The 144,179-nt window shown below is 34.7% G+C and overlaps 1 protein-coding gene across 1 annotated transcript; it reads right to left on the reverse strand.

Moving 5' to 3' along the window:
* Positions 1-6,743: 6,743 nt before the first annotated feature.
* On the reverse strand, positions 6,744-103,561 carry LOC129231306 (arylsulfatase B-like). The gene is made up of 11 exons (XM_054865594.1): positions 103,433-103,561; positions 71,285-71,416; positions 58,424-58,583; positions 48,605-48,717; positions 45,383-45,493; positions 38,183-38,308; positions 37,345-37,471; positions 25,080-25,373; positions 22,743-22,999; positions 7,798-8,115; positions 6,744-6,882 (listed from the first exon to the last, which is right to left on the reverse strand). Exons 2-11 carry the CDS (start codon positions 71,411-71,413, stop codon positions 6,754-6,756), a joined length of 1,764 nt encoding a protein of 587 aa, XP_054721569.1. The 5' UTR covers positions 71,414-71,416; positions 103,433-103,561; the 3' UTR covers positions 6,744-6,753.
* Between the last annotated feature and the right edge of the window lie 40,618 nt (positions 103,562-144,179).

Consider the following 144,179-nt stretch of genomic DNA (forward strand, 5'->3'; position numbering starts at 1 on the left):
ATTTTCCTTCACAATTTCAGTTGTTACTAACGTTCTTATGATTTTTATACAAATACAATGGACAAACACTAGCGTATTCAGAAGTACCTTCTGAGAGGAGTGATCAAAAATACCTTCTGACGGGGGTTTTGATAAAAATTATCATCTGGAAAGTTTTTTTTTTTTTTTTTTTTGTATCAAAACTGTTTCATATGTATAAACTACTGTAATAGAATTTGCATTTGCGTTAAAGTCAATGGCTGTGGGGGTGTTCTTACCATCAAACCCCCCCCCCCCCCCCCGTTTGCTGCGCCACTGGACAAAATAATTTGTTTCCACACAAGTTTTTCCGAGACGCTATAACCAAAGAATTTGCTATAACCATCCCGTGCTACGACTGCAACCCTGGCAGGGCCACCCTTGCTACTGATTGGAACTGACAATTCCTCAAGAGTTCACTCTATGTTTCCACATTTCTCGAGAAACTCATAGATTCAAGAGGCAACAATAAACTTTCAGAAATTAGACATATTAGCTAACATTGTTTTCCTGGAATGTTTTGGATTTTTACTTCCTTTTACAAAAAAAAAGGAAGAATTGTATTCGCGAAAAAATTTTCACCTAAAAGTCGACCTTAATTTCCATTTTGCTCACCCCCGGATGAATGATGAGTTTTTTTTTTTTTTTTTAGATTCGACCACACCTGGATAAGTGCCTAAGAAGGTATAGGCACGCGAAATAACCATTTTGACGATTTCCGAGAAAAAAAACGAGTTTTCTCGTGACGTCTGTATGTACGTATGTATGTGCGTATGTGCGTATGTATGTCGCATAACTCAAGAACGGAATGTCATAGAAATTTGAAATTTCTTTACGTAGACTCCTAATGGGGGCTAGTTGTGCCCCTCCCTTTTTGGTTGCATTCGGATGCTCCAAAGGGAGTTTTTTGCCCCTTTTTTGGAGGAAAATCATTGTTAATTTCATCGTAAACTCAAGTGGTGTTATTATTTGGCGGACACTTGGCGATATATCGCCAGCCTTTTGGTCGCCAACTTCGAGACAAATTCGGCGATATTTTAAAAAATTTTATTATTCTTATTTTTTTTTTCTTTTTTAAATCTGGTTTCAATTTGGCCACTGTTGGTGATATTTAGAGAGTAAACTATTGAATCATATTAAAACTTCCAATAATGAGAAAATGACATTAAATTGGAGTAAAAGAAAATCATGTGATGCACACATCTGCTCGGTTTTTTTAGAGTTATGTTTCAAAGATAATGTTACAGAATAGAAATTGCATTAAGGAAATTACTTTATTCCCTTCCATTAAAGTATTTTTTACATTTTTACACATTAATTCAGAGAAGAAAAAAAGAGGGACGAAAAAACAAATATTGGCTGTTCCTTCTTAAAGAACTGTATTTTTTATGTGACAAAGTTCGTATTAAAATCCTTACGTTTATTAGTATCATTTAATTTCAGAACCTAATTTAAAACCTCTTAACTATCCACACGAATAAATAAATAACATTCAAATAATTTTAAAAACAACAAAACAAAGCATTTTCCTCAAAAATAATAATCTACTGCTTCATTTTTACTTGCTTTTACAAAAAAAAAAGGAAGTATTATATTCGCGAAAAAAATTTCACTCAAAATTCGGCCTTAATCTCCATTTTGCTCACCCCCGAATTAATGTTGATTTTTTTTTCAGCCCGATCACACGCGGATAAATGCTTAAGAGCGTATAAACACACGAAATATCCATTTTGACATTCCCCGAGTTAATTACAACGACTTTTCTCGTGACGTCCGTATGTACGTACGTATGTATGTGCGGATATGCGTATGTGTGTATGTATGTCGCATAACTCAAGAACGGTATGTCCTAAATAGTTGAAATTTGGTACGTAGACTCCTAGTGGGGTCTAGTTGTGCAACTCCCCTTTTGGTTGCATTCGAGTGTTTCTAAAGGGATCTTTTGCCCCTTTTTGGGAGAAATCATTGTTAATTTCGATGTATACTCAAGTGGTGTTATAATTTGACGGACACTTGGCGATATATCGCCAGTCTTTTAATCGCCGTTTTGTCGCCAAGTTGGCGACAAAACGACCTGAGCCAATTGAGATTGACATTTGGCGACAAAATAATTTGTAGCCTGAGCCAATTGAGATTGACATTTCGCCGATGTTAGAAAATTCACGCTGGCATGTTTATTGGAAAGAAAGAGCGTTCAATTCTAAACAAACTTTCTACCTCATCTTGTTAGAAACAGTTTTTTGTTAGCTCTAAAAAATTACCAAAAAACTGCTATAAAAATTAAGCAACTTCTGATTTTATTTCAACAAAAACATCTTTTACTACTAATTAATACAGTTTTATAAATTTATTGCTTAGAAAAGATTTTCTCAATTTCATGATAAGTGAAATTTTCATATTTTTTATGTTCAGTTTTCGCACGGAAACCCCTGTTTTTTCTTTAGTAGTATGGTCTGGGTGCAATATTTTGAAAATGGTTTAACTACAACAATAATAAGAAACAGCTGAAATAATGTTTATTTTCTTCTAATAATAACTTCAAAGTTTACACAAAATTTCAAGAAATATATTTCAACAACTCTTTTCAAACAAAGTTCAAAGTTTGAGAAGGTGCACTGTAAAAAAATTCCGAAACGTTACTGATTACTTTTATACCAGTTTTCTGATGGTTCCAGTTCACTCGATGGATTGGCCAAGTTGATCTCCAATCCTGTAGAACATGTCTGGGACGCTCTCAGGAGGGCAATACCAACTCACAACACCCCTCCGGGGAACATCCATAGCCTGAGAACGGCGTTGTTGAACGAGTGGAAATAATTGCTTAAGAATATCATGAACTGCTTAATTTCAAATATGGAGTCACACTGCGAGGCCTATACGTCTGTTAGAGAGAATCATACGCCCTACTAACCCATTTTTTTGTTCAATTTCGCAACCGCTGTTTCATGCCATCCGACTCTAACGAGTGTTATTTATGATCATGCGTGTACATTTTAAATTTTAGATGGTTATTTGTTTTTTATTGTTTCAATGTATGCACATACCAAATTTCATTAAAATCGGTCCAGTAGTTCCGGAGATAATTGACCAAATCTGAAAATTCTCTTAATTTCTTACAGCAGTGTACTTTGATGAAAATTGAAAAATTAAGTTGATGTCTCGCCATGTTTGCTTCATTTTTTCTAAATTCTCGTTTCGATGGAACTTTTTGGTGTTTATTAATGACTCAATATATTTATTTGATGGCTTATTTAACTTTTTTAATGGAGCTTTTGATGTTGTATACTTATTAAATGGATTATATTAATTGGATTCTTTACGTTATTTGATGGCTGGTTTTCTATTTGGCAGATTATTACACATTTTAATTGGTTAATTTATATATTTTGCATACATTATTTTTGATTTGAGTGGAATTTTTAGTCTTACGTAATGACTTGTTTGCTTAAAAGTTCATTAAAAGACAAAATAACGTATGGTATTACCAAATAAGCAGTTCCCATGTTAGTTTGACCAAACATGGCGGCCATATATAAAATAAGATGTAGTTTTCAAAATTAAAATTCGCCAAATGACGTACCTATATAGCGGAAAAGCATCACAAATTGAATATAACAAACTCCTACATTGTTTCCTCGCATTACGCAAGGTCACAATCAATCTTTTCCCATCACCTTTCAGTACACTTAATGAACTATAATTTGTTCCCCGCGCTAAAACTCTCACAATATAATTTTCAGCAATTCTATATAACCAAAGCTCTTCATTTTATCGCAATCCTAACAGATCCTTAATAATTGTTCAAGGCTCATCGAGAAACCAAAGGGTTGAAGAATAATTCACTGTTTATTCACCTCTCACGCCTTAATGGTTCTGAAACGGATTTTCGCTTTTCTCCATTCTTTCATTCACAATCTCACAGCTTACCACAGAATCAAAACCCTTCTTAAGCATATGTGTTGGTACGCTTCTGGAAACACGTACTTAATAGAATCTCCGCTTCACTTATTCAATTTTGCATTTTTACCTGAATGGAAATGGATTATATAGACTGGTTGGAAAACATTTACCAGGACAAGCAAATTTTTCGTTCCCAGTAAATAAATTTCGTTTTACTATTTATCGTGTTTTTTTTATGTTATCGACAAATGAAAAGTAAGTATGGCTAAACTACTGATTTTGAAAATAACCCCGCAAAAAACCAAGTAAGTATCATAGTACTTGCTTGCAATTCTGTCTTACCTTTCGTCATGCTTGCATTAATACTTTTGGAGCTTTCTTGGAAAAGTAGAAAGGTGTCAAGCTTTTGTATTAAACTTACTTAAGTTTTCTCTGAAGGGGGGGGGGGGGTCCAGAGGAACGACTGGCTTTTAGCCAGGGATATGACTGAATTCATCAAAAAGATTCCAGGATAATTTTCAGGAAGGTTAATGAATTTTAGTGATGAGAATTGACTTCAATACCTTCGTCATTGCCCGTACAGATTGACGTAACTTCCAATGGGAGTAAGTGAGTCTCTGGAATCCGTAATTTTTCAAGAGTAACAAACAGAGTTCTTTGTGCATGCTTGAAAGTCCTTCTTAGCAGTGGCTGTGGTTGCGATTATTATTTTGGTACTTTCTTGGTGTGTGCCTTAGTTACTTATGTTATTTCTATAGGTTTTAAAGAAATGATTGTTTCGAATCGGAGAGGTTTCGGAATTCTTCAGAAAGATTTCAGGAAAATTTTAGGAAGGTTTCTGACTTTAAGTGGAAAAGATATGTTACTGGTAGAAATTGGGCCTATTTGCTGCCCATTAATTTTAAGGGCGTTTCTTATTGTTTTTATAGTGTTGAATCAGAAAATCACGGAAGCCACGTAAACAAAGAATACAACATTCATCAAGCTCGGGCATAATTAAAGCCAAGACATTGGGACCAAAACTGCGTCCAAAACAAAGTGAATACTTTTCTTTTTGCATTTGTTTTTGGTAAACATTCCCGAACAGACAGGAATATTTGTGTACCGTTAATTGTCGAGTGTTTAATACATATCACGATGCATGTCGCAAATTTTATTTATTGTTCGCACACAGTCATTGGGAGTTGACACTTTCTAATGCCATATATTGCCTACTCACAAGTGGGAAAGCTATTATACATTTCGTATTAGCAAAAGACAGCTTAAGCAAGAACATTGTACACAACTTAGTGCTTAGATAATTTTCAGTTTCCAAATAATTGAAACAATAGTTCGAAGTCAATGTTATCTACCTCATTGATAAAATTTAATTTTTATATGTTTTTAATTTAGTTAGTGTAATTTGTAAAGAAGTTATTGATTACAAACTATAGAGAAAGCTGAGATGAATAAAATGTAGTTTAGAATCTGAAAGTGTATAGTAGTTTACGCTTGGTTTCCACATTCCGATATTTTACAATCAGTTTCGATATTTATTGTCACTTTCAAATTATTTTGCCTTTTTTTCCCCCGAAGTCATACTTGCAAATTTACTAAGCGTAAGTATAGTGCTTTTTCCATAGAAAATTTAGTTAGTACTTACTGAATTCAATAAGTACTTGCTTCAGCCTGCACTGCAAAAAAAATCCGAAACGTTACTGAGTAAAAATTCTCGATACTTGCTTGCAATTCTGGCTAAGCTTTGGCTATGTTTGGTTCCTGCTTATGGAAGTTCCTTATTAAACCAGAAAAGTTCCAAGCTTTTTTTTAATACCAACCTAATGTTACACTGAAGTTACAGAAACACGACTAGGTTTAAACGGGAAGATCTTTGAGTTTTTCTGGAGGCTTCCAAGATAATTTCAGGAAGGTTTCTGAATTTTATCGGAAAACGTTCCTGGTTTTCTCAAGACATGGTAGAAATTGGCCACATCAGCTGCCCATTATTTTCCAGGAACATTTATAAATCGTTTTTACATTCACCGTAAAAAAAATTCCGAAACGTTACTGAGCATTTCCGTGTAACGTTCCGGGATTTCAGTGGTTTTTATTCACTTTCTGGAAAAATCAAGTATCATTGTCAAAAAGTTTCCTGAATTGCTACAAGTGGCACGAATTCAGACTTCTCACTGCTGTAAACATATTTTTAGCTCCCAGTTTATAGATTAACTAAGCGTATTTATAAAGTGTATCGCCTTCAGTTCGCTTGCGGTCAGTCCAGACTGATAAAGCGTCCAGAGGGCGCAAATCAGTAATGGACAACGTGGCTTTGAAAGAACCCCAGGCGAGTTAAAATTCTCGTTAGATACTTGCTTGCAATTCTGTATTAGCTTTGGCCATGCTTACTATACTGCTTTTGGAGCTTTCCTGAAAACGCAGGAAAGTGTTAAGTTGTTATATTATGCCCTTTTAAGGGGTTCCAGAAACACGACTGGATTTTAACAGGAAGATTTCTGATTGTTTCAGGAGGTTCCCAGGATAGTTTCTGGAAGGTTACTGAATTTTAGCGGAAAACGTTCCTGGCTTTTGTAAGATATGTTACTGGAAGAAATTGGGCACATCAGCTGCCCATTATTTTCCAGGAACGTTTCTGAATCGTTTTTACAGTGTTGAAACACGTCCATTATCAATCTCATATGTTTTAAAATCGGCTATACTATTTTAAGCTCTATTAAAAATATTAATTTGATTCTATCAAAATATTGAGTAGAAGATTATTTTAATCCAACTTATATATATATATATATATATATATATATATATATATATATATATATATATATATATATATTAGAATTAAGATTTCCAGGGTCCCCAAGCGTAGCCACGATTTGCAGGATTTGAAGCAAGATCATCGGGTTTATTTATTATTGGAACAGCTTCAGATCTGTAGAAATTCAATGCCGCCTCGAGTTCTTCCACTATCTAAGAAGAAGCAGAACATGTTAAATCAATAAAAACAATGACCACTAACAAAAACTACTCAAAATATTAAGCATTTCCAATTTTAACACTAACAAACTATTAATGCACTAGCTCAGTGGTGCCCAACCTACTGCCTGTGGGCCGCCTTCTACCTGTGAAGCTAATCGTAGCAGCCCGCTTTTTTGTCCAATGTTACAAATCGAAAAACCAGATTAGTGACACTGTCACAAATTTGGACCCTACTTATACGAAATATTCAGAAATTGGTTTCTCCATTTAATAAAATAAGCATCAAAGTAATGTTAAAAACCATTATTGATCTGTAATTTTCTTTTCTTTTTCGTGTTTTCTCATGTTATTAAGAAAATAATGAACTATTTTAAAATTTTATATGTGTTCTGTCCCGGGAGAATGATTTTAATGAGGTGCGGCCCATGGGCAGAAAAAGGTCGGGCATCACTGCACTAGCTCAGAAGAAATAAAATCGTATGTTTTTTTTTTTTTTTTTTGCAGCAATTTAAGGGGAGAAAAACTGAAATCATGAAAATCATTTTTTCATTTCTTAGTAAAAACTTAAAGCTTAGCATTTTCAAGCCTAGATATAAACACCCAGCTTTTTTAATTGTAAATGTTTGAAATATAGCACGACCGAGAATGATCTAAATCATTTTGAACTTTAATTCAAAAAAAAAAAAAAAAACATGTGATATGTAATTCAGTTTGCTGCAAACAAATAAAGAAACCTAAGACAGTACTAATAGCATTATTATCAAATGAAATACTGTTTAAAATTTTAGTTTTACCATAAAAAGCTGTTATTCAACTAAAAGCACTATCCAATGGTTATATAGCTATTAACATAAAGTAGTGACTTTTTAAAAGGTATTTTAATAGAATTTTTTACATTCAGCTTACCTTGGGTTCAGAGGTTGCTAAATTATTGTATTCGCAAGGATCATCATCGGTATTGAAAAGACATGCTGCCACATTAGGATTGCACTCTACACCTTTGTTTTGAGGTCTCGAGCCGCAATCAACAGTTACAGGACATGCACACATTCCTAAAAATTCCTCAAAGTCGTCATAATATTCAAAGCAAGAAATGCAGTCGGCTTCGTCTTCCTGTAAATTAGAAGTAGAAGACGAAGAGCAGAATTTTACAGCATATTCCTGTCCATAGTTCATGAACAAAATGTCTTGAACAGCAGAGTTCAGTGCAGCATCTTTATAAACCTAAGAGTTAAAGCAATAATTTGTGACAACATATATACACTACTGACCAAAAAAATTGCTAAACCAGGGAGAAATGCTATAAAAATTATATTTGTTGGAAAAATAAACGGTAATTGAATTAACAAGTGATTACATCTTTAAGGGAATCCGGGACACATTTTGAAAAAAAAAATATATATATATATATTAAACAGTTTAGAGTTTCTTGAAATTTTTTGCACTGATTCACCATCTACTTAATATATAAAAACATAACATAAATACTAAACACAAATTTTTTATTTGAATTTACTTATTTTTAAATTTTTAAATGGAGTTGCTTTAAATCGCTAACACTCAAAATGTTCTTGGTCAATTTTCAAATTTTTTTTCAAAACATGATGCACAAATATTTAAGCTTTAATTTTTATTCAGCGATTTTAAAAATATTAATTCAATAAGAAAAAGAAAATATTTGAAAAATATTTCGATAAAATTCGAAAATACTTCTTTTCTCAAATTTTTTTTTTTTCTGTAAAGTTTTTTTTTTTTTTTTTTTTTCAATTTCTCGAATAAAAATTAAAGTAAACTGTTTGAAAAAGATATGCTCCAAATTTCATTACTTATCTTAATCAGTTCTTGACTTATAAGAGTTTGAATGAAAAAAATCGGAAATATTGCATCATTTAGAAAAGCACGTTTAAAGTTTTGAAGTTAAATATAATGTTGGTTATATAAATCCTGCTGCAAAAATAAGTATATCTTTAGTTCTAACTAAGACAGAAACAAGATTTAAACGTCCTTTTAGCAGAAAAGAACGGAGACGTTTTTTAAATGATGAAAAACAAATTGCAAAATTTGACCTTTTTTGTGTTTCGGACCCCCTTAAAAAGAATCACAATCCTAAAAAATCAGTAAACAAAATTAACACTTCAGGAAAGCATAGCAGTTACTGTACACCTGGAGCCTTAACCTGAGCCAAACAGAGATTGCGGGTATCGTACAGTAAATTAGAACCCCTTGAAAAGAACAATACGACACTTATCCGTCATTTCGGATTCAAGACAGATTTGGATCCAACCTTGTTTCTAATATTTATAAATACGTTATAACATTCGCTGGTTGCTATGTCGTAAAACAATTGATGAAAAGTTGAGTAAAATTTCACTTAAGGTAAATCTGAGAAGATAACTTAGTTCACAAATTCAACAAAAATGTATCGGCTAATGTTCACTGCAATGAACGTCATTTTCACATCTTATTTGTTTTTAATTTGTATTAATTAAATATTTTTCACTTACAAAATAAAGCAATTAAACATCAATCAGGCAACACATCTAAAGCTTGGTCACCTGTTTTCTGCAACGAGGATTTTGTACAAATGCTAATTTTGTCCCCCGGAAATGTTGGAACCAAAACTAGCGGCCCGTCCTGACCCTGTTCGAGTAAAAAAAAAAAAAAAAATTACGTGTAAAAAAACTGTCCTGTAACTTTTTAATTTAAAGATTAATGGTAAGCAACATTTTTTGTTTGATTTTTATAAGATTTGAAATAAATTGATCTACCTCATTTCCTGATTAAGATAGACCAACATATAATTCCCACTGAACAATACAATCTTCCCGTATGCACTGTCGTACAATTGTATGTTTGAACTTCAGATTTAATGATGGTGGTGGCATAAGAAATTTTCATTCAAAATTGCAATCATTTAAAATGGGAAAGCAAATATGCAGGGGCCATGAGGATGCAAGGAATATGAGCCGACAGATTTATTGCTGATGCCGTAAGAACAATACTCTAAATCATATCATTCCTTAGTGATTTAAATTGGGGTTCAACTCCCCATTGCAAAGATTAGACAAATTAAAGCTGCACAATAAAATTATTGGTATATCACCTTTAATTGTAAAAGCATGAAGAGAACTCCGGAGGAGTTAAAGGAGTTAAGGAATTCATGTGGATGATACACAGAGTTGTTGGCAAAAACTATTGCATTCTCGCACTTCCACGTGTCATTTTTTTTTTTTTTTTGACAAAGAGTCTTGGTTTCAGGATAAACATTGAGAATCAAATCCTTTAGAGAGAATTTCTTAACTCATATACTTCTATAAGATATCCTTTTCCAGGTATTTTCCCGTAGTTTACTTGTAATAAATGACTCTAGTAATGCTAAGCACCATCTCCTAAACGAACGATTATAGTTGTTCTTAGGATATAAAGATTGTAAAGGGCTCCTAAAAAGAGGCGATTTCAATCAAGATTGAATTATATCTGCACGCGTTCATCTAGGGGATTATAGGAAGAGTTTGATGAAAGTCATCGTCAAATAAGAAGGTGACAATTCTCATAATTTTGTCTGAACGCCTTCTATATCCAAACGGTGACTCATCGAAAATTCGTTTTACGTTATGTGATACTATGTTAAAGAAGTTCTTCCAATTGAAGTTCTCCCACGATCCCCACTCTCTCCACGCCCTACCCGAGGCATTGCTTTTCTTCTTCAGAAGTAAACATGTAATTACCATTAATTGAATTTTTAAACAGATAATTTAATTTAACTATGTCTAATGATTGCAATCTTAGCACAACGAGATAGAAAACTACAATTGATGCAGTCTTTACAAGACATTTAAATAGATTCGAATACGTGCAAGTTTTTTTATTTCTTATTTTAATTACCATAAAACTATAGTATCAGTTTTGGAACATAATGATAATATTAATGATGGTCAAGGCGTAAAAAATCATGATATTTTTGAAAAAAAAATGGAATTTTTTTGTTTAAATCCCATTTATTTGATTTCTTTTATTTATTTATTTTTTTTTAATGAACTTCGAATTATTTGGCATATCTCAAAACTCAAATTTCCCAGCATGCTGGCATCTCACGGCATGTCGGCTAAAGCCGGGTTAATAGAGTAAATTGATTACGTGGAAAGTTCAGTATGTGTATTGTTTATTATTTTTATGAATGGGAAACTGAATAGCACAAACTGAGAATTTTTTTAAAAATATTTCATATATTTGCATCAATATTTACTTCATAAAAAAACTAAACTAAACCATACCAAAATGTATATAATTAATGCTGGGATTGTTGATTAACGTAAACACAAGATTGTAGCTGATATTTTGAATTTACAAATTATAAAATTTTAATTTTTGGAAGTATATATTGTTTTAAACTAAAATTAAACACTAATCCACAAATACACACGCACAAACTACATTTATTTTATAGTTTTAAGTTTTCACTTTTGTCGGCAGTCCTATAACTGCCTGATTTTTTTAAGACTAAAAAGTCCATTGTGTCAGGAATCAAGATATTTAAAAACGAAACAAGATAAAATTAATATGTGTTTGATATTAATCAGTTCATTTCCTACAGCTTATTTATAGGACAATAAAATGAATGATTCATTCATAGTAACTGATTCATTTATAATTTGCATTATAAATTTTTTTTTAGTTTCTTTTTGATAGGTAAACTTATTTCTATGCATTAAGTAGGTATATTAAATTCTGTATGTAATTGCGAAATATGTTAATTATAAGATTAGAAATGTGTGCTTCATTTTAATTCAATATTTTATAAAACTACTAGAGACCCGTCTCGACCTAGTTCGGGTTAAAAAAAAAACCTATCTGTCTTAAATAAATATCATAAAAGTACTATTTAATTCGAAAATTTATCGGAAACAATATTTTTTTCTTTCACTTTTATGAGGTTTGATACAAATTGATTTACCTCATTTCCAGATCAAGACAGACCAACATATAGTTCCTACTGAACAATACAATCTTCCCGTATGTAACGTTGCACTACGTATCGTATGGTTGTACGTTTGATGATGGTAATGGCATAAGAAATTTTCATTGGATATTGTATTCGCTTAAAATGAAAAAGAAAATATACGGCACCATGGGGATGCCAGGAACATGAGCCAACTGATCTCCTGCTATTGCAGTAAGAACAATACCCTAAATCATAACTTTCCTTAGTGATTTTAATTGGGGTGTAAAAGAATTGTGATTAGTGACAAACTAAACATGAGTTTAGACACAATTGTTGCTCTCAGAGAGATAAAAGACTCGCAAAAACACTGTGGAAAATGTTGATGTAAATAAAAAAAAAGATCCAGTTGTGCAAAGCAGAGCACACGTGAAATATAAGGAACAGAGAGAACAAAATCTGGAAAAAATAAGACGAAGGCAAAATATAAAACCTAAATAGGACTCAAATGTAAATGCATGATTGACATTGAGGCGGGGCTAACCGTAATAGACGCTGTTAATAAAAAATTTAAAAGCTGCTCAGAAAGAGTTAAGCAGTTCATGTAATTTGTTGCTAAACCATTTTGATTTTTAATTGAAATAAATTTCCCATAATAATGTTATCGTTTTTATTTATTTATTTATTTATTATTTTTTTTTGTATGTGATAAATTTAAATTTTTATATTTTGACAGTAAAGATTCAATAAGGTATGTCTAACAATTTTTGAATACATAATTTTTCATTAGTGGTACTAAAAAGTAACTTTTTTATGCTGTGTACGCAAAATTTAATCGTTTTATGATGTCCTATAAATCCTATATTTTTTCAAAATGTGTGCTGTACTTTTTTCAAAAAATGCCCTATAGTTTGCCAGTTAGCCACTTTGATCCCTGCAGGTGCCCATCCCTCAGTCTATAGCCCCTTGAAGAAGACAGGGGGACTTATCCGACATTTGGGTTTCAAGACAAAATGCGATCCAACCTCGTTTCTATTATTTATAAATACGTTATAATAATCGCTGGTTGCTATGTCGTAAAAAAATTGATGATAAGTTGAGTAAAATGTCACTGAAGGTGAATCTAGAAAAATAACTTAGTTCACAAATTCAACAAAAATGCACCGGGAAATGTTTACCGCAACAAACCTCATTTTCACACCTTATTTGTTTTTTATTTGTATTAATTAAATCGTCTTCCCCCATCTACAGTATAAAATAATCAAACACTAGTCGACCCGTGCGGAACTCCGCACTGTACTTCGAATCGTTTCATAAGGCATTTCGCTCTTTAAAAATTTCGAAGAAAGAATATTATGAAGAAAAACCGAAAAAAGTAAACGGAAAAAGGTAAGCGCACAAGAGAAGGCATGTAATTTGAAGACATCAGTAACAAAACCTCGTTAAATACAACGTTGTGATAATTTGATCATCGCTCCCCTTTTGGTTGTACGTATTTTCAATGCAAATATAAGTACAGTCCACGCTCATTATAACGACCACCCATTATAAAGACCGTCCCATTATAACGACCAGTGGTAGAAGTCCCAACTTTGTTCCTATAAACTCTATGTTAATTTGCTTTCGTTATAACGACCGTTCTGTATCGTCTAATCCAATACAGCGACCGAATCAGCGGACGCTATTTCTTGTGTTCTTTCCAATAAAACAAATTTGTAGCTTAAAATGACATTGATTATTGTTTACGGACATCTGCCTGAAGTTTTCAATGTCAAATCCAACTTTAAGAGGGGGTGGGGGGAGGAGATTACCATTTACCACAGCTAGCACAGAAAAAATAATGGGAGGAAAAATCGAGAAAATTCCAGATTCCTAAGAAAAGGGAGTTGACAGATGTATTGGTAGTTTGGTGTTTGAATCTAGTATTTTTAAAGATTTGGGGTTCTCGAGGGACTTTTAAATGTTTCTTTGGAAAGCAAGAGAAACACAATTTATCACCTATATCTGAAACAGAAAATAATGTTTTGCAAAAATCACATCTGCTGAAAAGGCTGACCTCTGTTTCTGGTTTTATTTTCAGAAATTATTGTGGTAGTAGCAGTAGTAGCAGATCTGAAAGTGTGTAACATTTTCCTCCCTATATTTTCTACTTTAGAACTTGCTTAATATTCTGTCATAATATTTTGCACACTACTTTTCTAAAAATTCCTATGATAAAAAACATTTGGGCATTTACTTGAGCATGCATAATGACAGTGTACATTTTTTAAATTTATACCTCTTATAACGACCACTCGTTATAAAGACCTTTTTTTCTGGGACGGAGATGGTCGTTATATCGAGCGTCGACTGTATCATTAAAAGTGTGGCTGAGTGACACGTGAAAAATCAGTAATTTTGCATGTGAAAAAACAGGTTGTGGCAAATACAGTCCTGCCCATGTGAGCATCTGACGAAAAAAAAACATTAAGGAGATATTTAGTGGCACGGATTCGAACTGGCGCCATTCTGATTAACAGTACGACGCTCCAACAAACCTAGCAACTGTGCCTTCCTTTTCGAATGCTATTTATTGAAGGAATGCGTAATAAAACACAGTAAAAGAGTTTTTCGCCGAAAAAAATATAATAAGATCATGCGTCTATGTTTTCTCATTAGCCAGCATGATACGATTCAAAATTATTCGTAAAACATGGAATTTGATTAAAGAATGAGGAAGATCTCACGTAGCGATTGGAACAAACATTCTAGAGAAGTAATAAATTCGGTTGAAAAAATAAGTTTTTATTTTTGAATATTCAACAATTCCCATTTTTTTTTATATTCCCATAGCAGGCTTCTTTAACCTGTACGGCTTAAAAGCCCGCACTTGCTTTTCTTTTGATCGAACACTTAAAATTCAAAACCAAAACCAGTTGAACTGAGTCCGTTTTTTAAGTGTAATTTTTCGAACGTAGACAAAATGTTTTTTTTTTTCAGCCGAAAGCAGAGGAGTAGAAAATGATTTCTTACTAATGAAGTTGATAATAATTTTAATGTTTTATATCGTATTCGAATAAATAATTAAAGATTTACTGGTTGAAACTCGTAGTTTTAATTTGGCGTAGTATTTTATCATTTTTACAAAAGTTCGGACACTGCTATTAGAAAAATCTACATTTCAGCATACAATGAAAATGTTTTTCTGCACAAAAAGGTTTCCTTTGAGGCATATCTAATACTTTTTTTTTATGCTTACATTATGCTCAGTGGTCTGGACGGAGTCAAAGCTTAAAAAAAAAAAGGGAAGAACACCCTTCGATTAGCAGTCAACTTATCTGAATGATAACTGTAGCCTGCATAAAGGAGTCGAAACACCAAATAGCATTCCCACTGCATTTATTTTATTACGTGTGTTATCTCTTGTATGTTATGAGTACATGTAATGCGTAATATTACTGTAAATTTGCTATTATGTCAGATAGCCCGAACTGGCCCGAAGTTCAGACAGTTTATAGCCGAACGCTCTACCGAAAAAAAAAAAAAACCCACAGGTAATTTTAAATTTTCTTGCCGAGAAGTGTTTTTATTTTTGAAAATTGTTATCGCAGGCTGTTTGAACCGTTATGACTTAGATGGCAGAACGTGTTCATCATTTAACAGCACGGTTAAAATACAAAATAATTTCAAGTAAGTTCTTTTTTAAGCGTTGCTTTTCAAATGTAGTAAAAATGTGATACGCTATTTGTTTTTTAGCAAAAAGAAGAAAAAATATATATATTACCCTTTAAATTGAGATAGTATTTTTTTTATTTGTACAAAGAGTCAAAAACTCATTAGAAGAATCGATATTTCAACATACGATTTATTATATTTTACTGAACAAAAAACAATTACGATGTAGTCTGAAATCTTAAACCTGATACTTATATTTTCGCTTACATTATGCTTTAATTTTCTTCCCGGAGCTAAAGCATAAAAAAAAAAAAAAAAAAAACCCTTGCAATTGAGTATCAATTTAGCTCCGTGTTGCATCAAGATTTCGTAACAGCTAAGAGTGTTTCTACCTCATGTATTCCCTCACATTTGTTATTCATTGTTCATGTAATGCGCGATATTTTTCTAATTTTTTGATGCAGATTGTTCGGACGTGGGCCCGAACACGCATTCTCCTGGTTACCAGTCGAACGCTCTGCCGATCAAGCTATTCAGCTCTGTCGGTCACAGCGCAAATTAAAGTTATAAGTTTAACCGAAAACCTCATTCTGGTTCTTTAAAACAGGTTTTTTTGCCCGAAAAAACAATTTTTAGACCGTGGGTCTATTTTTCGTCAGTAGCCTGTACGATAAGCTTTAAAATAAGTTGTAAATCAAAGAAATCGATCAAGAATTGAGGAAAATCTCGCATAGAAAACGAAAACAGGCTACAGAAATAATATATAAGGATCATCAGGCAGCACGTTTAAAGCTTGGACACCAGTATTCAGCAATGAGGCTTTTGTACAAATGCTATTTTTTTGGCCCGAGAATTTTGGAACCAAAATGTAGGAGCGTTACTTCAGTCAAAAGAGGAGAACGTTTAGCATGTTATACTTGCGAATGCTGAGTAACCGGAGTGCGTTTTTACGTTTATAAGAACAAAACAGTACGAAACATAAACTGGTAGCGAAGATAACTTATTAGTTTTAAAAAATAGTACAAAGACATATATGCATAATTTATAGCCTATGTCACTCAGTAAGAATGCACTTTTCACATAGTGAAGGAATTTTTCAAATAGATGCAGTGATTCCGGAGATTAACTTCGAACATATAAACACACAAAAATCCACTCTCTCTCTTTATAATATTAGTATAGATTTTTAATTCATAAGATTTCTCTTGCGATAATCGCAAAAACAGTATTGTTAATTCATATTTTAACAAATTAAGTCATTAAGTTTTATTAATATCAATAAATGTGTAGAACTCACATTATGTTCCAAATTAAAAAGATATTTACAATGTTAAATTAAATATACTTTCAAAACCTCGTTTTTTTCCAACTAGCCGGCAAGGACCAGGTTAGTGTTATTGAAAACCTGTAGACCCCCGAATTGTGCGTCATCAATGCGGGGTAATACGGTAGTTTTCTCGGCCCAGTTTGCAATCTTAATTCAAACCCTTCTCTTTAGATGTATTGCACACCTCTAGGAGAGTTTTTCCACTCTTCCAGCAGGCCCGGCTTCTGGGATAGGCAACTTGTGCCACCACCCAAGGCGGCAGACTTATGGACGGAAACATTTCATGATTTCAAAGTGAAAAGAAAAGTATTGACAGCCTTGATGGATCTGCCAGAAGTCCAGGCGAGGTTCTTGCCTCGTGCGGCAAATTCAAAAGCGGCTTGGCGAGAACAAAGGAACCCTCTAATTGCGGTGTTCGGCATTTTACTTTAGAAAAACTTCCGACTTCGTCTTACCCACCCCCCTTTTTTTTCTGGGCTTCAGATAATTTCCGGTACGAAAGCTCCATGGAGTCTGTGAGACCTCCGTCCTTCTCCGTTGTCTAACATTGCCTAAGATAGGTTTAAAATGTAGGATCTCTCATCCTTTTTTGTAGCATCAGCTTAAAACTGATTTTAGAGCCTCAATTTCGAAAAGTACAGTGGGCAGGGGCGGATCTAGAGGGGGGCCATGGGGGCCATGGCCCCTCCCAAAGCCTTGTGATTGTAGGAATTTTTTTAAGGAAAAAAATATTATGAGAAGATAACAAAATTTAACACATGTATTTATTTTACTGAAAAAGAAGTATAGGCCTTAATTGGGAGACAAATTATATCCCTATCCTCAAAACAAAACTTTTATTTCCAAAATTTTTCTGCATCTTTTACATCATTTTTTGATTCCAACTACAGACACTTGGACGATCTCCAAATGCTGCGGTTCTCAGAGTATACCAATTGTTCACAAGACCAAAGAGAACCTAAATTTTCGTTTTTATGATTTTAATTTCGAAACTAGGAAGAGAACCCCCTTTTCCCATGCCCTTTCACAAATGTCTTGATATGTAGCAAAAGATTGCATTTTAAGTCTTTTATTCGGAGAAAATGTCAACGGAAACTAGCTTATCCAGCCCTTATCACTTAACTTGCTTAAAAGCAAATTAAATGATTTTTTTTTGGGACATCAATTACAATCGAGTTTTGATAGGACCCCCTCCCTCCCTAGTTTATATCGTGATGATAGCTTTAAAAGGAGGTTTTTTGGAGGAGCTCACGAATCTTCCATCCCTTTCTAAAATATGTATAAATATAGTTAAAAATCGATTTTTTAGAGCCTCAGCCTCAAAGGCAAAATATTTCCAGGAAGGAAGGATTCTAAGCACCTTCACACTTCCTTTAATGTAAGCAAACATTTCCTAAAGGTGCATTTTTAGGCTGGACAGCTAAAGAGCTAGAAGAGCACCCCTCCTCTTCTAACTTCTCAATGTATAATGACAGAACATTTTGGTTTCTAAGCTTTATTTTCAAAAAGTATTTTGGGGTCAGCGCCCGAAACCTGACCTTTCTCCGTACATCATCAAAAATAGACAAAATGCGTTTTTAGTTTCCAAATTTTAAAAAATTACTCGGAAATTTGAATTTTGAAACATTTTCGAGGAGATTCCTAAATCCACCCCCTCACCTAATGTCACGATACTCCGAAAATTGAGTTTTTAAAACTTCATTTTAATGAATTTCTGGGGAGTTATCAGGGCCAAATTTCCCAATAAGCAGAGTACTCAGCTGCCTAGGGCGGCAAACTTTTCAGGGGCGGCAAATTTGCTATTATAATACACATTTTTTTGAATTAAGTTGTTATTCTTGAAAGTAAAATATTTGCATTCTTTCATTTTCCACAAAGACAATTTTTTCTTGTAATTTAATAATGATTACTTTCACACATCTTATGAAAGTCAAATGTTTTTCAATCATGGTATTTGCCGAATCGTCAGCAAAATTTGCCGAATAAAATTTTTTTTGTGAGATCACTGTGATCATTTCATCGGGGCGCCTCAGAATGTGAAACGCCATCATTTCTTCATAAGTTTGACAGTTTGAATCTGGGGAACACTTTTTTACTTTTTTTTTTTGAGTCAATGATATTTTGCTTCTTTTAGGGGGAGGAGGAGGGGCGGCAGATTTCAAATTTGCCTAGGTGCGGCATGGAGCTAAATTCGGTCCTGGGGAGTTTGTTTAAAAATTTCGGATGGCCCCCTCCCAAAACAATCGGCTGGATCCGCCACTGACAGTGGGAGAGATTTTGAAGCCTCTCCCTTACCCTGAAGTCACCAAACATAGCCCGAAAGTTATTATTTAGACCTTCGATTTCAGAAATATTCCCAAGAAAAGCATTCAGATCTTTTCACTAACTCTTTAAGGTGTAAACTAAAATTGCGTTTTTCAACTTCAACATAAAATCAGTTTTTGGGAACATGCACCGTCCGTCTCCAAACCTCATCAAAGTTAAGCTAAAATGCGTCGATAGGACACTTATATCGAAATATTTTCTAGGGTGGGTCCTTCACCTCTTCTCTAAAATTACTTCCCAACGTAAAATTTGTGTCAAAGCTTTAATTTTTTTTTTTTTTTTGGAAGCGTAAACTTGTTTAGGCGTGTTGAGCATTTTTGAGGTGGGGAAAACCATTCATTTCGCAACAGCGAAAGACCCCCAACTCACCGACATTTAGAATACAACGCCAGGGTAGTTCGATCCCTAAAAGGGGCATTGCTTTTCTTCTTCAGAAGTAAACATGTTGAAACTTATATAATATTTTTGAAGTGCAAACTTCCTTAGGCGCGTTGGGTATTTTTTGAGAGTTTTTTGAGAGGAGAAAAACAATGTTTCTGATATCGCGCCTTGAAATATTGTGTTTGCCGTTGCCCTTCTGAAAATGGACAGCTAATTCTAATGGTTGCGGTTTATCTTTCAACCGATAAGTCTTCAAGCGCAATACGAGAATTTCTGCATGAAAACTTATTTATTTATTCCAAAGACGCTTTTGCATTACTTCAAGATAAAATTGGGAAAAACTTTGATGATTTACCAATGATTGTGATTGGGGATTTCAACATCAACTTTGCAGATGATAAAAAGTTACCATTAATTGAATTTTTAAATGGAGAATTTAATTTAACGATGTCCAATGATTGCAATCTTAGCTTTACGACATATAAAACTGCAGTTGAATGCAGTCTTTAAAAGATATTTAAATAGAATCGAATCAAAGTGTTTTATTTCCTATTTCAGTTACCATAAACCTATAGTATCAGTTTTGGAATATAATAATGATGATCAGGGCATTAAAAACATTTATTGAATATGAACGATATATTTATATAAATTTGAAAGAAAAAAAACAAACTGGCATTTATGATTTAAATCACATTCAAAAAAATTTAAATCTGATTAAAAAAAAATAAACTCCAAATTAGCTGGCATGCCTCAAAATTCGAATTTCCCGGCATGCTGGTCAATCTCATTTCAAGTCGGCTAAAAAGGAGTGATACAGTAAATTGATTGCATGGAAAGTTCAATATGTGCATTGTTTATTATTTTTATGCATAGAAAATTGAATAACATAAATTAAGAATTTACTAGCTGCGTCGCTCAGCTTTGCACGGTCTACCTCGAAAATAAAAGTTATGTCAAGTATCTTGAAGCATGAAGTGCGGAAGCTTCGCACGGGTCAGCTAGTTTAGCATAAAACTCAGTTATCTCAAAATTTAGTATTGTTTCTATTATTTAAAAAAATGTGTAAAAACTAAGGTTTCTCATTTTAATTTTACCAATTAAATAGCTGAATTTCAAAACAATAATAAAAAAGCAAAAATAATGGTTTAAAGGAGCAGAAAGTTTAAGAGGGGTAAAAACTTTTAGCGTTATAGAATCAAGGTCGAATAAATGTGTCGGAACAAGTTAAAAGTTGATAGTGAGTAATATTACTGTTGAGGTTGAGAATGTTCCAACAAGTTAGTGGGTACAAAGTAGTTTTTACCCATGGCAAGAAAGACGTCATCAATACGATCTTATTTCGTACAGAAAAGTATTAGAACCTTTTCTTATTAAATTGGAGCTCATAAAGCAGTTTGCCAAATCACATCCAACAGATGGGAATTACTTGAGATATCTTTGTTTCAAGTTTCTGAAACTGTCCAAAACTGAAAGGGGAATCTACAGCACTGTCCCCGACATAAATAACATTTTCCTCTGCGCTGCTGTGCTCTTTGGAAATTATGAAAAAAAAAAAAAAAGGAAATAAGCCTGGGACTCGTTCAAGAATGTGGTGCCCAAGTTTTTGGAGAACTTAAGGACCCTGACGACAAAAAATTGTATAACTCACGCTGACAGCTTCTGACACTCAAGGATGTGCAATGAGTTTAAAGATTCGTTTCTTGCACTTCAAAATTGAATATTTTTTCAAAAACTTGGGGGCGTTCAGTGGAAGAACACTATAACAGATTTCAGCAGGATGTCCGTGTCCGTGATATTGAAAGAAATGCTATCAAGGAAAATGGAACGTCAATATAGAGTAACGGCACCAGTAACAGATATGCTTAAGACATAGCTCTCAGGTTGATTCAATTTCTGAGCCTTTAAATGCATTTAGACTTTTTAAACTATTTTTTCTCATGTAACAACATCTCATCTAACGTTTGGCCGCTTCTGGATCCTCTGAGCTAGTTAATTCTATTTTTATTTGCTCAATTTCGAGAAAACGGCCGACCTCCAGTAACAGACACCGAAAAATCTGATGATACCCAGTAAGACAGGCTAAAAGGATAAGTAACAGAGAGCATGAGGAAAGGAGGAGTAATAGACAAAATTCCACTTTTCTCTTCAAAATGTACAAAAGTCTTTTTTTTTTTTAACCAAAGCCTTATGATATTCAAATGAACATAAAACACCAGCTGACCTTGTGGTAGCTGTTCATAAACCTTCCACTACTGCCTTGTAAATACCGCAACTGGCTCATAAAATTCACTCTGATATCACTAGACGGCTGCATCGTATCATGAGCAATAGCAACATCAGTTTTACTCGTCTAAAATGCTTATTATTTAAATCCAAACTTACGACTCTCCGTTTCCGGTGACCTTACCCTATTAGCTAATAATTGTTGGAAGCTCAATAGAGAAACGGGGAAAGAAAATCAAAAACTTGTTCGGGGAAGCATCAAAGAGAAGAAGCGGTTTCAAAAGAATTAAAGGCGAACCTGAAATTGAGTATCTATAAGATTTTAGTTTTTTTTTATTGGTTATAAGACAATCCATTCGTACAAAAATGATAACTGTAAAAAAGTGTACGTTCTTTCCAAATCCAGTTAACGTCGGATTCCAATTCGAAACACAGAACGTTTGATGCCCAAGAATTCACATAGGAGTGTTTTCACCAGAAAATCAGTGAACTGGAATGTTTACACCGATTAATAACAACGAATGAGTTTTTGGAATTTTTAAAAAATCCAAAGATGTTTACATTTTGGGGTCACAAAATTACTTTTTTATACTCTTGTTGAGGGGAAATTTTACATTTTTTTTCTTTTATTTAACCCGGGTTTGTTGAACATGCTTCACTTAACGCAACTCTTTGAGGTAGACCGTGCAACGCCTGGCAAAGCTGCTTTTATACTATACTTAGCTAGTTATAATATATTTAGTTCTATTAATTTTTTTAGGTAGATTTTTAACATTATTTTTGGTTAGTTAAATTTTTGTTTGTTAGTTTTATCAAAAATCTGTTTCCATTTTGAAAAAAAAAAAAAAAAAAAAAACTGTTCATGATGGGATATTATAAAAGCTTAATTTCAGATCATGTGAGGTTTAAAATATATAATTTAGCAAAAACATCTCATGCATCTAAATTTTTTTTTTTTTTTTTTTGTAGATCTGTAAAGTTAATATAAATAAATTTTACCTGCTGATAAATATTCAGTTCTTCGTCAGTAAAGTATTTGTTATCTCGTTTTTTTCCTTCCAAATCATACCAGCCATCATAGATCCCATTCCGAACGGTTCCTTTTATTAACTTGTACTTTCCTCTTCGTATTCCTTCTACATTCCATTCTGGATCAATATTTAGTAGAATTTCCTTTCTCTTAGTTGACTCACCAGAGCATATTGAAGGCCATTGGTTGATACCATCGATATCCTTCAGAGCAGAAGGATCGCCTCCTTTTTCAAGGAAAAATTATGTACGCATGTAAAAATATATCAATAGAAGAACAGCTATATGTATATATACACACACTGATATCAGAAAATTAAGGTGTACGACCTGTTTTTTGGTCTATTTTAAACGCATGATGCGAAAGGAAGGGGGGGGGGAGGAGGTATATTATAAGCAGTGTTCAAATGGAAAGGTACCAAACTATACTGTGGATCTAAATAAAGAGGCTATAGGGGGGGGGATGGTCAAGCTGCTACCACTTGAACTTGGCCAGTGCCGCTTGGGTGACCCGGGAGATGTGTGGACACGCGTCATCACGAAGCAGAACTACTCTTCGTGAGCAGCCTTGGTTTTTTTGTTCTTGATAAACCTGCGCACGCTTTGGATATTGTCGGCCGATGTGTTCTCTCAAGGTACACATCGGAGTTACTGATTCTCCTGTGCTCAAGGAGTTCAACAAGTAGCGGACCTCGTACGTCGAAAATTACGGTCAATTGGACGGCGTTCTTTGTAAGAGCTTCTTTCAAGAGAGTCTTTCAAGGCCCTGCGCCTCTTCAAATCCACTAGCATATTTCACTTAAAAAAAAAAGAAAAAAAAAACTAGAAGGTCTAGTTTTGAACTCATCTGTTAGTTTTGAAATGAGTGAAGTTCTGAGATAAATTTTTTTCTCTTTAGTTTTTTGAAATAAAAGTTTGCAATATTGGGCACAAGTCATTTCCCATACAATAACTCTGAAGTTACACTGCAAGAAGATTGTGTAACATGATTTTCGGGCAACCTTCCGAATTTCACGGGTTTCCACCAGTTTCCGAGTTTCCTTTGAAAAAAAGTGCAGTGTGGTTATAAAATAACGTGAGGTGTTCAGAGTCCTCCAGCGAGTGATGTAGCAGACGAAACATTGCCAAATTTCATGGGCCAATGGTCATCACAGTAGACCATGGAATTTCGTTTTGTGAAATAAAAAAAATTAATACCAAAAATCACCACCAGGGGAAATGTTAGCGTTGAAAAAGTGTATTACTGTGAATTTTGAAGCCTTAAATGCTAACTGATAAAATATGCATCAATTTTATTCACAAAATATGATTTTTACCATCGAGATTTTCCAGGTACTGCATACAATGCACAATGATTTCCACACTGTGGGAGGGAGGGGGGATGATTTATTTCGCCTACCTGTAACATTTTTCTAGTTTTGAAAGTTAAGATATCGGGAACATGTCGCAGATAAAAAATGCCATTACGAAATCCCCATGGTTAAAAATCACAAGGTGAAAGATTGGGCGACTACGGTCTCCATACCATAGGAAATGCATGACTAATAAAACTGCTATCAAAGAAATATTGCCACCATACACTCAATACTTAAAGCCCAAAATGGGGTCGTGCACCATCTTACATGAATATTATTCAGGAAGAAATCCTTGCTGCTGCGCCGAAATTTCTTCCTGGCGACTTTTTGTAAAATTCTTCTCTTGTTACAAATTGAAATTTTTTGTTGGTTTTATTGAACCTCATTTGTAAGCAACAATCATTTGCAGCAAAAACTTGATGTGTGCTTTTAATTGGCATTTATTTCTTCAGTATTCGCAAGTAATACACTTTTGCAGCGCCAAAATTCCCCCTGGTAGTGACTTTTGGTACTATTTTTTATTGTAGAAATAAAAATCCCATGGTTTGCTATGTACGCCCATTAAGTTTATCGATGTTTCGTCCAATACTTCACTTGCTAGAGGGCTCTGAACACCTCTCGTTACATTACAACCACCCTGTACTTGCGAAAAGTTTCCTGAATTATGCAAACTTCATGATTGCAGACTTTCGAAAGATTGGCGAGAAAAAAAAAACAAGTAAAACACACATTTTAGCAAGTGTAATTGATTTGAGCCTCTGTTTTGCTGCTAAAACACTTTGGATATGATGAAACTTCTATGAGATAAGTCATTTTCTTCATGCTCAATGTAACTTTGTGTAAGTTAACTTTCAAATAAATAATTAAAAATAAGCTCAATGATATTAAGATTTCAAATAGGTTAGCTTTCATGTAAAAAAATAAGCTAAATTACGTAATAATCAAAACTTACCTGCTAATGAGTACAAAGTAGGCAGCCAATCAGTTATGTGCATTAGCTCTTCCGATACATTTTTTACTTTTCTTAGAAACTGGCTCCAAACAAAGGCTACGCCTCTAACTCCTCCTTCCCACAAATTTTCTTTACTCCCCCTTAGTGGATAATTCGAACCAGTGCCGTGATTTCCTCCTTCTACTTCTCCTCCATTATCAGTACTAAATATTATTATGGTATTATTTAAAATTTTAGCTCTATCGAGAGCTGAAAATAACTCTCCTATTGAATCATCTAAGGCAGACATCATACCTGGAAGGAGAATTTAGAAATCAGTTTCAAACGATATGCATGTATGGAAAATATCTAGGTACAGTCATAGAAAAAAAAACGAAACACTTTCAATTATTCGGCCATTATACATGCTAGAAAGGGAACAAAGGCGCCATCCGACTTGGTTTAAAGTCTTCTTTAAAATTACGTAGGTAGAATTTTGCTAAGGGACCATACATAAAGCAAAATAAGCACCAACTCTTGATTTTCAAATGGGAACCCCTATTTTTTGCTACATAATTATGTTTAGACCGCAAAATACAGCCAGTGTACGAAATTTCACTGCATTCCGAGCAGTAGAACAGGAGTTATTAACGAAAAACGTTTTAGGGACCGTCACCACATTGAAAACGCTTGTTTCAAGGTCGCGGCTGATCAAGTAACGGAATGTAAACAAAGAAAAGATCGAGATTATCCAGCTTAGAGCTCCTCGAAAAAGACAGGCTGACTTATCCGACATTTTGGTTCCAAGACAAAATTGGATCCAACCTCGTTTCTAGTATTTATAAATACGTTATAATATTCGCTGGTTGCTATGTCGTAAAGCAATTGATGATAAAATGAGTAAAATGTCACCTAAGGTAAATCTAGAAAGATTACTTAGTTCACAAATTCAACAAAAACGTATCAAGAAATGTTTACTGTAATAAACCTCATTTTTTTAACTTATTTGTTTTTAATTTGTATAAATTAAATCGTCTTCATCTACAGAATAAAATACTCAAACATCAATCAGGTAACACATCTAAAGCTTTGCCACCACTTTTCTGAAATGAGACTTTTGCAAAAATACTATTTTTTTCGCCCGACAATTTTGGAACCAAAATGTCGGATAAGTCAGCTCCCCTTATATAGGAGCCTTAATCCAGCTCAGTTCATGATTTTTTGAAGTTCTCTTTTTTTCCGTAATTCGATACTTTTGGGCCGATAAATTTGTTCCAAAAAGCGATTTACGGTCGAAAACTTTTTTTTTTGAAAAAAAAGTTAAGATATTTATTGATTTTTGTCTATCTGGATTAACCTAAGAAAGACGGATGGGGTTTGGCTGGTCCATCGTACAGATCGTTGTTTAGTAAATCGAATAATGACAAATTAAAAGTAATGGAACTTTTTGCCTTTTCTAATATCAACTTATTTTATATATAATCATTCATCAAATTAGCCTCATAGAAATGTAAATATCCAACCTTATACCTAGAATCATGATGTGAATATGTTTGATAAATGTGTTGCATATATGCTACAGGTTTGTTTTGGAATGAATAGAAGTCTTTTGATGTAAAATGGAATTGCGCGTTTTTAATTTCGCAGAACATCGGCAGAAGTTTGGGCCATCGGAAAAAAATGTAAAAATATACCGCACAACGCATTAAATAGATTGGAGACACGAGCGAAGCAAGGTCCATTTATTCTATGAAAATTTGCTCTAAATACATAAAATGAACGAAGTATCAATCTAAAAAATAAAACAGAAACAGGAGAATATAAATACCCGTTAATGAGCAAACCGTTCATACTCGAACTTTATTTGGAAAAAAAGTTGGTTATTTAAATTAACACAGTGGACAAACACAGTCATTGTTCTAGCGACTTTTTTGTAATAAAAAAAAAGAGGATTTGTTTGAAATCCAAATTTGATGCGGAAGATCATAATGCGTGGTATTATTTAAAAAACATAACACAATTGGCGGTTTTAGTTAAACATGTAATGGCTCTTAAAAGCAATTTAGGAAAGTAATTTCCCAATGCTCTTTCTAGCAACGAGATTCGAGATGGTCCAACCCGTAATTTAAAAAGACAAAAGTAATTTTAGCTTAACCCAAGTTGAACTGAAATCAGACTTCTTGTCATTTCTCTGATTTTGTAACTTAGCACTTGCAAACAAAGCTTAAAATTATTTGATTCTGTTTCGCGCACTATATACCTGCAAACGAACATTTTCTATAGCATCAGGCTGCCACACCTATAACAGTACTAGACGCAGCATACCCAACAGGCGGGTTAATCTACCCAGGGACTACAATTTCGTCTTTGCTGTGGATTTCGCAGACTGGAATCGGAACTAATCTTGCGGGATGCAGAAGTCACCTCATTGAAGCTGAGAGTGCGAATAAACTGGTAGATAAAGTAAATTTTTTTCTGCTGGATGTTTACGGCATCTCACTGGTAAGATAAATTTTCTTCATCCACCAGTTTTTAGGCACTCTCAGCGAGAATGATATGACACCTGCTTCATTGTTCGGCTAAGCTTAGTTCAAGACTGTTGTGCGCATTAATAGGCCCCCACAGAAGCTATCGAATGGGGTAACCAAACCGCAATTGCATCGCCGTGAAGGCGCAGGCCACATTCAGCCCTTGAAGCTGGTCCATGTGGCCCTTTGTTTGCTCATAGAGTAAGATCAGAAAGTAGATTTAGAGTGCCAATGTTGTAAAGGTGGAGCCGAATATTCCGATATTGGATTCTGAAGAACATGCATTTAAAATATGTAAGATAGGCATCTAGTAGCTGATAACAATAATTTTTTTGTCGATATTTTTTCGTGTTATTCAAAAAAGAAAATAATTTGAAATTTTATCTTTGTCTTGCGAGAATGATTTTAATGTGAAATGCACGGACAATGACCGAGAAAGTAAATAGAAAATTAAGTATTAAAATTATAATTAAGAATAGACATAAACTCAACTTAATCTAACAACCAAATTAATGTTTTGTTAAATCTTTGGCAAAGTCGAAAAAAGAAAAAAAAAAGGTCACAATTAGCCACAACAACTACTTTCGTAAAGAATACGGCTCAAAGCACGCGACCCACTATTGCGACTGACATTTCCTCTCCTAGATCTTATAACACATTGAAAATTATTCAAACACTTTACAAAAAAAATTAATTCCTAAAAAATAGTAAACTTATCTAAGAGCAAATATTACCTACTAGTGGTACCCGCACGGCTTTGCCCGTTATGGAAAAATTAAAAGGTCTTTTGGTTCGCCTGTATATTTTCAAATAATGTATGGTGAATTTTCTCGCCAACTGGCTTTTACCCATGTTACGGTTCCAAGTTATGATAATTTCGCATCTTACTCGTCCATCTTATGATAATACGTTCTTAAAATTGGAATAGAAAAAGAACCACATCGAATTTTCGAAAAATCGCTTCGAGGTGCACACCCTCATGCTACAAACTAAATTTGTGAGAAATTTCATGAAAATTGGCCGAACGGTCTTGGCGTCATGCGCGTCACAGGGATCCAGACATCCTACAAACATCCTCCGGACAGAGAGACTATCAGTTTTATTATTTTAGTAAAAGATTGACCCATCTGTATACAGTTAAAGGCGAAACTTCGCACTGTCTGCTATTTTTCGAGTGCTTTTTCCCGATTTAGACAAGGCAATAATTTTTCCTTTTAGCAAATTATCACAGGGAAGAGCCATTAATTCTGCACATGACTAGCAAGACAATGAGGTTTTATCGTATGTTTCTGTGAAAAAGTTGTGCATGTTAATTTTTTTTCTGAGTTATTGTTTTACAAAAGGCAATGGCTAAACGCAGAAAAAAAAAGTATTTTAAGTGAAGTTTTTAATTTCGAAAGTTCTATAAAATATTCTTTTATTAGACAATGAAGTAGTGTTCCGCATTATTTAGACATTGACGTTTGAGCGATATCTACAAAAAACTGACGGTTGCAATATTGTGTTGTTCTTCTGCAGAGACAGCGAATAAATTCATGCATTTAAAAAATTCATAGACGTAACTCTAATGTAGAAAAACCACGTTATAATTGGTTTGCTTATTTCATTGAACATTTTTTTTCTTTTTTTACGAAGAAACCAACTTTCATAATTTCTGTTTTAAAAAAGTATACGGTCCCTTAAAGTAGGAAAAAATGAATTTTTATGCATAGCGCAAAAACTACTGAATATTTTGAACTCAAATTTTGGATTCCCCCAAAAAAGCTCTTCTAGATTGTTGTTCTGTAAGAATTTAATGTGGTTTCAGATCATATTTTTTTCAAAAAATATTAAAATAATTCATAAAAAAACTAAAATTACATTTTAGGTGTTGTAAATGATTTTTTTATTATTGGGTCGATTCATATTTTGATATAAAAAAACAATCTTTGCCGTGCCTAATCTAGTTTTTGTGTTATGAGCAAAAATATCAAAATACGTTTTAACATTACGAGAGGAATTTTTCAAAACTCGATTCTGAAGTAACGGCTGAATCGAATTAAACAAAACTTTGTATACAAAGTTAAAAAAGGATGCTGATCACAAATATTTGATAAAAAAGGGGGTTCTCATTGAAAAATTTGAAGTTGATGCTCGTTTTAATATGAAGACGACCCCTTAACAACAATTTTTTAGCATAATTATATAGAACTTTTTATTCTTGAAATAATGACACCTTGCACGTGTCTCTAGTGTCAATAGTCTTTGAATACGATCGAGTGTTTCGTTTTTTTTTTCTATGACTGTACATAATGTTTTTCAAGCGATAAAAATTAAAATTTCGATTTGCGAAAGACATGCTTTTACTGCATAAAATTCAGTTCACGAATAGAAATTACTAAAACAAAATATAATTCGACCGTATTATTCATCAGAGCAAATAGTTGAAATGTTTAATCATAATTTGAGAGGAACTTGGCATATCAATAGATACTTTATTTATCAAGCTTGGTAACCGTTAGAATGGATACAAAATTTTACGCATGCTCTTTTATGGCAACTTTAATTAAACCTTGGTATAAAAACACATGGCGGTTCCGTTGTATTCATAGACAAGGGTTTTCCGAAATGTGGTCCGCGGATTCCTTAGGGGTCCGCAGCAAACCTTGAAAATATAAAAAAAAAATAAAAATAAAAAGTGGTTAGTGATATTCAGATAATTCTTTTGCGTTTGAAAACAATAATTTTCCGTTGGAACTGGTAAAAGAATTCATTACGGGGTTTGAAAATTTTAGAAGATTCTGTGGCGTTCATCAGAGGGCGTACAATCTGACTTTGCCCCCGAGCCTAGAGGTCATTTTGGCTCAGCGGTTAAAGAACTGGGTTAGTATCACAAAGGTCCGTGGATCAAATTTCACCACGGACAGGCATCACTCCTTCTGCGTCCACACCCGCGAGCCACATATTGGCTGGCGCACGTAATGTGGACGACAGAGTGAGAGATGGGTCTGTGGGACGTGGCGTGAACACGTTACCTTCTGATAAGAAAGTTGCATGTTCATATCACGTCCGAGTCACCAATAAGTGCGTACTGGTGTGGACTCAGAGGGAGTGATGCGTGTCCGGGATTTGATCCACGGACCTTTGTGATGCTAACCCACTACTTTAACCGCTGAGCCAAAAGGATAACAAGGCTCGGGGCGAAGTTGGGTTATGTGCTCTTTACCGTTCGCTGCAATCCAATTGGAAAGGACAAAAAGTTCTGGCAGCTGGAAAGGAATAGTTGGTCTGATTGCGGAGTCACGGCTGTTGAAACTAAGTTCTTTCACACTATTATGATGAAATGGGAAGCCTTCATCTTCCGTGCAGAACCCTTACTGAAGTTAGGTAGTTATCTCGTGGGAAAGTTCTTTTACGATTACTGGATTTACGTTCTGAAGTATTATGTCTGCCGGTAGAACACAATGCCTAGCTGGCCCACATTTTCAATAATGGAAAATGGCAGTGTATACTTTCCTAGTTATCAGATATTATTCATGAAAATAAAAGGGATGACTCTTTGCAAAGGGAATAGCGGCACAACTTATGATACTAATAAAACTTCTTTAAATACTTATAGCGAACAATTTCAAAAGTAAATCCAGTTTTAGACTGAATCTATCGAGAAGAAGGACACTGTAAAAAAATTCCGAAACGTTACTGAGTATTTCCGAGTTACGTCTCGGGATTTTAGTGGTTTTTACCCACTTCCTGGAAAAATCAAGTATCCGTGTCAAAAAGTTTTCTGAATTGTTACAAGTCGCACGAATGCAGATTTTTCACTGTCGTCAAACAATTTTTAGCTCCCAGTTCAAAGATTAACTGAACGTATTTATAAAGTGCATCGGCTTCAGTTCAGTTACGGCCCGTCCATACTAATTAAGCTTCCAAAGGGAGCGAGTAAGTGTGGACTACTTTGCTTTGCAAGAGTTGCAGGTGGGTAAAATTCTCGTCATTTACTTGCAATTCTGGCTTAGCTTTGGCCATGATTCCAATAATGCCCTTGGAACTACCTTGGTAAATCAGGAAGATGCCGAGCTATCATACTATTCATTCCTAAGTTTAATCTAAAGTTTCAGAGACACTACTGGCTTCTAACGGGAAGATTTCTGAATTTTTCAGGAAGCTTCCGGGATAATTTTAGGAAGGTTACTGAATTTCAGTAGAAAACTTTCCTGGTTTTTGCAAGTTCTGTTTCTGGCAGAAATTAGGCACATCAGCTGCCCATTATTTTCCAGGAACGTTTCTGAATCGCTTTTACAGTGGAGGTGAAATGTTCCCTGTTTTGAATGCCTTTTCAAAGGAAAGAAACGTGGAGCTATTCAAGCTGTTCATTTGATAAAATATGAGGACACCTTCCAAGCATAGAGTTGTTCTTAGAGCGGTACTTTCCGAAATATCAAGATAAAATGCTGCGAGATTCTGCATGGGTGGTGGAATCGTTTTTCTCTGGTCACAAAGCCGCGCAATGTGTTGGAATGTCAAAATTAATGTTTGATAAATATAACTTCTAACTGCAAATCTACCTTAGAGGATAATTAACCCAATCCCCCCTCTCCGTTTGGAAAACAAGAAATATCTACTGTTAATAAAGCATATCACGTTCTTCCCCTTGCCGCAACTTAACCTTTGCGAATACGTATTTTTTATCTATGCATCAACTAAAATTAAATACTGAACAGTCTAGATGTTAGACTTGAATTAGACTCCGTACAATCGGTACAAAAACTAAACCCAATATATTAAAATTGTCCAGATAGAAAACGTGTCACTCCTCCAATTAATTCGGTGCACAATTTTGAATTTTAATGGTTTTGTTATCCATTTCTTTCTGTCTGTCCAATTTGATTTTTGTGCACCAGGAATTCAAAATAGTAGAGTTAAGCACTGCAAACCTAGTGTTTTTTAAAATAGTAAATTTCCCCTCCAATTAGTAAGGTACACTCACTGCCAAAAGTTAAGAGGTAAAGCAAAAAAAAAAAAAAAGGGGATAAGTACTGCTTTGATTGACAAGAAATGCGACAGGAAAATAACAAATATGTTCATGCAATAAACACAGCAAAAAACTACATACAGAGATGAAAACAATAGTAAATATTCATGAAATTTTAAGATAACGTCATATTAGAGTAATTTACGAAATATTGTTTCAATTCAAACAAACAACAAAAACTGACATTAATTAGGGTATGTGAGTACCCTCAACTGCATATAAAGTTTACAGCGTGTAACCCTGCTTTTTTCGAGTAAATCAACCACCACAGAGTAGAGAAACCTCCATTTCTCTTGTAGAGCAGTTTCCAACTCTGTTAGAGTGACTGCGGAGGGGGGGGGGCGTATACACACAGCACGGCCGAGGGCATCCCAAAGATTTTCAATGGGATTAAGATCGGGCGAGTACACCCGCCTGTCCATACGCGCAATACCCTCACTCTACAGCCCAATGATGGCGGTTCTATGTGGATAACGGATTATCGTCCAATTCAACGAAAGTAGTATCCACTGCTACAGCGTACAACCTCACAGTAGGGTTTAGAACTTCATCTCGATATCGTATAGCCGTCATGGAACCCCGTATGTGCAGGTTGGTGCGATACCCTAACGACATCCCTGCCCAGACCATGATACTCCCTGCAAGCATTTCCTGTAACCCTTCATGATGCGGCCTCCTTATACGACTTCCTTTTTTGTATATTTCTCTATACGAAACCGCGATTGGCTGTTACTTAACTTATTTGCATACTTCTAACTACCTCTGCAGCGAATTGCAGTCTCTTTAATTCGGAATGAATTCCGGAAATTTACATTTTTCTTTCCGTGCTTAACTTTTGGCAGTGAGTGTAATTTAAGCAAACACACTTACAAAGGCCGAAACACTGGCCTTTGCCAAAGCACTTTAGGCCAAACACTGATCACTACGGCCAGTGTTTCAGTAGTGGCCATTTCAAGGCTTATATTAGAAAAAATAGAATTCCAGGTCTCCCAATGTATTCAAAAGTGCACTCTTGCACGTTTGAATCTATTCAGAAAACTGGAATTCTATTCTTTCAAATATAAGCCTTGAAGTGGCCTCCAATGAAGCACTACTAAGCACTGGCCACTACTAATTAAGTTCAATTAACCACAAACAACAAGTATCTATTCATTCTAATGACAGGAGTCCGCACTGCATTGAATAATAATCTACGAAAGGGGTCCGCTTTCTGTAAAGTTTGGGAAGCCCTGTCAGAGACAATAGATGGTGTTCAAACCGAGTTATCAATTGGCTACACATACAGAGTATTTTCAAAGGATTCAAAGAAACCTTCAAGAGAGATACAGTGCACATACACTGTAAATAATATCTGAAAAAATATAAGCAAAGAACTTAGATTCTCTGTTATAAGATGCTATTTTTTCACATTGTGAATGATTTCTGTAAAAATACAGGGAAGAGAAAAAATATTTTTTGCATTACGCAATACTCGTTCAAAAGATCTGGGTGAAGATTGCTGAATAAGTTTCCCAGAAAAATACGTCTATTTTTGTACAACTCCTTTGTTCGCTAGATTGGGGCTGACCTGAAAATGTGAAATTCCAGATTCTAACGCCCGAAAATCAAGCAGACTAATACCTGCTCATTAATCCACCTGAGATCTCTGGCTAGAAGGCGGATCTTTCTGAGAGTAAAAAATCTTGCGTGCGTCTCTTCAGACGATTTTTCTGAAGACTAAAAAGCAGGACTCGAGCAGGCTAATAATACCTGCTCATTAGTCCACCTGCGTTCCGGCTAGAAAGCGTATCTTTCTGCCGGTATGAAACCTTGCGCGTGTCTATTCAGAAGATGCACAGAACCTTGAGCATTTTTTTTCTTTTCGTCCTTTTTCAGAGCCTTGAAGCAATTTTTTTTGGGGGCAATTTAGTCCTGGTATATTTTATTTCAATGCTTTCCCTGTATTTCTTTGTTTTTATTCCTTCTTGTTTAAAGTTTCCGAAGGTGTTATGTTTTTAATTCTCTGTAGTTTTATGCATTTCAACTGATAAATGAGTTTCAGTAGATTTTTGTGCGTTGCAGGGTTGGAAATATCCTCACCACGCGGAACAGGGAGTTTTAGGGGAATTCGGCTGAGCCAAAGTTTTACCTTTAGGCAGAGGCGCTACCAGAAAACTGTTTCTTAGGGGAGGAGGTTGAGCACTAAAAATTTTCACCCGTACATATATATATGAGAGGGGGTTGGTCATTACTCGAATATAAGACCAAAGAAATACAAGAAAGGGGGTCAGCGGGTTCATCTCTGGAAATTTTTTGAATTTTTTGTCCTAAAATTGCGGTTATAAGCTGCATTGTTGAGGTTAAAGAAGCAGGCTCAGGAAATGATCTCGATCGATTTTCAGAATCAATTCACTACCCGCACCCGATGTTTCAAAATTGGAATTCCAAAAATGAATTAATATTTTCCTGAATTTATTTTAAATATAAAATTGATGATCATCTACAGTACCGTACGTGATTTTTTACAAGTAAAGTAAATACGAAAATACAGTGCAAGGAACTTTAAAGTATTTCCAACACGGAATAAAAAGTTTTTCCACTTTCTGCCATAGACACAATCAACTTATATAATTTTTTAAACATCAAGCATTCCATACGCAAAAATTTGTTATAATTACCAGCAAAATTTAACAGTTATCGAAAATTAGTAGATGCATCGTGGCAGGCCCGCGCCAAGCTTGATCGGCTCCGTCGTGCAAATGTCTTTTTAGCGCCTTTATGCATCAACGTTGGTGCAAAATATAATTAACACCTGGGTGAGGTTTTGTAGACAAATGTAATATGGAAAAAAAAATACGTTTGCCATTTAATTTATCAAAAGAAAAACAATCTGTATTTTTTTTATTTTGGAATACAATGTACGTTTTTACTTCATATCTCGAAGTTATTTCGAGTAAGGGTGGATGTGAGGGAGGGACGATCGAAATTGACTTATGAAATTCGACTTTTTCTCTTGGAAAACCTTACATTGAGCTGCCGAAAAAAAAGAGTTGCTATTTTCAGTTGATCAAAGCATTTTACCCCAACTATTAAAAAAAATATTGGAATTTTATTGAATTTATTGCTTATTGCTGATTTATTGCTTATTTTTGTCTAATAAGTCCTAAAAAAAATGTGGGGAGGGGGGGAAGGAGGGAAACGGTTACTAAGCAACTTTTTTTGAGAAATCACATTGCTTATTGTTCTCATTTGACTGTTTTGAATTCCTATGATTTTATCCCCCCCCCTCGCCTTTCTCTGCAACACCACCTTCGACCGGCCCCTCCCGATGCTGCTCCTCTAGCGAAAACCGTGTCCAGGTTGTGTCTATATCCTACACACACACCACGACACATACACACACCTACACACACATACCCACATACTCATGCATGCACACAGACACAAACACATTCGCCTATCTACATACACACACTCGTGGTTTCGAGAAACATAATTTGTATTCCAGATGTCAAAATTCAAATTAATTTTTAATGATTTTACTTATTTATTTATTCATTTATTGATCGTATTGAGCAATATTTAGTTTGTTTCTGAAAAAAATGTTTGAAAACGCAGAAAATTGTGAAAAACCAACTTTTGGGAAACAGTGGGTTTTTTCAAGTATACCTGCCCGAAAAAAACCGGGCGAGTTTTTTCGGGCTGGGCCCGGTTTGACAAATTCTGCTTTTAATGTGCTAAGTGTTTTTGAATAAAGAAAATATTTTAAATATCAAAGTTAACGCCGCTCTAAATATCTCTTTAAACTCTAATTGATAAATAATTACTCAAAGTTATATACCTGTCAAAGCATGACTACAGAGTACTGAATAGATGTCTAAACTGAAGTAGAGGATATTCCCTCTTAAAATTTGAAACTGAAATCATTTCTAGTAAAATCAACAATTTTAAAATACGGAACCTTTACAAAAGGCATTGAATTTAATACCTAAAAGAAATACATAGTCACTCCAAAGCTATTTTTTTTTTTTAAATTTAGTACACAAATGCTAAAGGAAATAACGGAGGGGGAGAATTGAGTAATTATGGTCAAGTCGTTACTTTTCGGAACTAAGAGGTTCACCTATATTATTGTCCATTATATCAATATTACGCACATCTAAATAATATGCAAATGTGCTTTTCGTGTTGTTTTATGTATAACACAAAGCAGTGGAATTACCACGAATTAAAAATCAAACGGACTATAATTGCACAAATTATAATACTAAGAATTAATTATAATATTAAGATATTCACCGCAAGAACCAAAATGAGGAATAGCAAATCTCTTGCATCTCGTATGCTCAACCTTGTGTACTCTTAAACCTATCGAAATAGCATTCACGGCTCCATATTAAGAAGTGTTCACTTGTTTTCAGTGTAAAAGCTAGTGCTTTTGAACAGCATGTTTAGACACCACAAGTCAAGTATTTTTCCTTTTAGATTCTCAGAGAGACGGATTAATTTTTTCAATGAGCAGTATCGCCGCCATTTGGTATAATGAAGAATTCCATTTTTCTTTTTTTGGTTGGAATTCCCCCCCCCCCTTTTTTGGAGCATTTTTGATCGGTAGAGCTCGGTGTCTTTTTTGGCTCTGGCGCCGTCGTGCACCGCACGACCTTGCACATAGGGACAGCGCGGCCCTGCATCGTGGTATACATTGCTTTTACTATTAACGTAGGATTGAAATAATGTACTGAATTAAAATGCAATAGCTATTTCAGACCTGCAAAAACTCTTCTGTCCAAATCTTCAATGTGAGAGAATTTATCAAAATAGTATGCAGGTGCTTGCAATGGTTCATATTTGTTTGCAACGTGTACAGCTTGGTGTGCTAAGTACAGGAACAAAGGCTGTAAAATCAAAGATTCGCTATGATATTTTAATAACATAGTCACAGGAAAATGTAAAAAAATAAATGTAAAATTAAAAATTATAAATTAATATACTTATTTCATTGCGTGAATGCAATAAATTGTAGTTAAAAATAAGTTACATTCATTTTTTTCCGCTGTTAAAGATGCAGTTCATGAACTCCCCTCTTTAAAGCAATATATATGCAATATACCCACAGCCCGATTATGACATTCAGAGACTGCAGTTCCTTATTATGGACTCATCAGTTTGGAATAGACAGTAACCGAGTTGGAAGCAGATGCCATCTGATTGAAGCTGAAAATGTCGACAAATAGGTACCTAAAGTACATTTATCAGACCAGCGAGAGTATGCAGCAATGGCACGGTTCAAAGCACTGTTCTCAGGTTGGTAATTTACTGTTTACAAAAGCTTTGCTTTCAATTGACGAGTTGAACCGCACCATTGCTGCGGACTCTCGCTGATGTGCTAAATTTACTTTAGCTACCAGTTTGCTGGCACTCTCAGCTTTAATGAGATGACATCTGCCTGCAGCTGGATTGACGTTGTTTCAGACTGAAAAGGAAATGCAAAGGACGAAACTGCAGTTTTTGGATGGCGTGTTGCTCAGCCGTAGCCATGAATTCCGGTCTTTAATTTTCTTCTTTTTCTCTTTAGTAATGTAAAAAAGATGTAGAGATAGACTTACTTGCGATGCATTGTGATTTTCTATTATGTCCACTGCTTTCATGGTAAAAAGGTCTGTTCCATAAGTTCCATTATAACCCCACTCATCGTCAAAGTTGTTATGTAAGTCGAGACCAGAGAAAAGTTTCTAATCAAGATAGACGTTTTAGTCAAACAGAAATAATATTGAACCTAACGTAAATAACAGTAATATCAAACAGAAATAATACTGATGATAAGCAGTTCAAATATATTTATACACATTTAATATAATTTCAATGAATTTTTACAAAAAGAAAAAAGATATTTCGAAATACCTTGAGTACCAGAAAACGGTTTTCTTTTCACATTTCATAAGTTTAAACGGGGTAGTTCAAAGTTGCATATACAAAGCTTTAAAAAAAAATAATAATACTAAAAAAAAATAAATAAATAAAAATAAAAAAAAGCTGTAGTTACACATGAATATGTAATAGGTAACTAATAGGAGGAGATATGATCATGCAGGAAATGACGGTATAGAAATGAAAAGACTAGAATAAATGAAAAAACTTTATTTTGTAGTTATTGTTATTGACTCCTGAAAAATAAATATGTACCGTCATAGAAAAAAAAAACACTCATTCGTATTTGCAGACTATTGATAATAGAAACGCGTGTAAAGTGTTATTTTTTTCTGAAATAATATGCTATTATTTTATCGGTTACTTAATTTCTGTTAAGGGGTCATCTTTATATTAAAACACGCATCAACTTTAAAATTTTCTGCAACAACTCCCTTTTCTTATCACATATTTGTGATCAGCATCATCGTTTAACTTTGCAAACTGAATTTTGTTTAATTTGATCCAGACATTGCTTTGCAATTTGATTCACTGTAAAAAAATTCCGAAACGTTACTGGGTATTTCCGTGTCACGTTTCGTGATTTTAATGGTTTTTATCCACTTCCTGGAAAACTTAAGTTTTCTTAACAAAAAGTTTCCTGAATTGCTACAAGTCGCAAGAATGCAGACTTTTCTCTGTTGTGAAAAATATTTTTAGCTCCCAGTTTAAAGATTAACTGAGCGTATTCATAAAGTGTATCGGCTTTACTTCAAGTACGGCCCATCCATGCTAATTAAGCTCCCAAAGGGAGCAAAAAAGTGTGGACTGCATTGCTTTGCAAGATTTGCAGGCAAGTAAAATTATCGTTACTTACTTGCAATTCTGGCATAGCTTTGGCCATGTTTGCAATAATGCTCTTTTAACTTCCTTGATAAATCAGAATGATGCCAAGATATTATTTCTACGGACACGACTGGTTTTAAACGGGAAGATTTCTGAATTTTTCAGGAGGCTTCCAGGATAATATCAGGAAGGTTACTGAATTTTAGCGGAAAAAGTCCATGGAATTTGCAAGATATGTTACTGGCAGATATTGGGCACATCAGCTGCCCATTATTTTCCAGGAACGTTTCTGAATCGTTTTTACAGTGTTGAGAAAAAAAAACATCTCCTAATGTTAAAAAGATCTTTGATACTTTTGCATACACTGTAAAAACAATTCAGTAATGTTCCTGGAAACTAATGAGCAGCTGATGTGCCCAATTTCTCCTAGTAAGATATCGTGCAAAAACCAGGAAAGTTTTCCGCTAAAATTCAGTAACTTTCCTGAAATTATCCTGGAAGCTTCTCGAAATATTCGGAAATTTTCTCGTTTAAAGTCAATCGTGTCTCTGGCAGTATAGAGTAAACTTCGGTAGGCATCTTCCTGATTTATCGAGAAAGTTCCAAAAGCGGTATTGGACACATGGCCAAAGCTAAGACGGAATTGCAAGCAGGTATCAAAAGTTTTACTCAGCTGAAATTATTCCAAGGCTACACAGTCCATAGACTTTCTTGTTTCCGTTGATCTTAATCAGTCTGGACGGAGCGAAGCCGATACACTTTACAAATATGCCCTGTTAATCTTTAAACTGGGTGCTAAAAATATTTTCACATCAGTGAAAAGTCTGCATTCGTGCGACTTCTAGCGATTCAGGAAACTTTTTGACAATGATACTTGATTTTTACAGAAACTGAATAGAAACCATTAAAATACCGAAACGTTACACGGAAATACTCAGTAACGTTTCGGATTTTTTTTTTACAGTTTATAATATCTAAACCACCTTAGGTATGGATTTTTTTTCTTTTTTCATATCAAAGTATGAGTCAACCCAGCAATAAAAACGTCATTTATTTAAAAAATATTTTGAATTTTTTTATTAATTATGAAATTAATATTCGAAAAAAATATAATCTGGAATCATACGATATTTTAGTGGAAAAACAATCTAGAATATATTTTATACGGGTATATAAAATTTGAGCTCAATGTATTCAGTAGTTCATTTGATATGTTGAAAAATCAATTTTTCTTCCGTTATCGAGTCCGTATAAATGTTTTAAATCTGAAAGAGTGGATGTTGATTTTTGAGTGAAGAAAGGGGAAAAGTAGTCAACAGAAGAATATGATCACTTAAAATATTTCACTATTGCAGAAAAGTTATTTTTATGTCACATGTTCCTGGTCTGGAGAGGGAGAAGGCGTGTCCTCGCTCGGGAGAAAATGGGATACTTGCAATTCAAGGGCTCCGTAAAACATCCGACTGAAATTCTACACTGTAAAAACGATTCAGAAACGTTCCTGGAAATTAATGGCAGCTGATTTTCTCAATTTCTGGCAGTAAAATACCTTACAAAAACCAGGAATGTTTTCCGCTAAAATTCAGTAACTTTCTTGAAATTATCCCGGAAGCAACCTGAAAAGTTCAGAAATCATCCTGTTTTAAGGGTTGCGTATGTAGGTATAGTATAATACCTTGGCACCTTTCTGGTTTTTTAAGAAAGTTTCATAAGTAGTATTGCACACATGGCCAAAGCTAAGCCAGAATTTCACTTGCACCACAATTCTGGCAAAGCAACGTAGTTCATGCTTTCTCTCTCCCTATGGGAGCTTAATAAGCATGGACATGCCGCAATCGAAAAGAAGCCTATGCACTTTATGAATACGCTCAGTTAATCTTTAAACTGGGAGCTAAAAATATTTTTCACAACAGTGAGAAGTCTGCATTCGTGCAAAGTTGTTACAATTCAGGAACCTTTTTGACAATGGTATTTGATTTTCCCAGGAAGTGTATAAAAACCATTGAAGTCCCAAAATGTTACACGGGAATACTCAGTAACGTTTCAGAATTTTTTTACCGTGTATATAAAATGTGTTGGCATCATGAAAGATTCAAACTCAACGCCCAGAAATTCCTAATGCATATAATCTCTGCAGCTGCTTCTATTTCTTGAAAAACTAAACAAGTGACCCAGATACAACAGTTAAAAAGCTGTCTATTTCTCATGCCAAAAGGTTACAAGAAGTAACCGACAAGAGGCTACAGGAGGCAGTGACACGAATTTGGGGATGAAAACTTCCTCCAAAGGCCTTGGTTTTAACATTATTGCTGTAGTACAGTATTTTATATACATGAAAAGATTTTTTGAACTCCCTCTAGAAGGAATATTCCGGCTGAGCTAATGCATAGAGGTAATTATATTTCCAATTAAGTTATAACCCATTCCTTGCCCCGGCCGATACAGGATCGGCCGCGCAGTTTGTGTTAATACTGCCCCGGCCGATTCAGGCTCGTCGCAAGAAAATGGTTCCTAACTGCTCTCGACGATCCTGTGTCGTCACGGCGTTTCTAGCAGTTTTTGCTTCGGCCGAATATGTGTCGGCGATCCTTCCAGGGGCAGAACCCTGTTATTGCGCTTCTCTGTTGGGTTCTGGTGCTTTTAGGGGAGCGCTAATCAAGCTCTTTTCTTAGACAAAAGGGATGTAACATATAGTATTTCACAGAACTTGTTGTAATTTATTTTATTTTACTAAGATATTAACTTTTCAAGTACTCTTTGATGGGACACGTATAATGCTTCAAATAATCAGGCATTATATTTTTATCTTTTCGTGGAAGCTTTGTTTCTTAGCATTCTGGCATTTGAACTCCTGATGAACAAGTGTGAAAATATTTCCTTACATATTTATCAATATTTCTATGCCTGAATAAAGCAAATAAACAGAAATATGTTTTTCTTGTTATCAAAAATCCACCTTCTTACGCAAGTATCCTTCACTAAATTGTTCATAATCCTCAAATTTTATAATTTATTTTACGCAATATTTTTTTAAAAATTATCTTACGTATCTTAATTTTGTACGAGTACGTTTTTTTTTTATTATTATAATGTGTTTACTACGCTTTTTATTTATTTGTATACTATTATTATTTTTTAGTGCTTATTTATTTTAAAATCATGATATTTTGAAACGTAAATTATATCTTTTTATATTCGCGGCACCCTTTGATGGATTTTTAGTGATACGGTTTTGAATATTTTTTATTTCACGAAAAAAAAAAAAAGGACGACCGCATTGACTATACGTAAAATTTGACTATGTAAAACATAAAACAGATACGACAGTACGAATAAAATGATAATATCTTGAGTTCTTTTTTTGTACGCTTTACTCATAAGAAACAAAACATTCCTTTTCTCCCATTCTTTTTCAGATTTTATTTATTGTCTTAAAATAGCTCCAATGTTTTAATTGTACCTTCTTTTATGAGATTTTAAAAATATAAATTAAATATTTGGTTTCTTTTCAATAATCAAATTGCCATAATTAGTAAATAATCCTATGAAACTAACTAAAATTTATCCAAGTATGTTTAAAAAAAAGATTTAATATCCGACTCGATTTCAAGCAAGATCTCCTTTTTTTCTCCTTCTGAAGACATGTTCCGTCATATAAGCATAAAAGCTTGCTTTGAAATTCCTTTCTGAGGTAAACTGTTTTGTTGTAAGAAAATAATGTAGAAGGGTTGACCACAAAACACTAAAACCTTCTGACCATTCTTTGAATGGAACTAACTTGCTCGGATGTTTGCAAAGAGGGTCCTTGGAGAATACAGACCTCCCAGTCGGTCTAGTTATTCCTCTCTCAGCTGGGGGCTTTTAGTTGCATGCACAAAAGTATCCTTTAGGGAAATAGGGGATTAGCCGCAAGTTTTGATCTTTTGTAATCATTTATCTTTAAAATACTTCCCACGCTTGAGCAACTCAAGCAACTGATATCTGGGCATTCAGAAGGGATTTAAAAGTCACCTGAATTACGATAAAAGTCGACCATAGTCCTGCCATCAAAGGGTTCTGTGTTTATTGGTCGTTTTGAAGTGTCACAATATATCAAAAGGCACCGAAGAATACTTTTTATCCTCTTAGAATATCATTCCCACACTTAAAGCGTTTTTGTCCATTCAGCGTTTTGTCCGCTTGCTCACACGTTGGATCGATCAGTCAATTGTTTGAAGAATGTTTTGTTGAGGCCTTTTGAAAGATAGATCATCTTACGTTTAGCAGTAAAAGAAAAAAAAAAGATATACTGAGATAAAAGCAAAAAGAAAAATAATTAATAAAATAATTAGTGTTATGAAAATAATTTCTTTTCGTCCAAGCCTCTATTATTTATTATTTTCCTGTTATGTACTGCGTAAATGTATGAATATTTCAGCACATATTAGCAACCTTGTATTTTATTGCACTATTTAATTCAGCGCTTAAAAACAAATAAAGCGAAGCGATTTTCGAATGCAAGCTGAACAGCAAAAACAACATTAAAATACCGATAGCAAAATGGGGAGAAAAGTGTTATTACAACGTAGCAAAAAGCAACTCCGTTTCGTTATCTGCGGCATGCGCGTTAAGGGTTATCGGCTGGTCATCGAATGGGTTAAACACATTGCTAGAACATTGGAGGGTTTTTTTAAATCTGTAATCATCTTTTCGGCAAATTCAGTTAAAATAAATAATTTTAACAAAATCCGAAAATTGTCAATTAGTTAATTAAATTTAATATATTGTAGCGAGTAGCTTCATTTGAAAATACAAATTAATATTTAGTACACTTGTTTGTATTGATCGGTATGCTTTGACTTTAATAGTACCATTTTCAATGCGGTGGTGGTCCCTGAATCTTTTTTGGGCTAATATCTTTTGTTCTACTCGTCGGAATGCGATGAAATTTTGTACCCTAACTGATTTTAGTCTCCGGAACTCATTTGTGCAGCAAAAAATGGAGGTTCTTATTGGAATATTTAGAATTTGTATTCTATTTACTTTGTAAATGGTCCCTTATCAAAATTTAATTTACACAGTTTTAAAGAAAACTTTAAACAACGTCGGATGACACCTTTTGTTTTTTCCTATCACATATGAGGAAGTGAGAAGCAAGTGGATGTAAGTACCGAAATTAAAAGTTTGAAGATAACGAGCCCAAACAGAAGGTGAACCTCTCGTCTGTTTTGGGGCAAGATATCTTACTACTAGCCCTGGTAGCTGCAGGTCTACAGCATGACTTAGAAAAAGTTTTTAATGAAAGCCTACTTAGGACAACAACTTTAAACGCGTTTTTCTGGAAACTTGAAAATGTCCACTTACATCCCTTTGCTTCTCACTGCCTCATATAATCGCCAAATAAGAAAGTTAAAAGTACCCCAATAGATGCAGGACCGTCAAGAAATTTTAAAACTGAGAAGAGACTCCTCGGAGATTTTATTGAATGTATCGTAACAATTATATGTACAGAATCGTAATTGTAATACTCTTTGCAAAAATAGGTTGTTTTTTTTTTTTTTTACATTTTAAAAACAAAGCTTTATGCTATCTGTAGTAATGTTAAGGGAGAGGGGGGATTCGAGGGCCCCCTCTGCAGTTTTTCGAAACGTAACTCCAAAAAAGCAATTGTAGATTATATTCGATTGTGTTAGGAAGATGGGAGGCAGGGGCTCTCGCCCGGAAATTCTTCGAAATTGTAGATCTAAAATACTTGTTTTAGACAATATTTATTGATTTGGGGAAGGAAACACGAAAAGGAAAGTTAAAAAGTTAACCAGCTGGTTGCCAATGGCAGTAGTAAACATGTATAATTAGGAGAAAAAGGAGGGAAGCAGGAAAAGATTAAAATAATCAAGATCATTAGTTTTTTTTAGATGAAAGAGGATAAAATATTCAATTATTGTGTGTGTGTGTGTGTTGCCTAACAGTATCCGAATAAACCTAAAACCATTCTTGCAGTGGTTACTTTAAATTGCTATGCTTACCAGGAATAATTAATATCGTATTTCTCAGAGTTCTAAAAAAGCACTTACCGATTGTTGCCAGTGAGTAAAATAATCTTCTTTTCCAGACCAAAAACCGAAATGAGAATCAAATCCTCGATTGACTGGCAAGTACTCGTTTTGAAAGAAACCTAAATGCCACTGTATGGAAAGCAATGAGTATGTTAGTAATCGGCGTTTTTTTTACCCGCAATTCAAAATTATCCAATGATTACTTTTAATACAAATAAAAATGCAACGGATAGAGCAGAAATAAGTTTAAATGTAGTGTACTCAAAATTTGTTCTCCGAAACGAGGAAAATAGCAAAAGTAAGGTCCCTCAAGCAACAGTGGGGCAGATAAACTGTTCACGTGGCTGCTATAGTTTGACTGTAATAAATTGACTTTTGAATTTAAAGCCAGAGCGCGTCCCCGAAAATGATTATTAGCGTTGCATAAACACTAAAAACGATTCAGTAAAAATTCTTTAAAATAATGGGCAACTGATGTGCCCAATCTCCGCCAGTAAAACAACTTGCAAAGAACATGAATGTTTTCCCGCGAAAACTCAGAAACCGTCCTAAAATCATCCTTAAATCTTTCTAAATAGTACAGAAGTATCTCCGGATAAAGTCCGTCATGTTTCTAGATCCTTCAGAGAAAACTCACGCAAGATTTAAGAAAAAGCTTTGCGCCTTCTAAATTCGCCAAGAAAGCACCTAAAGTTTTATTGCATCTAGGGCCACCGGTAAGGCGGAATTGCAAGTACCGGGCAGTGGTACCACTTCCTTGCAAAGCCGTGGAATACACGGACTTTCTCACTGTTGTTGGGAGTAGAGCCCCTTGAAAAAGACAGGCTGACTTATCCGACATTTTGGTTCCAAGACAGAATTGGATCCAACCTCGTTTCTAGTATTTCTAAATACGTCATAATATTCGCTGGTTGCTAAGTCGTAAAATAATTGATGATAAGTTGAGTAAAATGTCACTTTAGGTAAATTTTGAAAGATAACTTCGTTTACAAATTCAGCTAAAATGTATCGGGAAATGTTTACGGTAATAAACCTCATTTTCATACCTTATTTGTTTTTAATTTGTATTAATTAAATTGTATTCATCCACAGAATAAAATAATCAAACATCAATCGGGCAACACACCTAAAGTTTGGACACCAGTTTTCTGCAATGAGGCTTTTGTACAAATGTTTATTTTTTTCGCCCGATAATTTTGGAACCAAAATGTCGGATAAGTCAGCTCCCCTTATATAGGAGCCTTAGTTGGGAGTTAGTCAACCCCGAGTCTCACTGTTGTTGGGAGTTAGTCAACCCCGAGTCTCACTGTCGTTGGGAGTTCGAGTCTCACTGTCGTTGGGAGCTAGTCAACCCCGAGGAGCCGTTACCGCCCTAGAGCCGATACACTTAATAAATACTTTCAGTTAATCTTTAAACTGGTAGCTAAAAATATTTTTTCCAACAGTGAGAAGTCTGCATTCGTGTATCTTGGAGTAATTCAGGAAACCTTTAAACAAAGGTACTTAATTTTCACAGAAAATGGGTAAAAACCTGCGAAATCCCGAAATGTTCCATAGAAATTCCCAGTAACGTTTCGGATTTTTTTTTACAGTGAATTAAAGAATTTCTCTTGGTTCAACCTAAATATAAACGAGTTTGTCTAAGGCCAAGAACATTTTTACCAGAGTTAGACTATAGCAACATTTGGAAGTTTTGCTGCCCCCATTTTCGAAACAAGCGTTCTCGCACCACTCTGCGATGCTGTATCTTTCATAATAATTGTTTACAATGGAACTTCATATTGACATTGTTGTTAAATGGGAAATTTGTGGTTATTTCATTTTTAACCTATATTGCTTTCAATGTTAATTGCTTGAACGTTAAATGCGTTATGTGTATAATCTTCCTAAGCTGTACAACAGTTTAGTATTAATCTTTTTGAAACTAAATCATCAAAATCAGGAGTAAAGCGCACAGAATGTGAAGCATTTTGCTTGGGTTTTTCCAAAAAAAAATAATAAGTTAGATTTTTGAAGGAAAAAAAATAGTTTAACAGCAATTTGTTCTTTTTTTTTTTCATGATATAAATTTTAAAGGTTTAGTAACTGTACTGATGTCGTAAACATGCCAAAATCCTCCCTCCTCCTAAAACATTTGCTAGAAAAAATTCAAAATTCGGTAGTCAAGAAGAACGTTTGAGACTTTCTAAACTCCAATAAATCAAATTTCATGCTTTGTCAGTTTATAAAGTCACTGTGCATCACCAAGTGAAAGACCGATACAGATCCACTTACAAAGATTTTACATTTTACTAGGAGTGTTCAAATGAAAAGGTACCAAACGTCTAAACAACGTAACCATTAACATATTCGCGTATGCCGCTATGGGAGAACTTAGCGAAACATAAAGGGATGCGATTGAGTTATCCAGCGTAGATCGGAGCAGGCGCAGTCTCTCGCATAGACGGAGTGATCAGAGGCTCTTACAAAGAGCACCGTCCAATTGACTATCTTTTTCGATGTACGAACTCTGCTAGCTACTTGTTGATTTCCTTGAGCATAGGAGAATCATTAACTCCGATGTCTACCGTGAGACACTCCAAAGCCTAAGCAGGTTCATCAGGAACAAAAGACCAGGGCAGCTCACGAAAAGTGGAACTGTTTCGTGAGGACGCGCGTCCATACGTCTACAAGTGGGAGCAGCTTGAATATCCGCTCTACAGCCCGGACATGTTGCCCTGCGATTTCCGTGTGTTTGAGCCTTTGAAAAAGCTCCCACCATTAGAAAAGGACGCGTTTTATCTCGGACGACGAACTCAAGGACACTGTGAAAGATTGGATCGCGTCACAGAGACCGAAATTCTGGGAACAAAGAATCCTTTTGCTAGTTAATCAGTGGGGTCGTGTTGTTCAGGCCTATAGTACCTACTATCAATAAAGTCTTCATTTAGACCCACAGTATCGTTTCGTACCTTTTCATTTGAACACCCATTAAATATGGCTTTCAGGTTGGTGAAAGTTATCAGATTTTAGACACCATATTCTACGCAAGGATTTTGAGACAAACCACAAATTTTACCACGATATTTTATATGACTGCATCTTCTTTGACTTATCCCCACTCAACCGGTAGCACTGTACTAGAATTACCCTCCTGTTGAAGTAGTGAGAGTGGAAACCCTGCACAAGAAGTGACTACTATTGACAGCATAATTTCGAGTATCTATTGAAACTAGTTTACTTTCATGTGAAAAGTCATACTTTTCCAATGGCGTGTGTAGCATAGCCAAGCTGTTTCAAGTATTGGGGTAGTATTGTTTCATTCAATGGTAGCCCGTATGGAGATTCTGCCCAAAGTACGAAATGTTGAAGACCTGAAAAAGAATAATGCTTCATGTAGGAGTTATCTAAAAAATATCGATACAATGGCGAGTGATACCGCTTCAAAATGTTTACTTTACATGAACAATATCTCATAGTTAGAAATAATTCTGATTTTTAGGCGAACATTTTCTAATGTAGCAAAATTTAATGGAGTAGTGCAAGCAGGTAAAATTAAGTGGAGTAGTGCAAGCCGCTACCGAGAAAATGTAATCGATTACAATTATGATAACGAGTTTTTGAAAATGGGAGATTACAATTATGATTACGATCAGGAACTTCATTACGATTACAGCAACGATTCAATACTGTAAAAATAATTCAGAAATGCTCCTAGAATATAATGGGCAGTTTATGTGCCCAATTTGTGCCATAACATGTCTTGCATAAAACAGGAACGTTTTCTGCTGAATTTAGTAACCCTCCTGGAATACAATAGGCAGCTTATGTTCCCAATTAGAGCCATCAGTAACATGTCTTGCAAAAAAAAAAAAAAAAAAACAGAAACGTTTTTCGCTGAAACTCAGTAACCTTCCTAGAATTATCCTAGAAGATTTCTGAAGACTTTAGATATCTTCTCGGTTACAGCAAGTCCATACCTACGTACCTTTCAGAAAAAGTTTCAGGAAGTTTTAAATAATAGTTTGGCACCTTCTTGATGTAAAGAGAAAGCTCCAAAAACATTATCCTTATATATTATTTCTGTAGCCTGTTTTTGGTTTCTACGCCAAATTTCCCTCAATTCTTGATCGATTTCTTTGATTTACGGCTAATTTTACAGCTTATGGTGCTGGCTACTGACGAAAAATAGACCCAAGGTCTAAAAATTGTTTCTTTTAACCGAAAAACCTGTTTTAAAGAACCAGAATAAGGTTTTCGGTCAAACTTATAACTTTAATTTGCGCCATGACCGACAGAGCTGAGTAGCTTGATTGGCAGAGCGTTCTCTTCGTAACCAAGAGATTACGTGTTCGGACCCACATCCGTACAATCTGCACCAAAAAAAAATTAGAGAAATATCGCGCATTCCATTGAATTAAATGAATAACTACTATGAGGGAATAGAATAAATGAGAAGAAAATGCTCCTTGCTGATATGAAAACATTCAGTGATTTTATGCTAAATTACTTCGAAATTGCACGTGTTTTTTTTTTTTTTGAAGCTTTGGCTCTGGAAAGAAAATTAAAGCATAATGTAAGCGAAAATATAAGTAACAGGTTTAAGATTTCAGACTACAATAGAATTGTTTTTTGTTCAGAAAAAAAATAATAAATCGTATATTGAAATATATATTCTTCTAATGAGTTTTTGACTCTTTGTACAAATAAATAAAATACTACCTCAATTTGAAGGGTAAAATATATATTTTTTCTTCTTTTTGCTAAAAAACAAATAGCTTATCACATTTTTACTACATTCGAAAAGCTACGCTTAAAAAAGAGCATAGTTCAATTTATTTTGTATTTTAACCGTGCTGTTAAATGATGAACACGTGTTTAAGGCCGTATCCAGAAATTTTTTTCGGGAGGGGCCCGGATTAGCACATTGCCCGACACACACACCATATAGTATATATAGACACACCAAACGCATAAAAATGTAAACATAGAAGACTTTTTGTCTCGATTTTTAAGGATTCCACTGTTTGGACTGTTGTTATTTTATTTTAATTTCTTATTATTTTTCTTATTCACCTTGTAGTGGTAAGGATAACACGAGGGGTGTCCTTTTAAGTCGGATGTAGAACATCCATAATTTCAGGGGGTCCGGGGGTTTCTCCCCCCGAGAAATTTTTGAAAAAAAAAAAAAAAAAATCTGTATTTTGAGGCCTTATATTAGGTAATTGAAACAACGAAAATATGAAAAAAAAATAGGCAAACAAAGTTTTTTAAAAGTTATACATTCTTTTTCCAATCAAGATCAAACAAAATAAAAATTGCTTGCTCGACAAATCATGGAAATTAATGGACAGAGAGGAGAAAAGAGAAGCACCCCGTCATCTGCTCATATCGACTTTTAGTGAAGTTTGTTTTTGATCACTCCCCCTACCCCCACTTTTTTTCATTAACTGCAATACAGTATGAAAATTGTACAAAATAGTTTAAAAGAAGTAGTGCAGACATGCAGAAAATAAGAACGGAAGGGTAGTATTCTGGTCATTTGGACAATTCATACTTTATTTTCTTGATGAGATACAAAATTGAAGAACTTTTCTAGGAATTTCAAAAACTTAAATAATTTTCAGACTCTCGAACAGTTGAAATTATTTGAAGCTCTTATAACTTTGTAAGACACACCCGTTTTAAGTTAATAAATGCAACGAAATATTTCTCGAAACAAACTTTTTTTTTCAATCACAAGTAGTGCAGAAAATGAAAAAGAGTAGAGTAAGTGTTATTTTTTTTTCTCATACTTAAGGTATTAACAGTATGCCGTAGAAGTAAGAAAAAAAAAATAAACAAGCAATAACAAAAGAACTTCCATGATACTGAATTCGGCATTAAATAAATGCAAGACATGAAACATATCAGTAACAAAAATGATCTTGAAAATTATGCTACAAAAACGCGAGAATCGTGATTTTTGCATTTTTTACGCAGGATGTATCAAGGAGCTGAATTTGGCACATCTTGGTAACAAGATACTCGCCTAATTGGAAACTAAGGGCCCAGACTTTGGGGAGTCCCCGACTCGATATCAGTACAGTGTAAGTTTTATAAGAGTTTTAGGGGGAGGAGGGCAGGGTCGTGTATGGAGGGGAGAATCGACACCTGTTAGTCCGGGCCCGAGCTTAAATGGGGGCCAATATCTTTAAACCTAGGGTTCAAAATATAGGTGAACAATATGGAGGGGGCCCAAAAAAGGTATTTGTAACAGCCCCAAAATTTCTGTGCACGCCCCTGGAGGAGGAAGTGCACGAACCAGACTTTACCAAAACTGACAAAGGGCCTGCCTTGACCCTGGACTGCCCTGAATTGAATTAAGAAAGAGAGCAGGAAGTCCTAATTAAAGGTCTAAATTTCAAGTGTGCCTTGCGGCTAATGAGAAATAGAATTGCTTTTTCTGTATTTCTTCAAAATATTATAAATCTTGAATAGTAGCAAAATTAAGAATAAAAAAAACTTCGTTATTCTCCTTTTCTGACATTAGGAATAAAAAAAAAACCTTCTTCTGTTTTACGGTACAAAACATTTCGGGTTTCGGGGGGGGGGGGGGGCCGGGCCCGTCAGGCCCCCCCCCCCTCTGGATACGGCCCTGCACGTGCTGCCATCTAAGTTATAACGGCTTAAGCAGTCTGCGATAACAAATTGTAAAAATTTTCAAAAATAAAAACATTTTTCATCAATATCTTATCTTATATATTAATCCCCTCTCATTTTAAAACTTATCAGGCTGGCCAATGACGAAAAAAAGACTTCGGTCGAAAATTCAAGTTTTCGAAATCGCCTCTTGCTGTTTCAAAACCTTGATGCTGACTGTAGTTCTTATGCATTTTTTAAAGAAAAGTTCTAATGCAGTTTTCCATTTTTTTACGTCGCTTTCGGCAAAAAAAATAAAAATAAAAAATAGCCTGTGTGTGTGTTCATATTTTAATAAAGCTTAACAGCACTGGACTTAGTTGTTCGGTTTAATTGATAAGTTTTTTTCGGTAGAGCGTTCGGCTATAAACTATCTGAACTTCGGGCAAGCTTGGGCTGTCCGACATAATATCAAATTTATATTAGTATTACTCATTACATGTGCTCATAACATACACACCTAATAAAATAAATGCAGTGGGAATGCTACTTGGTGTTTCGACTCCTTTATGCAGGCTACAGTTATCATTCGGATAAGTTGATTGTTAATCGAACTGTGTTCTTTGACTACATCCAGACCACTCAACATAATGTAGGCATAAAAAAGTATTAGATTTACCTAAAGAAATCCTTTTTGTGCAGAAAAACATTTTTATTGTATGCTAAAATGTAGATGTTTCTAATAGCAGTGTTCGACCTTTTGTACAAATGAAAAAATACTACGCCTGATTATAACTACGAGTTTCACTTAGTAAACCTTTAATTTTTTATTCGCGCGAATACGATATAAAGCATTAAAAGTATTATCAACTTCATTAGCAAGAAATTATTTTCTACTCCTCTGCGTTCTGCTGAAAAAAAAATACGTTTTGTCTACGTTCGAAAAATTACACTTAAGAACGGACTCAGTTCAACTGGTTTTGGTTTTGAATTTTAAGTGTTCAATTAAAAGAGAAACATGTGAGGGCATTTAAGCCGTAACGGTTAAAGCAACCTTCTGTGTGAAATAGTTCAATATTCAAAGATAAAAACACTTATTTTCAATCAAATTTATTACTTCTCTAGAATGTTTGTTTCAATCGCTACGTGAGATCTTCGTCATTCTTTAATCAAATTCCATGCTTTGCGAATAATTTTAAATCGTATCATGCTGGTTAATGACAAAACACAGATGCATGATCTTATTATTATTATTTTTTTTTTTTTTTGGCAAAAAGCTTTTTTGCTGTTTTTTACTACGCATTCCTTCAATGAATAGCTTTCGAAAAGGAAGGCGCAATTGCTAAGTTTGTTGGGGTGTCGGGCTGTTAGTTAGAATGGCGCCAATTCGAATACGTGCCAATAAATATCTCTTTAATGTTTCTTTTTTTCCCGTCAGATGCTGACATGTGCAGGACTATTTAAACAAATGTTTTTTCACATGCACAATTATTGCTTTTTCACGAGTCACCACTCAGCCACACTTTTAATGACATTTATGTTTGCATTGAAAATATGTACGATTAAAAGGGGAGCTATGATCAAATTATCACAACGTTGTATTTAACGAGGTTTTGTTACTGATGTCTTCAAATTACATGCCTTCTCTTGTGCGCTTACTTTTTTCCGTTCTTCTTCATAATGTTCTTTGAAATTTTTTAAGAGCAAAATGCCTGATGAAACGATTCGAAGCACAGTGCGGAGTTCCGCACGGGTCGACTAGTTATGCTTAAAGCAAAGGGCAAATTCCAAGCTACGAAACCCAGAAACTTATTCGGTCTCAGCAAACCTTAGTCAAACTACACGGGCCATAATCGAAACAGATGCCGATACTCTAAATAAATACGGTCAGTCAATCTTTAAACTGGCAGATGAAAATATTTTACACAACGGTGAGAAGTTTGCATTCGTGCCCCTAGTAGCAACTTAGAAAACTTTTTGACAATGATACTTGATTTTCGCAGGAAATTAATAAAAACCTGTGAAATCCCAAAACGTTCCACGGAAATAATCAGTAAGGTTTCGAAATTTTCTTTCAGTGTATTTTAAGAAAAAGATGTTGAGCTGCCTACAATTGAGCATGTGCCTACTGATTTGGATAGCATTGCCAAAGCGGGTAGTTCTCGAATTTGCACTCTTTTAACGCTAGCAAATATTTCAGAGACTAGTAAAATTCTTTACGTATCGACTAATCAAAGTTACATATTTTTTTTTGGTGTTTAAATATAAATTTTCAGCTATCATGGAATTTCGTTATTTCTGATTACTCTAAAATACTTCATGTCCTTGTTGGTTTAAAGTATTTGTTTTGTGATATTTAGTAATATTATTTAAAGAGCGTCTTTGAAGGCTGCGACTTAGATTTGGGGTTATAGGTGGATGAAATGAATTAATGTGCTTTGGAACAGCGGGTGTGAGCAAAGCAGGTAGGTATCTGCTTTGCCTTCATCAGTACAAAGTAGCTAAAGACATGAGTTCAGCTTATTTTGTATGTGTCAGTAAATATTTAAAATAAAACGCATCTGGCATCGTGACATTCCTATTACATGTCGCCAAGTCTAATTAATTAAACAGTGCAAAACAAGTTCGATAGCTACACTGTAAAAACGATTCAGAAACGTTCCTGGAAAGTAATGGGCAGCTGATGTGCCCAATTTCAGCCAGTAACATATCTTGCAAAAACAAAGAACGTTTTCCGTTAAAATTCAGTAACCTTCCTGAAATTATTTTGAACGAATTGTAACGAATCTGAAAAGTTCAGAACTCTTCCCTTTCAAAGCCAGTCGTGTCTTTGGAGCTTCAGAGAAAATTTAGATAGGTACAACTACGGCCACTAGATACGGGTAGCTGACTCATCTGGCGTTTAGGTTCCGAAATTGCCGGGTGCAAAATTAGTATTTGTACAAAAACCTCGTCGTAGAAAACTGGTGCCCAAGCTTTATGTGTTGCCTGATTGATGTTAGATTATTTTGTCGCTAAATGAAGAAGATTTTTTTCGTGTCTCTTCAATGATCAAAACAAGCTACAAGATAGGCTGCGAGAAATCCTGTTTTCCCCAAATGGAAGGCGGTCTTTCGGAAAAGTTAAGTTTTCAAAAATTTAAATGATATTTATGTAAAATATAACTAGTTGCCTCAGTTTGCTCCTTTGTTTGTAAACAGTGATTACTAGTGAAAATATAAAGGCTAAAAAGAGTGTGTAATGTATACATTTTTTCTCCGTTAAAATTTACATACCCGCTTCAGATAAAACTCCCCTACATTTAAGAAATAATGAATTATTTCTTTTGAAGTAATAGTTGTTAAGGACATGGTTAAAATGTCATGTAGGCGTCGGATTTGGAATGGTTTTGACCCTCCACTCGAATTTTTGCTTAAAACCCAAGAGTAAACTCAGTAAACAAAATGTCTTTTAAAAGAACGAACCAAACCTTTGCCGCCCTACCAGTAAACTTTATGCCTATGTTACCATAAATATTTGAGATAATTTCCTTACACCGGTTAATCCATTGGAATAAATGGTAGGTCCGGAAAGGGAACTCGATCGTGTTGATGAGTTTCCAGATAATATAAAAAACCGTTGCGGACATCAAAAGACTTATATGCGTGGTGAGAAAAGTGGCTTACATTCAATGTTTCGAAAGATCTACGGTAATCATATACTTGCGATAGAAAAAATTTTTTTCGAAAAAATATTAAGATTTTGCAGTACCGTGCGGAAAAATTATTAAGAAAATTTACAAATGAAAAAAAAAACAATTAAATGTTATAAGTTCTAGATATTTTTCTTCAAAGCTTTCTTCGTTTTTATTATTGTAAAAGTTAAATTTGCTCAAATTAGATACAAAGTTGTAGGGTGGGCTTGTTTGAATATATTGGCATTTGGTTTACTCTTTTGCTCATAATGAACGTTTTAGGCATTGATTTCAGATGCATAATGTGTACTAAATGTGCATTCTGTTAATATTTTCTATGTGGTTAAGATATCCGAGCTATGCGGTGGTCAGGGAAGGTATTTGAAGTTCGGCTGCTCAGCGAACCAATTTTTAACAAATTTAGCACGATGTATAGTTGCATTATCGTCCATGAAATCTCCGTCGCTATCAGGATAAAAATGATACATTGCAGGATGCACTTGATATGTCAGTATATTTAGGTATTGCATGGCTGTTTGTTTACCCTCGCGGAACACCAGAGCACCATTTGCATGTAGGAGTTCCTATCCCGCGCCGAATTTAGTCTCGCGGGATTTCGGGATTAAGAGGAGCCGATCCCGTAAGATTGACTTATTCCTATAATACTTAAATTTTATAGTCAAACAAAAAAAGTTGTGCATTTAAAAATGACTGCTTTTGTTACTTGAATTAATAGTTTTCTCGAATTCCGTTCAGCATGTGTAGAGTACTGTAAAGTCACATAGCAACTATCGTTTTGTACACAAAAGTGTGTCTTTCGCTTCGTACGGGATTTGAGTGGATTTTTGCAAAATAAATAAATAAATAAATAAATAAAATAAATAAAGGCGATTAATGAAAATGAGTGCGACGGCTTCACTGCAGTTGGTTTTACAGAGTTTAAATAATTGTGGACATTTAGCAAAAGATCCCCATAAACTTTATGACATTCTAAAATATATTTTTCTTTTCTTATGGGGTTTGCTTGATTTTTGCTCAAGAACTGAAAATTTCGGACAAAAATGATGCCTATTTGATTTGTGTATTGCTGCATCCAATTTAACTCGCTTTGAGAATACTCAGCCTTGTTGCTGCATTAACGTTGGTCATTGAATCTTTTGCATTTGATTCTTTATAGCAGGGAGTGAACACTGATTTGTTTACCAAGCCGTAGACTCAGTGAAAGTTTTTGAATAACTTTGCTAATTTTAGATCTCACTTCAAAGATACATTCAAAAACTTGAGCCGCTTAACGTTCTGCGAGTAATCCTGTGTTTTATTCAAGTTTTTGTCGCCTCTTTTGGAGTCGTTCCGAATATTACAGATTAGTCAGATACTTTATACAACATAATTTTCAAGTGCCACCCAAATTTATAATATCAGCTTCACGCTGTCAAAGACATCGGCGGGCACTTTCTACAGGTTAGAGAGCATAAATAATGCTAGGTCTTTCATTGCATTCCTCTTCGGAGAAATATATTGAGTACTTTTAGTCATTAAAAGGTTTTGAGTGTATTAATGCTTATTGAAGCGTTCCAATATTGTATTCAGGCTACTCCAGCGGATTTTGCAATCTGTAATGCGCTTTCTCAATTTTATCTAAAGCGCAAATTTCTGTGCTTCAAATTTTAGTGATGGTTTTCGAAAACGTAAACAATTTTAAAACAATTTCCGAATTACTGAACTTATGAAAGCAAAAACCTTGAAAAAGAATACCTATTCATTCTCAGAAAGATATACTCTATTTTTATTGCTCTTAAATAATAAATTCATCGTTAATCATGTGAGACCTAAAGATTTTCTTTCTCTTCTTGCAGAACTACGAAGAGGGTGATTCAAACTTGTGAAAATATTAGTTTTATGAGCGGCAAAAGTTGGACAACGTTTGCACGGAAAATCTTTGCGTTATTTTGCTCTCAATTCCGCTGAAAATTATGCGGGAATTTCGGGACTGGAAACCTTTCTTCCATGTCAGTAGAACATGCTCCAGATCATGATACTCCCTCAGCCCTTTGTACAGTGCAAGTAAGGCAAGAAGTTTCTCTCAAAAGTTTCTAATTCATTGGCCAGTGAGTGTACCATTTCAGCTCTAAGGCATAAAATAAAGATATTACATGAACTTAGCTAGAATTTGAAAGGAAATCGCCGATGACGATTTATTTCAAAGCCAACTCAATAATTTTATCTGTAAAAAATTGGAAAATACAGCTAATTAAAAAAAACTAAGCAAAAATGAAGTCGTATACCAAATGTTACTAAACGAAAATTCCTTTAAAAAATGAAATGGTCAGAGCTGGAAATATTTTTTTAGATCTTCTGTAAAATTCAAAAAAAAAAAAAAAAGGATTGAACTTGCTTTGTTACTAAACGTCTTCAGTTCAGGCGTTGCCAAGATGCTAAATGTGATTGGTCCTGAAAACTAAATTATTGAACTTTATGTATTTATTTTAAAAAGGTATTATATATGTAGAAACATTTCGTAATTTTAATGATGATAAAAAAGCACCAACAATAATAATAAAAATAAATAAATAAAAAACCACACACGCTCGAACATAATAATTATTTGTACTCGTTTCATCTTGAAAAAATCTTGGTATTTTTAGGTTTAATTGTACAAGAAGAGTACTATGCGTCATAACCCAAATTGTAAAAAGCGACAATTAGGCTAAGAAAAAGACATGAGTTATTCAATCATACTGTAATTAAAGTAAATTTATGGTATATGAAATATTTCAATGAATTGCCTGTTTTTATTGGGTATTTTCCTGTCATGAGAGCTGCCCGTGATGGTGTGCACATAGGTTGGACGTAATATTGGTTCAAGATGACGCCATCGCGTGCCAAAGCATCGATATTTGGAGTGGGAATTTGTTGACTGCCGTGAAAACTGACGTCATTCCAACCCTGTTGAAGAAAATAATTTATCATGTAAGAATATTTGCTGCGATTATGCCATGGTACTTAAGAGTCATTTTTTTTAAAACTTGGACAATTTTGATAGTTGATGTCTCCATTTTCGGGAAAAGTTCAGGATGTGTTAATAGTACTGTGATAATAAAAAGCGAAGTTTATTTTCTCTCAAATTTGACTCGTTGGCCCTTGAGTTAGGGGCATAGTTTAAGGCCGAGAACATATGATGCTAAATATGTGATCGTTTTGCTTCAAAAGCAATGAGTAGTTCATGCTAGTTTATTTTAGATAGGGATACTTCTTTATGTGACGGACATATGTTAGCATAAATAAATTGTTAGTTCAAGCATGACTTTTAGGGCTAAGGTCAATTGTACATGCTATTTTCTTTATTATTTTGCCTTGTTTGAGTCCGGATAGCTATTAAAACCGCGAGAGACCCTCAGAAATAAGCATAGGATTAACTACTCCCCATAGTATAGTACTTAGAAAAACATAAAAAGGACAGTTTACTTAGGCTTTAGTTATTAAATTGTCCCAAAGTTAATGATTTAAAAAAGTCAAGCTTAAAGGTCAATAACTCTGTGCGCGACGGGTCGACAGCTTTGTGATAAAGTTGTAGTTCGCTTAGTATAATTTCAGGTTCAGGAAAGAAACCATAGCGTCTAATCAACTTTTTTAATCACACGGTCTCAAAGTTGATAGTTTGAAACAAAAAGAGTCAAAATTACAGGTCAACTACTCTATAAGCCATGAATCAGTAACTTCGAGCAAGAGTTGTAATTATACTCTACATTGTGTAGTTTAAGAGTCATGTCAAAAAACCATGGGATCTAATGAACTTTCTTGATTGGTCTCAAAAATGGTCTCACAAATGATGATTTCAGTACAAGATGTTGACTTTCAAGATTAATTACTACTCTGTAAGTCACGAGTGAAGAATTTTGAGACACAGCTGCAGTTTTTTGCTAAAATAAGTTTAACATTAGTTTTCAATAAAATTAGAAATGGTTTACCATTATAAACTAAACTATTATCAACTATCAGGCTTTGTCTTTTAATATTTATATTGAAATTGACAACATTGGGACCAGTGAACTAAGCAAGTTGACTAGATCCCATGAGTTAATAACCTGAATCTGAAACTACACCACATGGAATATATTTACAGCTGTTTCTCAAAGTTACTGACTTATGAGCTTGTAGAGTAATCGATCTTGAAACTTGAACATTAAAAACAAAAAAAAATCAACATCAAGACCGTTTATTTGATTATACTCCATGGGATTTCAACCCGAATCTAAAACTACCCCACATGGAGTATAATCAAAGATATTGCTCAAAGTTATTACCTCACAACTTATAGAACACTTGACCTTTAATTTTGATCTTTTCACTGTAAAAATGATTCAGAAACGTTTCTAGAAAGTAATGGGCAGCTAATGTACCCAATTTCTGCCAGTAACATATCTTGCAAAAATCAGGAGAACTATTCCACGGAAAATGGTCATTTTGTCCCGTATGTGACGCCTCATACATTAAAAAATTTCATTAAAAAAATACTTTAAAATATTAACGAACAATTTTTTTCTGCTTAACAAATTAAAAACTGATATGTGATTCCTTAAGCAAAACATTTCGTCATTACCTTTTAAAATTATTAATTTTTAATGAAATATAAGAAACGTCACGTGGGGAACAAGGGGTTGACTTTTTCGTGGAATGACCCAGGAACATTTTCCGGTAGAAGTCAGTAACCTCCTTGAAATTTTCCTCGAATCTTTCTGAAGAACTTGGAAATCTCCCTCGTTAATGCCAATCTGGAACCTTTAAGGGAAGTTAAGTCAGTTTGATGTAATTGACTAGAAGCAACCACGGCCGTAATTGCAAGCAAGAACCGAGTACCTCCTTTGCCCCTGCAAAAAAAAAAAGCTTCACCCATGCATGAACTCATTCGCAGCTTAGTCAATCGGGATGATGTAAAGCAGATATACTTATTAAACAATCTTAGTTAATCTTCAAACCGGTAGCGAAAAATATTTTTCAGAACCTTAAGAAGTCTGCATTCGTGCAACTTGTAGCAATTCGGGAAACTTTTTTGCAAAGATACTTGATTTTACGAGGAAAGAGATGAAAACCCGTGAATTCCCGAAACGTTTAACGGAAATAATCAGTTAAGTTTCGGATTTTTTTTTAATGTTCCTAGCAAATTTAAGACTGCTTAATTAAAAAAGTTGATTAGTTGTCATAGTTTTCTAACCTGAACCGAAAACTATATTATATGGAGTATAACTAGGAGAGTAATTGATCTTGAAACTTGAGCCTTTATTTAAAAGTACTAACTTTAAGTCTGTTTAGTAAAGCAGGTTGTTTATATCCCATGAGTTTCTGACCTGAGTCTAAAACTACACCACCTAGAGTCATAGAGTATAATTACGGCTGTGCTCAAAGTTGCTGGCTCATGGCTTATAGAGTAATTGATCTAAAACTTTGACTCTTTTTGTTCCAAACTATCAACTTTGAGACTCTATAGTTAAAAGAGTTGATTAGATGCCCTGTAAAAACGATTCAGAAACGTTCCTGGAAAATAATGGGCAGCTGATCTGCCCAATATCTGCCAGTAACATATCTTGCAAAAACCAGGAATCTTTTCCGCTAAAAATCAGTAACCTTCCTGAAATTATCCCGGAAGCATCCTTAAAGTTTCAGGGTCAATAAGAATCAGAAATCTTGCCGTTTAAAGCCAATCGTGTTTCTGGAAAATTGGAGTAAACCTTAGGAAAGTATAATATTACAGCTAGGAAGTTTCAAAAGCAGTATTGCAAACACGGCCAAAGCTAAGACAGAATAGCAAGGAAATAATAAGAATTTTTCTCGCCTCTAATTCTCACAAAGCTACGTTGTCTACGCAGTAATTCGCTTTTTTTGAGAGCTTTTCAGTCAGGACGGGCCGTAGTCTAACGGAAGCCGAGCCACTTTATAAATACGTTCAGTTAATCTTTAAACTGGGAGCTAAAATATTTTTCACTACAGTAAAAAGCCTGTATTTGTGAAATTTCTAGCGATTCAGGAAACTTTTTGTCGATGATACTTGGTTTTTCCAGTAAGGCCATAAAAACCATTGAAAAACTAAAACGTAACACGGAAGTACTCAGTAACGTTTCAGATTGTTTTTACAGTGTGGCAAGGATTTCTTTCCTGAACCTAAAACTCCACCACATGGACTATAACTGCAGCAGTGTCTCAAAGTTTTTGACCCGTCCCGCACAGAGTTATTGACCCTGAAACTTTACCTTTTTTTGAAAATCATCAATTTGACACCGTAAATTGCTAAAGCAAGAGTAACCCATACTACTTTTATTTTTTTGAGTACTATACTAGAGTAAGTAGTTAATCCTACGCATATTATTGAGGGTCACTCGCAGCTTTTTGCAGATATCCGGACACAAACAAGGCAAAAAAATAAATAAATAAATAACCAACGAAATTAGCTTTTTCAATTGATCCTTTCCCTCAATTTATGCATGAGTCACCAAATTTTTCATGCCAGCATGTACTAAGTTTGAAAGCATCCACATATTTTGGAAAAGGATGGGTCATTTATTCCTTTCACAGCAAATCGATCACATATTTAGCATTATATGTTCACGACCTTAAACTTAGACCCCTACTCATAAGCCAAATTTGAGAGAGAAGAAGCATCACCTTTTTATCCTATTACTAGTAATATATCCTAAAAGTTTCAAGAAAATTGAAGGTGTCAACTATCAGGCTCCCCTTTACTTTGTCCAGCCTTTTGAAAAATAATTCTTATTAGTAAAAAATACCACTTTAATGATTTCGCTTCCCAGTAAAATTAACTAGTTACAAAATTCCTTGACTATTTAAATTACTGAAAACGAAAAAACAAACACTACAGTCACCTTTTAAAAATACTTTTATGCAAAATGTATGCTAATATTATAAAGAGAGAGGGCGGATTTTTGCACTTCTATATGTTCGAGGTAATCTCCGAAACCATTGCAACTATTTGAAAAATTCTTTCACTTTTTTTCTTTTTCTTTTTCTTCTTCTTCTTCTTCTTCTTTTATTAATATTATATAACACTAAATTGTTGACCAACTATTTAAGAACAAAAGAATTACAAACATACAAAAATACAAAAATAATTAATTAATTTACATAACAATAAATATACAAACTGACTGTAGCAAACGATAAATGATAAACGTTTACACCATTTATAACACTTATAATAACGATATACTAATATTTATAATAGAGACGGAAACTCTTCACATGTGACCCTACATGATGTGTTCACAAGTGCCCCGTCACCTACCTTAGAACTAATTTTTAAAAATAAAGGATTCTTAATTTAATTTAAAAATTTAAATATTGTTATAAATTTACTTGAATGTTCGTATAATAGGTTGCAGTAATTCAGTTTAGCTAATGATTTGACTAAAATATACTTTCACTTAAAGAAAACATTAATTAAATTACATACAACAGCAGCAAAAACAAAGCAGTTGTTACCACAGAATTATAAACTGGCTCATTGCTCCATAAATATGGCCAAGAAGTAATACTGGTACTGCCATTACTTGAGAATTTTTCAAGATTCTCTGCCTTGACTTTATCATAGTAAAACATACCATGTTCACATGTGTCCCCGTACCTTACAAAAACCAGGAACGTTAAAATTCACTAACATTCCTGAAATTATCCCTAAAGAAAATTCGGTAAACTTCCCGTTTTTAGCCAGTCGTAGTTCTGGAACCATTAGAGAAACCTTACGCAGGTATAATAAAAAAAACTTAGCACCTTCCTGATTTAATTAGAAAGTTCCATAAACAGTATTGCAAACATGGCCAAAGTCAAGACAAAATTGGAAGCAAATATCGAGCATTGTACTCGCCTGCAATTCTTCGTCGCCCATATCTCTTTGCTTTCTTTGGGAAGTTCATCTGTATGGACGGGCCGTAGCCAAAATGAAGCCGATACACTTTATAAATACGCTCAGTTAATCTTTGAACTGGGAGATAAAAATATTTTTGAAAACAGTGAGAAATCTGTGTTCGTGCCAACTTATAGCAATTTAGAGAACTTTTTGACATTGATACTTGATTTTTCCAGGAAGTGGACAAAAACCATTGAAATCCTGCAACGTTACACGGAAATATTCAGAAACTTTTCGGAATTTTTTAACAGTGTAATTAGTTGCTGCCAAGGGTGCAAAATAACTTGAAAGTGGTAGGTAAAGTATCGGAATGTTGAAATTAAGCATTAATACACTTAAATAATAAAATTATTTAACTGTACAGTTAAATAATAAATCAAGCACTGACAATACAGTTTTTGTTTTTACATTTTATTCATCTAAGCTTTAGCTATAGTTTTTAATGAATGACTTCTCACAAAATATACTACATAAATTGATAAGCTATAAAAGTGGAATTTTATGAATAAGGTAGATAACATTGATTTCGAACTATTGTTTCGATTATTTTAAATTATTAAAATTGAAAATTATCTTTGTACTAATTTGTTCACAATAATTTTGGTTAATCTGCCTTTCCTAACACGAACAGATTTGATGGTTTGTTAAAAGAGGAGCAGGTTACTTGTAGTTGGCCATGGGGAAACACCTATTTTCTTAGTCCAAAATGATCGTTTTTGGCCTTGTGATCTATTTATGGTTATCGCGAAGGCTAAACGAAGCGGAATATGAAGCCTTCTGAGCTGTATTGGAGATTCTGACGATATTAATGGAATGCATGGTAGCAGAATGATTCCTTCTTTAAACTTTCCCGTCAAAATTGCTGCTTCAAGAACATTTCCGGTGACCCTTTTGATAATTATACGTATACATCTGTAAAAACCTAGGTGGGTTTAAAGTATGGAGAGGATTAACTGCTGAATTAATTTTCAACTGAAGATTGTGTAGTGTCATTCTTGGTATATCTAGATAATTTAAAATTCAGTTGGAAACTTTACAGATTTGTTCTAATCAGCAATTATATCAATTGATTTAAATGATTTCAAATTACCGGGCAACAACTGTTGCATTTAAAAGTTAATTGCGTCTGCATCAACGTTTTTTTCTGCCAAAATAACGCGATTACAGAGGCAATCACAATTAAAAAAATTAAATTTTTTCGAGAATACACTCTCAATTAGTTAGTTCACTTATCGTTTCAACAGCAGTGCTGAAATTGTCGGGTTATTTGATGTACTGTGTATTTTGATACAGTTCAATTTCACCGTTTCCAATATCCAGCAATTTCTTAGAAAATACTTGTGCGAATAGGTCATTTTGCTTTTGTACTCCCATGTTCATGGTCAATTGCATTATCTCGACATTACGCTGTGAAAAGGATTGTTTTAAACATGCGTTGATTTAATCGGAATAATTGGTAATGTCTGCCGTAAATCCCCAGACAGCATTCAGACAATACCACGTAAAAGTTTATCGTTGCCTTTCAAATCTTGCATAATCCTATGATGTGCTTCGAATGAATGCTTTTGCTCATGGGCCATAGTACTCTTATGCCAAATTATAATTGCACTCTTTGCAACGCTACAGCCATGCCGCGTTTTTTCTACACATTGCGTTTGATTTGTTATGAATATCTAATAGGGAACTTTAGAGCTGAATGTGCTCTTCGTCTACCATCTAAAAAATCTCAAGCAGCAATGTCTGACAATGCAATTGTCACTGCAATTTTTTGTTGCAACCGTATCTTTGTAAGAACTAATTATGTCTTAGAAAAAAAAAAAGAAAGAAAAGAACTGTTTTCCGCTCAAATTCCTTTCAGATATTATCCTGAATCTTTTTGAAGAATTCAGTAGTCTTCTTGGTTAACGCCGGTTATGTATCTACCACCTTCCTGCTTTTCCAAGAAAGCGGTCAAAGCATTAATACAATCAGTGCCGAAGCTAAGACAGAACTCTCAAGTAAATAGTTCGAATGTGTTTGTGATCCACACTTTTTTTCGCTCTAAATGAAAGCATGGTCTATCTGGACAGACGGTACTCGAACTGAAGTCGATACGCTTATTAAATACGTTCAGTTAATTTTGATACTGATGGGAAAAATATTTTCCTCAACGGTGAGAAATTTGTAGCAATTCACAGGAAACGTTTTGACAAATATAGTTGATTTTCTAAGGAAGTAAATAAAAACCTGTAAAATCCAGAAATGTTACATGGAAATAATAAGCACCGTTACTGAGTTTTTTTTTATTACAGTGTTTTTAGCAGTAAGTCAAACGATGTTAAAGTTGTAGCGATTAAATAACTTACACCACCATCTATTAGGAATTTTTAGAATTAAACAATTAATACACACTATTATTGCATAATTAATATTTAATTCGCAATAAAAAATTATAGAAACTGTCCTATCTTTTAAGTTGGACCCAATTACACATAGGTATGAAATTTTATATAAATCGGTTGAATAGTTTCGTAATTTACCCCGAACAAACATCGTGACACGATATATATATATATATATACTAGCTGACCCAGCCACGCGTTGCTGTGGCTGATAATAGAAAATAAATTTTTACTGATTATTTTTATACGATCAAATCAATATTTTTAACAGTGCTGGAAAATATTCAGTCGATTTTAAATTACAGGGAATTGAGAATGGTCGTGTTTGGCCGAAGTAGGACTACTAAATTACTAACTAATTATTACTAAAGTACTAACTAAATTTTCTACAGTGAAAGCATTACTTTCTATACTTACGTTTTTTAAATTTAGTGAGCATCACAGTTAAAACGATTCAGAATTGTTCCTGGAAAATAATGGGCGGCTGATGTGACCAATTTCTACCAGTAAGATAATTTACAAAAATCAGAAACGCTTTCCGATAAAATTCAGTAACATTTCTAAAATTCTCCTTGAAGCCTCCTGAAAAATTCAGAAATCTTCCCGCTTGTAGCCAGTCGTGTTTCCCGAACATTAGATAAAACTTAAGTAGGTATAACATAACAGCTCGGCACTTTTCTGATTTAATTAGAAAATTCCATAAGAAGTATTGCAAACATGGCCTTAAGAGTAAACTTAGGTAGGTATCATATAATACTTTGGCACCTTTGTGATTTATTAAGAAAACTCCATAAGCAGCTTCGCAAACATGGCCAAAGCAAACCCAGAATTGCAAATATGTACCACGAATTTTACGCGCTTGCAATGCAAGTTGTTCATACTCATTCGCTCTCTTTGTGAACTGATAAGCATAGACGAATATACATTCCGTAGTCGAACGGAAGCCGATACACTTTATTAATACGTTCAGTTAATCTTTGAACTGGCAGCTAAAAATATTTTTCACAACAATGAGAAACTACATTCGTGCAATGTGTAGCAATTCAGAGAACGTTTTGATGATGTTACTTGATTTTTCCGATAAGTTGATAAAAACCACTGAAATCCTGAAACGTTACCCGGAAATACTCAGAAACGTTTCGGAAATTTTTTGCCGTGTACTTACTTCGTCCAATGGTGCAAAATAACTTGAAAGTGGTAGGTAAAGTATCATAATGTTGAAATTAAGCATTAACCAATATACAGTTTTTGTATGCACATTTTATTCATCTCAGCTTTAACTATAGTTTTTAATCAATGACTTCTCACAAAATATACTAAATAAACTGATAAACTATAAAAGTGGGATTTTAAAAATAAGGTAGATAACATTGATTTCGAACTATTTTTTCGATTATTTTAAATTATTAAAATTGAAAATTAACTTTGTACTCATTTGTTCACATTACTTTTGGTTAATCTGTCTTTTGCTAACACGAACAGATTTGATGGTTTTTCCACACCTGAGCAGGTTACATGTAATTGCCCATGGGAGAAACACCTACTTTCCTTGTCCAAATCGACATTATTGTTTGGCCTTAAGATCTATTAATGCCAAACAATAATGTCCAATAATGCCAACAACGGAAGGCCAAACGAAGCGGAATATGAAGCCTTCTAAGTTGTATTGGAGATTCTGATGATATTAATGGAATGCATGGCAGCAGGATGATTCCTCTTTTAAACTTTCCCGTCAAAATTGCTGCTTCAAGAGCATTTCCGGTGACCCTTTTGATAACTATACGTGTATATTTGTGAAAACCTGGGTGGGTTTAAATTATGGAGAAGATTAATTGGTGAATAAATTTTCAACTGGAGATTGTGTAGTCATTCCTGGTATATACAGAGAATTTAAAATTTAGTTGGAAACTTCAATGATTTGTTCCAATCAGCAATTGTATCGATTTAATTAATTTTTTTCAAATTACCGGGCAACAACTGTTGCATTTAAAAGTTAAATGCGTCTGCATCAACGTTTCTTGCTGCCGAAATAACGCGATTACAGAGGCAATCACAATAAAATAAATTAAATTTATTCGGGAATACACTTTCAATTAGTTCACTTTTCGTCTCAACAGCAGTGCTGAAATTGTCAGGGTATTTGATGTACTGTGTATTTTGATACATTTCAATTTCATCGTTTCCAACACCCAGCAATTGATTAGAAAATTCTTGTGCGAATAGATCATTTTGCGTTTGTACTCGCATGTTCATGGTCAACCGTATCATCTCGAAATTAGGCTATCAAAACGATTGTTTTAAACATCCGTTGATTTCATCGGAATAACTGGTATTGTCTGCCGGAAGTCCCCAGACAGTATTCAGACAATACCACCTAAGAGTTTATCGTTGCCATTCAAATCTTGCATAATCCTATGATGTGCTTCGAATGCATGCTTTTACTTATGAACCATTGTACACTTATCCCAAATTATAATGCAATCTCTTTTCCAACACTGCAGCAATTCCGCGTTTTTTCTTTAATGTTACACATTGTATTTGGTTTGTTATGAATATCTAATAGGCAACTTTTAAGCTGAATGTGCTGTTCGTCTACCATCTAAAAAAGGTAGCAGCAATGTCTGACGATGCAATTGTAACTGCAATTTTCTGTTGCGAACGTATTTTTGCAAGAATTAATGATATTAAAAAATTCTTGGGTGGGGGGGGGAGAAAGAAAATAAATGTTTTCCGCTTAAATTTGGTAACCTTCCAGAAATTATCCTGGAATATTTTGGAAGAAATCAGTAGTCTTCTGGTTAAAGCCAGTTATGATTCTGGCATATTTAGAGAAGCCTAACGTAGGTTTAATGTAAAAGTCTGGAACCGTCTCGGTTTTCCAATTAAATTCCCAAAGCATTAATGCAATCATTGCCAACGCTAAGACAAACTCTTGAGCAAGTAGCTCAACGGTAACGCGTCAGCAGTTCTTTTAAAGACTCCGTGATCCAGACATCTTTTCCTTCTCATTGGGAGCTGAGACGACATGGACGAACCGTGATCAAACTGAAACCGATACACATATTAAATACATTCAGTTAATCTTGATACTGGTGGAGAAAAATATTTTTCACAATAGTGTGAAATCTGCAATTTCTAGCAATTCAGAAAACTTTTTGATAAATATAGTTGATATTCTCAGGAAGTGAATAAAAAGCTGTAAAATCCCGAAACGTTCTACAAAAATGATAAGTGACGTTTCGGGATTTTTTAGCGTATTGTTTTTAGCAGTAAGTCAAACGATGTTAGAGTTATATCAATTAATTAACTTACACCGCCATCTATTAAATTTTTTTAGAACTAAACAATTAATTCACACTATTTATGTATAATTAATACTTAATTTGCAATAAAAAATTATAAAAACTATCCTATCTTTTAAGTTGGACCAAATGACGCATAGGTATGAAATTTGATAAAAATCGGTTGAGTAGTTTCGGAGTTTACCCCGAACAAACATCGTGACACGAGATTTTTATATATATAGATATATATATATATATATATATATATATATATATATATATATATATATATATATATATATATATATATATATATATATATATATATATATATATATATATATATATGTATATATATATATATGTATATATATATATATATATATACTGTTCAAAACAATTAAAGGATATTGAGGTTTTGGGTTGATTTTGAACCTGGAGAACTTTTTGGATAGTTGATACATTATCGACAGGCGTTAGTAAACTATTTGAGACAAAAATTACATTTGTATGGCAGGAAAAAATACTTTTTTCAACTTTTGTGTACAAAAGAGAAAAAAACGCATTTTGTGCGTATGAGAAGCGATAAAAAAATGGGTTTTTCTTAAAAGAAAATCACTTCTAATAGGGGGCATGGTAACCCCGGACGGCCAGCAATGTAAAACACCTCTGAGGCATGGAATTAATGAGGCTATTAATGAGGGACTGGGGTATTCTGCCCCACTCCTCCTGAAGCACTCTTTCCGGTTCTTGGAGAGTTTGGGGAGGTGGTAGGCGTCTAAAAACTCGTTGCCTAGAATGTCCCAAACATACTCTATTGCGTTCATATCTGGAGAACACGCTAGCCATTCCATTCGTATGATTCCTTCCGCCAAAAGAAAATCATTCATCAAGTAAGAACGATGTGGTCTGCAATTTTCATCCATTAACATGAAGTCATCTCCAATTGCTGCAGGGTAAGGGACTACAATAGGTGTCAGGATCTCATCCCTACTTTTATGACCGGTCAGAGTTCCATTCGGAATGACATGCAGCTCGGTGCGCCCATCAATGGAGATGCCAGCATGCACCATCACACCACTACCACCAAATCTGACACTTTCGGGCCCGAACGCTGGATTGTTTCTAGTGCCAAGCTCCCTCCAGATGAAAATACGCCATTAAATGGATAAAGACAAGAACGGGATTCGTCAGAGAAAAAAATATTGCTCCATTCATTTCTTCTCCAATTCACATGCTCTGTTACCCACTCCCTGTATCGCGACGGTGTCTCGCAGCTAATGTGTTACAGACCATTAGTCGATGAGCATACAGACATACAGCCTGAAGTCGATTTCGGACAGCTTGTGTCAAAATTGTGGTGCCAGTACCCTAGCGAAGGTGTCGTTGTAGTGGAGTGGCATTCATACTTCAGTTCCTCGGAGCCGTTAAAGCTAAATAACGGTTTTCGTTGAGCGTTGTTGACCATCTGCGACCTTGCCCTGATCTTTGGCCAGCATTTCCAGTCTCTAAAAGCCGTTTCCATCTCGTAGAAATCATACTTTGCAAAATTCCAATGGCTTCTGCGGCCTTGGCTTGTGTTTGGCTTCCCTCTAGCCCGCCAACCACTTTAGAAGCTTCTGATTCCGTTAAATGAGTTCGTTGAGGCATTGAATTCATCGAAACAACGCGCTCACTGAATGTCGATCATTATTTTCTGCTTTGTCTTACAATAAGTTAAGAGCGAAATCTCATTCGTCGCCACTGAAACGTCGTCTTCGACGTCAAACTCAAAATTTGCATACTGCGACGCTTGAAATTAAGAAGAATTTGCATTTGTAACTCTCTTCTTCGATTCTATGCAAAAAAATGTTTGCCTCTTTTTGTTGAAAAATTTACAATATCCTTTAATTGTTTTGAGCAGTGTATATATTCATACATACAAACATATAAACTATTTTTAATGCGAAGAATATGTGTTTATAAGAAATAAAACTGAGATAAATATAAACATAGAATTTAAGTAGATAAGAAAAATATACTCGTACGTTTCAGAATAATATTTTCAGAACTAAAATAATGTCTTACCAAATCATCTACAAGGATAAATATGATGTTTGGCTTAGTCGTCACTTCGCACTCGAGAGATCCATAACCTTTTTGTAACAAAGCACACAAAGTTAAAAACAAAACTTGCTTCCAAAATGTAGCAAACATTTTCTGAAATGAAAACGCAATCGCCTTAGTATTAAGAATGGGAGAACATGTGCATTTTGAGCTTTATATTCTATACAAAACCTTTAGCCGATAGGTTAACAAGCCGTGGAGAAACTACTCACCTTTCGAAGACGAAGGTTAGAAAGAAGGAAATATTTATTACGTATTATTTTCGAGACCTGTCTAGGCAAATAAGAGATTACTATACCTGTATCGCTCTGTTACTTTTATTTCGCATAATGTGAGCACTGCGCAAGTACCTATTCCCATAAAAACGAGATTCAATTTGTTTCTTTTACTTTATGCTGCATTCTTTTGTATCTGCGTTTTGCAGATAGATTTGGAAGTGACAGACGTCATGGAAATTTTCTTGGGATTACACTCGGATTTTTGACGCACTAGCAGTTCTGGTATATTTATTTACATATTTATATATTCACATTTTGTGTATCGGAAACTGCTCTATTTTAATCAAAATGTACCTTTCATATAGAGAAAGATTTTTTCAAATAGGTGCAGTAGAGTGGTTCAAAAAAACTTGTTTTCTGCTAGAGTCCAGGACACCCCCTATTTTTTTTTTTTATTTTTTTTTTTTTAAAGACTTACTAATAGTATTATGCTGTAAAAGTTTTAGCTTCTTTCTAGAGTTTTAAGAGGGTGCTCAGTGATCGTTTCATTTAACATTAGCCTAAGCATAGAAAATGCCACACATTTAGAAATATTTAATTTCCCCAGCTGTTTTTTTTTTTTTGTAAATAATTATTTTAATGAAATGTACATGCATATTACTAGTGTATATTATAATATGTTACATTGTTTTTTCTGCTCAATGTATTTTTTAACCCCCTCCCCATACTTATGAAGTTTGGGGGAGGGGGCTGAGCACCCTCTTTCAGTTGAAGCAGGAAGCTAAAATTCTTCCAGTATATTACTATCCACAAGTCTAACAATATTCAGGGGTGTCCTGTTATCTCGGAGAAACTTATTTTTCAACATGTATTTTTGAACTACCCTAAGGTACCGTATTGCCGCAGATTATCCGGTACATATACGCATTCAAATGCCGTCATATCTTTTAATAATTTTACTATACTTGATAAAAGCATACTAAACGCAGAGATTACTAAACAATACTCGAAATGCGTCGGTTATACACACGTGTTTCACTGGATGCTCTGTTGATAATCAGCAGATCTACTCAAGGCAGTACCCGCAACCACGGACAACGAGAGAGAAAGAAAGCAAGAAGTGCGCATGTGCGACTATTCGTCAGAAACTCTGACATTCGCCATTTCAAAGCCCTCGCATTAAAAGTTTCACTTAAAAAAATCTTGGAAGCAGTCGTTGGAAATCCATTGTATACGAATCGCATCTCAGATCTGCAGTAAAGACGCTTTCAATTACAGATGTACTTGAGAATAGAAATGAAATTAAGAGTGTTTATTACACAGAATTAATGCATACTGCTATTTTTGGTCTTGTATTCAGTTTTCATGTTCAGTTCTTGTATTATTATACTTAAATTAACAGTATTCGTATACTGTTAATAAGGATTTTTTTTAAGTTACATTTTTCTGTTTGCAAAATTTTAATTTAATTATCTTTTATTTTATTTATGTATATATTTATTTATTATTACTTTTATTTGCGATTTTTTGTTTAACAATTTGTTCAACTTTGTTCTAATTTTAAAAAAGTTCTACGTTCCTTCTGAATTTAAGTTACTTCGATTTCGTTTTTGATTTTATAGTAAGAAAACTATTTTAATGCCTAGCAGCTAGCAGCATATTATTATAGGAAATGATAATGAAAACTCAACACAAGAATCAGAACTATAAATGTATAGTAATGCAATGTTATGAACTCATGTAATTTGATTTTCAACAGTAATCACATTTGTGTATGCGAGTTTGTTTTTTTTTCTTACGGAAGGTCTGCGGACTGTAAAAACAATTCAGAAACGTTCCTGGAAAGTAATGGCCAACTAATGACGCCCAATTTCTGAAAGAAACATAGATTGCAAAAACCAGGAACGTTTTCGCTAAATATCAGTAACCTTCCTGAAAATACCCTTGAATATTTTCTGAAAATTTTGGAAATATCACCGGTTAAAGACTGTCTGGAACCTCCAAGGGTAGCACCCCTTGATAAGGGCAGACTGATTTATCCGACAATTTGGTTTCAATGCGGCTTTGGATCTAACCTTGTTTCCAGCATTTATAAATACACTCCTGTTTGTGAAAATTGTAACACCATGAAGGAAGCATCATAGTTGAATGAAATTTAATACACAGTTGAGTGGTAATGGTACAAATACATGATTACCCCTTTTCAAATCAAACAAACAATAAAAAGAGATAGAAATTAGTATTTTGTGTGGCCACCACGCGCCGCAATAAGAGCTCCTACACGATTCGGCATGGAGTGAAACAAAGTTTGAATATCTGCCTGCGGAAGAGTATTCCATATTGTTTGTATGCGCAACCAAAGTTCGTCTGTCGAAGCAACAGTACGAGGGACGAGGATCACGAGCGAGACGCCGCCCAACGAAATCCCACACATGTTTAATCGGTGACATATCCGGGGAATATGCAGGCCAAGGAAAAAGCTGTACTTGCTGCGAATCAAGGTAGGATTTGACAGTCCTGGCGACATGTGAATTGTGATCGTTCATGATATGCTATGGCATCCCAGGCCATAACTCCGGGTGTTCGTCCACTGTGGCGTTCGATAATGCACTCCGGAATGTGTCGTTCACCGGCATAGCGCCTGACACGAATTCGGCAATCATGGTGCTACAAATTAAAGTGGGATTCGTCAGAAAAGACGACCTGCTGCCAATCAGCACGCCAGCTCCTATGCACACTGGCCCATTATAGCCGCAGGCGACGATGGTTTTGCGTGAGAGGAATCCTGTATAAAGGAATCCTTGCGCGCAGTCCACGCTGTTGACCACTGTGCTGCCAATTGTCTAGAAGAAGCTGTGCTGTCCGTCAGTGCCATACGAACCAGGTGTCTGTCATCGCGAGCTGACGTCACATTTCGGGGTCTACTCCTGGATTTCCGAGCTGTCCGACCCTCGTGCGCCCACTGCTTCCAAACACGTATGATTGTGCTGCTGTTACGCTGCACACGAGCGGCTACTGCACGATAAGACAATCCAGCTTCACGAAGACCGACGATTCTGCCCCGTTCAAACTCGGAAATTTGCTCAAATTTCGCTTTCTTTCGTCGAAGAGGCATAGTAAAGATTCAGTTAATGTTTACTCTGGCAAAAACAACCGATAATCATACACGCCTCTCAACAGCCGTTTATATTCGGTTCGATCCACCGTTCAGAGGGCGCTGCTCAGCATACGTATGCGCTACTGGTCTGCAATTCTAATCATTTGCATATCCTGCCCTACTTTACATTTCCTGCAATTTTCAGCTCACTCGCGTAAGTCCTTTGTGGTGTTGCAATTTTCACAAACAGGAGTTAACGTTATAATATTCGCTGGAGGTCGTAACACAATTGAAGATACATTGAGTAAAATGATACATTGACTACTTGAGGTAAATATAGAAATATAACCAAGTTCACAAATTCAGCAAAAATGTATCCGGAAATGTTAACAGTAACGAACCTCATGTTCACTTTTTTATTTTTAATTTGTATTAATTGAATTTTCTGCATTTACAGAAACATAAATCAATCATCAATCAGGCAACACATCTACCTGTTTTCTGCAACGAGGCTTTTGTACAAATACAAATTTTGTTCCCCTACAACTTAAGAACCATTTTGGTGGCCTCATCAAAGGGAAATTCAGTAGGTTTCATGTAATTGATTAAAACCTTCCTGCGTTGCTAAAGAAGCATCAATGCAACCATGTGCACAGCAGAACATCTAGGTAGAACCAAACTTGTAAGAAACCCTTACGTAACAGCTCTTGCCTTTCGTCTTCGGATTCCAGGAAACGAATCCCGATATACTTATTAAACATGCTTAATCAATCTTTAAATCGGTAGCTAAAGATATTTTTCACAGTAGTGAAAAGTCTGCATTCGTGCAACTTGCAGCAATTCAGGAAACTGTTTGACAAAGTTACTTGACTTTATGGGGAAATAGATGAAAACCCGTGAAATCCCAAAACGTTTCACGGAAATAGTTAGTGACGTTACGGATTTTTTTTTTACAGTGAAATAAATAGTTTGAACTCGCTGTGCTCATTTTTCATGCATTTTCAGAGCAAAGGCAAACTGTTAAACTGTGAGCTTTAAAAAGTGCTCAGCTTATTAACTTTAAGTGGAAGCTCAACCAGGACGTATGATACTTCTTGAAAAACATATTTATCTTGTGCAACACCAAGAAGAGCCAAATTTAAAAAGTAACTTGTTTATTATATGGCTATGATATATACAATGACATGTTAAATATATTGAGCTATGATAGTCATGGCAAGAGTAGTAAGCGAAGCTATGGGCAAAAACGGACAGATTCAACTGAGCTGCCGAAAGAAAACAACCAAGTCCGACTTGGGTTGAAATTGAAAGGGAAGAAAATGAGGCAAAGTGCCGGGAGCTTAAATGCTACCGGCAATTTGCATATTCTGCTGACGCGATCTTGTTGCAAGAAGGAATGAACGAATGAGAAAAAACCTCATGCAAATTAAGGTTGCCAACACTTTTGGAAAATAATTTACTTCATTTCGTAACAATGGCCCGCCTCTTACAATCAAGATCGTATCAGAACATTATATAATAAAAATAACAATTTAAATTGAAATATTTCATTTCAGCATCTTGACTTGAAATTCTGGCACTACAAAAATTAAAGTCCATAGAACAGCACATTTTTTTTTTTTTCCTTTCAAAAATCAAACAAGGTGATGAGTTGAGCTGTGGACCCGCATCGGCTCCAGCGAACTTTGAGGAATCCAGAGGACATCAATATTATATCGGGAATGACAACACCAAAAAGTCCTACTCGTGCTGTTGCATTTAAACGCTGAAGAATTTCCAGATACATGAAAACAAATGACAACAGTCAATAACATAATATGAACATTTTTACAAAAAAAAAAAATTGCCAAAGTACACATGGAAATGTAATTGGACTTCGAATTTTTTTTTTTTCATTTAAAAAAATTTCTTATGAAAAAGTTTAATTTAATTTTGTTCAAAGGTTTTGTAAAAATATCCGCGAAATTTTGTTTTGTATTCACATAATTTAAATCAAACAAATTTTCTAATACTAAATTTCTTAAAAAACGAAGTCTGATGTCTATATGTTTTGTTCTACTGTTTTCTATTGGCGAATTTGAAAAATTAATTGCTGCTTGATTGTCGCAAAGTAAATTAAACTGTGGTTTGATCTGAATAAATTCAAACTTTACAAGTTCATTTATTATGCGAACAATCCAAACTAATTCCTTTGCAGCTTCAGTAAGTGACACATATTCTGATTCCATTGTTGATAAGCTAACACATTTCTGTTTAAAAGTTTTCCAAATGATAGGCGATTGATCAATGAATAAAATCATTCCGCCGATCGAGATTCTATCATTGCGACTTGCTGCAAAACTTGCATCACTATAACATTCGACTTTTAAATTTGAAACGTTAGACAAACATAATTTCAGAGATTTTGTGTAATTTAAATAGCCAAGAAGTTTCAGTAGAATATTCCAGTGACTCAAACCTGGGTTAGATTGAAATTGAGATAATATGTTCACAGCGTAACTTAAATCTGGTCGCGTTCTACTTGCAATGAAGGAAATGCACCCTAAAAATGTTACGGTAAGGCAATTTAGACATCATTTCAGTTTCTTCTTTAGAATTCGGACATTGATCTTTAGAAAGTACAGTTCCTACACCAATCGGCAAAGAAACAATTGGAAAATTGTATTTTTGATATGTTTTGCATACTTTATTGATATAGCTTTGTTGATGAATAAATAATGCATTGTCTATTTCCTCAAATTCAACGCCTAAAAGTTTTTGCGTTTTTCCGAGTACTTTGATGTCAAATTTAGATTTCAGACTAATAATAACATTATTCAGACATTTGTTATTTTTACAAAATACTACTATATCATCAACATAAAGTATTAAAATTACACTTGATTCAAAAATATAAACACAATTTGCCCGTGATAATTTCTTAAAATTTAAACCAATAAGAACATTATGTATTTCCAAAAACCATTCACGACCCGATTGATGAAGTCCATAAATTGCACGATTTAATTTACAAACATAATCAATTTTCTCAGGATCTTGAAATCCTTGGGGTTGTGACATGTATATGTTTTCCTTTAGAGGAGCATATAAGTAAGCACATTTTATATCAAATTGATGATGAATCCAATTCAGTTTACACACAAAGATAGAAAAAAATTGTACCAATGAGAATTCAATGACTGGACTAAATACCTGGTCATAGTGAATACCTTTTAATTGTCTATGACCTTGAATTACCAGGCAACTTCTGAAACGAACAATTTCATTTTTATCGTTTCTTTTCACAGTAAAAACCCAACGGTTGCCAATTACTTTGGAATCAGCCGGTTTAGGCACAAGACTCCAAACGTTCCGGGTTCGCATGGTATGAATTTCATCTGACGTTGAATTGTACCATTGGTCTGCCTCTGGTGTTTTTAAAGCATCATTGAAAGATTTTGGTATACGAACGTCTAGTCATGTTTCTGAATTACTCATGTCGGTGAAATTTACTTTCCCTGAAAATTTGTTTTTCCAACTGAAATCAAAATTTTCTTTCAAATATTCTATTTTGTGAGATCTGCAAAACGCTTCAACATCATTATAAGACCGCAGTCTTGCGTTTGCACCATCAATTGAATAATAGATATCAGTTAGTGATTTGTCAGGACGGGGAACAGCTTTCCGAATCCAAACAATTTTATCTGGAATTAGGGTTTGACTAGTACTTTATTCATCGTGTTCCAATACGGACACTGGTACAACATCATTTTCCCCCTCACTTAAACTTTCCCGATCAGAATCATTGTCGGAATCTGACGAATCCAGAAACTTAGTTGGGTCCAGTGAGGCTCCACTGCACTCAGATTCTGCTTGAAATCTAACATTAATCGATTCCACAATTTTCCGTTCTGTAGGAAGCCAAATTCTATATCCCTTTGTTTTTAAAGCATACCCGACGAAAATACCCTTTTTGGCCCGCATATCTAGTTTCCTTCTTAAATTTTTGGGAGTTCCAAGAAAAACAGGATTACCGAAAATTTTCAAATGCCTGACCAAAGGTTTTCGCCCAGAATAAAGTTCTAAAGGTGTTAAAGTTTGACCTTCATGGCAAACACGATTCCACACATACGTGAAACATAGTAACGCCTCAGCCCAGAACTGATTTCCTAATTTACTGGAATGTAAAATTGCCTTTACAGCGTCTAGAGCTGTGTAATTGAATCTCTCGCTTACCCCGTTTTGCATTGGAGTATACGTATTTGTACGTTCTGGTCTTATACCCTCTTCATCTAAATAGGTCTCAAATTCGGCACTGCAGAATTCTAGTCCATTATCAGTTCGGACATTTACAATTTTCGTATTCAAAAACCTTTCAGCCCTTTTTTGATACTTTTTAAAACATTCTAGTGCCTGACTCTTTAAAACAGTGACTTTACGAGAATAATCATCAGTTATAGACAGAAAATATTTAAATCCCCCAATTGCGACATGTGGAAGTTTTCCACAAAGATCCATATGTACTAGTTGTAGGAGTTTTTCTGATCTGATCTTATTCAACGGCTTGAAAGAGACACGTCTAGATTTAGCTATTTTATAGGATTCACAATTTAATTCAGTTTTCTTAAAATCACCTAAACCATTTACAGCATTATTTTTACTAGTATTAACAATATATTTAAAATTAATGTGACAAAAACGTTTATGCCATACATTTAAATTGTTGTCAAATTTTCTACTTGAAAAAACACTATTAGATTTAGAATTTAAATCACCGGAGTTGTTGTAGTTCTGACAAGAATTAGAATTTCCGGACTTAGACTCTACTTTTACATCATTTTCAGAAAGAAGAATCTGATTTTTCGGCTTCGCCGATAAATCATCAGTTTCGCGTTCTTTAAAATTGTTAAATTCCTTTAAATTTTTACGTTTATAGATTTTATTTTTAGTTTTTACATTTACGCTTTTAGGGTATTTGGGCAAGAAAGAATAAAGCCCGTCTTTACATTTTGCAGACATAATAATTCTACTTTGATCTTTAGATTTTACATTTAATACTCCATTTTTACATTCAAATGAATAACCATTTTTTTTCTAATTGTGAACCAGACAAAAGATTTCTCCGTAAGTTTGGAGAATAAAGAACATTATTTAAAACTAATTTGTCTTTATTACCTTTAGGGTTCAAGAGTAGCACAATTCTACCAGTTCCTTCAACCGGACAGCTTGGCCCTTTAATTGCTCTTGTAAGGCTGGATGCATTATTTGGAGTGTAATGCACAAAAAGTTTTAGGTTATTGCAACAATGATGGGTCGACGCACAGTCCACGTACCAGTCATTGGATACTTCTTCTGTGGAGTTGACACTGCAAACAAAATTCGATTCTTGCTTCTTTCTTTTGAAGCATTTCGCTTTCGTATGGCCGCATTTCCCGCAAAAACTACATTTTATTTTATTTTTCTGTCCCGCTTTAATGGAAGTTTGAAAAGCTATAGCCGATGACTCAGAGTCCTTTTGCACTAATTTTAAACGAGATTCTTCAGCAAGTAATTCAGTCAAAATTTTATCAAACGTAAATTCATCTTCTTTCCATCTATAAATTGACTGTACAATCTGCCCAAATTCAGCAGGCAAGTAACGAATCAACTGGAAAGACTGATAATATGACGGGATAGGTTTTCCCAAATCCTCTAACTGTTCGATAAGAGTTTTAAGTCGACTTGCATAGATATCAACCTCTTCACCTAACTCAATGTGACAATTGAAAAACTGGTCTGTTAAATCAATAATTCGTGCACGAGAGTCTGGTCGGAAATGTAGCTCTAATTTCTTCCATGCTTCAGAAGGATCTTCAATCTGATTTATCAAATTCTTGTATTCATCAGATATGTGCAAATAGATTAAACTATATGCTTTGTCTCTGCGTTTACAAAAGTCTGAAGTTTCCGGTGAGTCTTTACCTGGCTCTTTTTCAACTTCGGTAACTAATCTCCAGCAATTTTTCCTCATTAACAAGGCTTTCATATCGTTTAGCCATGTGGAATAATTTTCCCTATTTAATTTCGAGATTTCCATGTTGAGCAAAAAAAATTTATCTGCCCCGCCGTCTGATAGACTTCTGTATCACGTTCGATGTTGAAAAATTTTTTAAGAATTTACGAATACCATCTCGCCAGGTTGGGCAAACGGCCCATAACCGATTTGTTAAACTGTGAGCTTTTAAAAGTGCTCAGCTTATTAACTTTAAGTGGAAGCTCAACCAGGACGTTTGATACTTCTTGAAAAAACATATTTATCTTGTGCAACACCAAGAAGAGCCAAATTTAAAAAGTAACTTGTTTATTATGGCTATGATATATACAATGACATGTTAAACATATTGAGCTATGATAGTCATGGCAAGAGTAGTAAGCCGAAGCTATCGGCAAAAACGGACAGACTCAACTGAGCTGCCGAAAGAAAACAACCAAGTCCGACTTGGGTTGAAATTGAAAGGGAAGAAAATGAGGCAAAGTGCCGGGAACTTAAATGCTACCGGCAATTTGCATATTCTGCTGACGCGATCTTGTTGCAAGAAGGAATGAACGAAAGAGAAAAACCTAATGCAAATTAAGGTTGCCAACACTTTTGGAAAATAATTTACATCCTTTCGTAACACAAACTTTTAAAAATGACCTTCAGTGCAGAGTTGTGTTCCAAGGAGTCAAATAAAACCAGAATGTATACAAATACTTTACTCCGTAAGAATGATAGCAATTTCAGTTTCTTCCAGTTCAGGAAACGGTTTTTGCAAAAATACTTGATTTTAAGGGGAAATAAATGAAAACACGTCAAATCGCGAAACGTTCCACGGAAATAATCAGTGACGTTCCGAATTTTTTATTTTTTATTTTTTTTTTATCACGTGGTGCGGCTCGTAAGCAACGTGCGACATTTCTACAACTTTTATATATATTTTATTTTACTTTTCACATTTTTAACAGATTTTCGGATACTAAGGAGTCCGATACACTGATTTTTAAGCCGACAAATAGTTGAAATAACTGTGGAGGGGGGGGGGGGGGTCAGAAAAAAGTTAGTTTTTCTTACCCTTGAAAAATCCTTATTTTGAGTACTATTCGGTAAACCTAACTATTGCAGTTTAGCAAACTTTTTTTTCCAGCAATAATGTTGGATTTTGTTGTTTACATTAATCAGCTATTTTTTTTTTAAAGATGTCTTTAATGCCGACCAATTTGTTTAGTGGTCCGAGGACACATACTGCGATGGGGAGGTCCCGGGTTCGAATCCCAGCTTGAGCATGAACGTACTTTCTCTTTCTTGTCCTCTGTCTGTGTAAATGTGTTGTGAGAGGTTGACTACCCTGTAAACGGATCCCCATGGAGATCGGACTTCATACCAAATTACGATATCGTTGGAAAAGTGAAGCAGCGACACCAAATTGCCAGCCTAGCTGTCACAAGACAACAGCAACAGATATCTTTAATTTAAAAAAAGAACTTATATAGAGTGATTATAAGTTTTATAATCACCCTATATAAATACCCTATATAAAAGAGTATTTTTAATCCGATTGCTGGAACTATTGCTAGCTAACTTGCTAGAACTAATTTCTAGCATCTTATGAAATGCTCAGTTGTAACTCAAATTCTGATTGGCGGTTAGGACGTTACACTGTAAAAAATTGCGAAACGTTACTGAGTATTTCCGAGTTACGTTTCGGGATTTTAATGGTTTTTACCCACTTCCTGGAAAAATCAAGTATCCGTGTCAAAAAGTTTTCTGAATTGCTACAAGTCGCACGAATGCAGACTTTTCACTGTTGTCAAAAATATTTTTAGCTCCCAGTTTAAAGATTAACTGAACGTATTTATAAAGTGGATCGACTTCAGTTCAATTACGGCCCGCTCGTGCTAATTACGCTTCCAAAGGGAGCGAATAAGTGTGGACTACTTTGCTTTGCAAGAATTGCAGGCGGGTGTTAAATTCTCGTCATTTGCTCGCAATTCTGGCCTAGCTTTGGCCATTTTTCCAATAATGCTGTTGGAAGTACCTTGTTAAATCAGGAAAGTGTCGAGCTGTTATGTTATACATTCCTAAGTTTGCTCTAAAGTTTCAGAGACACGACTGGCTTCTAACGGGAAGATTTCTGAATTTTTTAGGAAGCTTTCGGGATAATTTCAGGAAGGTTACTGAATTTTAGCAGAAAACGTTCCTGGTTTTTGCAAGTTCTGTTACTGGCAGAAATTAGGCACATCAGCTGCCCATTATTTTCCAGGAACGTTTCTGAATCGTTTTTACAGTGTACAATTACAAGGACATCTTAAGAATTTCAAGAAAGGCCTGGAAAATCCTGGACTTTTAGCCAAGGAATTTTAAAAAGTCTTAAATACGTAATTGCATGCCATCTTTCATGACGATAGGCGTTAGGGGATGGATCGGGTTCGTGAAAATCTTTTCCACAATTTTTTCAAAATCAAAGTTTCAAACACTCGCATCTAGGTTAGCTTTGGTGCAGTGTTGACAGATGGTCAAATCCAGATTTCCCCAATTCCCTTCCAACTTTTCCCCAAAAAGCGATGTTTTCTACCAAAATTCCCCAAATGCAAAAATTATTTTTCCACTAATATTTTTATAAAATTAATCGACTTCCTCTAATATTTTTGTCTCTTAAAAAATTATTTTTCCCCAAATAGTCAAATTTTCTTATAAAATTCCCCAACTTTTTTTTCACCACATTTTCACTTTTTTTTGTCTTCTTTATCTTAATCTTTCTTTATCTTTACTAATAATAAAGCTGAAAGTCTCTCTGTCTGGATATCTCTGTGTCCGGATCTCTTTCTGTCTGTCAGGATCTCGAACGCGCATATAGCGCCAAGACCGTTCGGCTGATTTTCATGAAATTTGGCAAAGAATTAGTTTGAAGCATGGGGGTGTGCATCTTTAAGTGATTTTTGGAAAATTTGATTTTATTCTTTTTCTATTCCAATTTTAAGAGCATTTTCCTGAGCAAAATTATCATAAGATGGACGAGTAAATTACCAAGTTATCATAACGTGGAACCGTAACGTGGGCAAGCCAATTGGTGAGAAATTCATCATGCATTATTTGTAAATATACAGGGGGACCAAAAGACCTTTTAATTTTCTACTACGAGCAAAGCCGTGCGAGTGCCACACTAGTCATAAATACAAGCGCCTGACTGAGAGATAAGAAATAACCAAATATTTTTTTTTTCTACTCGCATTTACTACTCTGCTTCTGTATGTACATTTAAACTATGATAGTAGCTTTTTGTATATATTTAATCAAGAACACTCTTCATCACACTTATTCTAACCTATTTCATGTATCAACTAGTTACTCACGCAGAACATTAATGCGAATTCCATAGCACAATATTCCACATCCAACGCTGTTTGATACAAACAATGTTCCCACTACTTCTTGACGCGAATTTAAATACGAAAAAAAAAAAAATCTTTTTTACCGAGGTTTTTTTTCCCCCAGGTTTTCCCCAAGGAAAAAATTTTTCCCCAAAGAATTCCCCTCAAAACCCATTTCCTCAAAATTTCCCCAGAGAGCACCAGATTTCCCCCAAAATGGGGAAATTTCCCCCAATCTGGCAACACTGCTTTGGTGGCGTAAAAAAAAGAAATAAGGTTTAAGGATATTTCTCTCTTTCCCATTCTTGACTACCCCCCCCCACCTGCTTTTATTTAATTAATGTTATGATCAAAATGTTGTTAAAAACCTCTCTAATTTTCCATTTTCAAAACCATTTGAGTGATTTGATTTTTGCTCAATGAAATTTTTAATTTCCACTCTGATATTCTTAATTGTTTGAAATATCATTTATGACCATGATAACAAAAAAAAAAAAAAGTACATATAACCAGTAGCAGATTTGCTGTATTGGGGTCCAGTCGCAATGTCCTTAAGGGCCCCTTTGTCTTATGTAAAGCATTTATTATGTATATTTCTAAACCCTTTTCTAGGCCCGTATGGTCCTTGGGACCCCTTACAATTGCGGCATGGCAAATATATCACTGCTTGCATGGACTGATAAATTACTTCTAGGCGATTACTTGGTTTTTTTTTTGCTTTGTTTTATGTTTAACATCTTTCCTCCTGAATCTTTTGACAATGTTTTGACTTACGTTCCCTTTTTTACATTCCAACACTTACTAGTGAGACTATTGACAGTAATAGGTATTTTTCTCCTCTTAGTAGAGATTTTCCTGATATGTTTACAAAAAAAAAAAAAAAAAAAAAAAGTAAATGTATCGAATTCCCATATGAAGCTGTTAAATTTATTTGTATATACCTTTTTTATGAAGCTGAAGTATGTCGTGGGTTTGTACATACAATGCACTAAATACATTGTTCCCGTTAAAGAAATAATTGGAACGTAAATTTTGGCGTCTTTCAGTTAGGTTAATTATAATGCAGATTCTTGAATATCTCTAAATACAATTCAACGGTTGAATTTTATTTTAAAATTTTGCAGAAAAAATACTATTGGTTATTTTTATTCCATATGTTTACTTATTACTATTTCAATTTTTTAAGACTTCGAAAGATATTTTTTCTTAAATTAAACTGGCGGAACTATGTCTAAAAAGATGAGAGGGGGGGGGGGACATTCCCCATGTTTTTGCTTACAAACTTCTCCCCTCTTTTACCTGTCCCCTCAATTTTTGGCAAACAAAGCTGAAGTAATCTTTGTGAGGAAAAAATCCTTTATTAACGGAATTAACAATGTACCTACCAGTAAACTTCATATCTATATTACCATAAATATTTCGAACAATTTTTTTTAAGAGTGGAAACTAATATGGAATACTTATCTAGTTGTCTTGAAAGGAATCGCGATTGTATTGTCGCGATTTCAGAAGAAAAGAAAAGCTACGGGGAACAAAACATATGATTTGCATGCGTCCGGAGAGAGAAAAGTGGCTGTCTTTTGATGTATCGAAAGATTTAAGTTACTCATATACTTGCGCTAAAAGCGTTAGTTTTCAAAACATTTTTAAGAATCTGTAATACCGTGCTCAAAAAGGGTTAGAAAAAATTTATGGAGTATAAAAAATTCTCAATTAAATATTATGTGTACTATATAAAGGGTGTCCTGAAAAAAACTGACTGTTTTTAAAAAATTATAACAGGAAAACGGTAAATGATAAAAAAATAATACTTGCAGAAAATTCATGTGGTGGGCCGTAAATTCCCCCCCCCCAGTTCCAAATTTTAGTTGAGAATTTTTCCAATAGATGGCGCTGCAGATAGTATGCCCGTAAATAAAAAACATATATAGAAAATTACAGCATATTTTTTTTGAAAATAATGGAAAAAAAAATAAAAATAAAAACAATATTTTCAAACGATCATCGGCTGTAATCCCATGTCGCAATCGGAGGGAAAATCGGTGAATTTCAATTCTTCTTTTTTGACTTATCGGCTTACTATATGCAGCGCCATCTATTGAAACATTTCTGAACTAAAATTTGGAACTTCGAGAGAAAAAATTTAGAGCCCACCACATGAATTTTCCCCACGAATTTGTTTTTTTATCATTAACTGTTTTTCTGTTATAAATGTTTGAAAAGAAATCAGTCTTTTTCAGGACACCCTGTACTTTTCTTCATAGCTTTCTAAGTTTTCCTTTTCAGTTTAGAATTTCAATTTGCTGAAACTTGAAGCAAAATTGTAGGATTTGTTTGAAAATATAGTAACTTTTGGTTTACTCTTTTTCTCATAATGGACGTTTCAGGCTATGCTATCAGACACATGATGTGTATTAAATGTTAAATCTATGGAGGTAATTACGTAAATGATATGCGTAGTCATGATTAATAAGAGATCACGTTTAATTGTAACAGCAAAATTTATATACTGCACCATATGACCAAGAGTATCGGGACATTTTAAAAAATTCACATTTTTAAAGTTTTCTCAAGAAATAAGAGACCAATTGCTTTGTAACTTTTGTCACATAAAAGGTATGCTCCAGGTATCATTTTCCAGTAAAAGTTACATCACCCTTGAGTTTCGGTAATCAGTACTAAATTGAAGAAACTAAAAAAAAATTTTTTTTAAATCATTATTCATCAGCTGAGAATAAGCTGTAAATTTCACAAATTAGTTAGCTTACTATGTACAATTATTTTACGCACTTTCGAAAAAGTATTTTACTGATATTTACGAAAATATAATTACTTCTTTCAAAACTACGAATTATTTTTAAAAGTTTTTGGCTCATAACAAGCAAAGTTTTCCAAAAAAGTGAACCAAACTTTCAGAAAAATTGACAGCATACAAGAAATGTCAAATGTTTGAAATTAAAATGCTGAAAATTGAATAAAATATAGACATTTAAAGAAATCCAATTTTTCACTGCACATGCGCAAAAGATAGAAATTTATAACTTACATAATCCAAAACCCAACTTGATTTTTCAACTAATGATAAAATTCCAGTTTGATATCTCAAAATATTCTGAAAGCTATCCAGAGATCTAATGAGCCGAATCTGAATAACTCTTAGGCGACGAATCTTGAGGGATCGTGCGCAAATAATTTGTTTTTTAACATGAATCACACTGAACGAATGCAAGCAAATGTTGCAAACTTGCGACGACCCCTCACAATTCATCGCCTATCCAAAAATTATTGAAATTCGGCTCATTAGATGTCCGATAACTTTCTAAAATTTAAGATATTCACCAGGAATTATATCATGAGCTGAGGAATCTAGTTGAGTTTTAGATTATGGAAGTTTTAAATTGCTATCTTTTGCGCATGCGGAGTGAAAAATTAATTTCTTTAAATGTCCATATTTTTTTATTGTTCAACATTTTAATTTGAAATTTCAGCATTTGACTTTTCTTGTAAGCTGAGATATTAAGATACCCTATGGGTAGCGTTGAGCTATATTCGGCTCTGCCTACAATCACGTGTTTAAGATTTCAATTTCGAAAAGTGCCGGGGGGGGGGGCACTGAATCTCTTTTTCCCACATAATCAAATCTAAAAGGGTCTAAAACTGTATTATTAGCGCTGTAATTTCGGGAAAAGAACACTTTTGAATATTTTGCACTCAAAGCTTGGATACCCTTATAAAACCTCTTCTAGATTGTTTTTCAATTAAAATATAATATGGTTCCAGATCATATTTTTTTTCGAATATTAAATTTAATAATTCATAAAAAAAATATAAATTTCATTTTGGATACAAGATATGAAATTTCATTGTTTGTTTGGTTCATATAGTGAAATAATAATAATAATAATAACAATAATAATAATAAAAATTGCCCTTCCCAAGGTGACTTAGGTCTAATAGCAAAAGTATCAAACATTTTTCTAACATTACGCAATGTTTTTTTTCTCAGTAACGGCTGAATCAAATCTAACAAAATCTGGTATACAAAGTTAAATGATGGATGCTTATCACAAATATGCCGTGAAATATTTCATATGAAGAGTTTCAAAGCTGGTGCACTGATCCTTAACAACAAGTATAGTAACTTAATTATGTAGAGTGCATTTTTTCTGGGAAAAAAATTACCTTACGCGGATCTCTAGTGTCAATAGTCTTCGAATACGAACGAGAGTTTCGCTTTTTGTTTTTTCTCAATTTTTTTCTTCGACTGTACTTTGTGACGGATCTACTTTTTTTCCGAGCTGGATCTTGAAACTGCCGCTCCACCCATCTTCCGTTTTTTTCCCAGCTTGCCAAAACAATAAGGAGATAAATATAATGTATTTTATGTTATTTGCCTGATTAGATGAAGTTTGAGAAGTATGCATTCAATTACAAAGGATTTTATGCGACGTTTTTTCATATTTTAAGTTTCATTTACAAAACAAAAGTGATTCTTGTAAAGTGATGAGTTCTTTTACAAATGATTTTATTTATTAAATTTTGGGATTTTATTCTTTACCAATTGCTTTATAAATTTATTGAAAGGTTGATTAGGTATATAGCGTTTCTATTATCGTTGGACATTGCAAATCATTTAGAGTCACAGCATGTTCATGCTTCAACATTTATTTAAACGAATTATTACTGAGATTTGCTTCGGGCAAATTAGTTTTTGAGTTCAAGTAGTCACTCCGTATTTCTAAAAGTTGTAACTGTGCTTACATTTCGGGCTATCCTTAAGATTTCTTAATCATACTACGTAAAATTGAAATGAAAAACATCTGCTAAGGAATTCATTTAAGTACATCTAGTTTAGAAAATTCTTAACTCAAAGAGTAATTGCTCAAAAGTACCGTATTTTCAAAGTTAAGAGTTAAAACAATGACGAACAAAGAACATTCGATAGAGAAAAAATTGACAAAGAGGAAAAACTAAATTAAAACTATTTGGAGAAATATTCTTCATGATGGCCGTATTTAAGTATTTAAAACGATTGAGTTAAATACACTGCTCGACATTAAAAATGCAACACCAAGAAGGAGAATGAGGGAAATAAAATCATAGGACGTCAAAAAACAGTCAAGTGAGAACAATAAGCAATGTGATTGCTCAAAAAAAGAAAAAAGTAGAGGCATGCAGGGTAGGGTGGGCCGAAAAACACCTTTTTTTTCGATGATGGGTAGTGCGGAAAAGGTGCCATTGGTAGAGCAAAGTGCACATAAAAAATTTGAATTTTTTTGCACAATTTCTTAATCTGCCGAAATTGGGTTGAAGTTTTTTTTCACGTTTTTAGCCAAAATTAGTAAAAATAGTATGTTTCCATTTTCGATGATGAGTTACGCGGAAAAGTTGCCATTGGTGATACTAAACTCCCATAAAAATTTTGAGGTGTGTGGTATACTTCTTTCTTTTGCCCAAATGAGTAGATATTTTGTCAATTTTGAGTTTTTTTAACGTTTTCAATAAATTTTCTCAAATAGTAAAAATTTTGCTTTCGCCATATTTCTTTGCCATAATTATGTAGATTTATCATATGTTTTAAGAGATTGCTCAATGACCCCCTTAATTTAACATTAGCTGTAGCATAGAAAATGCCAAAAATTTAAGAACCTTTAATTTCCCCAGCTGTTTTTTTTTTGTAAATAATTATTTTATTGCAATGTAATTGCATATTATTAATATATGTTTTGAAATCTATCATTGTTTTTTCAGTTCAATGTATTTCTTTTAACCTCCCTCCCCATACGTTTGAAGTTTGATGGAGGGGGTTGAGTACCCTCTTTCAGTTGAAATAGGAAGCTAAAATTCTTCCAGTATATTACTATCCGCAAGTCTAAAAATATTGAGGGGTGTCTTGGTATCCTGGAGAAACTATTTTTTGCATGTAACCACTCTAAGGTACCCTTAGGGTTTATTTTTGAGGGGGGGGGGGGACTTTCGCAGTTCCCCTCTTTGGATCCGCATTTGCTCGCTTTTCCTGGAGCCAGGAAAGAATTGTACTGTATTCTGTTCTGAAAAATTTTAGGCACACTTCATATTTGGGAGGGGGAGTACCCCCCGCCCCCCGGTGGATTCGCGCCTGGCAGTGGCGTACTGGGCCGCCGGGATACCGGGAAAATTCCCGGTGCGCCGGTGCCATACTCTTTTTTTTTTTTTTTAAGGACTTTGTACTGGATATTGCGGCGCCAGAATAAGACGACTTGACATCATAAAACTACGTAATAGGATTTTTTAAAATCAAAGTAACCCCCATTTATTGGTTTATTCAAAAACATTAATGTAAAATGTTTTTCTCGTTCCCATCCAAATCTACTTCCTTCACTCCAAAAAAAAAAAAAAAAAATGGTGTCGGATTTTTTTTTTTAACTATCAATTCACGAATCGTCAAAACAACAATAAGTAAACATTCAGCGCCGACTTGAATTCATTAGAAACTAATAAACCTTTAGATTAAAATTTTTGGGTAATTCCCGTGGTTCCAATATTTTTTAGAATCAAGGCGCCTACATCACATTTTGGACATCTAACCCTCCTACGGCGCCCTTCTCTCTATAACTCAGTAGCAAAGTAAATGTTTTAGTCCGGGGAGGGGGGATGGGCTGAGGTCGAAACTTTTTTTATTTCATCTTGATATCGCTTCCAGCGAAGCAAAAGAAAAGCAAAAACTTCGGTTTCACTATAGTTTGCGGGCGGGGAGTGCGGCTGCAGCCTTACACACACACACACACACACATATAGCTCCTTCCCTATATTTGCCATTAATGTAACTAATCATAACTAACAGGAAAAAAATGAACAAATTTGGTAAACAGCATTGCATAGTCCTTTAGTGTTATTCATGATTCAGGAGCTCTGCGGAATATTACAACAGTTTCATATTTCGTTAATTATTGTGAAGTAATTAAAAATTTCGTGGCGCCGGCGCTGTGCTCCCATGAAGACTTGATTTACCCCCCCCCCCCCTAAACAGTTTGGGAATCGAAATTACAGGTCTAATACTTGTGTTATAGAAGATAGTATATATACAGCGCCGATCCGAGTTTGGCATGCGACTGTGTAGGGCGCCGAGCACGAGGGGGGGGGGGGGAGTGCCAAAGAAGGGCGAAATGAAATTTTTTAAATGTTCTTGAAACAATTTTTTTTCGAAGCTTGTTCGCATCGCACTTCCCTTCCCTCCAAAAAAATCTGGAAATATTAAAATATGCTTCATATTCTGAATTCAGGAACCGTACGTGATTAAAATGTGCTTTGTTTGAGGATTGTATTGAGCGGCTTAAGTTGGTGGTGCTACCAGAATTTTCTTCTGGGCAGGATTTTTTTATCATACAGTCATCCGTTAAGCATTGGTAGTAATAAGAGGGTTGTCGATCGCCTCGGGCCCAAAGATATGAAGGGCTTGCTGAATTGTATTTCATTTTTTTTCTTTAAATATTATTCTTTTTTTTAACCAACACAATTGATTTAATTTCTTACTATTATGACAGACATAAATTTCAAACTACATATTCAACTTTGTAAAAATTAATATAAAATATTAGGTAATTTTCCATTATACGCTCCTTATTCTGTTAGAGTCTGGGAGGGTTGGGGCCAGGGCCGCGCCGTCCCTATGTGCAAGGTCGTGCGACGCACGACGGCGCCAGAGTCAAAAAGGCGCCAAGCTCTACAAATGAAAAATGTTCCAAATGGGAGGAAAAAGTTTCCAAACCAAAAACTAAATAAATAAATAAAATTGAACTTTTCATTATATCTATAAAAGTAGCGATGAAATTATACTGCTCATTAAAACAAGCAATCCTCCTTGCTGCCTAACTATGAGGGAAAATTATTGCTTTTTTCCGTCTAAATATGCTATTCAAAATAGTAATCTTTTACACTGACAACACATGATGCTAATTAATTCATACATTCGCATTTTTCTTCATATGTGGAGCCATGAATGCTATTTCGGTATTTCTATAATTTCACAAGGTTGAGCATACGAAGTAGCGCAAGAAATTTGCTATTCCCTATTTTGGTTCTTGCGGTGAATATGCTATATTATAATTCGTGGAATATGTCTTTTTGTGATTTTTAACTATTGTTCGTTGTAATTTCGTGGTAATTTTAAGGTTATTATACATTAAAAACTACGGTAAGCACATTTACATTTTATTTACTTGTGCGTAATATGCAAATATTGTAAACAATAATTTAGATTAAGTTTTTAGTTCCGAAAAGTAACGACTTGACATTGACTACTCAATTCCTCCACCCCCTTTTTCTTCAGCTGTTTGTGTACTAGTGGTACCCGCACGGCTTTGCCCGTATTAGAAAATTAAAAGGTCATTTGGTTCGCCTGTATATTTATAAATAATGGATGATGAATTTCTCGCCTATTTGCTATATTCATTTGCTTGCCCCTGTTACGGTTCCACGTTATGATAATTTCGTAATTTATTCGTCCACGTGGTGATAATTTTCTCGGTAAAATGTTCTTAAAATTGGAAGAGAAAAAAAAAACAAAATCGAATTTTCAAAAAATCACTTCGAGGTGCACCCTCATGCTACAAACTAATTTTTTACCAAATTTCATGAAAATCGGCCGAACGGTCTAGGCGCTATGCGCCTCACAGAGATCCTGACAGAGAGAGATCCAGACATCCTGATTAAATTGAAGAAATAGCTTTGGACAATGTGTTTGTTTTAGATGTTTATGAAAGTTCAATTTCGAAAAATTGAAGAGGAGAAAAGGAAAATTGATTTCTATTTATTAAAAAAAAAAAAGATCGGGTAGAATCCCCGAGTTCTATCCCTCATTCTAACGTCAATAAATATGGCCTACAATCACATTTTATGGCTTCAACTTCTATAAGTTCCCGCGGAGCCCCTTGTACCATTTTTTCCAATAACACCATCAAAGACCGTCTAAAATTGCGTTTTTCGAACTAAAAGTTTCAAATATTTTCCGGGGAGAACCCCGGACCCACCCCTCTTATTAAAAGAGATTTTTTTTTTCTCAAATTGTGCCCATTAAAACTATTTTCTAGTTGCGCCACTGCTCCTGTCGTCATGTTTTGACAGTCATAAAAGTTTTATTAACTGTTCATCACTTAGAGATTAATTAGACAGATATTCAAAGCGGCTTTATATAACTTAAATATTAAAATATTTTCTTCTTCCAAAACGCATTATTAGCATATCAGAGGAGCTGCTGAACTCGGAATAACTTCGAGATATGAAGTAAAAACGTGCACCATATTGCAAAATTAAATATTCACACATTATTTTTTTGTATAAATTGAATGCCACACTTTTTTTTTTTTAAATTTTATATTTATCTATAAAATCTTCCTAAAGGTATTTATATTTTCCTCGAACGCCAGAGCGTAAAGGCACTCAAAGGACATTTTCACGACGGCGCCGATCAGGCTTTGCGCGGCCCTGGTTGGGGCGCCAGAAAATATTCGCCCTGGGCGCCGTCATCTCTTAAGACGGTCCATCACCATGCATTATTACCATTGTCTAAAAATGTCCAAGAATGCCTGAGCACAAATCCACTACCGCATCTTTAAAGTTTCTCATTAGGGTCGCAAACGCTTGCATTTCAAACAAATAAAAATTATCAGGCTGGTAATTTAAAATTTCCTCATTGAAAAACCAAAGCGCTCAAATGGTTTGAGTGTAAAAAAGGAAAACTGGGGGAGCGTTTTCAACACTACCGTCATCAAAGATGGCCTAAAATTACGAACGTACTTAGGATTTAAATTTTAAAAAGCTTCCAGAAGAGCGCCCCCACTCAAACATTCGAGAAATGCCCCCACTCCATCATTGAAGATCGCCTAAAATTTCGGTTTTAGGACTTGAATTTCTAAAAGTTCCAGAGGTTCCCGACCCTCCCTTCCCTCTAATACACCAATGGTGGTCGTCCTTTGGATTTCTGATTTTTTTTGAGACTTCTGAAGCTTTCTGAGAGGAGCCTCCGAACTGCCTAATATCATCGTCAGAGATAATCTACAATTCTTTTCTGGAATTTCAATTTTGGAAAATTTCCGAAGGAGAGCCTTCAAACGTCGTCGCCTGCTAACACTTCCAATGATCGTCTAAAAGCTGCGGTCTAGGAGCTAATCTCGAAAATTTTCTTGGGGAACAATCCTCTCCCTCGCTCCAACATAATTAACGATTGTCTTAAATTTTGTTTTAAGGATTTGAATTTCAAAACGTTTCAGGGTAGAGCTTCAAAGAACTCCTCTCCCTAACATCATTGAAAGTCAACTAAAATTGCGTTTTTAGAGCTTCCAATTCGGACAAAAATGCCCGTCCTCTTAACGTTACCAAAGACAACCTACAATCGTGTTTTTAAGATTTCAATGTCAAAACATTGCCGGTCCTTCTAATGTTACCAAAGATAGACTACAGTTACGTTTTTACGAAAAATACGTGTTACGTTTAAAAAATCCCGAGGGGGGACCCCCGAAACTCTCCTCCCATAACATCACCGCAGATAGTCTAACTGCGTTTTTACAGATACAATTTCGGGGGAGAGCTCAACCCCCTCTTTCTAATCCCCCGTCCGCAACGGTGGTAGGTCTATACCCACCACCCGGCGGCCAGGCGGGGAAAATTGTTTGGTTTCATCGTAGGTAAACCCCTTGACTGGGGCGTAGTGTCGGCTCTGTAGCCGGGACTCGGCCTGCGAAACTAGAGAGTAGAGACTCACCTTCCTGTCCCGCGAGAAGCACTTGCATGCATTCGCATGGTTGGTGAGGAGTTTCTGTCCCCCTCTTTCTAAAAAAATCACATATAATCAACAATTGCGTTTTTAAAGTTTCAATTTCGAAATATGGTCGTGGAGCATCAACGAACATCTTCAGCCCGTAACATTACCAAAGCTAATCTAGAATGCACTTTTAAAACCCCAAATTAGAAAATTTTCCGGGGTGGACCCTCGAATATCTCCTTTCCATAATACAACCAAAATCGTCTAAAATTGTGTTTCAAGAGCCAAAGCTTCGAAAAAAATTCCCCGGGAGAGCATCAGAACCCCCTTTTTTTTAAATTTTAACGTTTCAATCCCGAAAATGGACGAGGGAGCCCCGCCTTTCCTCTTCTCCTCCTAACATGACCAAAAATCGTTTAAAATGCATTTTGAAAACTACAAAATCATAAAAGTTCCGGGGGACAAGCCCTCACACCCCACACCTATTTTTGAGTGAATATTATTCTCATGATTAGGTTCATATTGTCAATATTTAGATGTAGTAATGACCATACTCTTAAACCAGAAGCTGAAGACATTCTCTTTCTCTTAATTTTAAATACGTTTGAAACAATTAATGGGCCATCAATTTCATAGGGGGGGGGGAGGCTTTTTACTATCGTTGACCCCTGAAAAAGGTAGCAACAGTAACAGTCCCACATTTAATAACATCTAAAACAGCGTTTCATGTCATCAATTTAAAAAAAAACTTTGTGGGAAAGCTTCCCCCTCCCACGTCCACGAGAATCCTCTCACAAATTTAGAGAACTTCGTCTAAAGTTTAATTTTTAGATGTTCGAACTTTTGATTTCGAAAAATTACCGGAGAGGAGTAACCCGATCTCCATTTTTTCATTTTCAGGTTTTATCAAAGATAGCCAAAAGTCTGGAAATTCCGTATTTAAGACTTCAATATCAAAAAATTTTCGGGGACAACCCCTCAAACGCACCGTTTTCCCTTATTAAAGATCGTCTAAAATTTCGTATTTAAGACCTCAATTTTGAAAAAAATTCCCAGGGAAAGTCCCCAAAACCCATGTTTTCACCTGAAGTTATCAAAGATGACAGACGTAAGCATATTTAGGATTTCAATTTTGAATAATTTCAGTGAGTGTGTCCCCGACTCTATCCCTCCCCAAAATTATTAAAAAATAGTCATTCTTTTATTTTTTTTAGGACTCGAACTTCTAAATATTTTCATAGGAGAATGCCCAATCTTCATCCTTGAAGTCAACAAAGATAGTCTACAGTTACGTTAGAGCTTTAATTTAAAAAAAAATCCGGAGGAAAAGATCTGAACAATTCACCTCCCCACATCATTAATTTCGTTTTTAGAACCTAGTATTCAAAAACACTCCGATGGAGAACCTCAGACCTCAGCATTGCTACAAAATTCTTAAAAACAGTCTGAGTTTTCGTTTTTAGGACTGCAATATCGGAAAACTTCCGAGGAGTTTTTCCGAACCCCAACCCTCCTAACTTCACCTACGATGGCTTACTATATTGCGCATTTGAGACTTATTTCGAAAAATTTCCATGAAGAGTCCCAAATCTCATTCCTTCTACGTTCACTAACGTTATCTAAGATTTTCCCGCAATCGCGTTTTGGACTTCAGTTTCGAAAAACTTCGGGTTGAGCACACCCCCTCCCCCACAAATACCCAGAACACCCCTTTTTCTAATATCACCCAAGGAAGATAAAAAAGAAAAGAAATCTCTCATTTCGACGAACTGGAGGGAGCGCAAAAGCTTCAGTCCTCATAAAGGGCTGAGGATTATACACTCCTCTAATAGGAAGTTCGTCAAGTTTAATTTGTTAGTTGAGCTTGGCGGATCGGGGGGGGGGGGGGGTTACGAAAATAGGAGAAGGCGCCGGTCAAGTGTTTTTTCCCGGCACACATTATCGACCCAGTACGCCACTGGCGCCTGGCCCCATGTCATGGTGCAAGTGCGGACAAAAACAAACTTTTTTGAAAAAGAAAATTATGAAATAACTGTTCTACCAAATGTTTTAATATAATAAGTGCAAAAGTGAAAATTATTGTTTAAAAAAAATAGGTGCATTAAAAACAGTATTTACTATTTTTTTTTCCCGAAAATGCAAAATTTGTCCACACTAGCCCTCTTCTTCCCTAAGGATAGTACTCCGAAAGTGTGTACTCCGTCGAGGGTGGGTAGGCCTTAGAATTTGCGTCCCTTTAACACTTGTTTGAATCTGAGAGATCCTTAACCTGTAAAAACGACCCAGAAACGTTCCCGAAAAAATAATGGGCTGCTGCTGATACTCGTAGATGAAATCCCGTATAATCCCAAAACATTACACGGAAATAATGAGTGACGTCTCTGATTTTTTTTTTTTTTTTTTTTTTTTTTTAAGTGAAACATTTTCCATTCGACGAACTACCGCCCGTAACTTCCGTTTTCCAGCGTTCCAATGTAAGAAAATAACAAAATATTATGCAGCATAATGCTGCAGCGGGCAGGTAAAGTGCAGTAACCACCAATTTTTCTTTCTTTCTTTTTTTTTTTTTTTTGCATCTTTGCCATCTATTGTACGTTGGTATTATTGTAAAAACTTGTTTATTTAGTTTTTGCTGAAAAAAAGGAGCCAAAAAAAGTCTAATTTCATCATTTCCCTATTGTTAGTATTGAATCCAAAACGCCTTTCTTCAAGTACAGTAAATTTTCAATTATTCGCTGGCGGAACGAGTGCAAAATCTTATTTAGACACTCCCATTTCATTCTTCTCTCTTCTTTTCAATGACTCTCTCTCTCCGTCTCGACATAACGAGTAACTAAGCATAAACGAGTGACTCTACCAGTCTTGAAAAAAATATCCGCCGCTCCCATGTGCGTTTTTGGTATAACTTCGTTTCATCTATTGCAAGTAATCAGGTTGCACGATTTGATCGCGTACGTGTGTAATCCGTTTTCAATTATAAGCAATCCTTTTAAAACTTTTACCTACATTTTTACATACACTGTAATTTTTAGCTTTTGCTTAATTGAATGTGAGTGTTATTGATAATTTTGAGCTATTGCATTGGCAAACTGGCATCGTTTTTACCTTGCTTGGATTATCCGCGAATTGACTTATCCAAGATTACCGAGCCACCCTATTCCAAGGATAATCGGAAGGGTACTGTATCTCGAAAACTCATTTCTTTAGATACTGCCGTTTACCTGCCCACGGCAGAATGTGTTTTCGTTGTTTTTAAGTATATTTTGTGACATTTATTAATATTGTTTATGAAGTGATTTTGCTGTTTTGGACTTCGGTTTGAAGTTGGAAGATGGATAAAATAAATTCACGTGCTTATGCAAAGAGGGTATGGACAAAATGGGTACGTACCCGCTATGATCGTACTAGTGCAAATTAGTAAATGCAAACAAAAAACGCCCCAGTGTCATGAGATTCCCATTACATGTCGTCAAGTTGAACAGACCAACCAGAACTTACCTGCTGCAAAAGCAACACAGATCTTATGGTAACTGAAGTCCCAAACTTAAGTCTTACATTTTAAAACATATTAACAATTAGAAATTTTTATTGATGATTGATGACGAAGATTTCCCTCTGTCAATGGTATTTGGGAAAAATATCTCTAGTCTGTTGTTAAATACAGTATTTTGTGCGAACTTTAGTGCGAAAAAGTTCGTCTAGTAAGCATGTTATTCCTACCAGGTAGACCAAGTTCTCTTTCTCTCATCTGCTTTCATTTTAAACAGAAATTATCCCATTTTGTCAGCCACCAAGTCATTTTTATCATAAATACGGGAAGCTGCTGTACCCACGGACAGAATTTACGTTTCAATTTTTGCTGGTCTCTGGGAATGGATAATCGATCGTAAAAATTTCTGGCAGAATCTACAACTTTATTTTAACTTACTTTTATATTTTACTACTTTACTACTTTATAACTTTTAACTAATTTGGCAATTTTTGTCAGGAGAAAATCTGAAAGCTTTCAACTTCAATTTTTTTTTTAAAAAACCATATTTTTTGTACGTGGGTACAACACTCCGTTCACCCCGCGGACAGGTGCCTTTGTACCCATGGACATAAAAAAAATATATATACATGAATAGGTCTGAGGAACTATATTATACTCAATACATTTTCAAAAGCCCTTTTAAATTGAAATACTTCAAACATCCATTGAAAATAACATTAAATAAAATATCCAACAGAAATTAAACTTTGTAAATTAATCGAAGGTTTTTTTCTTTTTTTTTTTTAAATTTCCTTACTTTTTAACATCAGTGAATTCTTTAGAAAAGTTATTGCTCTTAATAGAGTTAATGATGCTATGAATAATTAATATGTTTTTAAACAAAAAAAATAATAATAACTAGTTTCATGATAGTTTGGCTCTCTATGTACCTACCTAATAACTTCAATTTATATGCAAATTGAAACCTTTAACCAAAATTAACCCATTACGAAAAACTCAGTTTAGATTAAATCAACAAAAATCTAGAAAAGTCGACTTCAAATGAAAACAGGTCGGATTGACAGTCTGTAGATCTTACAACAGGTGGTGTTTACTTCAACACTATATCTTGAAGGCTTACTTCAAATTTATCATCATTGTTGAAAGCAAATTTCGGACGATGATGACAAGGCACCATTTTTAGGTACTTCACAATGCCAGAAAACACAGGTGTGACCCAAGGAGACTAAAAATTGCCGTCCGTGTTTACACATGTTATGTGTCCTTGGGTACAAAGGTACGCCATTTTGGTTTTGCAAGCCAGTCGCATCGACAAGACCACAGTTTTACAACATTAAAAATCAGAAACAAAACTTTAAAAATATAAGGAATCATGATACCTACAACAAAAATGAATAACACAATCCATGACGGACGAAAAAAAATAATAAATTGCTCATGTTTTTTTTTTTTTTACTTAGATCCTACTAAAACCGAAAAAATGTGATAGAATCTTAAATGTTCGTTTGATAGCGTTGAAACTTCCTGGGGGTACTGGAGAAGGCTGTGACTTACACGTTGAACCCCAATTAGAATCTCTCTTGACGATACAAGGAATTTCCCAACCAACGCCCTTACGTACAACCGTCCGTGGGTACAGCAGCTTCCCCTACAAAATTGTCATCTTTAAAAGAATAAATGGGTTGGGAGTTAATAACGAACAAAATATTCAAAAGTAGCAATCAGTAAACACAGTGCCGCTGAGACCATGGTATCACTTGGATGACTCATCCGAGGAGTTCACGCGTTTGAAGCAGGACCAGTAGAAAGACCAGTAGTAAACCAGTAAGACCAGTAGAAAGAGGAAAACCGGGGAAACCGACATCCTTCCTCAAGCTCCTCCAAGAGTTCCCAAGTGTTCTTGGGAACTAAACACCGGAACATCTGCATGGCACTCCAGAGCCCTCGGTCTCGTAAACTGAGATGGGCATAGCAGGCCTTGGCCCCCTCCCTCGGACTGTTGCGTCGCTGAGTTTAGTTTTAATAAAACTAAAAAATATTTCGAAAAACGTTCCTGGAAAATAGTGGACAGCTAATGGGCCTCATTTCTTATTTCGCGATTATCAAGTTGTTGGTGATTTGGCGCATGGTATGCTTCAGAGCAACAGGAAGACATCTAATCCTATGAATAACATTAATATATCCTACTGTTGCTCTAAGACAACAATATATGAAATTCAGAAAAAACGCATGAAAATTCGTTTTATTTTGTTTAAAAAAAAAAAAAGGAGCCAATTACTTATCAATTTATCCCTCGGTTCCAGCTTTTGGTCTTTTTTTTTTTTTTTTGCAAGGCTAGAAGCACCTGTTCATCATGACCACACATGATTTATTTTCCACTGATGATCTAACTGTTGACTCTACGGCTACGTGAAGTTGAAAAGCAAATAAGAAAGTACGATATGGCTTTAGAAATCAGCAAAAATGTCATAAAATTAACTATTGACTTTTTTTTCTCTTTGAAGTTACAGCTTTCTTCTTCTCACTCTCCCCTCCCCCCAGCTGCCGTTAAGAAGTGTTAAGATCACGACTGATTACCAAGCTTTATAGCTACTCTGAGAGGTGGTGCCTGCCATATCAGCAGCTATTATGAGTAATGTTTCTGATTTATTGCTTAAAGGTTATGTTACTTTTACCTAATAGATTGTTTTTTTTTTAATAATCTCCTCATATGTTTATTCTGACAAAAAAAAAAATTCTGATGCGTTGTTATACATTTAAAGTAATCAGTCCGGGTAACTTTGGGCCCTTCCGATTAACTTCACACCACAGATTTTTTAGTACTTTCTAACTTAATAAATAAATAAATAAATAAAAACTTGAACGTCCAGTGTTGCACTCTGCTGGTGAGTTATTAAATCATTTTTCTATTCTTTAGTTTAGGGGAAAAATGAAAAACTGCACAGCCAATTGTACAATGCAACAAATCTAAAGTGGGGAGTTTTTACATTCTTCTAAATTTTATATTCCTGACTTATATGAAGTAAAGCAACACTGCATTTTTTTTTAAATAGTCAATTTTTCAGCACATTTCTCACGTAGCTTATGTTACCTTGAGTGGCAGGCTAACTTTAAGTCAGGTTCATAATTCATTGAAAATTGTTTTAATAAAAATAATTTCTCAATCTTGGGATAACTACACAATACTATAGGATTTTTTCTTTCGTTTTATGCCAGTTGATGCAAAAACTCTATTACAATACTCGTGGGGAAGCTAAAATTAGAGAAAATATGGCACGGAATTACACAGTGAAAAAAAAAGTCACTAATTACTTCCGGGTAAAGTTTCCGGGATTTCATGGGTTTACACCAGTCTCCTGCAAAAAAAAAAAAATGTTTTTTTTTCTTGTGAAAAAGCTGATTGAATTACAACAAGTTCCAATGCCGAATTTACACTGCTGGGAAAAACATTTTTAGCTACCAGTGTAAAAATATATTTTACTACTTTATTAGGAGATTATCCTTCGGCTTAGCTACGGTCTCTTCAGATTAAGTGAACCCCAATCAAGAGCGAAATGTAGCCGCCGGTTGGTGTTAAGGTTCCTATATAAGGGGAGCTGACTTAGCCGACATTTTGGTTCCAAAATTACCGGTCGAAAAAACTGGTATTTGAACGAAAGCCTCATTGCAGAAAACTGGTGTCCTAGCTTTAGATGCGTTGCCTGATTGATGTTTGATTATTGTATTCTGTAGATGAAGACGATTTAATTAGTACAAATTAAAAACAAATAAGGTGTGAAAATGCGGTTTATTACAGTAAACATTTCCCGATGCATTTTTGTTAAATTTGTGAACTAAATTATCTTTCTAGATTCACCTTAAGAGTCATTTTACTCAACTTATGATCAATTAATTTACGACATAGCAACCAGCGAACATTACGACGTATTTATAAGTACTAGAAACGAGGTTGAACCCAATTCAGGCTTGGAACCAAAATGTCGGATAAGTCAACCTGTCCTTCTTAAGGGGCTCTAGTTGGTGTAGCTTTGACGCTATTCGTTTCAAGAATTTTCCTAGTAATTCAGGAAGGTGTTAAGCGACTAATATATGCATGTAGTTATAAGATGTCACTGAAGGTTCTTAAGTACGTCCCGAAAAATGACTGGCCTTCGCTAGGGAAGATTTCTAACGTTTTCAGAAATATTCCAGGTTAATTTTAGGAAGGTTAGTAACTTTTAGCTGGAAAGTGTTCTGGTTTTTTAACAGAGATGCTATTAGCAGAAGTTATTGGCACTAGTTGCCCATTATTTTTAATGGAACGTTTCGGAATTTTCTCAGTCTACTCCGAATGATTGTACTTTAAATAATTGCTTCTTAGTTTAAGAAACTGTAAATGAATATTATAACGCCACATATTAAAAAACATTCTTAAATTAATGTAAAATCAAAATACTTACTCATCTAAAAATCAGTACTGAAAATCTATTACGTATCTCTATTTGAATTTATCTGTTTCAAATTAAAACCTAACATCATAACAATTGAAAATCTTATTCTGTTGGTAACCAGACTAATTTCTGTGCGTGAAAGGGTTTCAAAACGATCTACATCCTTTTCTACTTCTTGAAATTTTATATTTAACTATTTTAAAGTTAAACAACAACAACAAGAACATGTTTTTAAATAGTTAATTTTTCAGCACATTTCTGACGTAGCTCAAAGTTATACTGAGTAGCAAGCTAACGTCTAGTCAAGTTAATATTCACTTGAACTTGTTTTAGTAAAAATGATTTCTCAATTTTGGATAACTACCCAATAGTATAGGATATCTTCTTTCGTTTTATGCCAATAGATGCAACAACTTTATTTGAAATATTCGTAGGGTAACTAAAGGTAGATAAAATATAGCGCGAAATTACACCGCGAAAAAAAATCCGTAACGTGACTGATTACTTCCGAGTACAGGAAGGTTACTAGCTTTTAGCGAGAAACTTTCCTGGTTTTCACCAGATATGTTACTGGCAGAACTTAAAGACATTAGCTGCCCATTATTTTTCAACGAACGTTTTTGGAACGTTTCGGATTTTTTTACAGCGTACTCCGAATGGTTGTACTTCAAATAAATGCCTTTTAAGTTTAAAAAACTTTTAATAGACATCATAATGCCATATATTAAAACATTCTTAAATTAATGTAAAATCAACAACTTACTTACCTGAAAGTCGATACTGAAATTCAATTACGCATTTCTCTGTAAATTAAACTGTTTAAAATTAAAACCTAACATCGTAACATTTGAAAATATTATTCTATTGGAGAATAACCAGACGGTTTTCTGTGCGTGAAAGGATTTCAAAATGATCTACATCCTTTTCTACTTCTGAAAGTGCACTGTAGAATATCTGGGACAGTAGATTCACCTGTCGCTTAATTAACTGGATATCAGCATGCAAAATATCAAGTGCTTTGCGTAAATATCTTTTAACAGATACCCAGGAAAAATTCTTTTTAAAGGATTTTATTTGGTACATAGTTTCTTTCTTTTAAAACTACCCAAATTAATAAATATTAAAAAATCTGATACTTTGAGAAATGATAAATGTAGAAAAAAGTTTTTTTTTCCCTTACAAGAATTTCAATACAGAAGACTTAACTGAACGGTTAAAATCACGGCGTTTGTCACGTACTGAAACCACAAAAGCTTGCAACACTATGAATTTTTAGATGATTTCTTCATACAAAAATTCATCAGACCGTAAAATATTTGTATTTTTTTTATTGTAAATGTCAAACATTGCTTTTTTGATAGATTTCATCAAAATTGCAGTTAATACATATTAAATTCCTTATGTAACTGCAGCAAGTAAAGTTCCTTGAACCAGATTTTAAATTAATAAATAAAATAAATCAAGAAATTATGTAAATATTTTATCAAAAGTAGTTTGCTTCTTTGTAAAGCTTAAAAGCTGAAGATCTTTTCTAAGTTTAATTTGGTGGTTTGTTAATTAAACGGTTTTTAAAAATATGATGTGACCCAAAATCAATCAGAGCCCATATGTTGAAGAATTTTAACTTTTTAAATCAACCTATTTTCCAAAATCAAAGAAATATTTGGCCAATAGTGTAGGTGCAGAGCAATAAAAACTCCAAATAAAGTAGGGGTTTTTGTGAGATTTTGAATTATTTTTATTCTGTGGAGAAATGCAAAAAATCCTTTTGAACAGAGTTTTCTATCAGTAAATTCGTTAGGCCTCGGTAAAATGTATAAGGTTGCTAAAGTATAACACTTACTCAAATCAATGTACAATCGCTAATTTACAAACAGTTAGAGATAAGCATATAGCTCCAACAGGTAAACATTTTTAAATTTTGGAAAGAATCATAATTTATGAAGTTTGGATCAAAAAATCTAATTTTGAAAAAATTGTAAGGTCTGATTTTTTTATACAGTCTCCAGCTCCTAGAAAACATGTTAATAACATATTCTTGACACACTACCATATTAAACTAAAAAAAATCATTCTCCTACTAGCAAAATAGATTTGAACAATCACGACAGTCGAAAACTTTATGACGTCAGCGAGACATCTGTTGCAAATTGACAAAGTGTTTGTAGGTTCAGATTTATTTTGCTTCTTTACGTCAGGAGGTATCATTCATGGTTGAAAAGATAGCAAGTTTTTCCCAGCTCAAAGATCTAATATCTTTCACCTTATATTTTGTTTTTCACTTTCGCTGTAAAAATATTTCGAAACGTTGCTGATTATGTCCGTGAAATATTTCGGGATTTCACTCCTTTTATCCACTTTCTGTGAAAATCAAGAGTCTTTATCGAAAAGTTTCCTGAATTGCTAAAAGTTGTATGAACGCAGACTTCTCACTGTCGGGAAAAAATATTTTTAACTACCAGTTCAAAGTTTAACCGAGCGTATTTAATAAGTGCATCGGCATCGCGCTGAGCACGGTACGGCCTGTCGGATAGGCTCCCAAGAAGAGCGAAAAAGTCTCTGAAGTCCGAAGCTTCGCTAGAATTGCGTTCGAGTTTGATTCGTGGTGCTTGCTTGTAATTCTGTTTTAGCTTCGGCAGTGGTTTTAGTAAGGAGCCATTCATTAATAACGCAGGACGGGGGGGGGGTATTTTCGTATCTTAATTTATGTAAAAGATTATCCCTATATTTCAAAGTACGAAAAAGAAAGAAAATTATTACCTATACTAATAATCTATACTAATTTTATAAAGAGAGAGAGTGGATTTTTATATTTTTATATGTTCGAGATAATCTCCGGAACTCTCTGTTGCAACTATTTGAAAAATTCTTTCACTACATGAAAGGTGGATTCTTACTGAGTGACATAGGCTCTGAATTATACATATACTAGCTGACCCAGCCACGCGTTGCTGTGGCTGATAATAGAAAATAAATTTTTACTGATTATTTTTATACGATCAAATCAATATTTTTAACAGTGCTGGAAAATATTCAGTCGATTTTAAATTACAGGGAATTGAGAATGGTCGTGTTTGGCCGAAGTAGGACTACTAAATTACTAACTAATTATTACTAAAGTACTAACTAAATTTTCTACAGTGAAAGCATTACTTTCTATACTTACGTTTTTTAAATTTAGTGAGCATCACAGTTAAAACGATTCAGAATTGTTCCTGGAAAATAATGGGCGGCTGATGTGACCAATTTCTACCAGTAAGATAATTTACAAAAATCAGAAACGCTTTCCGATAAAATTCAGTAACATTTCTAAAATTCTCCTTGAAGCCTCCTGAAAAATTCAGAAATCTTCCCGCTTGTAGCCAGTCGTGTTTCCCGAACATTAGATAAAACTTAAGTAGGTATAACATAACAGCTCGGCACTTTTCTGATTTAATTAGAAAATTCCATAAGAAGTATTGCAAACATGGCCTTAAGAGTAAACTTAGGTAGGTATCATATAATACTTTGGCACCTTTGTGATTTATTAAGAAAACTCCATAAGCAGCTTCGCAAACATGGCCAAAGCAAACCCAGAATTGCAAATATGTACCACGAATTTTACGCGCTTGCAATGCAAGTTGTTCATACTCATTCGCTCTCTTTGTGAACTGATAAGCATAGACGAATATACATTCCGTAGTCGAACGGAAGCCGATACACTTTATTAATACGTTCAGTTAATCTTTGAACTGGCAGCTAAAAATATTTTTCACAACAATGAGAAACTACATTCGTGCAATGTGTAGCAATTCAGAGAACGTTTTGATGATGTTACTTGATTTTTCCGATAAGTTGATAAAAACCACTGAAATCCTGAAACGTTACCCGGAAATACTCAGAAACGTTTCGGAAATTTTTTGCCGTGTACTTACTTCGTCCAATGGTGCAAAATAACTTGAAAGTGGTAGGTAAAGTATCATAATGTTGAAATTAAGCATTAACCAATATACAGTTTTTGTATGCACATTTTATTCATCTCAGCTTTAACTATAGTTTTTAATCAATGACTTCTCACAAAATATACTAAATAAACTGATAAACTATAAAAGTGGGATTTTAAAAATAAGGTAGATAACATTGATTTCGAACTATTTTTTCGATTATTTTAAATTATTAAAATTGAAAATTAACTTTGTACTCATTTGTTCACATTACTTTTGGTTAATCTGTCTTTTGCTAACACGAACAGATTTGATGGTTTTTCCACACCTGAGCAGGTTACATGTAATTGCCCATGGGAGAAACACCTACTTTCCTTGTCCAAATCGACATTATTGTTTGGCCTTAAGATCTATTAATGCCAAACAATAATGTCCAATAATGCCAACAACGGAAGGCCAAACGAAGCGGAATATGAAGCCTTCTAAGTTGTATTGGAGATTCTGATGATATTAATGGAATGCATGGCAGCAGGATGATTCCTCTTTTAAACTTTCCCGTCAAAATTGCTGCTTCAAGAGCATTTCCGGTGACCCTTTTGATAACTATACGTGTATATTTGTGAAAACCTGGGTGGGTTTAAATTATGGAGAAGATTAATTGGTGAATAAATTTTCAACTGGAGATTGTGTAGTCATTCCTGGTATATACAGAGAATTTAAAATTTAGTTGGAAACTTCAATGATTTGTTCCAATCAGCAATTGTATCGATTTAATTAATTTTTTTCAAATTACCGGGCAACAACTGTTGCATTTAAAAGTTAAATGCGTCTGCATCAACGTTTCTTGCTGCCGAAATAACGCGATTACAGAGGCAATCACAATAAAATAAATTAAATTTATTCGGGAATACACTTTCAATTAGTTCACTTTTCGTCTCAACAGCAGTGCTGAAATTGTCAGGGTATTTGATGTACTGTGTATTTTGATACATTTCAATTTCATCGTTTCCAACACCCAGCAATTGATTAGAAAATTCTTGTGCGAATAGATCATTTTGCGTTTGTACTCGCATGTTCATGGTCAACCGTATCATCTCGAAATTAGGCTATCAAAACGATTGTTTTAAACATCCGTTGATTTCATCGGAATAACTGGTATTGTCTGCCGGAAGTCCCCAGACAGTATTCAGACAATACCACCTAAGAGTTTATCGTTGCCATTCAAATCTTGCATAATCCTATGATGTGCTTCGAATGCATGCTTTTACTTATGAACCATTGTACACTTATCCCAAATTATAATGCAATCTCTTTTCCAACACTGCAGCAATTCCGCGTTTTTTCTTTAATGTTACACATTGTATTTGGTTTGTTATGAATATCTAATAGGCAACTTTTAAGCTGAATGTGCTGTTCGTCTACCATCTAAAAAAGGTAGCAGCAATGTCTGACGATGCAATTGTAACTGCAATTTTCTGTTGCGAACGTATTTTTGCAAGAATTAATGATATTAAAAAATTCTTGGGTGGGGGGGGGGAGAAAGAAAATAAATGTTTTCCGCTTAAATTTGGTAACCTTCCAGAAATTATCCTGGAATATTTTGGAAGAAATCAGTAGTCTTCTGGTTAAAGCCAGTTATGATTCTGGCATATTTAGAGAAGCCTAACGTAGGTTTAATGTAAAAGTCTGGAACCGTCTCGGTTTTCCAATTAAATTCCCAAAGCATTAATGCAATCATTGCCAACGCTAAGACAAACTCTTGAGCAAGTAGCTCAACGGTAACGCGTCAGCAGTTCTTTTAAAGACTCCGTGATCCAGACATCTTTTCCTTCTCATTGGGAGCTGAGACGACATGGACGAACCGTGATCAAACTGAAACCGATACACATATTAAATACATTCAGTTAATCTTGATACTGGTGGAGAAAAATATTTTTCACAATAGTGTGAAATCTGCAATTTCTAGCAATTCAGAAAACTTTTTGATAAATATAGTTGATATTCTCAGGAAGTGAATAAAAAGCTGTAAAATCCCGAAACGTTCTACAAAAATGATAAGTGACGTTTCGGGATTTTTTAGCGTATTGTTTTTAGCAGTAAGTCAAACGATGTTAGAGTTATATCAATTAATTAACTTACACCGCCATCTATTAAATTTTTTTAGAACTAAACAATTAATTCACACTATTTATGTATAATTAATACTTAATTTGCAATAAAAAATTATAAAAACTATCCTATCTTTTAAGTTGGACCAAATGACGCATAGGTATGAAATTTGATAAAAATCGGTTGAGTAGTTTCGGAGTTTACCCCGAACAAACATCGTGACACGAGATTTTTATATATATAGATGTATTTATACTATTTTTTTAAACCAATAGTTTGTCTTCGCTACCATTTTAAGTTTCGTACTGTTTAATTCTTATATACAAAAAAACAAGTAGCGGTTGTATAGCATATGCAAAGATCGAGTAGTGGAAAGTTCTTTTCAAACTGAGAGCTAAGGGATGCAAACAAGTGATTGAATAAAAAGTCATCATGTCAAAACCGCGCAGGTTGCATTCATGTCAGTCAGTTACAATGATTTTAACGTATTTTTAATCATAAAAAATGCATTTAAAAAATTCAATTATACCATTAAACTCAGTTTGAAGAAATCAATAAACTAGGAGAAAGTGTTTCTTTTTTAATAGATATTTTGTGTTTCCTGTTTGTAATATCAGTCAATTGCCAATCTGTCAGTGAATTACCAACTTGTCGTAAATACTGTAAATCTTTATTTTAGCAATGCACTGGTCGCCGAGCATATGTATCCCATTCGTTCTAAACAGTTTTGATTCCAAAAAGCGGCTGATTCAATAAAGCGGCTAGTTTAATAAACCTGGATTTTGTACAGTTTTTTTTCAATTTGATTCATTAAAGCGGTTGATTAAATTAACCACTGATTTCATTAACCGGAGTCCACTGTATCAAATCTAACAAATGTATTTTCATTGCTTGCCTTTCATTTTAACTTATTTATTTGTTTTGCTGCTTAGTTTTAAACATTTGCATTTGTATACTTAGAAATTTTCAGAAATGCCAGTCAGTTATCGAAATGTCAGTCAGTTACCAAGCAGTTCTAATCACTGTAATTCTTTATTCTAACAATATTTTTCAACTCAAATGCCATAGGCTGAAAGTTTTTTCATTGTTCTTTGATATTAATTTGAATTTAATAAAAATTCCTTTTACTTTCAGAAAAATCTCTTATTGAATCAGTGTTACTTTTCACATAGGTTGCATTCATGTCAGTCACTTACCAAGCTTTAACAATTTTTCTTAAGTCACCCAATATGTATTTTGGAAATTCAATTATACCATAAAATTCAGATTAAAAAGTACAATAAGCGAGGAGAAAATATCATCTTAAAAGTTAATATTTGGTGGTTTATGTTTTAAAATACTTATCGTTTTGCTCTGTGAATGTCAGTCAGTTACCCCCGTTGCCCATGTAACTTTCTGACTCCGTTAATAAACTCAGAAAATTGTTTATAACTATTTTAAATTTTATGTTAACTTTTAGTTCCCATTGTTTTATGGCTAACATTTAAATAAGATCTATGTAGCGACACATTACAAAAAGAACGTCAGAAGAAATACTATGATTGTAGTCTAATATCAAACGATATAAACCAAAGTCTAATTTAAATAAAAGGCAAAATTTGTCTATGAAGCAGAAACTTAATAGGGGACTTTTGTATTCCACCGCGGCAGAAAATCAACAAAACAATTCTATAAAAACAAGATTGGTAGATGAAAACCAGAAACGCAAATTAATATTTATTAGCATACCCAGGGGAACTGGAAAACTTAATTAATTCAAACCTAGCTAAAAATTGATCAACTGGCTATTGCGATTTTTTTACGGGTATGCCGGGTGGTGGAAAACTCATCATTCCACATTTAAACTATTTTGAATATCTCTTCTAGAAATACTCCGCGTGTTCCACACAAAAAATCAGACAATTGGGAGAACTTCTTCAAGAGGGTGCCTCATAATGTATAGGACGAATGTTCGATGAGCCACCGTTCAACTACAAAATGCGTACATAGAACCCTAAAAGGACACGAAAGTTCAAACAAAATAATGAGAGGTGTCACATTTGTATTTGACAGTTACTTTCATCAAATTTTTTCTGTGGTGCCCTAGAGGAACGAGTGAAGCCTTATTGAAGGCGTCTTCTATCAGGAGCCCACTACAATATCTGTATCTTAGGAACAACTGTAAGAGCCCGTCTAGGAGATGGTGGTAAGCATTACTAGAGTCTCAAGTAAGTAACGGGAAATTACCTGTAAAAGGATATCTTATCAAAGTGGATGTGTTGGGAAATTCTCTCTAAATGATTTGATTGTTTATCCTGAAGCCAAGACTCTTGGTCAAAAAAATTAAACGTGGATGTGCGAGAGGGCAATAGTTTTTTTCTAACAACACTGTGCATCATCCTTATGGAATCCTTAATTCCCTTAACTCCTCAGGACTTCTCTTCATGCTTTTAAAATTAAAGGCGATATCCCAATAATTTTATTCTGCAACTTTAGTTTGCCTAATTTATGCAATGAAATATTAACCCCAATTAAAATCACTATGGAACAATATGATTAAGAATGTTGTTCTTACAGCACCAGCAGCAGATCAGTTGGTTCCTATTCCTTGCATCTCTACGGTCCCTACATATTTCCATTTTCAATTTGAGTGATTACAATTTCCAATGAAAATGTCTTATGCATTCACCTTAATCAAATCTGAAGTCTAAACGTACAGTTATACGATACGTAGTATACCGTTACATACGGGAAGATTGTATTGTCCGGTGGAAATAATAGGTTGGTCTCCCCTGATCAGGAAATAAGGCAAATCAATTTCTTTCAAACCTCTTGAACACGAAACAAAAAATGTTGCTTACTATTAAGTTTTAAAGTAAAAAGTGCATGCAGAATATTTATGTAAGATAGATAATTTTTTAACCCGAACAAGGTCGGGAGTTTTTTAATAAAGCACCATCTTATTTCGTTCTTGTGGGTGAAAAAAAGTTATACTTAGTTAAGTTATGGCAAATTCAAGTGAGTGCTGCAAATTGGCAAAAGACTTTCTTGGGTTCCTGCAAACAACAGGCACTTTTATTTCAGCGTCGTACTAGTGAATGCAAGTGTGGACTACAATAAATTAGTGAATCTGAAAAAAGACAAACATTTCTTCAGTGACGTCAGAAGGTGAAGACAACGAGATGGTGGAGCAAAGATCGAACTCTGAAAAGCATGTTCGACGATTTTCGTAACCTTGGGGGCATCGAGTAAAGTTCCTAACATTAACAAAACATTTGCACTCATTAGCTACTGACATTGATGATTTTAGCTCGGAAATCCCTTTAAAAGCCAAAACTTTGCAGGAAAACTGGTGCAAATTTCAAAGTACCTCACCCCTATCTTCAATGACCTTTTCGAAGTGTCAACTGTCACTATTTACAAGTTCGTAGTTTAGCACTATAGAATTACGGCGATTTTCGTATACCTAGAATTACGGAAGCGGTTATTTTGACCCTCTGAGAAGAAATCGGCATAGTTCCCTATATAATGTTACATATTTGTAAAAAATTTCTTAAAAAATACATATTTACAAAAAATGCAGCTTATTTAAAGCATGCTGGGATTTTAAGGAAATAATGTGAAGCATTGAAAGAAACTTTAAAATAACCTTAAAATAATCAGCGCTAGCTAGATTAAGCTATTTGCGAAAATACAGAGGAGCAGTTAGCAAAAATTTTGCTCGGGGTCAAATTGACCCCTACCGTAATTCTGGTGTTAGACTACTGTAAACGCGGGCTATTTTGACTCACATTTTGGAACTTTTCTCTTCTTTTCTCAATGATATTGTAATTGTTCATACTTCCAAGCCGTGGAAACCTTTTTTGCATATCTATAGTTCTCTTAATTTAATTTTTGAATACTGATCACTTTGTTTCAAAGTATTATTACCTTTTTTAATTGTTTTTTTATTTGAGACAATGTTACCCCTACGTTTCTGTTACTTTGGCCCAAAGCGGTTTTCCCTATTTATAATCACTGTAGAACTAACTAGATCCAAAGAAAGACGTGTGCTCAGAGTGTTCATAGGAAAACTATTTATTTGGAAGAAAAATATATTTTGCAAGAAGTTTGAGTCACAAATAGTTGTTTTAAGGAAAATTATTATTTTTTTAAATGTGTTTGCATACCTAGTTATTGTCCCAGAAATTACCGACGGAAAATAATCATCTTTTCATCAGTTATCGAGGTTGAATAATTTTACTAAGATAACACCATTCGTAAAACAAAGGATCCTAAATTTTCTGCCAAACCAAAACTTTGCGGTGCGTTTCATACTCTCAACATTAGCTCCTTCTTTTCTCCCATGAAGAACTATCCCTGGAAAGCTGAGCTTATTTTCTTCTGCAATAACAAAATTTGCTAAACTTTCCAAAAAAAATTAACGAAATTTGTAAGAAGTATGCAATTGGGTCAACATTTTCTAAATCTCCTGCACTATAGTTCCTCTTCATCTTCCATAATGAAAGATATGTAACTGAGCTCTGAGGATTTCAGTCTGTAATCGCTCTCTTAATCCGTTGCTGAGAATTCCTGGTTTTTTCTTGTGTTTTATCTGTGTTTAAAATTTTACTTTCAGCTTCTCTTATCTTTTCAAATCTCTCTGACGGATTTTTTCAAGTTTTTATGCTGGGACAAAGTTAGTCGTTTATTTTAGGTTAGGAGATATGTTGTTATTGTGAATTTTTTAAATTAAAACCTTAACAGAAATGAGAAGTACAACTATGATAGGGAAGAAAGGGGCTAGTGTGGAAACACTTTGCATTTTTTTCAAAAACATATACTAAATACTGTTTTTAATACACCTGATATTTTTTACAATAATATCATTTTTGCACTTATTTTATTGGATACATTAAAACATTTGGCCGAAAAGTTATTTAATTAAAAAACTTTCAAAAAAGGTTGTTTTTGTCCACACTAGCCCCATGTCATGGGGCTAGGGGAAAATAGATAGGGCAAAATACATCCTAAATTTTCCTAGTGGGATGGGCATCAGCAAAATATCTTACTGCTTACTGATTGGGAAGCAATCTCAAGTTAATGTCTAATTCTTAAACTACAAATAATATTTCGTGAGGAACACCCCTACTGATAAAAAAGGGCAAAAATGGTCTTCGTAAAGCGCAAAAGGAGATCATGTCACTCATCTGAGCTGATTCTATCACACCTGATTTTCTGTGGCTCCTTCCCAAATCTCATTAAAAGACAGGATTCGCTGTTATCTTGCACTTGACATTCACAAAGACATTCTTGTGTAAAAAGAGGATTTAAACGCATGGTTAAGCATTTTTTTTTTAGTATACAGATTGCTGTTGAAGCTCTACTTCATTAAAGAAAAATAATACTCATGGTGTAGAACTCAGAAATTGTACTTTTATAACTGAAAATTTCATTAAATTGGAGTTCACAGGTTTGACAAATTATTGTCAAACATTAACTCGCTTAGTTATGGGCATACTGAAAACTAGTAATGGTCATGCTAGCTGAATTCAATTATTTTCCTGAACTACACAAAAAGAGCGTTCAAGCAATATTAAAACACACATTTTTTCTTGCAATATAATCAACTTTCAACTTATCAATTCAAGCAACATTAAAATTAAAAAAATGGATAGCTGACAATTCGCTTTTGAACGTTTCATTTGAACAACAACAGCACAAATAAATAAATTATATAGAACTATTTTATTGCTGCATTTTTAATTTATCGTATGTAAAAAAAAGCTTATGTTTCATTATCAATTCTAAATAATAATTTCGAGTAAGATTGTCCAAAAGAAATTAAGTATTGTCATATGTGCTCATAATTGAAATACGAAATTTTACTTGACGAGTTCTGGGCACATTAGCTTGAAAGTATATTAAGTTTCTCAATCAGTGGCAAAAATATACGTATCTGATGGGAAAAAGCTAAGGAATGAGTACGTACAAATATAACTGCGTTCCGATAAAAAAAAAAAGAGCAATGACAGGTCCTTAAGAAAGAAACCTTTCAAAAACGTAAATGTGAAGAAAGTTAACTATTGTTGACTAGGAAGCATAAAATAATAAATTACATTAAACATAAAATCTTATGTTTGGAAAAAGTGTAGTGTTTTTTGAAGATGCTATTTTGAGAATCTACTAAAGGGGTACCTGGAATATCAATTCGAAACTTAATATTCACAATACAGGACAAGCCTGTCCAGTACTGGTTGTATATAAGCAATAACTACTCATTTACTCTATATATTGAAAATACAAACTGTTACTTCAAAAATTCACATGATTTAAAAATTCTGATATCACGAAAAATTTCATTCCAAAAGTTACCTCTTGAGACGCGACCACAAAAATTCCCATAGAAAAAGTAACGTCAAATGACATGCTGGGAGCCAAGAGATAGATCCGAAGTAAGATTTGTGATATTTACTGCACGTACTTTGCTTGGCGTGATTGGACGTGGTTAATAAAAGAAAAGAATTTTTACGTATGCATACGTATATTCAACCTCTAAAACCCCCTAACTAGAAATTTCAAAGGTAGTTTGGGCCATGAACACCCTCCCTATGAAGCCTCCTTCTCCTCTTCCCCGTCATGTAGCAAAACTGCATAAACCACCCCCCACGTGTAAATCAAAGAGTCTTTGGTTTAGATAGACGAATCCAGAAATTTTTAGAGGGAGGAATGATTGATTTGTCTTACCTTTTACTATGCATATTGCGTACTGGTTCACAAAGACTAATCACAAAGGTTTCAGATTTTAATTCCGGAACATTTTCAAATTCCGGTCCTAAACCTACTTTCCCCCAACATTATTAAATCGCGTCTAAATTTGCGTTTTTTTTTTTTTTTTTTTCTATTTTATTGTTTTCTTTCTTTCTTTCTTTATTTATTTATTTATTTATTTTTTTGAGTATAAAAATCGAAAAATTATCGGTGAAGAGCCCTCAAGGGAGAGTAAATTCCCCCAATCACTTCTCGCTTATATCCGTCTCTGGTCTAAATCCACTGTAAAAAAATTCCGAAACATTACTGAGTATTTTCGTGTAACGTCTCGAGATTTTAATGGTTTTATACACTTCCTGGAAAAATCAAATATCATTGTCAAAAAGTTTCCTGAATTGCTAAAGGTCGCACGAATGCAGACTTCTCACAGTTGTGAAAAATATTTTTAGCTCCCAGTTTAAAAATTAACTGATCGTATTTATAAAGAGTATCGGACTCAGGTCGATTATGGCCCGTCCAGACTGTTTAAGCACTCAAAGGGAGCGAATTATTCTATGGACTACTGTAGCTTTGCAGAAAAGTGAAATTCTGTCTTAGCTTTGGCCATGTTTGTAATGCTGCTTGTGAAACTTTCTTGATAAATCTGGAAGGTGCCTAGCTGTTACATTAAACCTGCATAAGTTTGTTTTGAAGTTCCAGAGACACGACTGGCTTTAAATGGGAAGGTTTTTGAATTTTTGTGGAGGCTTCCAGGATAATCTTAGGAAGGTTGCTAAATTTTTGCGGAAAGCATTTCTGGCTCTTTCACGATACGTTACTGGCAGAAATTGGGCACATCAGCTGCCCATTATTTTGCAGGAATGTTTCTGAATCGTTTTTACAGTGTACATTAAATCATTCACATAATTAAAATTAAAATACATGTGTGTAAATATATCAATATAACTTTTTTTTCTGCTTGAGGAGAACGAACAAGGAAGGGACTCGTACAATGGCAATAGAACAAAAAGTATCGCAATACGTCATTGGCAAGCATACCGGTTTTCTCATTAATATTTTAAGAAATAAATTCGTCCACTCCTTCGTCCATCGGAGTTCAGGTTATCAGCAGCACCAAACTAGAATTCCACTCAAAATTTTCCAAATGTATTTCATTTGTTTATGCACTTTATCTCAGATTCAGTGCAGTTTCCTAATTATTCTTATTTCTTTCAGACATCAGTAACTTGCATCTGAAGACAATGAACATCTGGTTTTCTGGTAAAAACCGTACCTAAACAACCAGGAAGTCGTGAAGAAGATTTCGAAGACATTGAAATACTTGATCAAATATTTTTTTATTCAGTTTTGACGAAGGTCAGATATGAAGACCCATGGTACTGAAAGAGACGACGAAAAACTTTTTTTTCGGATGAAAATCATTCCACTAGTTAGCGATATCGAAGAAAACATGAACTTAACTTTTTTGGAGCGGGGTCACCTTAATTTGTCGAATGGAACTCCAGAAGAGTCTACGATATCGAGTGCGAAAACCTTTTTGATCGATTAGAAAAACGAAAATGAATAACAGCAACTATAAAATTAATATAGTTGGCAAATTAATTTAAAGTTAGAGCCCGAAAAAGTTACAACATTGTGGAGTGAGGACTTCTTTGAAATTTTACTATCTATTCAAGTTTTCGATGCATTCCTCGATACAAGTCATCGGTTTAAAAACCTTTTGTTTCTTTATCTGCTGTTTAAAACATATGTGAAATAGGAATGGCATTTTTTTATATGATATGATATGTTTTATTGATTGCTGAACATTTTTTGGTATTCTGTCTTTTACCATTGCAGTTTAAATTTTTTAAAGTGTTTCATTCTGGCTAATTAGACAAGCAAAGGTGATCAAGTTTTTGTTTGTTCGCGAAGGAATTTCAATTAGAAATCGTACACTTATTTATATGATCCATGCTGTTTGAAATAGGATTTCCATCTCATTCTTGTCTTTTTGACGTTGTAATATAAAACGAATGAGCTAATTATTTTATTTGTATGATTTTCGTTCATTGCATTTTGTATATATTTGCATGTTCTGACGTATTTGTAAAAGATGTATTTTTACTTAATAAATATTTATTTCAACATTTGTTCAAAATAATTCATTATAGTGGATTGGGGATGGAAAAATACACTTAAAATACACTAAATAATAAATTGCACTTCTTATCATGCATCTAGACATCGGTAGGTTGGAAATTAATAAAATTTGAAAAGACAATGACAGCATCAAAACATTGCTGCTGTCATTGATTTACAAATTCAGAGGAGAAATCACGAAATTGAAACATGATACGAAAAGCAATTAATATCCCATGTAGGGTTGGTTGGGGTATGTGTGACCCCTTTTTAGAACTTTAAAATAATGCTTTAAATATTCTTAACGATTATATTAGTATAGAGCTTTCCTATTTTACTCCTGCAGCAACACGCTTAGGCTGCATTTAGTAAATATACTAAAGGTCAAACAGTAATCAGGTCATTCGCGCCGTGAAACTAAACAACTTAATGTCTCATAATGATAGTGAAAAACTATTTTCATGTCATACCTTAAGTGTTAAATCGTGTACGAAGTGGAGATACATAAAATGCATAGTATTCGATTGAACCCACCTTTTTGGAGCTCTTTGTATCAGAATCAAATCATGTATATCTAAAAAAAATTCGCAGCTGCAGCACTCTTTACTCTGAAATTTTTTTAAAAAAAATCTCAAAAATTGTGCATAAAACATGTTCTTTAAACTGTGTGGCATTTTTAAACTAAATTTTTTTGTGTTTATTATTTAATCTTCACCATTAGACAGGTTCCAAATGGACTTTCGTTTCTAATGGATTTTGAGGGCCTGATTGTGTTATTTGTATTAAAAAAAATTGAGGAAAAATGGTAAAAAACATATCAAGAGTTGCTGCTTTGTCCCTAAATGAAGTGGTCTTCTCATTCGTAGAATTATACTAAGATTAGAAAAGAAAGTCCTGTTCGACGAATTATAAGCAATGTTGTTTCGATCAGAGGCTCCGGGAGTTAAATTACTAGCTAATGCTAAATGTTTTTTCCCCAGCAAAATAACAGTTTATTGGCGGTGCGTGCTCTATTCAATAGACGAAGTCGTTAATAGTGGTTTTTATATGAAAAGATGGTTTGATAATGTTGAACGCAAAAAACGAACGAAAACGAAGGAAATGAAAACCTTCCCAGACTATAACACCAAATTTTATAGATCACGTAAAACTTCCAGGAGAGATTATCATTAAAGATCACAAACTTTGTTAATAAAATTAAGTACGAATAACATAAGAATGCGGAGTACCCAAAAGAAAAGCCATTGAGGCAAGAGTGAAAAATCGAAAGAACTAATTAAATCAAGACTTCAATTTCGAAAAATGCGCCCATGACCCCTCATTTTGGTAATGATCCTCTCCATAAACAGACGCGGGATCCACAATTGACTTCGACTCAGGCTGTGTCAAAAATAGATGCAAATAAATACAAAGAGTTGCAAAGGGCAGCAAAAGAAGCCCACCGTGAGGGAACTTCTAGATAACGGCTTCGGTACGTGTCTTCAAGATCGAGAGGGCAGATGTAAAATAATGGTCAGCTAATGTGCCCGATTTGTGCCAGCAAAATATCTTGTAAAAAGGAGAAAATTTTGGGACTAAAATTCAGTAACCTTTCTGCAGGATCGCGCCGTCCCTATGTGCAAGATCATGCGACGCACGACAGCGCCAGAGTCAAAAATACGCCGAGCTCTACCAATCAAAAATGCTCCAAGTGAGTGGAAAAAATCTCCAACCAAAAAAAAAAAAAAAAAACTGAAATTTTCATTATATCTAATAATGATGGTAAAATCATACTGCTCATTAAAACAAGCAATCTTACTCGCTGTCTTTGTAAAAGGAAAAAATGCCTTGTTGTCTCCGAACGTGCTATTCAAAAGCGCCAACTTTTACACTGAAAACGCATGATTTTAATTTATGCATACATGAGCATTTTTCTTCATATGTGGAGCCGTGAATGCTATTTCGGTACGTCTATAATTTCACAACGTTGAATATGCAAAGCGCAAGAAATTTGCTATTCCCCATTTTGATTCTTGCAGTGAATATGTTGTATTGTAATTTATGCACCTCCAGAATGCTAAGTTGAATGTTTTTCAAAAATATTCTTTATTATTAAAGAGAAAAAAAAACACGTCTTAGGCAAACAAAGTGATTTTGGTAAGAAAAAAATAATGATGTTGGGAATTTCAAAAAGAAATCTTTGAAATAAAATTTTTCAGTAGTTACAGCTAATTGTTTAGCTACTTCGCCTTCCATTCTATATTTCTTCTATTTTTTCCTTATTATTTTTCTTTTTTCTAGTTCGTCTGAAAGTAAGATTGTCTTCAAAATGCTACTCTCCGATTCTCCTCCTCTCCCGCCGCCAAAAGAAATTATGGAGCATCTCAAATTTCGTTTCCAAATCTTCAATTTCGCCAAATTTCCAAGGAAAATTCTCTAATACCAAACAACATCGCTTGAAGCTACTTTCGAAAATCACCTAAAATTTCGTTTCTGGATCTTCAATTTCGAAAGATTACCGGCCCTAATGTTACCAAATATGGTCTTACAATCGCGTTTTTCATACTTCAATTTCAGAAAATATTCTGGCAAGAGACTCCGAACCGCCTTCCTTGAATATCATTAAAATTTAGGTTTTTAAAGCATGACTTACGTAAAATTTAAGTAAAATAGCCTTTGAACTTCTTCTCCTAATATCATAAAATATTAATCTAGTTTTTAGGGTTTTTATTTTGAAAATTTTTCCAAAATCTCCTTCCGTAAAAATCTTTAAAGTTGTCTGCAATTGCGTTTTTGGAAATTCGATTTCAAAAAATTGGACGTGAGAGGAGGAATTGATTTCTACCTGTTTTACAAAAAAAGAAAAAAATCGGGTAGAATCCTAGAGTTCGATCTCTTATTCTAACGTCAATAAATACGGCCTATAATCGCGATTTAAGGCTTGAACTTCTACAAATTTCCGCGGAGCCCCTTGTACTGTTTTCTCCCATAACACCACAAAAGACCGTCTACAATTGCGTTTTTAAAACTACAAATTTCAAAAAATTTTAAAGCGATTTTTTTTTCAGTGTACTCCTCTAAAACTATTTTCTAGTTGCCCCACTGCTTCTGTTGTCATGTTTTGACAGGCATAGGTATTTTATTAATTATTTATCACTTGGAAATTAGATAGATACTCACAGGTGTGAACTTTGATATTTCAAACATTTTCTTTTTTACAAAAAATGCATTATTAGCATATCAGAGGAGCTGCTGAACTCTAAATAATTTCTAGGCATGAAGTAAAAACGTACACTATATTCCAAAATTAAATATTCACACATTATTTTTTTAAATAAATTAAATGCCAAACGTATTTTTTTTTCATTTAAAATCATGAACTGAGTTGAATAATCTCGATCTTTTCTTTGTTTACATTCCGTTACTTGATAAGCCGTGACCTTGAAAGAAACATTTTCGATGTGGTGACGGTCCCTAAAATGTTTTTCGTTAATAACTCCTGTTCTACTGCACGGAATGCAGTGAAATTTCGAACTCTGGCTGTATTTTGCGGTCTTAACATAATAGGAAAGTTTTCGATTTTTCAATTTTATTTTTATATGATAGAGTAACATGTATGAACATCATAGGTGAAAACATTTTTGCAATACGATAAGTAGTTTTTTTAAATTAATTTTTAAAGTTCAGGCGCTTGTGACGTCAAATGGCATAGGAAGTGACGTCATGTGCTCTTCCAATAGGGGAGAAACCGAAGGTCACGCATTCGACTTCGAAGACGAAACGTAAAAGGCTTAACTCCTCGCGTTTCTGGAACATTAAATCTCTCATCCTCTCGGAAATATTCTAATATCATCATTGATGTTACATGAGGAAGATTATTTAGATTGTGCTTTAACGAATCCGGTCTCCATAGTGTGTTCAAAAGGATTATTGATTTTCTAAAAAATAAAAATATCAGCGCGCTCAAAATGTTCTTAGCGAAAACAAGGGATCTTCGGCGGAAGGCTGCCCATTCGCGCCCTGTGACGTAGGCTCGTGACGTTTCAGAAGCGCGCACTTTTGCGCGTGGATTTTTAAAAATTCATTAAAAATCAACCACGGTGTTTTAAAAGTCGGCGATGGTGAATTTTTTAGTTTTGAGGGTCAATTAACAATATCCAATAGTCAAAATATGAACATTTAATAGGTTGCAACTTCCCTATTATGTAGCAAAAAATAGGGATTCCTATTTGAAAATCAAGAGTTGGTGCTCATTTTGCTTTGTATATGGTCCCTTATCAAAATTTTACCTACGTAGTTTTAAAGAAGACTTTAAATTAAGTCGGATGGCACCTTTTTTTCCTTTCTCGCATGTATAATGGTCGAATAATTAAAAATGTTTCGTTTTTTTTTCTATGACTGTACATATGCGCACTTTCAAAAGTGAAAATATTCTCAGTTTATTTTTATGACACCTTTGTATGTGCATAATAAATCGTAAGAATATGAAGGTTTAAACTGAAGATGCCTTTTATCGTAATGAGTTTCTACGAGGATTGACGGGATTCAAAATCTCCCACTTATGTAACACTTTGCCAGACTTGGACTTTATACTGGCTGCTAAGAGATTTATCAACATGTTAATTATAATGGCAATGTTTCATTTGTTTATGGTCTACTCTTACAATATTTGTAGTAAATTTTCCAATAACATTACAAAAGCTACTTTAATGAGCTTGGATATTTTTTGTTTAACATATTTTCAAAATGTTTAGCACATTCATTAAATGAAAATCAATGCGATTATTTTATTTTTTCTTAATTCTAATAAGGTAAACAAATTATTTTACAGCATTTTTGTAGTTTTTGGAAATTTTAGTACAAGTTCTACAAATAATTGCTTTTATTTATAAATGTTTTCGGAAGCATTTTAAAAAATGCCACTGAATATTCATTTTTACACAAATTATATGAAAAAATATAATTACAATGTTTATAAACATCGTGTTTCTATAAAAGAACTTCGAACATATTCAGATTTCTTAACTGTTTAAACATAAGAGTAAAAGAAGAAAGGAAAGACAAAAAAAAATCAACTTTAGCGAAATTGAACAATTTAAAAAACATTTTTTATAATACTTGTTACAAATAATGGCTCTCAAAAAATCAAGATTTTTTTTCAAAGACTGAAAATGCCCGTTTCTGAAGTTGAAAATGTCGTAGAGGCTGTAAGAAATGATTCCATTTTTGTATTACATGCTAATATCGCCTTTAGAATACCCAGGATAAGTCTTAGAAGGAAGCTATCAGACAATCTTAATTTGAAAGACTAGCCCTGTACCAGAACTTAAAGAAATTAAATGTTAAAGAATGGAAGTAGAGCTCATATTTTACGGAGGAAATTTTGTAATTTGCGAAAAATTTTAAATCAAAAGTAATAATAATAAAAAGAATGCCAGAAAAGGACACAGAAGACACTGATGCTTTAACTAATGACTTAATTTAATCAGCTGGGACAGTAATGGTAATCTTACTTCAATCGATGAATATTATATAGTTTATTATAACAGCAGTTTTTTTTTTTTTTTTTTTTGTATAATAGTTTGCTGAAATAAAAAGGTTCTAATCATGATGTTAATGCTATGATGAAAAGTGGTCCTTTATGGTGACAATGGTAAAGAAAAATTGATTTATTGTGAGTGAACTTCAGATGATATCTTGCAGTTGTAGATCATCAGACAACCCGAAGCTACAAAGACACGTTGTACAAGTATTTTTTTTATTATTATTGCCAAATATTTATTAACCGTTTACTATTCCATTATTATTGCTGATTCATATTCGCTAAAATGAATAAATATCCAAAAACATTGCTATTCCTTAATTATTGTTTTGAATTAATTGTATGTCAAATATTGGACTTGGAATTTAAATCTTAGGCAAACATTTTGCATTGGTCACAAATGGAACATTAGGTGTCCACAACTAGCTCATAGGTGGCCACAACTGGTGAAATCTACATTTTTTTCAGTTGAATTGACTTAATTTTGTTTTGCTTATTTAATTGCTTATGAGTTTATTTGTAATTTGTATGTTAAAGAAGCTTAAATTCTGAGAAAACTGACATATATTTCTTTTCCCTCAGAACTTTGTCTTGGCTTTAAAGTGGTCACAATTGGTGCACCTACCCTAACTAATTAATTTTGCTTTTTGTTGTTTTCATGCATTATAGTTAATTATCTATTCATTGATATGAAATTTGTGGGGGAAAAATAATTTAAAATTTTGCTGTTTTTCCTTTTTTTATGTGTGTCATATTATTTTTAAAATTTAAATTAAATTAAGCCCTCATATTATTTTTCTAAATTTCAGTATTGTTCTGGGAAACAAACGGCTTTACAAGTAACGTTTAAACGATTTCTTGAGTTTCTTAGGTTTAAATTAATAATACCATCTTAAACATTTTAAGGTGTGATTTTATTCTAAAACTATTTTTCAAATTCTTGTTTGAAATGCATCGCAAAATCACGATTTAAGGTTTTCAATATATCACTATGTTAGAAATGCATATTTTGCCTGCCCTACATGTGTCTGATTCACAAAATTGCCTCCTTTTTTTACTACAGGTTGAAATGTAGATTATCAGTGAAAGAGAAAATTTCACTGCTGAAAATCTTTTACCATAGTTTTGCAGAAGGATAAGAATTTTCATATTGATTAAGTATTCACCTGTGAGCACTGCTGAGCGTTCTGAACGCAAAAATGTTGAATCCTGTAATGGATACAAAATAATTTCACATTTCTGCACAAAGATGCAGGATTAACAGGAATCAATCTTGCTCTGTTCTTTTTTTGGAGCACTATTAATGAAGAAAAAATGTTACCTTACTCAAACATCGTTTTTTCTGCTGGAGATTGTTGTCTTCCAAGCTACGCTTGCTGGCTAGAGACTTTTATTAGGCAAGCCAGCAAGGAGGAGAGTTGTACAATCTCTCAAAACATTCCTCCAAAAAACCCCTCCTTTTTTCTCCCATCTTTTTCGTCAACTGCATTAGCCGAGTAGATAAACTAATACCTGCAAGAAAACTCTACTGGAGAATAGTTAAATATTAACTCTCGCAGAAGAGGGTTCCAACAGGTGTTCACCTCCTGAAAATAAATAGGTTTAATAGCAAAGTAGTAAGTTGATTAATAAAATAAAAAAATAAATGAGAAAAGGCATGTTTCCAAACCACCTTAAGATAAACTGAAGAGTTTCATTTCTCAACAGTTCATCTTGGAGGTAATGCCTTTATACTACCTGGGAAAGTAAGAGCAGTATATATATATATATATATTTCATCTAGTGTACTTCAATTTTATTGTACAACCTAGCTTATTTGGTTTAAGCTCAAAATAAAACATCAAGAAAGAGTAAAATTCCAACATTTCCCTCTTGTTAGTAGGGGAATGTGGTTCCTTAAATATCTCAAAAATTCATTTCTGCAGATACTGCGTTTTACCTTCCCACAATAGTATGGTTTCGTTACCATTGTATTTCGAGCCAATGGTTCCCCGTTTCGTGGTAAAATACTTACATTTCAAAAAATAATGTGATTGTTGAAAGGTAATGCTTTTACCACGAAATAGGCCTATGCATAACTCGAGACTCGTGTCCAAAATTCAGGTCACAAACATATTTTTCAAAGTAATTCTAAATGACTACTGGTAAACTTTCAAATAATTATATTTTATACATTGTGAAAGACTGGTAGCACGATTTTAACCTTTGTTTTGGAAAAAAGTTGCTTAGTATTACAGTTTAACTATCTACTGAGATTAGACCGTTTAGACATCTGAGAGTTTTGCCAGCAATTTTGTGAATATTGCATTAAAACAAAACATTTAACATTTTTCCATTTATTGACAACCTCATAAGTACTCATGTTCGTTGTAGAGCTTGTATAGCAAAGCACGGTTGTCAAACTCCATTTTAGACACGCTTTTCCAGAAATAAATGCTTCATCCCCGATTCATAATTTAACACTTTTGATATACCTAATTTCTCAATCCCCAATTAAAATCTTTTCCATGTTGTTATAATTCTATGTTCTTCCTTCAACTGTAATAAACCTCTGTAACAATTTTCGTGACAACACAAGGAATAGTTTTTCAGTTTTCTCTGATTTTATGTTTGTGACCTTAATTTTGGACATGAGTGTACATTATGATGTTCAGTCCTCTCTCCTTTCATCCTCTCTAACCTTCTTTACGTTATCTCTCAAAAAACACTATGAGCTCTGACATATAACTCTAAAAGTTAATGAGGTCACTAAAGAATATATTCTTATGATGAAAAATAAACAACGCCTGACTTGTCTAGTGGTCAGAGATGTCTGACTGCGACCGAAGGTCCGGGTTCGAATCCCGACTCGGGCATGGACGTACTTTCTCTCTCCTGTCCTTGTCCTTGGTGTGAATGTGTTGTTGTGTTGTGAATGGTTGCCTATCCTATAAACGGGTCCTTATGGCATGTGTGTACTGTAGAAGTCGGACTTCACACCAAATTACGGTACAGTTGAAGAAGTGAAGCAGCGCACCCAAATTGCCAACCCAACTGGCACATGACAACAAAACAACAACAGAACTAAACAACAGAGCGGTTATTTCATAGGGAGGGGGTGGAAAACACTAATTGCATCGAGATCCAGCAGACGACATAATTCTGACGTTGATGTTACCTCTTTAAACGTAATTGTTCTGTAAGCTTACCATCTTCGAAAAATAAAAAAACCGCAATCCGGTACTTAGAAAAAAAATTTTAAACCACTATCGGACTTTTAAATATTTCCTGATAAACCGAAAAGAAAAACGAGCTCTTGACACGTGACCCCAGAATATCCTATAGAAATGTTCACGTCAAAAGACACAAGCCTATTCAATAAAAAATTACCGGACGATTTCTATAGATCGGAAAAAATTATAAATCGAGGTATTCGTACAAGTAAAGACTACCTCATGCATCCCGATTGTAATAAATCTAAAAATAATCTCAGAAGTTTCAGCAGAGAAGTCAGTTAATCAGATGAAAAAAAAAAAATACTTCTGCAGCAACCCGCTTAGGTTGCATTTAGTAAATAATAAGGGTCGAACTGTAATCAGGTCATTGGCAATTTGGAACAAACAAATTTGCCAACCCATACCGGAAAACAATCCTATTCTGTGTACAATTTCGAAACTAGTAAAAAACATGTATAACGAACCCTTATTTAACGAGAATCCAATTGTCTAATCTTAATTATTAAACCGTGTAAAAAGAGAAGAAATATAAAACGCATAGCATTCGAAAAAGTTTACGTCAAATGATGTAGACCTATTGGAGAAAAAATAAAAGAAACCATTTAGTCTTGCATAAAAAATTTTCCTAATGCAGCAACACGCTTAGGCTGTCTCATAATGACAGTGAAAAACTATATTCTTGTGATACCTCAAGTATTAAAATGACATAACCTAACCGTCAAATGACATAAACCTATTCAAGAAAAAAATAAAGGAAACCAGTTAATCTTATATAAAAAAAATTTTTACTCCTGCAGCAACACGCTTAGGCTGCATTTAGTAACTATACTAACGGTCGAACAGTAATCAGGTCATTCGCGCCGTGAAACAAAACAACTTAAGCACACACAAAGAGGAAAAGCCATTTTGTTGTGTGTATGACTATCTTAAGTATTAAATCGTGTACAAAGTGGAGATAAATAAAATGCGTAGTATTCGATTCAGTCCTCCCTCTTGGAGCTCTTTGTGTCAGAATCGAATCATGTATATCTGAAAAAAAATCGTAGCTGCAGCACTCTTTGTCCCTTTAACCGGAAAAGACTCTCAGCTTCCAGCAACGGGTGCGCAAGCGTCAATCTGAAAAGTCTGAAGAACCCTTCCTGGAAAATTCGCTCAGTGCCTGTAAATATGAGTCAAAAACAAATGCAAATAGAAGCACTGTATTGCACAGAGTAGAAAAAAAAGGAGGTGCAGAGACTGTGGGAATCGCTAGACAGGGGCTTTGAAACGCGTTTCTAAGACAAAGAGCGGGGCAGATGCACACATCGCTCTCTTCCAAGAAAAGGATCCTGTAGCGGAGCTCCGCTTAGATGCAGATCTGCTTGCTACTGTGCGGAATTTTTATACCGGCAGCGAAAACGACCTTACAGACGAAATTGGGGGCACTTTTTTAAATAGAATATTGAGAGCGATAAGGTCCCAAATTGATTCCCGTAGGATCAATATATAACGTTGGAAATTTATCGTGCTTCCGCTTAGATGCAGACTGTAATATCGACGCACAAGATAAAGAAGACCTCTGACAATTGGTGCATACCGTGGGAGCGTAGAAATTAAGAAGAAACTGTTTGCTATTGTGCGGAATTTTTATACCGGCAGTGAAAACGACCTTCAAGATGAAAATATGTGCCCTTTTTTGATAGAATATCGGGGACAGCGAAAATGTAACTGCTTGATCCCCGTATTATGAATAAAAACGTTGGAAATTTATCGTACTTCCGCTTAGATGCAGACTGTAATATCGACGCACAAGATAAAGGTGACCTCTGACTATTGCTGCATATCGTGGGAACGTGGAAATTAAGAAGAAGCTGCTTGCTACTGTGCGGAATTTTTATACCGACAGCGAAAGCGGCCTTTATGACAAAATTAGGTGCACTTCTTTATTAGAATACTGAGGACAGCGATAAGGTCCCAAATTGATTCCCGTAGGATCAATATATAACGTTGGAAGTTTATCGTGCTTCCGTTTAGGCTGCATTTAGTAAATATACTAACGGTCAAACAGTAATCAGGTCATTCGCGCCGTGAAACAAATCAACTTAAGCACCCACAAAGAGGAAAAACCATTTTGCTGTGTGTATGACTAGCTTAAGTATTAAATCGTGTACAAAGTGGAGATAAATAAAATGCGTATTATTCGATTCAATCCTCCCTCTTGGAGCTCTTTGTGTCAGAACCGAATCATGTATATCCAAAAAAAATTCGTAGCTGCAGCACTCTTTGTCTCTTTAACCGGAAAAGACTCTCAGCTTCCAACAACGGGTGCTGCGTCCAAGCGTCAACTGAAAAGTCTGAAGAAACCTTCCTGGAAAATTCGCTCAGTGCCTGTCAATTTGAGTCAAAAACAAATGCAAATAGAAGCACTGTATTGCACAGAGTAGAAAAAAAAAGGAGATGCAGAGACTAAGAATTGCTAGACAGGGGCTTCGAAACGCCTTTCTAAGATCAAGAGAGGGGCAGATGCACACATCGTTCTCTTCCAAGAAAAGGATCCTGTAGCGGAACTCCGCTTAGATGCAGATAAAGACAACTTCTGACAATTGCTGCATACCGTGGAAGCGTAGAAATTGAGAAGAAGCTGCTTGCTACTGTGCGGAATTTTTATACCGGCAGCGAAAACGACCTTCCAGACGAAATTGGGTGCACTTTTTTAAATAGAATATTGAGAGCGATAAGGTGTCCCAAATTCATTCCCGTAGGATCAATATATAACGTTGGAAATTTATCGTTCTTCCGCTTAGATGCAGACTGTAATATCGACGCACAAGATAAAGACGACCTCTGACAATTGGTGCATACCGTGGGAGCGTAGAAATTAAGAAGAAACTGTTTGCTACTGTGCGGAATTTTTATACCGGCAGTGAAAACGACCTTCAAGATGAAAATATGTGCCCCTTTTTAATAGAATATCGGGGACAGCGAAAATGTAACTGATTGATCCCCGTATTATGAATAAAAACGTTGGAAATTTATCGTGCTTCCGCTTAGATGCAGACTGTGATATCGACGCACAAGATAAGGACGACCTCTGAAAATTGCTGCAAACTGTGGGTACGTGTGAGGAATTTTTATACTGGCAATGAAAACGACCTTCAAGATATGTGCCCTTTTTTAATAGAATATCGCGGACAGCAAAAAGGTCACAGATTGATCCCCGTATTATGAATATATGACGTTGGAAATTTATCATGCTTCCGCTTCGATGCAGACTGTGATACGACGCACAAGATAAAGGTGACCTCTGACTATTGCTGCATTTCGTGGGAACGTGGAAATTAAGAAGAAGCTGCTTGCTACTGTGCGGAATTTTTATACTGGCAGCGAAAACGCCCTTCCAGACGAAATTCGGTGCACTTTTTAAATAGAATATTGAGGACAGCGATAAGGTCCCAAATTGATTCCTGTACGGACAATATATAACGTTAGAAATTTATCGTGCTTCCGCTTAGATGCAGACTAATATTGACACACAAGATAAAGACGACCGCTGACAATTGCTGCATAACGTGGGAGCGTGCGCGGGATTTTTATACCGACGGTGAAAACGACCTTCAAGATGAAAATATATGTCCTTTTTTAATAGAATATCGGAGACAGCGAAAAGGTCACATATTGATCCCAGTATTATGAATATATAACGTTGGAAATGTATCGTACTTCCGCTTAGATTCAGATTGTGATATCGACGCACAAGATAAAGACGACCTCTGACAATTGCTGCATATCGTGGGAACGTGGAAATTAAGAAGAAGCTGCTTGCTACTGTGCGGAATTTTTATACCGACAGCGAAAACGGCCTTTATGAAAAAATTAGGTGCACTTCTTTATTGGAATATTGAGGACAGCGATGAGGTCCCAAATTGATTCCCGTAGGATCAATATATAACGTTGGAAGTTTATCGTGCTTCCGCTTAGGCTGCATTTAGTAAATATACAAACGGTCGAACACTAATCAGGTCATTCGCGCCGTGAAACAAAACAACTTAAGCACACACAAAGAGGAAAAGCCATTTTGTTGTGTGTATGACTAGCTTAAGTATTAAATCGTGTACAAAGTGGAGATAAATAAAATGCGTATTATTCGATTCAATCCTCCCTCTTGGAGCTCTTTGTGTCAGAATCGAATCATGTATATCTAAAAAAAAATCGTAGCTGCAGCACTCTTTGTCTCTTTAACGGGAAAATACTCTCAGCTTCCAGCAACGGGTGCTGCGCTCAAGCTTCAACTGAAAAGTCTGAAGAAACCTTCCTGGAAAATTCGCTCAGTGCCTGTCAATTTGAGCCAAAAACAAATGCAAATAGAAGCACTGTATTGCACAGAGTAGAAAAAAAAGGAGATGCAGAGACTGTGGGAATAGCTAGACAGGGGCTTCGAAACGCCTTTCTAAGATCAAGAGAGGGGCAGATGCACACATCGATCTCTTCCAAGAAAAGGATCCTGTAGCGGAGCTCCGCTTAGATGCAGATAAAGACAACTTCTGAAAATTGCTGCATACCGTGGAAGCGTAGAAATTGAGAAGAAGCTGCTTGCTACTGTGCGGAATTTTTATACCGGCAGCGAAAACGACCTTCCAGACGAAATTGGGTGCACTTTTTTAAATAGAATATTGAGAGCGATAAGGTGTCCCAAATTCATTCCCGTAGGATCAATATATAACGTTGGAAATTTATCGTGCTTCCGCTTAGATGCAGACTGTAATATCGACGCCCAAGATAAAGACGACCTCTGACAATTGGTGCATACCGTGGGAGCGTAGAAATTAAGAAGAAACTGTTTGCTACTGTGCGGAATTTTTATACCGGCAGTGAAAACGACCTTAGGGATGAAAATATGTGCCCCTTTTTAATAGAATATCGGGGACAGCGAAAATGTAACTGATTGATCCCCGTATTATGAATAAAAACGTTGGAAATTTATCGTGCTTCCGCTTAGATGCAGACTGTGATATCGACGCACAAGATAAGGACGACCTCTGAAAATTAGTGCAAACTGTGGGTACGTGTGAGGAATTTTTATACTGGCAATGAAAACGACCTTCAAGATATGTGCCCTTTTTTAATAGAATATCGCGGACAGCAAAAAGGTCACAGATTGATCCCCGTATTATGAGTATATGACGTTGGAAATTTATCATGCTTCCGCTTCGATGCAGATTGTGATATCGACGCACAAGAAAAAGGTGACCTCTGACAATTGCTGCATAACGTGGGAGCGTGCGCGGGATTTTTATACCGACGGTGAAAACGACCTTCAAGATGAAAATATATGCCCTTTTTTAATAGAATATCGGAGACAGCGAAAAGGTCACATATTGATCCCAGTATTATGAATATATAACGTTGGAAATTTATCGTACTTCCGCTTAGATTCAGACTGTGATATCGACGCACAAGGTAAAGACGACCTCTGACAATTGCTGCATATCGTGGGAACGTGGAAATTAAGAAGAAGCTGCTTGCTACTGTGCGGAATTTTTAAACCGACAGCGAAAACGGCCTTTATGAAAAAATTAGGTGCACTTCTTTATTAGAATATTGAGGACAGCGATAATGTCCCAAATTGATTCCCGTAGGATCAATATATAACGTTGGAAGTTTATCGTGCTTCCGCTTAGGCTGCATTTAGTAAATATACAAATGGTCGAACAGTAATCAGGTCATTCGGTCCGTGAAACAAAACAACTTAAGCACATACAAAGAGGAAAAGCCATTTTGTTGTGTGTAGGACTAGCTTAAGTATTAAATCGTGTACAAACTGGAGATAAATAAAATGCGTATTATTCGATTCAATCCTCCCTCTTGGAGCTCTTTGTGTCAGAATCGAATCATTTATATGTAAAAAAAATTCGTAGCTGCAGCACTCTTTGTCTCTTTAACCGGAAAAGACTCTCAGCTTCCAGCAACGGGTGCTGCGCCCAAGCGTCAACTGAAAAGTCTGAAGAAACCTTCCTGGAAAATTCGCTCAGTGCCTGTCAATTTGAGTCAAAAACAAATGCAAAAAGAAGCACTATTGCACAGAGTAGAAAAAAAAGGAGATGCAGAGACTGTGGGATTAGCTAGACAGGGACTTCGAAACGCCTTTCTAAGATCAAGAGAGGGGCAGATGCACACATCGTTCTCTTCCAAGAAAAGGATCCTGTAGCGGAGCTCCGCTTAGATGCAGATAAAGACAACTTCTGAAAATAGCTGCATACCGTGGAAGCGTAGAAATTGAGAAGAAGCTGCTTGCTACTGTGCGGAATTTTTATACCGGCAGCGAAAACGACTTTCCAGACGAAATTGGGTGCACTTTTTTAAATAGAATATTGAGAGTGATAAGGTCCCAAATTCATTCCCGTAGGATCAATATATAACGTTGGAAATTTATCGTGCTTCCGCTTAGATGCAGACTGTGATATCGACGCACAAGATAAAGACGACCTCTGGCAATTGGTGCATATTGTGGGAGCGTGTGAGGAATTTTTATACTGGCAATGAAAACGACCTTCAAGATATGTGCCCTTTTTTAATAGAATATCGCGGACAGCAAAAAGGTCACAGATTGATCCCCGTATTATGAATATATGACGTTGGAAATTTATCATGCTTCCGCTTCGATGCAGATTGTGATATCGACGCACAAGATAAAGGTGACCTCTGACTATTGCTGCATTTCGTGGGAACGTGGAAATTAAGAAGAAGCTGCTTGCTACTGTGCGGAATTTTATACCGGCAGCGAAAACGTCCTTCCAGACGAAATTCGGTGCACTTTTTAAATATAATATTGAGGACAGCGATAAGGTCCCAAATGGATTCCCGTACGAGCAATATATAACGTTAGAAATTTATCGTGCTTCCGCTTAGATGCAGACTAATATTGACACACAAGATAAAGACGACCTCTGACAATTGCTGCATAACGTGGGAGCGTGCGCGGGATTTTTATTCCGTCAGTGAAAACGACCTTCAAGATGAAAATATATGCCCTTTTTTTATAAGAATATCGGAGATAGCGAAAAGGCCACATATTGATCCTCGTATTATGAATATATAACGTTGGAAATTTATCATACTTCCGCTTAGATGCAGACTGTGATATCGACGCACAAGATAAAGACGACCTCTGACTATTGCTGCATATTGTGAGAGCGTGGAAATTAAAAAGAAACTGTTTGCTACTGTCCGGAATTTTTATACCGACAGCGAAAACGACCTTTATGACAAAATCGGGTGCACTTCTTTAATAGAATATTGAGGACAGCGATAAGGTCCCAAATTGAATCCCGTAGGATTAATATATAACGTTGGAAGTTTATCGTGCTTCCGCTTAGATGCAGACTGTGATATCGACGCACAAGATAAAGACGACCTCTGACAATTGCTGTATACCGTGGGAGCGTAAAAATTAAGAAGAAACTGTTTGCTACTGTGCGGAATTTTTATACCGGCAGTGAAAAGGACCTTCAAATGAAAATATGTGCCCTTTTTTAATAGAATATCGGGGACAGCGAAAAAGTAACTGATTGATCCCCGTATTATGAATAAAAACGTTGGAAATTTATTGTGCTTGCACTTAGATGCAGACTGTGATATCGACGCACAAGATAAAGACGATCTCTGACAATTGCTGCAAACCGTGGGTGCGTGTGCGGAATTTTTATACTGGCAATGAAAACGACCTTCAAGATATGTGCCCTTTTTTAATAGAATATCGGGGACAGCGAAAAGGTCACAGATTGATCAACGTATTATGAATATATAACGTTGGAGATTTATAGCGCTTCCGCTTTGATGCAGACTGTAATATCGACGCACAAGATAAAGGTGACCTCTGACTATTGCTGCATATCGTGGGAGCGTGGAAATTAAGAAGAAGCTGCTTGCTACAGTGCGGAATTTTTATACCGGCAGCGAAAAAGAGCTCCCGGACGAAATTGAGTGCACTTTTTAAATAGAATATTGAGGACAGCGATAAGTTCCCAAATTGATTCCCGTACGATCAATATATAACGTTGGAAATTTATCGTGCTTCCGCTTAGAGGCAGACTAATATTGACACACAAGATAAAGACGACCTCTGACAATTGCTGCATAACGTGGGAGCGTGCGCGGGATTTTTATACCGGCGGTGAAAACGACCTTCAAGATGAAAATATATGCCCTCTTTTAATAGAATATCGGGGACAGCGAAAATGTAACTGATTGATCCCCGTATTATGAATAAAAACGTTGGAAATTTATCGTGCTTCCGCTTAGATGCAGACTGTGATATCGACGCACAAGATAAGGACGACCTCTGAAAATTAGTGCAAACTGTGGGTACGTGTGAGGAATTTTTATACTGGCAATGAAAACGACCTTCAAGATATGTGCCCTTTTTTAATAGAATATCGCGGACAGCAAAAAGGTCACAGATTGATCCCCGTATTATGAGTATATGACGTTGGAAATTTATCATGCTTCCGCTTCGATGCAGATTGTGATATCGACGCACAAGAAAAAGGTGACCTCTGACAATTGCTGCATAACGTGGGAGCGTGCGCGGGATTTTTATACCGACGGTGAAAACGACCTTCAAGATGAAAATATATGCCCTTTTTTAATAGAATATCGGAGACAGCGAAAAGGTCACATATTGATCCCAGTATTATGAATATATAACGTTGGAAATTTATCGTACTTCCGCTTAGATTCAGACTGTGATATCGACGCACAAGGTAAAGACGACCTCTGACAATTGCTGCATATCGTGGGAACGTGGAAATTAAGAAGAAGCTGCTTGCTACTGTGCGGAATTTTTATACCGACAGCGAAAACGGCCTTTATGAAAAAATTAGGTGCACTTCTTTATTAGAATATTGAGGACAGCGATAATGTCCCAAATTGATTCCCGTAGGATCAATATATAACGTTGGAAGTTTATCGTGCTTCCGCTTAGGCTGCATTTAGTAAATATACAAATGGTCGAACAGTAATCAGGTCATTCGGTCCGTGAAACAAAACAACTTAAGCACATACAAAGAGGAAAAGCCATTTTGTTGTGTGTAGGACTAGCTTAAGTATTAAATCGTGTACAAACTGGAGATAAATAAAATGCGTATTATTCGATTCAATCCTCCCTCTTGGAGCTCTTTGTGTCAGAATCGAATCATTTATATGTAAAAAAAATTCGTAGCTGCAGCACTCTTTGTCTCTTTAACCGGAAAAGACTCTCAGCTTCCAGCAACGGGTGCTGCGCCCAAGCGTCAACTGAAAAGTCTGAAGAAACCTTCCTGGAAAATTCGCTCAGTGCCTGTCAATTTGAGTCAAAAACAAATGCAAAAAGAAGCACTATTGCACAGAGTAGAAAAAAAAGGAGATGCAGAGACTGTGGGATTAGCTAGACAGGGACTTCGAAACGCCTTTCTAAGATCAAGAGAGGGGCAAATGCACACATCGTTCTCTTCCAAGAAAAGGATCCTGTAGCGGAGCTCCGCTTAGATGCAGATAAAGACAACTTCTGAAAATAGCTGCATACCGTGGAAGCGTAGAAATTGAGAAGAAGCTGCTTGCTACTGTGCGGAATTTTTATACCGGCAGCGAAAACGACTTTCCAGACGAAATTGGGTGCACTTTTTTAAATAGAATATTGAGAGTGATAAGGTCCCAAATTCATTCCCGTAGGATCAATATATAACGTTGGAAATTTATCGTGCTTCCGCTTAGATGCAGACTGTGATATCGACGCACAAGATAAAGACGACCTCTGGCAATTGGTGCATATTGTGGGAGCGTGTGAGGAATTTTTATACTGGCAATGAAAACGACCTTCAAGATATGTGCCCTTTTTTAATAGAATATCGCGGACAGCAAAAAGGTCACAGATTGATCCCCGTATTATGAATATATGACGTTGGAAATTTATCATGCTTCCGCTTCGATGCAGATTGTGATATCGACGCACAAGATAAAGGTGACCTCTGACTATTGCTGCATTTCGTGGGAACGTGGAAATTAAGAAGAAGCTGCTTGCTACTGTGCGGAATTTTATACCGGCAGCGAAAACGTCCTTCCAGACGAAATTCGGTGCACTTTTTAAATATAATATTGAGGACAGCGATAAGGTCCCAAATGGATTCCCGTACGAGCAATATATAACGTTAGAAATTTATCGTGCTTCCGCTTAGATGCAGACTAATATTGACACACAAGATAAAGACGACCTCTGACAATTGCTGCATAACGTGGGAGCGTGCGCGGGATTTTTATTCCGTCAGTGAAAACGACCTTCAAGATGAAAATATATGCCCTTTTTTTATAAGAATATCGGAGATAGCGAAAAGGCCACATATTGATCCTCGTATTATGAATATATAACGTTGGAAATTTATCATACTTCCGCTTAGATGCAGACTGTGATATCGACGCACAAGATAAAGACGACCTCTGACTATTGCTGCATATTGTGAGAGCGTGGAAATTAAAAAGAAACTGTTTGCTACTGTCCGGAATTTTTATACCGACAGCGAAAACGACCTTTATGACAAAATCGGGTGCACTTCTTTAATAGAATATTGAGGACAGCGATAAGGTCCCAAATTGAATCCCGTAGGATTAATATATAACGTTGGAAGTTTATCGTGCTTCCGCTTAGATGCAGACTGTGATATCGACGCACAAGATAAAGACGACCTCTGACAATTGCTGTATACCGTGGGAGCGTAAAAATTAAGAAGAAACTGTTTGCTACTGTGCGGAATTTTTATACCGGCAGTGAAAAGGACCTTCAAATGAAAATATGTGCCCTTTTTTAATAGAATATCGGGGACAGCGAAAAAGTAACTGATTGATCCCCGTATTATGAATAAAAACGTTGGAAATTTATTGTGCTTGCACTTAGATGCAGACTGTGATATCGACGCACAAGATAAAGACGATCTCTGACAATTGCTGCAAACCGTGGGTGCGTGTGCGGAATTTTTATACTGGCAATGAAAACGACCTTCAAGATATGTGCCCTTTTTTAATAGAATATCGGGGACAGCGAAAAGGTCACAGATTGATCAACGTATTATGAATATACTAGCTGACCCAGCCACGCGTTGCTGTGGCAAAAAAAAAAAAAAAAAAAAAAAAATGGATTAAAATAAACTTTTACTCATTATTTTGATAGAATCAAATAAATATTTTTAATAGAGCTTAAAATAGTATAGCCGATTTTAAAACATATGAGATTGATAATGGGCGTGATTCAATGTAAAAACGATTCATAAATGTTCCTGGAAAATTATGGGCAGCTGATGTGGCCAATTTCTGCCAGTAACATGTCATGCCAAAACTCGGAAAGCTTTCCGATAAAAGTTGATAACCTTCCTGAATATCTCAGAAGCCACTTGAAAAATTCGAAGATCTTCCCGTTTGGAGCTAGTCGTGTTTCTGGAACTTTAGTGTAAACTTAGGAAGGGATAAAAAAAAAGCTTCGCACCTTTCTGATTTATTAAGGAACTTCTATAATCAGTAATGCAAACATAGCCAAAGCTTAGCCAGAACTGCAAGCAATTATCGAAAATTTTTACTCACTAACGTTTCGGATTTTTTTTTTTTTTTTTTTTTTTTACCGTGCAGGCTGAAGAAAGTACTAACTAAATTTTCTATGGAAAAAGCACTATACTTACGCTTAGTAAATTTTGTAAGTATAACTTCCGCAAAAAAAAAAAAAAAAACTTGAATGTGGTAGTAAATATCGAAACTGATTGTAAAATAACCGAACTTAGAAACTAAGCGTAAACCACCATACACTTTTAGATTCTACACTACATTTTATTCACATTAGCTTTCTCTATAGTTTGTAATCAATAACTTCTTTACAAAATACACTAACTAAATTAAAAACGTATAAAAATTAAATTTTTTCAATGAAGTAGATAACATTGACTTCGAACTATTGTTTCTATTATTTGAAAACAGAAAACTGTCTAAGCACTAAGTTGTGCACAATGTTCTTGATCAACCAGTCTTTTGCTAATACGAAAAGTATGATGACTTTCCACGTGTGAGTAGGGAATATTTCGTTGCCCATAAGAGAAATATTTATGTTTCAAGTACAAACCGAAAGAAGACATTTTTTGTTCTTTAAATCTATTTATGATCTTTGCAAAAGCTAAACGAATCAAAAATTGAAGCCTTTCAAATGTGTTCGAAAATTATGACGCTATTAATGGATTACGTGGCAACACAAACATTTCTCCTTTGAACTTTTCCGACAAATATTGTTGACTTTTAATGTAGAAACGTGTACCGTTGCGTAATTTAGGTGGGTTTAAATCGCGAAAAAGAATAAATTGTTGAGCCAATTTTCAACCGGAAATCGTGTAGACGCATTCCTGGTGTATCCAGGGAATTTAAAAATTCATTTGGAGTTTTACTGCTTTGTTTTCATCGACAACTGTATAGGCTTGTTCAGCATCAATGGGGAGCTTTTTTTTAAAGCCGTCAGTAATGGCTCATTATTCGCAATAATTGTAGCTAAGACAGAGTCATTGCTCTGTTGTTATACGTTGCAAATCAGTGTTAACTAAGTCGGTGGCCCAACTATCAAGTGACGGCATATCATAATAACTAAGTGGCAAATTTGAAATTGAAACGCAAAAACCATCAGTTAAAACTAAAGCTTCATATTCATCTCTGGTGTAAGATCTGGATTTGGATACTTGTGTGTTTGTTAAACTTTATGAAATACGTCTTCAAACGTGAAAGTAATATAGTTTCTCCTTAAAAAATAATGATTGTGGTTGATAGTATGTCGTCAAAATTGTTTTAAACAGTTGACGAATACTGTTTCTCCTTATGTCAAACCTGCATTAGAAAGTGTCAACTCCCAATGACTTTGTGCTACCAATAAATACAATTTGCGACATGCATCAGGATATGTATTTGACAGTCGACAATTGACGATCCACAAATATTCCTGTCTGTTCGGGAATGTTTACCGAAAACAAAACTGCTACAAAACCAGCGCGATTACAGAGGCAATTATGATTTTTAAAAAATTAAATTTATCTGGAAATAGACTCTCAATTAGTTCACTTTTCGTCTCAACGGCAGTGCAGAAATTGTCTGGCTATTTGTTGTACTGTATACTTTGATACAGTTCAATTTCACCGTTTCCAATACTCAGCAATTGCTTAAAAAATACTTATGCGATTAGATTATTTTGCGTTTATACTCGCATGTTCATGGCCAATCGCATTATCTCGTCATTTCGCTATAAAAAACGTTTTTTTTTAAACATGCGTTGATTTCATCGGAATAACTGGTAATGTCTGCCGGAAGTCCCCAGACAGTATTCAGACAATTTCGACTAAAAGTTTATCGTTGCCATTCAAATCTTGCATAATCCTATGATGTGCTTCGAATGAATGCTTTTACTCATGAGTACACTTATCCCAAATTATAATTTCACTCTCTTGCAGCACTACAGCCATACCATGTCTTTTTTTTTTATTGTACACATTGCGTTTTGTTTGTTATGAATATCTAATAGGGAACTTTAAAGCTGAATGTGCTGTTTGTGTACCATCTAAAAAAAGTAGCAGCAATGCCTGACGATGCAATTGTCACTGCAATTTTCTGTTGCGAATGTATCTTTGCAAGAATTAATGATATTAAAAATTTCCTGGGGAACAAAATACAGAAAATAATTCTTTTCCGCTTAAATTCATTAACTTTCCTGAAATAAACCTGGAATATTTTTGAAGAATTCAGTAGTCTTCTTGGTTAAAAGGGCAGTTATGATTCTGGCACCTGCAGAGAAGCCTAACGCAGGATTAACATAATAGCCTGGAACCTTCCTGCTTTTCTAAGAAAGCTCTCAAAGCATTAATACACGCATTGCCAACGCGAAGACAGACTCTCAAGCAAGTAGCTCGAATGTAGTTCCTCTGCAACTCTTGCAAAGCTTCGTGATCCAGATAAATTTTCGCACTCATTGGGTGTTGAGTCAATCTAGACAAACCGCAATCACTCCGAAACCGATACACCTATTAAATACGTTTAGTTAATCTTGATACTGGTGGAGAAAAATACTTTTCACAACGGTGTGAAATCTGCAATTTGTAGCAATTCAAGGAAACGTTTTGAAAAATATAGTTGATTTTCTCAGGAAGTAAATAATAACCTGTAATATCCCGAAACGTTATATGGAAATTCTAAGAAACATCTCTGAGTTTTTTTTATCATGGTGTTTTTAGCAGTAAGTCATACGATGTTAGAGTTATATCGATTAATTAACTTACACCGACATCTATTAAGAATTTTTAGAACTAAACAATTAATTCACACTATTATTGCATAATTAATATGAAATTTGCAGTAAAAAATTATAAAAACTATCCTATCTTTTAAGTTGGACCAAATGACACATAGATATGAAATTTGAGAAAAATCGGTTGAGTAGTTTCGGAGTTTACCCCGAACAAACATCGTGACACGAGATTTTTATATATATAGACTAGCTGACCCAGCCACGCGTTGCTGTGGCTGATAATAGAAAATAAATTTTTACTGATTATTTTTATACGATCAAATCAATATTTTTAACAGTGCTGGAAAATATTCAGTCGATTTTAAATTACAGGGAATTGAGAATGGTCGTGTTTGGCCGAAGTAGGACTACTAAATTACTAACTAATTATTACTAAAGTACTAACTAAATTTTCTACAGTGAAAGCATTACTTTCTATACTTACGTTTTTTAAATTTAGTGAGCATCACAGTTAAAACGATTCAGAATTGTTCCTGGAAAATAATGGGCGGCTGATGTGACCAATTTCTACCAGTAAGATAATTTACAAAAATCAGAAACGCTTTCCGATAAAATTCAGTAACATTTCTAAAATTCTCCTTGAAGCCTCCTGAAAAATTCAGAAATCTTCCCGCTTGTAGCCAGTCGTGTTTCCCGAACATTAGATAAAACTTAAGTAGGTATAACATAACAGCTCGGCACTTTTCTGATTTAATTAGAAAATTCCATAAGAAGTATTGCAAACATGGCCTTAAGAGTAAACTTAGGTAGGTATCATATAATACTTTGGCACCTTTGTGATTTATTAAGAAAACTCCATAAGCAGCTTCGCAAACATGGCCAAAGCAAACCCAGAATTGCAAATATGTACCACGAATTTTACGCGCTTGCAATGCAAGTTGTTCATACTCATTCGCTCTCTTTGTGAACTGATAAGCATAGACGAATATACATTCCGTAGTCGAACGGAAGCCGATACACTTTATTAATACGTTCAGTTAATCTTTGAACTGGCAGCTAAAAATATTTTTCACAACAATGAGAAACTACATTCGTGCAATGTGTAGCAATTCAGAGAACGTTTTGATGATGTTACTTGATTTTTCCGATAAGTTGATAAAAACCACTGAAATCCTGAAACGTTACCCGGAAATACTCAGAAACGTTTCGGAAATTTTTTGCCGTGTACTTACTTCGTCCAATGGTGCAAAATAACTTGAAAGTGGTAGGTAAAGTATCATAATGTTGAAATTAAGCATTAACCAATATACAGTTTTTGTATGCACATTTTATTCATCTCAGCTTTAACTATAGTTTTTAATCAATGACTTCTCACAAAATATACTAAATAAACTGATAAACTATAAAAGTGGGATTTTAAAAATAAGGTAGATAACATTGATTTCGAACTATTTTTTCGATTATTTTAAATTATTAAAATTGAAAATTAACTTTGTACTCATTTGTTCACATTACTTTTGGTTAATCTGTCTTTTGCTAACACGAACAGATTTGATGGTTTTTCCACACCTGAGCAGGTTACATGTAATTGCCCATGGGAGAAACACCTACTTTCCTTGTCCAAATCGACATTATTGTTTGGCCTTAAGATCTATTAATGCCAAACAATAATGTCCAATAATGCCAACAACGGAAGGCCAAACGAAGCGGAATATGAAGCCTTCTAAGTTGTATTGGAGATTCTGATGATATTAATGGAATGCATGGCAGCAGGATGATTCCTCTTTTAAACTTTCCCGTCAAAATTGCTGCTTCAAGAGCATTTCCGGTGACCCTTTTGATAACTATACGTGTATATTTGTGAAAACCTGGGTGGGTTTAAATTATGGAGAAGATTAATTGGTGAATAAATTTTCAACTGGAGATTGTGTAGTCATTCCTGGTATATACAGAGAATTTAAAATTTAGTTGGAAACTTCAATGATTTGTTCCAATCAGCAATTGTATCGATTTAATTAATTTTTTTCAAATTACCGGGCAACAACTGTTGCATTTAAAAGTTAAATGCGTCTGCATCAACGTTTCTTGCTGCCGAAATAACGCGATTACAGAGGCAATCACAATAAAATAAATTAAATTTATTCGGGAATACACTTTCAATTAGTTCACTTTTCGTCTCAACAGCAGTGCTGAAATTGTCAGGGTATTTGATGTACTGTGTATTTTGATACATTTCAATTTCATCGTTTCCAACACCCAGCAATTGATTAGAAAATTCTTGTGCGAATAGATCATTTTGCGTTTGTACTCGCATGTTCATGGTCAACCGTATCATCTCGAAATTAGGCTATCAAAACGATTGTTTTAAACATCCGTTGATTTCATCGGAATAACTGGTATTGTCTGCCGGAAGTCCCCAGACAGTATTCAGACAATACCACCTAAGAGTTTATCGTTGCCATTCAAATCTTGCATAATCCTATGATGTGCTTCGAATGCATGCTTTTACTTATGAACCATTGTACACTTATCCCAAATTATAATGCAATCTCTTTTCCAACACTGCAGCAATTCCGCGTTTTTTCTTTAATGTTACACATTGTATTTGGTTTGTTATGAATATCTAATAGGCAACTTTTAAGCTGAATGTGCTGTTCGTCTACCATCTAAAAAAGGTAGCAGCAATGTCTGACGATGCAATTGTAACTGCAATTTTCTGTTGCGAACGTATTTTTGCAAGAATTAATGATATTAAAAAATTCTTGGGTGGGGGGGGGGAGAAAGAAAATAAATGTTTTCCGCTTAAATTTGGTAACCTTCCAGAAATTATCCTGGAATATTTTGGAAGAAATCAGTAGTCTTCTGGTTAAAGCCAGTTATGATTCTGGCATATTTAGAGAAGCCTAACGTAGGTTTAATGTAAAAGTCTGGAACCGTCTCGGTTTTCCAATTAAATTCCCAAAGCATTAATGCAATCATTGCCAACGCTAAGACAAACTCTTGAGCAAGTAGCTCAACGGTAACGCGTCAGCAGTTCTTTTAAAGACTCCGTGATCCAGACATCTTTTCCTTCTCATTGGGAGCTGAGACGACATGGACGAACCGTGATCAAACTGAAACCGATACACATATTAAATACATTCAGTTAATCTTGATACTGGTGGAGAAAAATATTTTTCACAATAGTGTGAAATCTGCAATTTCTAGCAATTCAGAAAACTTTTTGATAAATATAGTTGATATTCTCAGGAAGTGAATAAAAAGCTGTAAAATCCCGAAACGTTCTACAAAAATGATAAGTGACGTTTCGGGATTTTTTAGCGTATTGTTTTTAGCAGTAAGTCAAACGATGTTAGAGTTATATCAATTAATTAACTTACACCGCCATCTATTAAATTTTTTTAGAACTAAACAATTAATTCACACTATTTATGTATAATTAATACTTAATTTGCAATAAAAAATTATAAAAACTATCCTATCTTTTAAGTTGGACCAAATGACGCATAGGTATGAAATTTGATAAAAATCGGTTGAGTAGTTTCGGAGTTTACCCCGAACAAACATCGTGACACGAGATTTTTATATATATAGATAACGTTGGAGATTTATAGCGCTTCCGCTTTGATGCAG

The sequence above is a fragment of the Uloborus diversus genome, chromosome 10 (assembly GCF_026930045.1).
Source record: "Uloborus diversus isolate 005 chromosome 10, Udiv.v.3.1, whole genome shotgun sequence".
Classification (NCBI taxonomy): Eukaryota; Metazoa; Arthropoda; class Arachnida; order Araneae; family Uloboridae; genus Uloborus; species Uloborus diversus.

Bases quoted from the DNA above. Each gene is read 5' to 3' on its own strand.
- LOC129231306 (XM_054865594.1), bottom strand. From the start codon at position 71,413: ATGTTTGCTACATTTTGGAAGCAAGTTTTGTTTTTAACTTTGTGTGCT. The intron at 48,718-58,423 runs GCAATTCATTGA...ATTCTTTTTCAG, and splicing joins AAAATACCCAATAAAAACAG to GTCTTCAACATTTCGTACTT. The intron at 38,309-45,382 runs GTAAGTGCTTTT...TATCTTGATTAG, and splicing joins TTACTCACTGGCAACAATCG to AAACTTTTCTCTGGTCTCGA.